This window comes from Xyrauchen texanus, chromosome 4, assembly GCF_025860055.1.
Source record: "Xyrauchen texanus isolate HMW12.3.18 chromosome 4, RBS_HiC_50CHRs, whole genome shotgun sequence".
Lineage (NCBI taxonomy): Eukaryota > Metazoa > Chordata > Actinopteri > Cypriniformes > Catostomidae > Xyrauchen > Xyrauchen texanus.
In genome coordinates, this window is record NC_068279.1 from 22,037,402 (window position 1) to 22,153,349 (window position 115,948).

The 115,948-nt window shown below is 36.6% G+C and overlaps 7 protein-coding genes across 10 annotated transcripts; 5 read left to right on the plus strand and 2 right to left on the minus strand.

The window, feature by feature from the left end:
• The first annotated feature begins 979 nt into the window (after positions 1-979).
• ungb (uracil DNA glycosylase b) lies at positions 980-4,745 on the plus strand. Its single transcript, XM_052124844.1, has 7 exons — positions 980-1,075; positions 1,292-1,461; positions 1,588-1,683; positions 1,776-1,873; positions 1,983-2,071; positions 4,338-4,516; positions 4,605-4,745. The coding sequence occupies exons 1-7, from the start codon at positions 1,066-1,068 to the stop codon at positions 4,743-4,745; spliced, it is 783 nt and encodes a 260-aa protein (XP_051980804.1). The 5' UTR covers positions 980-1,065.
• A 2,962-nt stretch (positions 4,746-7,707) lies between these two features.
• Positions 7,708-29,337, plus strand: myo1hb (myosin IHb). 2 transcript variants are annotated; one of them, XM_052124762.1, is made up of 32 exons: positions 7,708-7,995; positions 13,280-13,441; positions 13,998-14,113; positions 14,284-14,482; positions 14,852-14,932; positions 15,009-15,188; positions 15,282-15,380; positions 15,822-15,935; positions 16,564-16,635; positions 17,016-17,135; positions 17,242-17,309; positions 17,939-18,044; positions 18,370-18,450; positions 18,539-18,630; positions 18,907-19,001; positions 19,092-19,138; positions 19,245-19,325; positions 19,599-19,704; positions 19,802-19,919; positions 20,554-20,667; positions 20,791-20,867; positions 21,701-21,769; positions 21,850-21,934; positions 24,330-24,492; positions 24,606-24,689; positions 24,771-24,864; positions 24,996-25,051; positions 27,831-27,966; positions 28,270-28,340; positions 28,500-28,597; positions 28,787-28,886; positions 29,037-29,337. In XM_052124762.1, the coding sequence occupies exons 1-32, from the start codon at positions 7,984-7,986 to the stop codon at positions 29,061-29,063; spliced, it is 3,123 nt and encodes a 1,040-aa protein (XP_051980722.1). In that variant the 5' UTR covers positions 7,708-7,983; the 3' UTR covers positions 29,064-29,337. The 2 variants fall into 2 exon arrangements, with proteins under 2 accessions (XP_051980722.1, XP_051980728.1); XM_052124768.1 differs by lacking the exons at positions 24,996-25,051; positions 27,831-27,966; positions 28,270-28,340; ... (1 more) ...; positions 28,787-28,886; positions 29,037-29,337 and having other exon boundaries at positions 24,784-24,866.
• A 1,665-nt stretch (positions 29,338-31,002) lies between these two features.
• On the plus strand, positions 31,003-37,722 carry ppp6c (protein phosphatase 6, catalytic subunit). Its single transcript, XM_052124833.1, has 7 exons — positions 31,003-31,137; positions 31,751-31,846; positions 31,960-32,025; positions 33,083-33,224; positions 33,385-33,464; positions 33,849-34,058; positions 37,187-37,722. The coding sequence occupies exons 1-7, from the start codon at positions 31,063-31,065 to the stop codon at positions 37,433-37,435; spliced, it is 918 nt and encodes a 305-aa protein (XP_051980793.1). The 5' UTR covers positions 31,003-31,062; the 3' UTR covers positions 37,436-37,722.
• A 906-nt stretch (positions 37,723-38,628) lies between these two features.
• Positions 38,629-69,363, plus strand: scai (suppressor of cancer cell invasion). Of its 3 annotated transcripts, none has more exons than XM_052124800.1 (17): positions 38,629-39,130; positions 49,576-49,690; positions 56,259-56,354; positions 56,571-56,657; positions 56,785-56,883; positions 57,057-57,153; positions 58,272-58,370; positions 58,534-58,686; positions 60,792-60,932; positions 61,089-61,190; positions 63,090-63,168; positions 64,131-64,230; positions 64,383-64,464; positions 65,368-65,440; positions 65,623-65,796; positions 65,939-66,039; positions 68,117-69,363. In XM_052124800.1, exons 2-17 carry the CDS (start codon positions 49,584-49,586, stop codon positions 68,261-68,263), a joined length of 1,737 nt encoding a protein of 578 aa, XP_051980760.1. In that variant the 5' UTR covers positions 38,629-39,130; positions 49,576-49,583; the 3' UTR covers positions 68,264-69,363. The 3 variants fall into 3 exon arrangements, with proteins under 3 accessions (XP_051980760.1, XP_051980768.1, XP_051980764.1); XM_052124808.1 differs by having other exon boundaries at positions 60,792-60,893; XM_052124804.1 differs by having other exon boundaries at positions 49,579-49,690.
• Positions 69,364-72,259: 2,896 nt separating this feature from the next.
• On the minus strand, positions 72,260-80,645 carry arpc5lb (actin related protein 2/3 complex, subunit 5-like, b). The gene is made up of 4 exons (XM_052124879.1): positions 80,273-80,645; positions 74,981-75,052; positions 74,717-74,893; positions 72,260-73,375 (listed from the first exon to the last, which is right to left on the minus strand). Exons 1-4 carry the CDS (start codon positions 80,411-80,413, stop codon positions 73,313-73,315), a joined length of 453 nt encoding a protein of 150 aa, XP_051980839.1. The 5' UTR covers positions 80,414-80,645; the 3' UTR covers positions 72,260-73,312.
• A 2,829-nt stretch (positions 80,646-83,474) lies between these two features.
• Positions 83,475-88,542, plus strand: zmat5 (zinc finger, matrin-type 5). Its single transcript, XM_052124868.1, has 5 exons — positions 83,475-83,749; positions 83,837-83,899; positions 84,020-84,100; positions 84,300-84,411; positions 84,854-88,542. Exons 1-5 carry the CDS (start codon positions 83,623-83,625, stop codon positions 84,993-84,995), a joined length of 525 nt encoding a protein of 174 aa, XP_051980828.1. The 5' UTR covers positions 83,475-83,622; the 3' UTR covers positions 84,996-88,542.
• Positions 88,543-90,102: 1,560 nt separating this feature from the next.
• On the minus strand, positions 90,103-95,528 carry LOC127642174 (calcium-binding protein 7-like). The gene is made up of 5 exons (XM_052124863.1): positions 94,873-95,528; positions 92,096-92,239; positions 91,622-91,734; positions 91,073-91,220; positions 90,103-90,534 (listed from the first exon to the last, which is right to left on the minus strand). The coding sequence occupies exons 1-5, from the start codon at positions 94,979-94,981 to the stop codon at positions 90,407-90,409; spliced, it is 642 nt and encodes a 213-aa protein (XP_051980823.1). The 5' UTR covers positions 94,982-95,528; the 3' UTR covers positions 90,103-90,406.
• Positions 95,529-115,948: the final 20,420 nt, after the last annotated feature.

Below are 115,948 nucleotides of genomic sequence, written 5' to 3' on the forward strand. Positions count from 1 at the left end.
TGAGGGACCAGGTGAGGCTTGTAAATAAGTAGGACAAAATGCACAATAGTAACAAGATAACACAGTGGGAAAGTTAAATAAGATTGTTCAAGTCACTGCTTGGAAATTAGTCCCAGATTAAAAATTAAATAAAAAAACTGAATTTGAATAAGTTGTTTATGTGGATTTAAAACTAATTCATTTAATAGTTCTTTTGTCTTGGAAAAAAATGCTGCAATCCTAAGAGGTGTTTTTGATTCATTCAAAGAGATATTATAACCCATTTTAAACAGCAGCCATATCACCCTGCAGCTCTCGCCTGTTTACCCACTGAAGCTAAGTATGGTTGAGCCTGGTCAGTACCTGGATGGGAGAGCTCTTGGGGAAAATTTAGGTTGCTGCTGGAAGAGGTGTTATTTAGGCCAGCAGGGGGTGCTCACCTATATGGTCTTTGTGGGTCCTAATGCCCCAGTATAGTGAAAGGGACACTGTGAAAAGGCACCATCCTTTGGATGAGCCATAAAACTGGGGTCTTGTCTCTCTGTGGTCATTAAAATTCCCAGTACACTTCTCGAAAAGAGCAGGGATGTAACCCTGGTGTCCTGGCCAAATTCCCCCATTGGCCTCCTAATAATCTCCATCCATGAATTGGCTCTATCACTCCACTCTCTCCTCTCCACCAATAGCTGGAGTGTTGTGAACATACTGGTGCACTATGGTTGCCTTCCCACCATGCAGTTGGATGCTGAACACTGGTGGTGGTTGAGGAGAGTCCCCTGTTCCTTGTAAAGTGCTTTGAGTGTAGTGTCAGAAAAGCACTATATAAGTGTAATGTTCATTCAATTTGCATGATTTGAAATTTAGCCATATTTAAACACAAAAAGTACAGTAATTCACTCAAGATCATTTGACCTGTTACTCTGCTGTTCACTGTTGTGGTTTTCACTTTCAGTTTTGCACATGATTGAGGAAACCTAAATTTGCATGACACAGCAGCATACCAACAGTGATGCAGCAGTATTTGTGAAGGGATCTCAGAGACACAACAACAGCCAGTGCTTATATTTCAGCTTTTCTCTTTAAGAAATGTCAAAAGGTATGTTGTGAATAAGTTTAACATCTCTGAATTTATCTATTTTGTGTAATTATTGTGCAAGTACAAACATATGTGCAAATATTAAACTTTGCTCTTTTTTCCTGGGCCTGTTTTGTGTGCCAAACCCAGTAGATTATAGTCTTTCTTAAATAGCATTCTAAAAAGTGTATTCTATTACAATAATTTATTCCTCTAAATGATGAAACACCCACAAAGATGAAGTTCGTGGTGAGAACATGCAACTCAGTGAGGAGCAGCTGCTTCAGATAGAGCAGAACAGACGTGCTGCACTGCAAAGGCTGGCCATCCGAAATGTACCTGTACCCGTTGGTGAAAGCTGGCAAAGACAAATTGGGACTGAATTTACAAAACCTTATTTTACAAAGGTAAGTGATGCTACTTAAAGCATTTTTGTACAATTGGTATAATGAAGAACGAGAAAATAAAGTGAAAAATAAATACAACAAATAAACAATACAAAAAATATTCCTGTTTTGGTTCTTCGTTTCTAGCTTATGTCATTTGTTACAATGGAGAGGAAATGCTTTACTGTCTATCCCAGCCCTGAGCAGGTGTTTAATTGGACAACTTTGTGTGCTATTGAAGATGTAAGTTCCTTATTGAAAAGAGATATGTAAAAGGTCAGTATTCCTATTTTGATAAACACTATAGGTATTTGGTTCATTATAATTGTTTATAGGTAAAAGTGGTAATTCTTGGGCAAGACCCCTATCACCATCCAGGTCAGGCCCATGGATTGGCCTTCAGTGTGCTGAGACCTAAACCTCCTCCTCCAAGGTACTCCAATGTATTGAACTATAACCTAATGAACTAAACAAATTATTCATCAGTCTGTTCTCTAAAACGTCATCATTTGTTGACATGCTTGGATATTCACTGATTTCAGTTTGGAAAGCATATTTATGGAGCTGAAAGAAGACATTGTTGGCTTCCGGCACCCAGGTCATGGAGACCTCACAGAATGGGCCAAGCAAGGTCGGTAATCAACAGATCTGCTTTTATCAATGATCCATGAAGGAGTACTGATGGACTTTGTACTGATATGCCTGACCCTCGAAGGCAAACCAGAGAAAGGGTCTGTGTCGAGGAAGAATCAGACATGGAAGTACGCGTCCTTCAGGTCTACTGCCGCGAACCAATCCTGATGCCAGAATCGCTAAAATGCGTTTCTGCGTGAGCATCTCGTGGGAGTCTGTGCAGAGCCCTGTGCAGAGCCCACAGGATTGGCCTCTGTAAAGCCCCTTCTTTACCTCGGTTGGAGGGACAGGCTCTATCGCGTCCTTTCGTAGAAGGGAGGCGATCTCCTCGTGCAAGGCAGCGGCGTTCTCGCCTCTCACTGCAGTGGAGCGGACGCCGCTGAACCTGGGCGGGTGCCTGGCGAACTTAATCGTATAGCCGTGTCAGACGGTCCTGATCAACCAACGTGACGGGTTGGAAAGCGCAAGCCACACCCCCAAGCTCCACACGAGAGGGACCAAAGGAACTAGCCTCTGGAGACCATCACATCAAGTGCAGATTTTTGCCACAGCTGGTTGCGTGGGGGCGGGAGGCCCGCCTCCGAAGCGCCATGCCTGCCAGAGAGAGAAACAGTGCCCAGTGGTCGTGATAACGATGGCCGGGGACAACAAATGTGAGGCCCAGGAAATGAGAAGACTGTTTTTTTCTTAGAATGTGGGTACCGTGGCCCTTGGGGAATGTGGTGAGGTAAGAAAAGGAAATAAAGAACCTCCACCCGGCCCTCCACCGAGGGAAGGAGTGGTGCTCTTAACAGCTCCTGTGCAGCGGGCCCGGGCAAGCATGGCCGTCAGTTGTGCATTGCGACAGACTGAACCAACCCATTCTCCGATGCTGTAATCGAAAGCTCATCCACTTCGCGAGCCGCGAACTCGCCCTGAGACGAGCCGGCAGTCACATCGCTGGGGCAAACGAGCGTGCTGGGAAATGGGAGATCCGTGGGTGGTTTCCCGGCCTCATACCCGTGGGTATAAGGACCAAGTCGGGGAGCCGCTGGACTGGCTTTCCCTCTTACGAGAGAAAACCGCGACCACAACATTGCCAGAATCTTGCCCTCGCATTGAGAGCATGATCCATCCACAAGCGCTGTCCTTGCGTGGGGAGTGCCCTACACGAGAGGCAGCGATAGTGGCCGTAGGAAGCGGAGATGTAACGATCGCAACCAGGAAACATACACAAACGAAAAAGGCATCTTTTGCGCCACTCTTTTAGAGGAAATTAAACTCTTTTATGTGTTTCTATATATATGTATGTATACATAAGTATAAATAGATATATATATATAAACGAAGTTGTTTTCTGCTGCTGAAGCGCCCAGGGGTATTTGCTCAGCACAACTGTGGTGTGCGAGGGGGAGGACCACTGGAATGTGCCTTGGATCCAACAGCGTAGAGAGATAAATGGAAGCGGCAGAGGAATTCAGCCCTGTGAACTTGCTCGCTCGGCTCCGAAGAAGATATCTGATGTGTGTTGTCACTCATTTTATACCCGTATGTCCGGGGGTGTGGCATGCAAATTCCACATGCCAATTTCCATTGGCCTTTTCTCAAGATCAGAGATATTTGGGCTCCACAGGAGCGACCCCTAGTGTCAACTCATGGACACAACGTCGAGTGAGTGACAGACAGGGAACACTCTTTTGCATTACCCTGATGATGAGACTAGCTGGTCACAAGTTTTTTGTGTGTTTGGATGACTGTCCCCAGCTTGGAATGCATGTGTTGCCTACAGACTTCTTCTCTAAAAACCAGACGTTTTTGTTCATAGAAATGAATGCTGGTACAAGCTGATCTTTGTAGCAGGGAGTTTGTAAAAACGTATTAAATGTTTTATCATGGTCGGTTTCCATTCTTGATTCTTCATTTATGATGGTGAGCATTAAAATTGAGTGTATTGATAGAATTTTCATTTTTAGATAACCTATCCCTTTAAGGTAACAATGACAGTTTAGATAAATGTATTTAGAGAGTCATAGACATAAAATAAAGTAGGTAGGCCTACATACAGTAGATGGTAGAGCATGGCACTAGCAATGGCATTGGTTTGATTCTCAGTGAACAGACGTTGTGATATTGTTTAATGTATATATATAATTGTAGACATTGATAAATATATACCATGAATGTACCAAGTAGCTATGGATAAAAGTATCTGCCAAATGCATAAATGTAATATATTGTGTTAGAGGTGAGTCTATCTTGCTCTGGAATTTTCTTTCTTTTGTCAGGTGTTCTGCTGCTGAATTCTGTGTTGACAGTGAGGGCTCATCAGCCCACCTCACATGAAGGTCAAGGCTGGGAGCTCTTCACAGATGCTGTGGTGCTGTGGCTCAGTCACAACCTCAATGACCTGGTCTTTCTGCTCTGGGGCTCATATGCTCAGAGGAAAGGCAGGGTGATTGACAGGGTAAGTTTCTGGAGTCAGAATTTATGAGTTTGAGAATTTATAAGTTTGAGACAAAAGTCTAAAGAAATGTCTGATTGGCTGTTTTCAGAAACGTCATCATATCCTTGAGGCTTCACATCCATCACCGTACTCGGCACATTTAAGCTTCTTTGGATGTAGGCACTTCTCTAAAACTAACATGTTTCTCAAAGTATCAGGAAAGAAGCCAGTTGATTGGGCAGCTCTCTAAAATAATTATGTTTTTACAAATGTAAAGATTTCTTCAACAAATGGCTTTTTTGATGTCTATTTGTAAAACAGAGCAGTTATGAAAATTAAATACAAATATTCCATTACAGGTCAAAAATAGTAGTTTAATAGTAGTTCTGTATATTGTGGGACTCTTTGTGCAGTTATGAAAAATGGTCACAGAAGCCCTGTTGTGCTCTTACTTGGGCCTAACCTTGAAATCATCTACAATTCAGTTGTTTTACTGCAAATAATTATATGACTTGTACAATAAATGCATAAAATATTGTGTACTGTATTTATTGTAATTTCAACGACATCAATAAAAAATGTTCTATACCGAAAACTAGACCTCCAAAGTCTTAAATTTAAAAACTTTGTCTGAACAGTTCATTGTGTACATCAAAATATTTAATTAAGTTATAATTCTTAGTATCAAGAAGAGTGACTAACCAATTATCATGTAGGCTTATGGTTGGAAGCACAATTTTAAACACCTATAAACAACATACACTTAGATATGAAATATTAATAATATTGCTATAAACTAAGATATTCACAATATATGCAAATGTCATTTGGGGCAGAAAAGAGTACTAGATCATTGTCTATATCTGCCTCCAATTAAAGCCATTTAAATGCACAGTTTTGACAAATCTGAATATTTCCATAACTTCCATCAAAGCAATACACATTTTCATATACTTGATTAAATTGCCACACACAAAAAATACAATTTATATATTTAGACTGTGAAGTCTGCCTTGAGCATTTGGGAATGAGGCCAGTCTCAAACAAAAAAAATGGGACACTACGACAACACATGCAGAGCCTGTTCATAGTGGGATGTCCATAAATCCAGGTGATGCAGCCATAAGAAGCAGTGCTCCACTTCAACTCTTCTTGGACCTTGTCTTTTTCTAACGCTGGACACCAACGTGCATAGACCTCTCTATTTAAATCAAACGAAACAGGACGCGACTTGTCATCCTTTTATTAAAACATGTACTCCATGCACACAAAGGTAAGATCTGCTGAAAGCATATGATAAAACTTGTGCTCTAGTGAATGTGCAGCATGTTTCTTGACACGGGACTGCCGACCTTAACCTATTTAATGCTGTTCAAAGCTTGTGTTAGATACAGAGAGCCTATCCTTAATTTTTGTATTTCAGAATTTATCATTTTAATAATATTATCATTATCTCATGCTTACGTAGTTGTTTTTAAATCAATTGGTCAGCACTAACAAACCCAATGTAATTTCCATAAAGCATTATTTTATATACATATAGCATGGCATGCAAATTACTTTGCAGTTGTCTATTTTTGTGCATACTGTACATTAAATAATGTATTTGACCTCAATCTAAATTTGTGTATGGACTAGCAATATCAAACACTGCAACACAATTACATGCAATGTTTAAACACATCTCTTACCATTACTTACACTATTTTATCTTTGTAGGAGTGTAGTGTTTAGTTCCTTTTTAACTAAAGTCTCCTGTGTTTAGTTACATGATAGCATCTGTTTCAACCATTGTATCCATCTGCACCACCAACTTAAAAATGAAGGGACACTAATTAGGGCTGTGAATATTAACATGGCCGTTTTGTGATATACTGTAGAATTTCTGACCTCTTGAGTTGTGCAATGATTCCACAGATTGTTTTAGACCCTGATATCCTCTAACATTTTAGGATATGTAGATTTTTTTTAATAGTAATTACATGTATTTTTTAGCACATCATACCAAGCTGTAATGAGAAGAATGACAAACTATTGTGTCTGCTAATATGAATGAAGTTCATAGCTTTCTGTGCTGTATTGTGTTAATTCCCGTAATGGTCTAAATGAATTTAGGTGTTCTGAAGCCAGGTGTGATTAAAAGTTAAATGATGAGTAATAGTGTGGACTTTACCTTTACCCAATTGTGGGTTAGTTTGGAATCAGTACTACATTTTCTACTCCTGGGTCATTGGACAAGGCTTCAGAAATATTTGCCTGCTAGTAAGGCATAGCTGAACCTTTTTTTAAAGCAGAAATATTTAAGCAGAAGCGTCATCTTGGGATGAATGGTAATGATGTTGGTGGAAAAGGTCATGGTCACATCGATAAAGGCAGAGTCAGAGGTATTCTTGCAAGAATACTCTGTTTGAAATGTTTGATACATGTTTTGATGACAGTACTTTATGAGTTAATGTGATGTAGTTCAGATACATAAAATTGTTTACAGAATGATGAAAACAAATCACGTTGCATGCTTTGAGATAATACAATTTGCTGCATTTATATGAACACCTTACATTTAATCATTAGCAAACACTTTTATCCTAAGCATCTTACAAATGTGGAAAATCTCAGGCAATATATCACATTACTTTTCTACAACATTTGCCGTACCACAATGCCAAGTTTTGATAGTAAACCAGAGTAGTACGCACATGCAGAGGTGTACCTTGGTTGCCTGGTAGCTTGATTACACCTTATTAATTAACTTATTAATCTTAAGACATGAAAGTAAAAATACATGTGCAAAGTAAGTAGGGCAACTAAGTAATTTTCCATACATCACCCGAGGAATGATACTTGCACTCTATTACAATCATGAGCTAAACATCCACTAACTCAGGTCCATCAGTGCCTCTATATTGACTGTTTCAGCAGTGGGATAAATGTAAAATGGGAGCAATTTTACACCAAATGGGCTATGAGCCACGTGTTGGTGAGTGGGTAGTAATTAGAAAATGGATCCACCTAATCAAAGATCAGTAACTGGACCCCAATGTTGTAATTTTGTGCAGAAGAAGATAGGTGGGAGGGGAGAGAACAGGGTGCTAGCTCGGGTTTCCAGAGCCTTGTGTTACACGTGGTGGGGCTGCGGCCACTAAGGTGAGGTGCTGAATGAGACCTTCTCTTGCTGCCCCTCCATAAAACATTCAGCATCCTAGAGCAGCCAATGAGCTCAGTTCATTAGTGGTGCTCAACCTAACTTGAACTGAATTTATTTCATGAAACTCGACCAGACACATGTGCGACATACAGAAGTGAAAAAGAGCGACAAGGAAGAAAAATAGAGGAGAATGTTGTTTAGAGCTGAATCACCCTAGATCTGTCTTCTACTGGTCTAATGGAGTCCATCATGCCAGGGCAAACTGGGCATTGATGGCCTTTCACACTGCTGAAACTTGAACAAATTCTAGGAGGTTAAAGATTCATCTAATCTGAAAACCGGAATGGATACTGAGGTAATTCAAGAATGTTTTGTATACTAGTGCAAATGTCTGAGAGGTGGAGAGAGCTGTTGAAATAATGATGAAAAACTGATGTCTTATGAATTGTCCTCAGGGGGAAAATGCTTATTTACACAGTAAAACGTGTCAATCTGCAGATGTAACATTAAGGAACTATTTCTGCAAGATCAAAGCCATAAAATGTACTTTGTTGATGTAACCTAATGTATTTAGGTTGATTCAGTGATGTTAAAGAATACTTTTGTCTTAATTAAAAACATCTCACTTAGATGTTACCACATGAAATGTGTTTTATTTAAAGTACTTTGTCAGTACTTATACCACAAAATTGTTCCAATAAGATAATGAACAAAACATTTTACTGTAATTTATTGGGTTCAAACATACTCTAAGTAACAAGAGTTTGTGTATTATTTAGATAGATTTTGTTTCAGAAGGAAGTTTTAGGGAACTTTAGTGCAAATGCATCTAAACGGTTGTTATGAATAACAATAAGAGTAAGCAGAAAACTATTTGGTCATTTTTAAGCAAAAGAATAGACACTGATAAAATGTTAACCTAATAAATTTGCTTCATGTGGTAACATTTAAATTAATGTCACTGAATCAACCTGAATAAATTAGTTTACATGAATATCAGGAAATAAATAGCTCCTTTACAGGTTACAATTTTTGACATTAGTTTCAACAAGGCAAATTACAATTACAATTACAATAACAAGTTTTTGTGTCATGAGTGTTGCAGAAAAACATGGGTCAATTGACTAGAGATGAGCTCCACCTCTTTCCGAGGTCTTAAGCCATATTGAGCAAGGGGATCCTGTGACATACTGGAGAGTTTTTGGACAATAGACTGGCCTCTCAGATGATGGTCAGTTTGCCAGGCAGATAGGCTTTCCTTCTCCCTCCAAATCAACCTAATGAATATCAGTCTCACTCCTAATAACACTGACACCAAAGTGGAAATCTAATTCTAATGGAAATTAACTTTTTGTTTCTTTAGTTCAGATATGATTAGTTGATGAAAATATCAGCAGGCTCCACTTGTAGAAAATATCAGCAGGCTCCACTTGTAAAAAATATCAACTGAATCCACTGATGAGAATAAAATAATAGGTATTGAAACCTAGTAAGCTTGTGGCAAAAACAGTAAAAGAAAGAAAGGTAGACTACATAAATAATGAGTTAAGATGAAACATTTTGTCAACATTTACTCATCCAACCACAAACCCATCTGATATTCTTTCTTCTATGGAACATAAAAGATGAAATTTTAAGAATAACCTGGCCACTGTTTTCCTTATAATGAAAGTTTATGAGGACTGAGACAGTCAAGCTTCACATTGACAAAAAGTACATAAATGTGGTCTCTACAACACTGTGTTCCAAGTCTTCTGAAGCCATATGATAACAATTGTATGAGGAACCAAAATGTTAGGAATTTTCTTCACTTCCAGTGAGCTGTTAACCACTGTAAGTCTGCTACCAAATAATTGAGTCAGTAAGTTGAACTCGAGTTTAGTCTGATTTCTGAATGAATCATTAATTCAGATTTTGTTAACTGAATCAATTCACTGATAAGATCAGACACAAAATAATGATTCATTCACAAATCAGACATCGCCTCTTCACTTTTGAAGACGAAAAGAGAGAAAGCTAGCACGGATGCAAGATCAGTGTAACAACTCTAAATTTGTTTTGGTCCAGAATATTCTTCTAAAATGTGCTTATTGTGTTGCATGGAAGAAAGAAAGTCATACAGGTGAAGTTTTGTGACACCTTCCGGCACTCTCTCATATTGTGCGTGTGTGCTGGTTAGAAAAGTGAGAACACACGTTGTGCAAGAGATTTTCCAGTTTTGGTTGAGAATTCTAGGGAAAATATAACATTTCAAACAAGATGCTTATAAATTGTGTTAAATATGTGTTCAGGAGAGTCGGATGTTAAAATTGAGTGTTTGTTATGGGCTATTTTTGAAGGATGAACATGGATTACATTTGTGGAGTTTGACCATGTTTTTCATGCATGCGAGAATTGTCAAATGTCAATTTAGAATTAATCATATCTTGTTTAACGATTTACAGCAGAGGAACAGGGTTGGGAAACACTGTATTAAGGTGATTTATGCTGAAGCAAATGGCTGGGCTATTGCCCTGTTTTTCCTTTGATTTGAACATTAGCCTCTACCGTACTTCAGTTTTCGCTTCATTCTTTTTTGTTTAAAACACAATATGCCCTATCGTTTATTTTTTCCATAAATTAAACAGGCATCAGATAAACTCCCCCAAAATAGTTTTGTGTCCTGTGTGGTTATTTGCAGCCCACAAGCTACACAGGTTTGGAATGTCATGAGGGTGAGTAAATGATTGCAGAATTTTCATTTTTGTGCAAACAATCCCTTTAAAGCTTAAATCATGCTTGATCTTCTAATCAGATGCACAACATGACATACTCTGTGTAAGGAAGAGTGACAGAATGCCATTCACTTGGCATACCCTCTTAGCCCTAGTTGGAAAGCTCTTTACCAGCTGATAGAAAGGACTCAAGTGTGGTGCCAGCTTTTTCTTTCAGAACATTTCCAAGCACTTTCACTTTCATAGTACATCATTGACTAACTGCTAATTCAGTGCATTTTGTTGTCTTAAACAATAACTGTTTAAAATACACAATTACAAGATGCCATTTTTGAAAAATAACCCTCGTGTTCTGTTTGGGGTCTGAGAGATACCAATGAGCTTTTTTTACATTTTACAAAAACCCACATTTTACATTGTACATCAAGTAACAACCCAACACATAACCAAAATTGCTTATTCTACAAAACTGAATAAATCAGCATAGGCTGCATATACAGTACTGCATAGGCCCAACATCATGCACAATTATTTACATGACAGGCTGAACAGGAAAATATCCTTTAGTTTTACAATGTTTTGTATTTTTAGGGTTTTATTTCTGAATGTCTCTTGAATTTCATTGGTTTTACAATAATTCTCAGCCAATAATTCACCACACAAAACACATGGCACAAACCTTATCTAACCTTGTTGCAAGTTAACCTATTTTATACAGTCTTGGTTGCATTTGTATTTACCCTACATATTATTGTTGGTCTTTGCCGGCAAGGACGTTTCACACAATCTGTCCATGTTCAAATCTGATGATCTGCCTAAGTGTGCTAGTTAGTTCCTTTAAGTAACTGATGAATTTCACCTAAAATACTATAAAGTTTAATTGGACGAAGGCTACAGCTTTTGATGTCCACAACTAAAGATATGGGAAAAGTTTGCTACCCATTTTGAAAGTTGAAGCTTATTTATTTTGCTTGTTAATTGCATTTTATCTTTTGCATTTAGCATTGATTTCCCCTGCTGTCAGAACAGGCTTATGACCCAACAGTTCAGGCACACTGTTTTGAAGCAAAAGATTGAGAGACAAAAGCTGTTGTGTATTCCATCTCTTCTTTAGAGGTAAACAGCATCAGTAGCATCAGACAGGAGCTGTAAGTTTTGTTAGTTTTTGTATGTCCTTGACTTTGGCCCATATTGCATCCCATGACAGGAACGGAGAGGAGCCCTGCAATCTAGGACAGAAATAGATTTGCCCTTACATTTTTGAGAACTAAGAAGATAGGGCTAATCCTCACAAAAGGTTGTGCTTTACAGGATACAAGACAATAAATCCATACAATTTCTGTTTCAGGCAGATGTTTCTTGTCACACACGTACACAGACCCCTGCTTTCTTAGCAAACTTTTTTATTAATGACTTCCTGTGGTGGAAGAGGTGAGTGTGATATGAAATTGTTTCCTGTTGCACTTGAAAAAAATCACAGATGCTCTTCACAAAACTGCATGAGATAACACAGTTCCCACCAGGGGTGGAGCTGGGTGAAGCCTGTCCACACCATTGGCCACCCCATTCACAGCCGCACCACTCTGTTCCAGGTGTAACTGTACCCACTCCCCTCTGTTTTTGTATCCATGCCACAACATAACACACGCACCCCCCTTAGCCACCACAGACTGATAGATGGCCCGTGCCCAGCCACCCATGTGAAAAAATCCTGGCACCGCCCCTGGTTCCCACATCAGTACACAGAGAACTGAACTGAAGGTAAGGGCTCACACTTTTTACCATCTTTGTCACATACATTCTTTGTTTATTTATTTATTTTTATACATTTTTTTAAATAAAGAACACAGGTGTTTAGGTCCAAGACAATAGGCCTGTCATAAAAGAGGGCCAGGAAAGTGCAATGGTTTGTGTTAATTAATGTGGAGAATTGTGGAATTGAATTTCTCTTGATGTGAGTCCTGAAAAGAGCGGGTCAGTGCAGCAGGACTGGTGAATTACAGTCCTTTACAAGTGTCTGAGCTATTTTAGGATATTTACAGTTTAGTAGTGGAATGAGAATAGCATGCCATAACAAAAATCACAGAAAGTAGCCACTGTTTTCTTTTTCCTTTTTTTTCACTTTCCAAAATTATTTATTCTTTGTATATATTGTTATTTTTGTTATTCACAAACTCTGTAATAACAACAGGGCAATTGACTACAGTATATTCAAATGTACTGATGCTGTGAGGGAATCATGTTGATGTGACTGCTCTCAAACTGTAAAGAAGGGTAAAGAATGTTAAATAATGGTAATTGCATTGCTAAAACAATGTGTTGTACTGGATATTTGTCCATGTAAGTCAGAAACTTCAAAGAATCCACTGTGAATTTTGTATGTAAATTTACCACTACAAATATTTCTTACACATTTCAACCAAAAAAAAAAAAAAAAAATTCTACAAGTTTACTTAACAAGGATTGTTGTTCATTATCATTGTAAGTGTTAATGTGTATAAGCCATTAGTGACAAATAATGTATATATTTATAGGACACAAAAAATTGGATTTTATCAACACACAAGCCAGACATCCTTCCTGGTTGTCAAAAGAGCAGGGTGGGAACCATTTTCAGTGTTGATTGATGAACGTCCCACTTGATAGACTGTGCAGAAACATTGAAAAACAATTCAGTTTAGATAAAGAAGACTTGGCTCAGAAAGTTTATTGGTTCATGACATATTGTTGACAGGATTTGTTCAAGGGCACATCCAAAATAGTCTGTTACTTCATTATTATTAAGTTCAATCTTCTCCTTGACAAATAATGTACTACTGTGTATGTGTAAACTGTAAAAATCCCATTTGCTTTTTATTCGAATCAATAAAACAGTGATTGCTGATAAATTCATATTCCTTCATTTTTCATTTCTGTGATTAACAGAGTTTAGAGGAGCGTTGCCAGCGGATTCTTCAGGACATGGAGGGCTCTCTCACAGCCCGGGACAGGGTGGGAATTCAGGACTTTGTGCTGTTGGATGCCTACACCAGCGAGACTGCGTTCATGGACAACCTCAGAAAACGCTTCAATGAGAACCTTATATATGTGAGTCCTACACCCACTCGTATGACCTCTTAAGAATAGGCTCATATAATGGCAATGCAATATCCAGTATCAGTGTAACTTTCCTAATTGAGATAGAGAAGAGAATAATGTAGACTCTCAAGCTGAACACAGGTCACTGAACACAGGTAATACATGAAAATATTCTCTATAGTTTTAATTTGACTTGTCGCAGTGACTGGAAACTTTGCTGATGATTCAGATGTGAGGACTATAATAGTTCAGTCTATTTGAGGTCATCAAGGGCAACTTACAAAGAGAAAACTCAGAAACTGCTGAGACGGTCTTTTTGCCCTACAATCTTTCTTTAACTTAAAATGGTTTATAGTTGTTGGCAGATTGTCCCAGAAGAATTATATTTCTATTTAAGGGATAGTTCACCCAAAAATTAAAATTCCTTTCAATTCAACATTTACTCACTCTCTTTTTTTTTTTCAAAACCTGTATGAATTTCTTCTTCCATGGAACACAAAAGGTGGATTAGTTTTTTTTTACATTTCTGAAATGTGCATGTTATTTTCTTTCTGCTTTCAATTAGACCTACATTGGCACCCTACTGGTATCAGTTAATCCATATAAGGAGTTGGGTATCTATACCAAGAAACAAATGGACATTTACATGGGAGTCAACTTTTTTGAGCTGCCTCCTCATATGTAAGTTTGCCTATGTACACAGAGAAATGCCATGCACTTTTTTATTGTTAGAATTGACTTCCTTCATTTTCTTATTTGTGTTTTACTTTAAAAGATCATTTAAGATATGAAGACAGTGTTTATTTTAAATGTGCTCGTTAAAGTATTATTATTATTATTTGCCCTCTCAGATTTGCACTTGCTGATAATGTTTACCGGACCATGATTAGTGAAACAAACAACCACTTCATCCTTATCTCTGGTGAAAGCGGCTCAGGCAAGACTGAGGCCTCTAAGAAAGTACTGCAGTTCTATGCAGAGAGCTGCCCCAGCACTAGACAACTAGACAACGTGAGAGATCGTCTCCTTCTTTCCAATCCGGTTCTGGAGGTCAGAATTCAAGGTTTTTTATTCGAAAATAAATAAAAATTTTTAAAAGGATAGTTCACCCAAAAATGCAAATTCTGTCATCATTAACCAACTTCATATTGTTCCAAACATCTTCTTCCATGAAACAACTGAGGAGAAATTTTACAGAATGTCAATGATTCTCTTTTTTCCCTACAATGAAAGGAAATGGTGACTGAGGTTGTCAGTCACTATCATTTGCCTAACATATCATTTTGTATTTCATGAAAGAAAGACATGAGGGTGAGTAAATAATGAAAAAATGTCATTTTTGGTGAACTATCCCTTTAAAATTAATGCATAATGTACTGTAATAGAAGACATTGATGTTTTAACCTCTCATTTGTTCAGGCTTTTGGAAACGCCAAAACCCTGAAAAATGACAACTCAAGTCGTTTCGGAAAATATATGGACATACAGTTTGACTATCAGGTAAAGTCAGATTCAGATAGACGTTGAAATATTGAAAGTTTTCTTTTTACATGTAATCATATGCAACTTCTTTCAGGGAGCTGCAATTGGTGGCCACATCTTAGACTATTTACTCGAGAAGTCAAGAGTAGTCCACCAAAATCATGGAGAGAGGAACTTCCACATCTTTTATCAGTTGGTTGATGGAGGGGACGATGAGCTTCTTCGCTGGCTTGGGTTGGAGCGAAACTGTCAAAATTATCGCTATCTGATTCAGGTAAAAAATGCAAATATTACTTTAAAGGCTTTAATATTACTGTAAATTACATTTCCCAAAAGTTTTGTTGTTTAATATCTACTTTCTCAACAGGGCGAATGTGCCAAAGTGAGTTCCATCAATGACAAGAGTAACTGGAAAACGGTGCAGAAAGCTCTTTCCATCACTGAATTTAGTGAGAAGGATATAGAGGTAAGTTGTGCAAAGAGTAATTTAATTGGTCTGTCTGAATCCAGTACTGTACATCAACTAGAACATGTGTCACAATGAGTTATTATAAAATGACTGGCCAATTAACCTATTTAAGGCTTCAACTACAAGGATTGAGATTGAAGAGCTTGCTAGCAAATTAGAGAAAACTTACTAGGGCTATGTACTTGATATATTGTATACTTTTGTCTGAGATAGATTAAAAACCTAGATGAGGGACTCATTTACATGGGGCAAGCCTGTTTAATGAGTAAAGACTTAAGATAACTTACATTGTATCAATTGGCTAATGAAATGGTATACTCAATATGGTCAAAGACAGCCACTAATGCAGTCCAAAACACTGAGGGCTAGTTTTAGCAAGAACACATAAAGAGAAGTCATTGTTTAATGCTTGTGTTCCTATATTGGGTCCTTTTTCAGAACCTGTTTGCGATCATTGCCAGTGTCCTTCATCTTGGCAATGTTCATTTTGAGGCCAGTACCATGGGTTATGCCACAATAAACAGCAGAGCGGAAATACACTGGTTGTCAAAGGTATGGTCCAATGTCACTGCTGAATAATTGTACGAAAATAAGTTTAAGGGTATAAACGTAAAGGGATAGTTCACCCAAAAATTTAAATTTTCTCATCATTTACTCACCCTCATGCCATCCTAGATGTGTATGACTTTCTATCTTCTGCAGAACTCAAACAAAGAGGTTTAGAAGAATATGTCAGCTCTGTAGGTCCATAAAATGCAAGTGAATGATGACCAGAACGCAGAAGGTTCAAAAAGCGACATAAAGGCAGCATAAAGTAATCCATATATGACTCAAGTAAGAGAATACTTAAATATTGATCTGCTTCTCACACTCACCTATCATATTACTTCAGAAGACATAGATCTAACCACTGGAGTTTTATGGATTACCTTTATCCTGACTTTATGTCCATTTTTGACATTCTACATTCTGGTCACCATTCACTTGCATTGTATGGACCTACAGAGCTGAAACATTAATCTAAAAATCTTAATTTCTGTTCTGCAGAAGAAAGAAATTCATACACATCTGGGATGGCATGAGGGTGTGTAAATTATGAGAGAATGTTCATTTTTGGATGAACTATCACTTTAAGTGCAGATGTGTTGTTTGTTACTAAGTTTCATTTCTTTTTTATCAGTTATTGGGCATCCCTTCAAACATGTTACAAGAGGGTTTAACTCACAGGAAGATTGAAGCCAAAGCAGAGGAGGTGAGGCTTAATATTACTTTCAGTTTGCTTTTTAGTATTTACCTTCTTGCCAAAAACTCACACACTTTAAAGCTTCTATCTATGAAAAGTAAATGCAAAATTCACCATGGCCCAAATACCAGTGTATTCCTTTACATACAAATACTTGATAAATAAATGACCTATTGTTATTACTGTAACTGTTACATATTGTATAATTTCCATGACATGTCGTTCTGGTTATTATTTCCAAACAAAGTTGTTATGAACAATTAGTACTATGTTGTAAAGGAATGACAAAGGAAAACCATTTAAACAATCATTGAGAGTTGGAATATTTAACGTCTCAAATATTTTTGTGATTCAGAAATACATGATTGTCTGGTATTAACCATTTTCAGGTTCTAAGCCCCTTCACTGTTGAACATGCAAAATTTGCCAGGGATGCTCTAGCCAAGGCCATCTATGGCCGCACATTCACATGGCTTGTTAATAAGATTAATGAATCACTGGTAAACAAGGTGTGTATGGTAACATGGAATTAATAAATACTGCTTTTTATAGTGGTTTATAAAAATACATCAGTTAGTTTAGCAGATTATCAGTCTATTAAAACTTTCAATGCAGGATTCAACCAGAAAGACGGTGATTGGACTGCTTGACATCTATGGATTTGAAGTATTTGATGTGAACAGGTGACACTAAAGCATTACACACATAATTTGATCTGCATAATTTGAATTTGAGAAAAACTTTTTAAAGGGGGTAGTTTTCAAAACCAATTAGTCACCATTTCAACATTAAAGTGTCAGAAAAGCCCTCTAGACACATCTTAACAAATAAATGGGCCATCTCATTTATGTAGAAACACACTACACCCATGGCATTTGCTCTATTTCCTTGTATTTGTAAAATATTCAGTAGTTAGATGGAAGGACGGACAGACAGACAGACAGACAGACAGATAGATAGATAGATAGATAGATAGATAGATAGATAGAAAGATGATAGATAGATAGATAGATAGATAGATAGATAGATAGATAGATAGATAGATAGATAGATAGAAAGATGATAGACAGATAGATAGATAGATAGATAGATAGATAGATAGATAGATAGATAGATAGATAGATAGATAGATAGAAAGATGATAGATAGATAGATAGATAGATAGATAGATAGATAGATAGATAGATAGATAGATAGATAGATAGATAGATAGATAGATAGATAGATAGATAGATAGATAGGGTATGAATAGTCTGTCTCTTGATTTTTATTATGTGTATGATTTTGTCGTTACTGGTGCTTTTCTCCACAGTTTTGAACAGTTCTGCATAAACTACTGCAATGAAAAGCTTCAGCAGCTTTTCATTCAGCTCACCCTCAAATCAGAGCAGGAGGAGTATGAGATGGAGGGAATTGAGGTGAGTTAAAACAATGCAACATAAAACATTTGTTTAAAGTACATTTCATGGCAGTCAGAATCTAGTCTATGTATATGGCCATGTGTAGTTCTAAATGTTCCTAAAATCTTTAAATACCCAGACTAATCATAATAACTTTTTCATTCAAATATACTTGAACTTTATATTGTCTCCATGGAGCATTTTCACTGGTGACATTGTGTAATATCATATTATTTACCTCTCTTAAATAGTGCTAAATAAGTACTCAACCAGTGACACGTAAGATCTCACCTGTTGGCTTTCCATATTTTCATTTATAATTTGCCATGTTGAACTATTTCAGTGGGAGGCGGTGCCATACTTCAACAACAAGATCATCTGTGACCTGGTGGAGGAGAAACATAGAGGCATCATATCAATACTGGTGAGAAGCAGACTGACATACGCATTAAGTTCAAGAGCCTGGTGAATAAAAAACAGTTTTTATGATGACATGTATCCCACAATTAAAGGACGAAGAATGCCTGCGTCCTGGAGAGGCCACAGATTTTACATTTCTGGTGAAACTGGAGGAGAAGATGTGTGGTCATCCCCATATTGTCACGTGAGTAATAAGTACTGTATAACCTTTTTAATTCCACTATAAAATTATTAAATTTTTTTATTTGAATGCTATTACAGTTCGAATCATTTAATAACTAAAAATAAAATATTCAAAACTAATATTCAATGTATAGATTACAATCAAACTAGAATTGAACTGTGGCAAACTAGAATTTGTAATGTAATAAGAAAAGATCAATAGTTAAGGGCAGGAATCATTTTGAAATGCATTGTATTTATTATATTAAACACATTCAGTGTATTTCAAATTCTGCAGGCACAAATTGGCTGACCAAAAAACACGCAAGACCTTGGAGCGAGGGGATTTTCGTCTTCTACACTATGCTGGAGAGGTCACTTACTCTGTCATTGGTTAGTTATACATTACAAATGGTTTTAAGATAAATATTAAGACTTTACAAACATTTCCTTATCTTGTCCTGTATGATTTCCTCACATCAGGATTTCTTGACAAAAATAATGATCTGCTGTACAGAAACATTAAAGAGGCAAGTACCAATGTCTCACAACAGCATGCATTCTTTTTTTGGCCAGTCATTTCCTAGACTGATACATAAATACATGAATGTAAAAAAATATTTGTTATTGCTGAAGGTTATGCGGCAATCTAAGAACACCATTATCCAGCACTGCTTTCCTGCTATAGAACCCGATGGCAAGAAAAGACCTGAGACGGTATAGTAAAACACATTAAAAATGACAATTCATAACAGCTTGATCTACAAATCTGTAGACTATTTGAGTAGTTCTAATTGAAAACCTCAATTATGAGTCACTAATAATGAGTCACTCATTATTCTCAATATGATCAAAGATGAGATTTATGACATTATTTCCTGCTTTAGCTGTATTAAAACTATTCCAGCATTTTAATATACAGAACAGACATTACAGAAATTGTGGACTTCATAGTGACCCGGGACATTTTGACAAGGCTTTTGTTTACAGGTGGCCACCCAGTTTAAAAGCAGCCTTGCAGGCCTCACTGAAATCCTCATGTCCAAGGAGCCATGGTATGTACGGTGCCTGAAACCCAATCATTGCAAGCAGCCAGGTGAGCCTTTCACTTCACACCTTTGGTTAGTGGTTTTGTCTGCTGAATCTTTAACAAAACAGTGCCAGTGACCTCTCCCTCACTCATCTTACCGCAGGTCACTTCGATGATGTCATGGTGAGACATCAAGTCAAGTACCTGGGGTTAATGGAGCACCTGAGAGTCCGACGTGCTGGATTTGCTTATAGGAGAAGATACGAAGTCTTTCTGAAAAGGTGTTTGTGATGGTTTTGTGTTCCACAAAATGTCAACTCAAATGCGAAAGGAATGTTTGCCATATGCATATTGGTGATGATGTCCCATTATTGCTGCCTATTAAAGAAACCCCCATGAAATCAAAATTAAAGTTTTGTGGCTTGTAGTCCATGTAAGTTAGCTTTGAATCTTTCAATATGCTAGTTAGCATACTCTTAAAGTTGATAAAATGTACTTTTATGATGATTAATTTAGCTCTACACAGATTTTTGTCAAATCATATGTTCTCTAGAATGAGAATGGTCCTTCCTCTAATACCTCATGCTACCAACTAGCAAGTAGCAAATTATGGTTCATGCTGTGGCACAACTAAAGTCTATTGGCTATTTAAACAAAATAAACAAGCCCTTCAGTACGTATCATCCAAACATCCTCTTTCAATAGAAAACATGTCAGCACAGGAAATAACACTTCACTTGACAAGCAATGTCATGGGGCCTGTAAGGTAGCTTTTCAAATGCTAGTGAAGAATTTGACAACATAGTGACTTTTTTACCCCTATTCTGTGTTGATCATTGTATCAGGCAATTGTATTCATTCTCACTTCTCACCTCTGGGCAAGTACTTGACAAATGTCCATGTTGATCTTTGCAGATATAAGGCTCTATGTCCGGACACATGGCCACACTGGAAGGGAACACCAGCAGAGGGAGTTCAGCGGCTAATCAAACATCTTGGCTACAAACCAAACGAGTACAAGATGGGAAGGTACAAACTATAGGCCTATTGCTATGATACAATTTGCTCTTCCTTCAGTACCAGAAAAGATCAGCTGCCCCTGATGTTTACTGAAATAAACAGCATTTTTTCATTTTCCCCTAATTTTTGAAGGACCAAAATCTTCATTCGCCATCCCAGGACTCTTTTTGCCACTGAGGATGCATTTGAAGTCTGCAAGCATGAACTGGGTAACTAAGGCATTGTCCGGTTGATATGATAATATGTAACCAGAGTTGTGTTTAACATCTGATCTGACTAAAGAAAGCTGAGATCTCCTTAGTTCACCCAAAAATGGAAATTCTCTCATCATTTACTCTTATGCCATTTGAAAAGTTTATAACTTTGTTTCTTCTGCTGAACACAAACAAAGATTTTTAGAAGAATATCTCTGCTCTGTTGTGAATGGTGGCCAGAAATGTGAAGGTCCAAATTGGACATAAAGCAGCCTAAAACTAATCCATATGACTCCAGTACTTAAATTCAAAAATATTATAGGTGTGGGTGAGAAAGTGATCAATATTTAAGTCCTTTTTAATATTAATTCTCCTCCCTGCCTAGTAGGTGGCGATATGCACAAAGAATGTGAATCATCAAAAACAAACGAAGAAGTAAAAGGACTTCTCTTTCTCACCCACACCTATCATATCGCTTTTGAAAACATGGATTTAACCACTGGAGTTTTATGGATTACTTTTATGCTGACTTGATAGCGTTTTGGACCTTCAAAGTTCTGGACACCATTCACTTGTACTGAATGGACCTACAGAGCTGAGATATTCTTCAAATCTTTGTTTGTGTTCTGCTGAAGAAAGAAAGTTATACACTTTTGGGATGCCATGAGGGTGAGTAAATGATGAGAGACTTTTCATTTTTAGGTGAACTATCCCTTTAAGTATCTTTTAAAGCAGCAATGCCTATTTAGACCTGACATTATGCCATTGTTTGCCTCTCTAATGTATAATTGGTAGTCTGTGTCTCCACATCTCTGCAATTAATTTTATCTAAAATTATTCTGTTACAGCCACAAGAATTCAGGCAAAATACAAAGGCTATAGGGTGAAAGTAGGCTACCTGAGGCAAAAAGAAGCAGGTATCAAACCTTTCTGGCCTGGAACAGTTTGTAAAGTTGTTGAGAAAAACACTACATCACTCTAAGTTCATTTTTAACAGCTACCAAGATTGAGACATGTTGGCGGGGCCTTCAAGCTAGAAAAGAGAGGGAAAGAAGAGCCTGGGCTGTGAAAGTCATCAAGAAGTAAGAAATAATGTCAAATCCCTCACTGTAAAAGATATTCATTTTCATACATAAACAAAATTAAGATGTTTGTACAGACACAAAACAGGTCTAAAATCTGAATACATGAGAAAAAAGTTACAACACTGACCAGTGAACAAATAACTGGTCAAAGCAGTCTTGCTTAGTCATTCAATCAAGTTGCTTTTAATTATTTGCTTATTTGAAAGGGAAAAGGTTATATCTATGTCAAGCATACGATATTAGGTCAGCCTGGTCTCATGAACATTACATGACCATGGCAAAATTTTTTGGAAAACATAATTACTTGCTTCTTTATATGTTTCACTGCAGTTTCCCAGTGAAATGCCAAAGATAAATAATCAGACAAGGTTTTTAAAGGGATAGTTCATCCAAAAATGTAAATTCACATCATGTGATTTTTAGAAATACAAAGGTCTGATCGCCATTCACTCTGTAGGTCCATTCAATGCAAGTGAGCAAATGAGCAAATGAGCGGTGAATAAAACAGGTATCCTTAACCTAAACCAACACCTACACCTAACCGATATTATCCTCAAATCAAAAGCGACGTGAAAAGCACATTGTCAGAAGAAAACACATTATTTGGTGTGCTTCTATGTTGTCTCACATGTTAGCTTGTGTGCTTGGATACGCACAAACTGCAGTCTTCCAAGCCTAAATTCCAACACTCTATCAGGTGAGCTACACAGACACTATTAGAGTAAGAATGTAAATGTAGGTCGGTTTGTAATACAAACGTAATAAAGTTTCGTTTTTGAAATGCTGTATTAGTGTAAAAGGGTTTCAATGTCAGAACATAGCAGTGTGTGAATAATATAGCAAAAAGTAAGTGTTTATGAAGTCACAATCAGCCATTGTAATCATTATTTGTGTGAAAGTGAATAAAACGCACAGTTGATGTAGTGCCTCAGGTGTTAATTTCATCCAGAAACTGCTGTGAAACATAGAACACCGCAGATAAAAGTCTGTTTGCAAAAATGTAGTTATAGTAGCATTCATTCTGTGAGACTAGAGCTGATTTTCCACCATCGGGCTGAATGTTTCTGAGCATGGTACAAAATGATACATTGATACAATGATACAGTAGCATTTCCCCTTGAGCACGGTTGGTACGGCACGATTAGGCTCCTATACCTATACCATTTCCGGCCCGGATTTCTCACAGGGTTAACTAACTGGCTTGAGTATGTGGTGCCTTGTTTATTGTATCTTAATTATTGTATTATACTGGTTTAAAATTGTAGCCAACATTTATTTTCTACGCCTTTTTCGTCAGGGAAGTGGATTAAAAGTTCATTTATTTTAAACTCAAAAATACATCAATAACATCTCAAAAACTATTTTAATATAATACTTACATTCTATTTTGACAATGATGATGATGATGTTTTTAATGATGTTGATGAAGTTTTTAAACTACTGTAAACAAATACAGGAGACTCAATCATCAATTTGTATGAATATACAGTAGATAATTAAGTTTAATGGAGTTGATCAAAGGGCTGGGAGGAGCTTGCTCATCTAGTCTGCCAATTAACCCACAAGATATATAAATCCCAAAGTATACTTCTATACAGGATGTGTGACGCAATTCTCATCAACAGCAGAGTACTCGAGCACTGAACACGTGAAGTCCAATTTTTCAAACCGCGCATCTTAGAACGCGCAGAAATATGGAAATATTTGCACTAATTAGTGTGTCCAAATTGTGGCAACATTCACGTTTGAGCCATTGTTGTCATGAAGATGGGCTAGAAGATGTAAAAGCCGGTAAACAACAGGAGATGAAGGTAAAAACGTCAACAGTGGATGTTTATATCAAGAACAAGTGTGTGAGGAGGGCATAATGATACCTACAAGTGTATCCCTCGAGTCTGAAGGACTATAAAGACATATAAATATGGGTCTAAACTCCTAAAGAGAAATATTCAGGTGTCTCGTACGGTCATAGCGTGCATGCGCCAACCACCTGTGTATGCACGCTCAGTCAGATGAAGTATGCTACTTTGACAGGCACGCAATGTACACAGACGCTGAGCATTTGCGTCAACATCTAAATATACTTTGGGTTTAAGATTGAGCTTACATCAATCTAGCTATAGTTCTTTCTGGCATCCCTCCACCTCCCCATCTCCATCCTCACTCTTTTAAGAATTCCTGTTATATAGCTTCCTCCATAGCCTATTAACTAGTCCATAAGGGAGACAAATAGCTAATTATAGTCGGGCCTCATCCTTAAACCCCAGCAAGCCAGATATGTTAACCATTAAACACGCAAAGATTATATGGGCAGGTAAACGTGTGAATATAGTCCTAATAAAAATTGTAATGAGGTTTTAACTGTAAGAGCAATTGTTTTCCATTCTTGTAGGTTTATTAAGGGCTTCATGAACAGAAATCAGCCTGTGAGCATGGACAACTCTGAATATCTGGCCTTTGTCCGACAGAGCTACCTCACTCGACTCAAAGAGTATCTGCCAAAATCAGTTTTAGACAAAACCACCTGGCTGACTGCTCCACCCATAATGCAAGAGGTAGTCCATGCATTTCCAGACTTGTTAACATTGAACCGCTACTCTATAAAACATTCATGTGTTTTTATACGCTAAGATTGACATTACTTCACTTCATTGAAATTATTCTATAGGCCTCGGTGCTGTTGCGAAAGTTGAACACACGTCTGCTTGTACGGAAGTGTGTTCAAGGGATCAGTGCACAGCGGAAGGCACAGGTACCACTGTCATTGTCACCTCTCAGTAATTTGAACTCTTATCATACTTTTATTGTGAGGTGCTTTCCATTTAATTTTCAGATGCAAATCAAAGCACTGACCAGTGACCTATTCAAAGGCAGAAAAGAGAACTACCCTCAGAGTGTATGCCAACCCTTTGCTGACACCAGGATAAGTAAGTGTGTTTGAGATAAAACTGCCTCTTTTCTTTAGACTTTAAAGCTTTTTCTTCAGGTTTATGTAAATTCAAATGTCAGGCTATTTCTTATGAATATCATAAATATGTTTTGTTTATGTTTTCTTTAGGTGAACAGGATATCAACATCAAAGTCTTGCAGCTGATTTGTCCTGAGGGCATTAAGGCATGTGGTACTAAGACAAATTCAATCTCTGTTAAGATTAAAAGGGGCCTGCAGTAATTATTCCCACTGTTGTTAAACAATTGGAACATCAATAATGAAAAGATATTGGTCTTGGTTGACTATATCTACTACACTGCTGCCACTGCTGCAGAGCAAGTACTACTGCTAGAAAATACACAGATATACTGAGTAAAGCATGTGGACATTCTGCTGCTGCACAATTAGACAAAATGCAAGACTTAATGCATTGAGCATTTATGAAAGGCTCGAGCACAATTAGACATACATGTACCTACAATCCCCATGTAACAGATCTAGACAGGTGAAACCTGCTTATCTGCAAAACTGAATTTAAATGTTAGACAAAGAGACAGTACACAAGTTTATTGGCTACATGATTACCCTTCAAATGACCTATCGACATTTGAGCTGAATGGCTTCACATATCACATGGGAGCATGTCGATTGGCAAACAGATAATAAGTTCAAAGAACCTTTAATGCCTGAACTTTAGTCATTCCATGTTTTTGACCTCTGATAAAGGAATATGTTTTTATTTCTAGGGATGTGCACATACACATTTTTTTTTTGGAGAAGGTGTTATTTTCTGTTCTTGATGGTAATGATACCTGTTTTACTTTTTATTTTTTCTGAATTCCATATTAACAGTTTATTTAATTTTCATCATGATACATTAATACATAATGAATAAATACATTAATTAAAACTTGAATCAAATGAAAACAGAACAATTCGTTTTCAATACAACATTGTATTATTTATTTATAAATTAAGTGTTTTTATACAGAAACTCATAGCATAATCTAAAATACAACATTAGATTTATTTTTGTCAAATAAAGTACTGCATGACAGAGCATCAAAGACATGAGATATTTCATAAATATAATACAGTTACTACTGATTTATTATTAGTAGTAGTAGAATCCCCATTTAAATTGGGATTTTATTTTGGTGGAAGCTTTTATTTTGAAGTGTTTCTGTGTTGTTTTGATAGAAGCTGCTCACTTCTGGAAAATGAGGAGCCTATGTGAGCCAATCTGATCATAATACCACAAAAGACTTATTTAATTAAATAAATATGTAGTCTGCATATATAAAAGGTAAATCTCTTAAAGGTATAAGCACAACACTGGCTCCATATATTCACAAGCAGTTAGCAGTCAGTTAGGATCACTACTTTTTTTTTTTTAAGAATGTGAAATGTCAGAATAATAGTAGACAGAATTATTTATTTCAGCCTTTATTTCTTTCATCACATTGCCAGTGGGTAAGAAGTTTACATACACTTTGTTAGTATTTGGTAGCATTGCCTTTAAATTGTTTAACTTTGGTCAAACATTTTGGGTAGCCTTCCTCATGCGTCCTATTCTTCCAGATAGAACTGTTGTTATTGAGTCAGGTTTTTAGGCCTCCTTGCTCACATGTTTTTCAGTTCTGCCCACAAATTTTCTATCGGATTGAGGTCAGGGCTTTGTGATAGCCACTCCAATACCTTGACATTGTTGTCCTTAAGCCATATTGCCCCAACTTTGGAGGTCACTGTCCATTTGGAAGACCAATTTGTGACTGAGCTTTAACTTCTTGGCTGATGTCTTGAGATGTTGCTTCAATATGTCCACGTAATTTTCTTTTCTCATGATGCCAACTACTTTGTGAAGGTCACCAGTCCCTCCTGCAGCAAAGCACCCCCACAATATGATGCTGCCACCCTCAGATTCATAGCTGGGATGGTGTTCTTCGGCTTGTAAGCCTCACCCTTTTTTCTCCAAACATAACGATGGTCATTATGGCCAAACAATTAAATTATTGTTTCATCAGACCAGAGTAAATTTCTCCAAAAAGTAAGATCTTTGTAAGTGGCTTCTTCCTTGTAAGCAGCTTTTCAGGTTATGTTGATATAGAACTCGTTTTACTGTGGATATAGATACTTGACTACCTGTTTCCTCGAGCATCTTCACAAGGTCCTTTGCTGTTGTTCTGGAATTTATTTGCACTTTTCACACCAAACTATGCTCATCTCTATGAGACTGAATACATCTCCTTCTTGAGCAGTATGATGTCTGTGTGGTCCCATGGTGTTTATACTTTCATACTATTGTTTGTACAGATGAATGTGGTACCTTCAAGCATTTGTAAATTGCTCCCAAGGATGAACCAGAGGTCTTGGCTGATTTATTTTGATTTTCCCATGATGTCAAGCAAAGAGGCACTAAGTTTAAAGGTTGGCCTTAAGATACACCACACGTACACCTCCAATTGACTCCACTTAGCCAATAACCAGAATTGCATAAAGGTTTGATATAATTTTCAGTAATTTTCCAAGCTGCTTAAAGGCACATTTAACTTAGTGAATGTAAACTTCTGACCCACTGGAATTGTGAAACAGTGATACAATCTATCTGTAAACAATTGTTGGAAATGCACAATTTAGATGTACTAAACGACTTGCCAAAACTATAGTGTGTTAATATGAAATCTGTGGAGTGGTTAAAAAATTGGTTTTAATGACTTTAACCTGAGTGTATGTACATTTCTGACTTCAACTGTGACCCAGTTCCGATACCAGTATCAGTATCGAGACATCCCTATCTATTACCATACTTGTTTAATTGTTGGATTTTTAGTTCTGTCATAGCTCAGATTGCAAATTTTCAGCAAATGTAGTACTCAAAATTAAAATTAAACTGTTCAAAATGTTACAGTAAGATTGATGCTTAGATTGTGGGAAACTTATTCTGATATCTGCCGTTGTACAGTACAGTGTTCCAGTGATTAAGTATGACAGGAATGGCTTTCAGCCACGCTTCAGGCAGCTGATCTTCACTCAAGCTGCTGCATATCTGGTGGAGGAAGCCAAAATCAAACAGAGGGTGAATTACAGCTCACTAAAAGGTGATATTTAAAAGTCTGCAATTCTGTGACATTTTCCATCTAATCAGATTGCAGATGCAAATTTTTTAATAATTAATTACATTACATTAAATACATGCTTATATGTTGAAATGTTGAATATAAGTGTAACTGCTACAGATAATCATAGAAGTTTTTATTAAAATGATTTACTTAATTTTAATCTAGCAACAAACTGGCCCCATTACTAAGTTAGCCAATGTTAGATCCACTTCCATACCTGACCATACTACTGTATAACTTTGTTTACTTAAGTAACATGTAAATAAGCAATATTTTTTACAGGGGTGTCCGTCAGCAATTTAAGTGACAACTTCCTAATACTACATGTCACATGTGATGACACAAAGCAAAAAGTATGTGAACAAATGTCTTTGTCAGGTAGTATTTGTATTTGTATTAATAAATTGAAAACTTACACTTATATACATAAATACAAAGATGCCTATTTTGATCCTATGTGTGAATGCCTTGTTGTTTGAATATATTTGATTGTGCTAATTTTCTATTTTTAGGGGGACCTAGTCCTGCAGTGCAACTACCTTTTTGAGGCATTGACCAAAATGTGTGTTGTGACAGAACACCACAGTCTTGTCAAAGTTGTCCAAGGGAGGTGAGATATACTTTTACATTATCTACCTTAGGGATGCTCAGTGCTGCTCATAGAGATCTACTACTTCTGCAGTTTAGATCCATCTCTAAAGTAGAACAAGATCAGCACAGCTTATCATCTATTGTGGAGTTTGTTGATTATGTTTAACAAGAATACCTTATATTTGTCTTAATTGTTGTCATTTTGTAGTGTGAGGTTTGACATCCAGCCAGGCAAAGAGGGGTTTGTTGATTTTAAGAGCAGCAGTGAATACATGGTCTACAGAGCCAAGAATGGACACTTGATGGTGGTGGGTTCACTGAATGCAATACATACAATGTAGATAGAATAGAATCATAATGTGCAATCCTATAATTTGTGAATAATCACCAACAATTACATTTATATTATTTGTCTTAAAAAATAACTGTGTAAATGGATTTACAATTTTCTCTTGCAGGAATCAGCACGGACAAAATCTCGATGACATTGGAATTCAGGGTTAAATTTAACAATCCTCTCCAGACTCAACCATGGCCCATTTAATACACTTCAGTCAGGTTTAGTGGAGCTACACAATTTTTTATGATACTCCTAGATGAACATACACTGAGTATTAAATTTGAATCCATTCTCCATTGCACCAACAAGTCATTATATATCACTATAATATATTCATCAAGAGGAAAGGGAAACAACCCCAACTGGGGAGTTAAAACAACTTTTTTATTATTATTAATATTATTATTATTATTATTATATATTTTTTTATAATGTCTAATGAATTTACATATTTATTTGATATATACTGTATTTTCTGTTTATTTTATAAGTACATGTTTTGTTTTAAGTGTCCAGCATCTAATCAAAACATTTAAATTCTTATCAAATGAACTGCAAATTCCTGATGAACAGATTATTTTACATAATAAAAAAATGCTTTAAAACACAAAGCAAATGAGATGCTTGTTAAAAATGTAATAAAAACGCATGTGTGCATCAGCTCTTAAAAAGATAAACCCAAAAACCATTGAAACATGTCAGTTTTGTTGGTGCACAATGTTCTCTCTCTCATTGATGCCAAAACCTGATTTCATATGGCATGCCATCTTCTGCCTTGCACTGACTGATATAGATATATATATGCTGAAGCTGGCAACATATGCCCAGAAAACAGTTTATGGACAACATTGCTGTTTGAAATAAATAAATAAATTGCACATATCATGCATGTAATCTGCTTATAGATCTTATAACCTTCCTTTACAATTAGTTGATGTCCTGTATGATATCTGTGACAAATATTTTACAGTGTAGCTCTGTGGTGATAAAATGCAGTAAACATTAGGTTCTGAAAAACACTATTCATATAATCAAGATGTTTTGAAATTGAATAATTTGAAATGCTTATGTAATGTAGTTTTTTTTTTTTTTTAATGTTGTGGCAATTTTTCGACTTCATCCAAATCACTTCAGCGATTACAGAAACTAGATTTCTATGATGGCTGCAGTGGTAAACGGAAGGAAATAAACTGGTGAATTGTTGGGTTGTGCCTGTGTGGATGTATTATAAAGAGTTCCTGCTGTTTCCCCTTCAAAATATGAAAAACAATTTTTTTTCTGAGTTAATGTATGATAATTCTGATTCATAAATCAAATATCAAAGGCTAAATCACCTGTCATGAACTTAGTTTGAAGATTAGCATGTTTTGTAGCCTTGTGTTGCCTCCTCGTGGTGAACGAAGAGAGACTATTTAGATTATTCATACACCTATACATAAAATTGTTGCTTTAAAACAGGCTGCGTTGACTAATTCATCTTTCTACATAAAAGGTTTACATTTTTGGAAAAATGCCAGCCTCCATTTGTTGCTAAATAGTGTTTTTACTCTGAAACATTTGCAAACATTATCTATAACTTTATCACCGAAATGAACAACTACAGATGCCACCAGAGATAGTTTTGCAGAGATGGATCACTGTTATAAAAAAGAAAGGGACAAAATTGGAACGGACAACGGATGTAGAGAAGAAAGTCCCGCCTTTTTGGATAAAAATAGCCAATTGCCTTTTAGGTGCAGACATCGCCTGTCGGTCAGCTCTAGAATGCGCATGCGCATTAACTGAAACAACCTGTAATATAGGGTTTTTAGCGTGATCTGAGCTAGTGAAGCTCGATTTATAAAATACATGTTGTCAGGTTGTACTGCTGAGTTGGGATATGTGCTTTTATCATAATCTTGATGGACCAGTTTGCAGGTAACGGTATTTAGCTATTCAAGCAGATAGGAGCTGTACTTTTATGCCATTTGTATGCATAGAAATAGCTGCCCGAGAGTGTTCCAAAAATGGCCGCTGAGAGGATTGACTTGCTGATAAACTTCGAAGCATAGCATTGATTGGCCGATATCCATGTCAATCAATACCTCCCAACATGACGTAGATGTACTTCCTCTTCGCATCTTCTATCGACTGTTGTTCTTAAAATGGCGCCGTTGGACCTGGATAAGTATGTTGAAATTGCGAGACAGTGCAAGTATCTTCCTGAGAACGACTTAAAGGTGACTATTTGAATGACTGTGTTTTCTTTCAGAATGTTACACATATAAGCTGTTGCGTGATTTATTAAGTCCTGAGGGACAAAGTAAAGTATTTCTGCGCATGAATCTCCAGTCAGTTAGCTTGTGTTCCGGTATTTATTTTATCTGTATTATCAGAGAACAGTATTATATACTACAAAAAATAGCTGTAATACATGATAACTGTTCTGGTGTCCACATGGGGCAGCTAATTTAAGCTCTTTTTTGCTATCAAGCGAAATAATTTTGGTTCGTTTGAAACGCCCTTCTGCGCATCAGCAACCTCGGGCTTCGTTTCATTTAGACATTTACGAATATATTTGTTTTCGTAAGCAGTTTTCAGCCTAGACTAGACTGAAACCTTTTATGTAAACAAAATGTCTTCTGTATGGGTCCATAATGCAATCCATATTCTAATATAATTTCTCAAAATATTGATACATTGTGTTTAATCTGTACAACTGATGAGTTTGTTCGCTTCTTGCCTCTTTATGGCCTTAGACACAGTGATCTTCTGTTGTCATAAGTGATACGATTCCCTTTACAAGCTTGTTTTCTAAATATGCTGTATCTTCTCTTTCTATTGCTTTGGCAGAGATTGTGTGACTATGTATGTGATCTTCTGCTTGAGGAATCAAATGTACAGCCAGTATCCACTCCAGTCACTGTATGTGGGGACATCCATGGACAGGTGTGAGCAGGCCCTATCATTGCATCATTGTTATCTGCAGATGTTGTGATGTTTAATTTTTTTCTTCAAATATCACAACTTGCTTATTGACACAAACTTTTTTTGGTCCATAGTTCTATGACTTATGCGAACTCTTCAGAACTGGAGGACAAGTACCAGACACAAACTACATTTTCATGGTAGTTTATCCAAAAAGAAAACTATACAACATACCATACATTAGAGGTCAAACTATTACCATTTAGATATCATTTTCACCAATATGTTGTTGCAAAAGACCAATAACTGATTAATTATCTGATAGATTCTGATTTATAGAATAAAATATTTCTTGTTCTTTTCCCACTATGATGGGCACAGATATTGAGGCTACAAAATGATCCCCAAAGCAGTTTTTTGTTAAACCAAAATCCCAATGATAACCAGAAAAATTAAGAATTGGTGTAAATGATGGACTTTTAACTATAAACTGGCACAAAATAGACAGGGGACTTTTGTTTTGAAATGAGAGGCTCTGCACTTTTACTATTCTCTATATGTAAATATTTAACAAAATAAGCTTTTTGTAGGCTATAAAATCACCAGATTATGAGATTTGTGTATATAGATATATGTACTGTGCAAAAGTTTTAGGCACTTGTGAAAAATGTTGCATAGTGAGGATGTCTTCAAAAATAATGAAATTAATATTTTTCATTGAACAATTAATGTCATACAAAGTCCAGTAAAGATATCTTTATACAATCTCAGACTGACACAATGTTCAGTGGGGGGTTTTGTTTGGACCGTGACATCTGTTGCAGAGCTCCCTGTTCTTCTATTCTAATCTTTTCTGTTTGCAAAAGTAAAGTTAGTGTAAAATGCATTTTGCCTGTTGACACATTAAAGCTGAAGATATAAATAACCATCTTAAGACAAATACTTTTGTGAAACATCTTATGTGCCAAAGACTTTTGCACAGTACTCTCTGTGTGTGTGTGTGTATATATCTCACCAGATTAGGTTATTAATAAGGAATAAAAAAAGAAAACTATCATTAATTATCTGCATTGATTTTTTTTTCTGATAGCTGATGTTTCAAAAAGCAACTATTGGCACGGATTAATCTGTAAAATTTGCAAATCTATCACGTCGATATATTGTATAGTATTTGCAATTTGTTAGCTCATTCTTTTTGTCCTGTTTTATCACCAAGCGCTCAATTGAGAGACATTTAGTCTGTTTTCTTTCCTCTAGGGTGACTTTGTTGACCGAGGATACTACAGTTTAGAAACATTCACATATTTGCTAGCACTTAAAGCAAAGTGGCCTGACCGCATCACACTGTTGCGTGGCAATCACGAGAGCAGGCAGATCACACAAGTGTATGGCTTTTATGGTGAGAATATAGAGACTGCAGAAATTGAATGCATGTTGGCTATATTACAATGAACTTGATTAAAATTAATCGAATAGTTTAAATGTAAGATTTAATGTGCTTTGAGGTGCTTTATTATGATTTGATTGTCTCTCAACATTTATTCTCTTTCTGGCTGTAGATGAGTGCCAGACTAAGTATGGAAATGCAAATGCCTGGCGATACTGCACTAAAGTATTTGACATGCTGACTGTTGCTGCTGTAAGTGTTGTCATATGAGTACAATTATATTTTATATATATATAAAAAAAATCTTCACCCACTGAAGTAACCAAGAATGGCTCTAGGGATTCTTTTAGACTTGTATTACTGTAGATCTAATTCAGAATCAATTTAACATGTTTAATTTAATATGCTGCCCTGCATTCCTAAATGAGTTACCACAATGAAATATTGTTTGAGAAGGAAGTGAGCTTACATTAAATTTACTAAGAGGTGTGAAATTTAATATAAAATCTGTGTGATGAGGATGAAAACCCCAAACTGTTACTGGGATTGAAAATTACAATTTCTAACATGACTATTTGTATAAGATGTATTTTCCCTCTGCTGTAGTTGATTGTGATGTTATGATTTTTCCAACAGTTGATAGATGAGCAAATCCTTTGTGTACATGGTGGCCTTTCACCTGACATAAAAACTCTAGACCAGATCCGCACTATTGAACGCAATCAAGAAATCCCTCACAAAGGAGCATTTTGTGATCTTGTCTGGTCTGATCCAGAAGATGTGGACACCTGGGCTATCAGCCCCAGGGGTGCTGGCTGGCTCTTTGGTGCCAAGGTTACCAATGAGGTAAAAGCATTCTTTTTATTTACAGTCAGTGTATTTAGTCAATTGTAAAACTGTGTCTTAATGGAATAGTTACCCCCCCCCCAAAATAAAAATGTTGTCATTTATGGCACTTTTCCACTACACGTTATGGAGCTCGGCCCATTTCGGAACAGTAGGAGCAACATCAATAGCAGCACTTGCGTACATCCATGTTTGTTTACATTAGTGTTGTCACAGTACCAAAATTTCAGTAGTCGGTACCAATACCAGTGAAATTTCACGGTACTCTATACCATTTTTGGTACCAAAGCAAAAACAGGTTACTAAACAACACTTTTATTAACAAAGTTAACAAAACATTAGCAGCAGAACTAAGAACAGAAATATGCCATTGAGCAACACAATTTAAATATATTATTTTTGAATTATAATAAAACTGAACAATGTATGCTTAAAGTATTTTTGAACACTTGTATAAGATTTGCTTCAACTTTTGCAACTTTTAATTTAAATGTTTACCAAGTACTAAAAATCAAAACCTAAATAAACAAGCATACAATAGAATTAATAAAAAACTATTTCCAAATAATGTGCAAAGTGCTCTCTTATTAATAAAGCTGCATATTGCCAATTTTCTTCATGATAAGAAATGCATAGTGACACATATAGATATTATGATTAAATAAGTTCTAATCTAGCGGCATGAAGCGTCCGCTCTCCAGGGACGAGTGTCCCCGAGGCAGAGTCTCTCTCAGCCGGGTGCAGTTTTAAGCTCTCCCCCTGAGATCGGGACATTCGCGTAACTCATTGAAGAGGCACCGACCACACAGAGAAATGACGGTTTCTGAGTTTATAGTTATTAACATGAGCTGCTTCTGTATTATTTGGACTTTAATAAAGCTATAACGCATTAAATTTTATTACATTTAAGATGTAACGTCGGGATGTTTCCTTTAAAGAGCTCTGCCTCCGCTTATTCCACAACGGTACATGCTTCTGAATGTACTTTTTTTTTTTTATCATTCCCTAATACTTTGGGATCTACATAAAATAAACTGTGAAAGTTTCGAGTGCATCTGGACTGATCTGTGTAATTCTTCCTCCATCAGGCGTGATCTGCTGCTCTCACGCGTCATTGTTATAGTTTATTGTGATTTAATGTTACGTTAAATGAGATCAAACGACTATTCAACAACTATTTTTCTCGTCAATTTTATATTTTCTACGATGTCGATCATGTCGACTAAACGTTTCAGCCCTAATGCAAATTATTTAGTTGCTTGAATAAATCCGGGTGTCTTGTCTTTCATGTGCTTTATTAAGTTTGATGTGTTTCCTCCTTTCGTCAGAAAATTGCGAAAGCAGTGTTTACAAATAGGTTTTTGCTGATCTATGATGTTTCCCTAACCTATGAATTTCCAAACCTGGCTTTTTCCACTTTTCTTTTCGACAAGATTCAGTTGAGGCTCCGCAGCAGCTGCTACTTTGCTTGTCGTCATCTTTTTTCTTGTTGTGAGCGTTCAAAAGTTCCCGACTCTGCATGGGAACCGGGTAGACTCGGTACCCCGGTACCTCCAGAAATTCTGGTATCGTAAATCATTTTTTTTTGAGTACCGACTTGGTACCGGTATTTTTGACAACACTAGTTTACATCTTTCATGCTGAGTTTTTGTCGGATTGACTTGACAGTAGGGTTGCATTGTAGACTGGTGCTACAGTAATAAACAGTAACAAAAGCTTCAAACTAAAGTAACTAAAGCTTCAAAATAGTGATGGTGCCACAGTATTTGGCATAAGTTATGTTGTATGTGAGGTAGTAAATTTTATTTTTGCTAAACTTTTAATTTTAATCAGACCTATGCCTAACATTAAAAATATATATATATATATTTTTTTGGTGACGTCCCCTTCACGCAGTGCCCTTTAAGAGTGCAAAATGCTGTTTAGAATTTACATGGTATTGTTTATTTTTCAATGAGAGGTATTCTCATGCTTCAAACACACATGTGGTTGTGTCTCTAACAACGTTGCACTTGTTAATTTTTTTTTTGAAATGCATGGTGGCGGAAACTTCGCTAAGAATCATAAGTGTGAACTATCTCATCACTGAGGTGTAAGATCTACCCGGTGTGTGTAATCTGCGTTCGTGCTGCTGTTTACCAGGAGAAAGGGGCTGAAGCAGTTGTAATAATGAAACGGCTGCTCAAAACAGTCTTTTCAACATCACAATATCTTTATTTTTATGGTGCCAACATTCAAATAATCACAGAAATATTGGAGTAAATGTTTAAAGCCGTTGCCGTTTGAACTGGCTGTTTTTATTATTATTATAATTATTATATTTTTTTACATCAAACTATCGTGTGGTATTGTGATACTACTTGGTATTATGATACTTTAGCTGGTATAGTATCGTAAGATATGATTATGGTATCATGACAACCCTACTGAAAATCTGGAGTGATCCACAGTCGTTTAGTGTGTGATGCCTCTTTTTGTATGTATTCATTTACGTAGTCTGTAAGTATGTGATTGTTCATATTTTAAAAGTGGTGTAGTGAAAACCAGCCTAAAAGCATTTATCTAGAATTCGAGCAGATCAAGATATGTTTTGACTGATAAAATAACTATATATCAGGCATTTTTGTGCTGCTGTGTTAATGGTTGCAAACGGCAAAAAGATGGAAAGCTGGTGCATGTGTGAATAGCAGATGTGGTACATTTACCAGTAAAGGCAATTCTGCAATTTTACTGCAATTTAACAGGTTTCATTTGTGAAAGTGGCTATTGTCGGAATTAAATTAAATGTTATGATAGCCCTAGAGCTAATTTAGTAAAAGAACTTTGTTTATGCTTGGGACAGATTTTAACAATTGCATTTCACACTATTTTTGATATTAACAGCAGCTGAGGATATTCATAAGACATTAAATTTGTCATTCTCAAAAAATATTTACTTGCACTGAAAAATTCAGTGGGATATACCATTGTTTAACAAATATAATACCATTAAACTTGATTAATTGACTCTTTCATAAATGTCTGGCATACTATACAAAGTAAAAAAAAAAAAACTGGTTTAGTTTTACCTTTTTTTTAAAAAAAATTTTTTATGCCAAATCTGAATTGTTTGTTTTCTTCTATTATAGTTTGTTCACATCAACAACTTGAAGCTGATTTGCCGTGCACATCAGCTGGTTCATGAGGGCTACAAATTCATGTTTGACGAGAAGCTAGTAACTGTTTGGTCGGCCCCGAACTACTGCTACCGCTGCGGGAACATTGCCTCAATCATGGTCTTCAAAGATGTGAACACACGGGAGCCCAAGTTATTCCGGGCTGTTCCTGACTCTGAAAGAGTCATACCACCAAGAACGACAACACCCTACTTCCTCTGAGGTCTTCATTGCCCCTTGAGTCCAACCCTCTCCTTTTCATTGTTCTGTCCAGCTCTTTTTATTTTCTTTAATTTCTCTGTATGGACCAAAGTTTTTTTTTGGTTGTGTAAAGTATGAAGTAATCTCCACAATAACAACTGTACCGGATGGTCAGGATTATGAACCCTGCTGACTATGTTTAAGTTTTTCATTGTTTGGTCAGTATGAACTTGTTAATGTGACCGTAATTAAGTGGACAACCTCTTTATATTTTTAAAGCCACTCTTCTTTCAGGGCTTTAAATGTACACCCCCTAAAAACCATCGACCATTTAAAGAAAAACACTTTATGGTGTAACAACTCGGATCAGAACGTGGTGTTTCTACTATTAAGAGGACAGATCAGAAAGAGAGAGGCTGACACAAATACGTGCTGGTCATTGTGTGCCTAATTTCTCAAAAACGGACAGTGTTGTTCTTTTTCGTAGTTTTCAAGTGTAGAAATGGGTTGATGACCAGACAACATTATAAAGGAGGCTGTGATTATTTTGTACATTAATATAATTGTATTGATTTAATCATTTTTCTCAGATTTGTTGCAATTTATTGTAGAAAACGGCAAACCATTTTCCGATTAAATATAAAAAATAAACGCCTTTTATTAAGTTAAATAACTGGTGTTGTCATCTACTGTTTGTCAATTCCGTTACGGCGGCGCAGTTCACTTTAAAATCGAAAGAGGAGTTGGACGTTAGTCCCTCCTCCATATCTAAGCTGTAGTATGATTGACATCCCAGACAACCAATAAAATGTTTCGTACGTCACTAACAGACCGCTGGGATATGAAAAGCAAGTTAGTTTGAGAGGGTTGCCACAACAGAACACAGGCAATGTGAATTCGTAGATGCCGAATGGCAGATGCTCCATTTTCTATGGGAGGGTGATTTGAATGAGGTGGATGTAAATGACGGTGCACCACTGCATTAGAGGACCGGATGAGTGTCGGTGTGCGCTATAGCCGCGCGCGAACTGGAAAAGGTGTTCTCGAGGAGCTGACACGAGATCGCTGCATTAAACTACATCAGAGCTCAGTTTGGGTCTACAAGCTATCAGTGACTATTTGACAGATGCACATTGCTCAACGTAAGGTGACGGGGCTTCATTGGCTATCACGCTTCATGCGTTAAAGACAAACAAAGCTTAAGTTACCACGTCTTGGTGGACTACCATAATCAGTCAGGCACACATCACTAAAATAGTATTTTTATTCCATTGTTGTCAGAAGTGAAAGTGCATTTTTTTTCTCTTTATGCAGTAGTATACGTTTTATATTACCCCCATCTTTAAGGGCTTCATACATATAAACAATAACATAACAGAAGTGAACATCAAAGCCATTCAGTCATCATCAGCGGAATATTGAGCATCATTTAGGTTGCCAGGAAACCGCAGTCACAGCACCGGTTAATGCTACAGTTTTGTCAACTCTAATGGTCTTTTTGAGGACAAACTCATTGTATGTTCACTGCTGCTCCCCGAGCAGTTCGAGCCAATCCGAGTGTGACAAAATCATGTTAACACAGCTCTGTCGCTTTTGTCTGGCCGCCTCTGATACCGTTACACCATTCAACCTACAGTTCTATCTTTGAGAGAGTCACACAGAGTTGTCGTGTATTACATCCTGATCTGAGAGAAGCGGACAGCCGTCGGGCGAGAGGTAAGTCATTGTATATTTTAGACTCGGGGTTGATGCATTTGGGAGAATGCTGGATGGCTTTTATGTTGTGAAGTGTCACTGATCTGACCGTGCAGCTTTGACTCTAGTTGATGTTGTCTTTCACTGGTAACTGATGTAAAACAACAGCGATCGCAGTAAAGCATTAAGTCTGTGTTCTTGCTCAGTGAGTGGAACCTGCTGTTCACACTAAATGCGTCCTTACGCTTGAAATGTCAGATAGAAGGTAGAACGCAGATGGCTCGAGACGCGCCTTTTCTTTTTCACTTGACACGGCGTCTAAAAAACGCATGAAGCTGAAAAGAAAGGTTAAAAGAAAAACAGCGAGACGCGGCGCAACGGTCAAAGACATCCGGGTAGTGCATGTTTACATAGAAAAACAATGCAAAAACGCGTTCGGTTTGAACGGCCCGTATTCTCTACGTTTTGTCCATATTTCCACACTTTGTCTATTGTTCATTTAGTCCACCCAGAAATAAAAGCATCGAGCCGGGAGTGATATTGTGAATGGAACCTGAGCCCAATATCCTCTGTGTATTATTACTGAATGAAGACGTTAGACAAATTATTGGCTGTCGCAAGAATTATGTGCAGCCTGTTTATTCATTCTGTCCTGCAACAGAACGGATTTGAATTGTGCAGAGCGTTCGCTGTTCCTCTTGTTCGTGTTAAGACTGCATCGTCCGCTCGTGCATAATGTGTGACAGAGGGCAAGTGCAAATGCTTCATATCATTGTATAGGAAGCTTATTACGTCTCTATTACAAATATGCATTGAACTTCAAGGGGGAGTTCCTATGATAATTATGCGAGAAGAAATGAGATGATCGGGAAACGCTGCCAGTGGTATAGGAAAAGAAAGATTAGTTTCAGACAAACATGTTTTAACCATCACCAGGATATGTGAAAAGAAGCACCAGGTTGCTCAGCTGAAATGACGTCATGTAGACAGGCTTGTTAACGAAGAATGAGCTTGTATATGATAATTATGCTTTGTGACTATCTGTTTGAGTATTCTCTTGGAATAATGGTCAATTATGCAAATTCATTTAAGCTCCAATTCATGCAAAGGGATTGTTCACCCAAAAATGAAAATTCTCTCATCACTCACTCACCCTGATGCCATTTTAGATGTGTATGACTTTTTCTTCTGCTGAACACAAAGATTTTGTTGAAGAATATTTCAGCTCTGTAGGTCCTCATAATCGCAAGTGAATGGTGACCGAAATTTTGAAGCTCCAAAAAGCACATAAATGCTGCACAAAATTAACCCATATGACTCGCGTGATTAAAACAATATCTTCTGAAACGATATGATAGGAGTGGGTGAGAAACAGATCAATATTTAAGTACTTTTTTGCTACAAATTTTTCTTTCTGCCCAGTAGGTAGTGATATGCACAACGAATGCAAATTGTAAACAAAAAAAAAGAAGCAGCATTTTAAAGTAAAAATGGAAATTCATAGTAAAAAAGGACTTACATATTTATGTTTCTCCACCACACTTCTATCGCTTTAAAGATATGGATTTAACCACCGGAGTCTTATGGATTACTTTTATGCTGCCTTTATTTGCTTTTGTAGCTTCAAAGTTTTGTTCACCATTTACTCGTATTGAAGGACATACAGAGCTGAGATATTCCTCTAAAAATCATATTTTGTGTTAGGGCTGCACGATTATGACAAATCATAATTGCTAATTATTTCCTTTGCTATTGTAATTACGATTATTAATTTAGATGAATATAATTTACATTAAAATACTTGTTTTGTTTAGTGCAGCTGCAAAAACAAGCTGATAACTGTGTTCCTGAATTGCATTATTATTTAACTGCATGAAAAAACAGTGTTATTCACATTTTGTATTAATTATACACAGTATAATTTAGATAGTGAGCAATACTGATATGCCTTTTGACTAATTTAAATGCCTCTGATTTGTCTTTGCCTTCGTGCACATAATGGCCCAAAAAATATGTTGTAAATAGAAACATTTGGAGCAATGGTAGTACACCAAAATGGAATGCTGTCATTGACATTTTACATGATTATATAATTGCAACAGCTGTAAATGTTATCTCCTCAGCAATGCAAGTTGGTTCCAACAGTGTACACCTCCAAAAGTGTAGTGGAGCCTCTCACTTATTCCATTTGTTGGTATCCTGCATTATATAGGATACCTGCCCTATTTTCTTTGTGCTTAATTCTTACCTTATTTCTCAGTGGAACTGAATACTGTTAGATAGCCTTGGGATCTTTAGCCATGTCCTCTGTGTTAAAACGCTGAATCACTTTAACTCTCTTCTGAGTTCTGACATCTCCCAGTGCCGATTTTCCGTCAACATGAGCAGTCATGTAGGTTTCTTGGCATGCTCTAAGGGTAGATTAATTCGTCGGCACATGTGCTTGTTGTGACCTCTTTAACCAAAAGAGAGGTTGCCAATAGAAAATCAAATGTAAAAACTAAATGTTTTTCATTTCGGTTCGTTCTGTGCAAAAACTTCTTTTTTTTTTCTTCTCTGGTTCAGATGTTCTGCAGCCTCCTTTCCAGAATGGTTAATAATCTTCTTTTTAAAATGACAGTACTCTGTGCTAAGGGTGAGTGAAATACCAACTGTGGTGTTGCTGGATCTCGCAAGAGAAACAAGCAACATGGTATGGAAAAACAAGCCCAAAATAATCCACTTGCCTCACTGAAATAAACTAAAATTAGCTATTATTTTTTTCCTGTGTGGTGGATTAATCAGCTTAGAAATAATAACAGCAAAGTTAAATAAATATAAACAGTTAAGTATAATTATAATTAAAAATCTGTTTCTCAATCAAAACCCGGCAGTATCAAATCTGCATTAATGCAACATATCTAACAATAATTCAGTGAAGACTTGGAAACAATTGACTTTTTACCTCTAATAATGTTTTTCATGTATTTGGATTAGCTGTACATATATATGAAGTAACATTTATTTATACATAGTTGTTAAAAAGGTCTTCATTCAGAGAATGCCACATCCACAATGGGCAATAAGGCAAAGAAATGTGTGATGCACAGGACATGTTTCAAACATGTCCTGTGTTTCAAAGGACATGTTTAATTTTTTTGGGTAACATGAAGTAATGTAATTCCAAAAATTCACTGTGATAAACCCTTTGGCATTTAGTTTCATGAAAAAAACGTGAATTATAACCGTTGCCAGCATTTAAAAATATCCTTTTCACTCTGGAACAATTGAAAATCACTGTGTTCTGGATTCCGGTTACGTTCTGCTCCAAAATTGTGTTTGTTTTTTTGTTTTCATTTCATTCCTTGAACCATTTTTAGTCCCTGAACCATAATGAACCATTCATTTCATGTGATGACTGATATTTATAGTTTACAGGAAAAATATTTTTTCAGGCTGATCTTTTAACAGCAGGCCTACTTTTAGGATGCATTACAATGTATGTCTATGTGTCCCCTTTCTTCTGATAAAATGTGTTCTATGAAGCAGTGACTAGAGAAAAAAAGTGGTAAAGGGATATTGATTTGGCACTGATTTTAGTTGCACATGTAGGCTACAGTAAATACAGGTTATAGATCTACACACACTGTCCTGCAGTTCTTTTTCTGCAGATGCATAGCTTATGTATTTATATTGAAGCAGTGGATATGTGGGTCAGGCACACATCTCTGTACAGAAGCCTTTTACCCCTGCTGGGTTTAAAGAAGGAGCATTCTTGCAGTCCCTTGAAGAGACAAGGAGATCTTTCTCTTATGCATTGAAGCTCCAGCCAAACCGTTCCCACATCCTCTGATCATCAATACTCACAACAAAAGCCCACTGAGTTGCTGGGATTGCATCCATTCTTATCGGTCATTTGTTTCAGCACCCTGTAGCACTATGGATACGTGTACATCCTGATTTTTTCAATTACACTTGTTAAAACCAGAAAATGGAATTCTTTCAAACTTCATGTCAATATTGATCAGCTTATCGATAAACAATAGTCATTTTGATATACTTATTCACAATGGGTGCCAGTGACTGTTAACATGCAATATGGATTTAATGTGCCCAGTGAATGCCATCTGATCAAGACAAAGAAATACAAACTGGTTTAATTTAGATTTTTGAATTCCCTTGTGTAATAGTGGGTAAAGTTCCTGTGGCAGAACTGCCGCCCCTCCATCTCATCATCGTCGTCAACCTCTGAGGGCCGTCCTTCAGGCTCATGATGGGTGTAGGGAGGAGAGAAAAGAGACATATAATTAATAATCCTCTTTTGGGCATCGGGTTGGAACGAGGCACACCTGATGTGTGTTTGGCCTTGTCACATCTGGCAAATAAACTTAGAGCGGGGCTCTTCTCGGGTGCTGGCACCTATTCTCCATGTGTGCACACACTGGCATTCTCACATGCCCAGGACCAGAGTGGGGAGGGTTTAGTTGAATTAGATGTGCCGCTGGAACCATTCCTCAGACCCCCAGCACGAATGAGATGCATCACCGTTGAGGTCAGCATGCTTGCTGCGGACAGGCTATAGAGGACCAGGCTGCCTTCCCCTCTCACAGGCCTCCAAGGACGGCAATGCTCCACTCCCACGAACCCAGGAGGGAAGCGCGTGCGGCTGTTAGACCCCACTCAAGCCTGGGCTATTCCATGGACACATCCCCGACCCTTCACTGGGATGCCAGATTCCCATTTGTTTTGAGCACCATTCCCCCTGGACACTATTTTCCACATTTATGAACTTTTTATGTTTATTATTATTATTTCTAATAAATGCCTCTCCAAGGCTTGATGCCACACACACTGTGTCGGTTGCTCAGCCCACCACAGCCCTTTCACGCATGCAGCAACTTTGTAGCTTGATGTCGCTAGTCTCTGTACTGTGAAGTTGCTAGTAGGTGTTCCTATTGCTGTTGCTTTAATGGTATTGACGGACTGCATGTCTGGCTACGATTATGCATACACACGCCTTTTATTTGTTTAGTGTATTAACCTGATTTTTGTTTCAAGTCTAAGGACAATTCCCCTGAGACTGTATGGTGTATATCATCACATACTCCATTCATTATTTGTCTGCTTAAATCAAGTTATTGTGTGTCGATTTGTTCCAACACAAAACGCATTACCACCAACCCTTTCTGATGAAAATATTAAATTTCGCCAAACCACACTTGCTAATGGCAAGATTTATTATGAATAAGGACTTCTACTTTGGCCTGTTTGTCACCCAAAACCGATCATAAGCTTATGCCTTTTTATATTAATCTGTACGATTTTAACCAAATTTTCCTGAATTTTCTTGTTCGCTTAGCACATAAAATCTCCAGTATCTGTCTCATGTTGAAAAATATGGTGAATTGAGAATTAAGTGGAATAAATGGCAGCCTGTAAAGCAGTGTGTACAACAGACTTTTCCATTCAACAAAAATCTGTTTGCTGTGCTAGACTGTAGCAGCAAACAACCACTATGAAACCTTAACAGAAGTTTTCAAAGTCAGACATTATGTATCCCTGAAAGTTGACACTGCTACAGTACACTTACTCATAAATACCTGTAACACACGTGTGCATAAGGTGTTCTTTAAATTGTAATCTTGCATTCAAGCACTAACAATGCACCATTGCACTCATATCCATATATATGCATTGCATGTATTTATTATCATTACTATAGATGAAATGACTGTTTACAAACAAAAGCCCTGCAGCAGTACTTTCGGGTCCTATTTGCACCCTAGAAAAACATGCTTTCAATGAGTGCTTTGTTTAAATTGTGCTGAAATGGCAAAAAAATAAAATAAAAATCATTTTTTGGTTTGCATCCAGCACGTGAAAAAAAAAAAAAAGAGAAATATTTTCATTGGATTATCAAAAAATAGGCCTTACTATATGGTTTTGTAATAAATAAAGCATTTTTGTGTTGAATTTCCAGACAAAATAACCATATCTACCTTTTATATAAGATTTTGATTACTGTGCCTTGCCTACTGTTATGCTACAGTGTAATAGTTAAAAATAATAATTATTTTAATTGTGACAAATTTCTGTTTTGGTGAAACATATTCAAAAGACATTCTTGAACAGTCCATATGCCGATCTTGGTGAGCAATCTGGAGGCTGAGCAGGGGTGATGGACATGCCCAGGTTTTTTTTCCCATTCAGGCCACCTTGGACTGACAGCTGAATGTTTGTCTTACAGCCCACCAGACCTGACTACATGCATGCATGCACATATAAGCACACAAGCTGACATTGTGCACAGTTTCAGGCAATAAATGAAGTTTCTCCCTGCAGTGCCTTCCAATGTCAGCAAAATACATCATACATTAGTCACCCTTATTGGCTTGAACAGGCCTTCAACATACCATTGTTCCATTTATTTTCACAAAAGTAATGGAGTTAGAGCATTCCATGCAAAAAGACATGCGGCTTCATTCAGAATGCTGGAAAACACACAGGGATAAAGTAGCTGAATGGATGATTTCTTAAGGCAATACTTTACATTAATATTGTGTAGTAAAGCTGATGAAAAACAAATGATACATTTATTTTTGTTAAAGGGATAGTCCACCCACAAATTAAAATCCTGTCATTAACTCACCCTACAGATTATGCATAATAACGTGAAAATTGCTCACAGCAGGCGATTTGAAGTTATACAGTATGCTAATTGTATTTGTTGAAGGTTATGTTAAGACCTACTCCAAGGAGTTGTATCTGTTAAGTCATCCCCTTTAAAGCAATGAATAACATTGCTAAAATCACTAACACCATCAACTAGTCGGTTTTCTATACCTACAACATTGAGTCATTATGGCTATTCTAGTTTCTAAGGAATTTTTAAATGAACCAAATTGCTCTTTCCAGTTGTTTCACAAAGCTGTCTTAAATTTTGTGCTTTACATCTTTATCATGTATTTTTATCAATGTGAATGGTCGCATGTGGATCTCACTCCTCTCACGTGTGGTTCTTTCCCCACCCTCAGCTGGTCTGATTTAACATCTGATCTGAGCAGTAAGCACTGCACATTCAGCCTTAGGCATGTGTTTACATCTATCTTTCACTCTGTCACACTCTCTTTCCTGTTCTTTCTTACTTTTCTCTATGCCATTGACATGCTCTCTCTTTTCCCACTTTACACCCCCGATCCACCCCACAGACACACACACCTCCCCGGGCTTTTCTCATTTTAGCCAGAAGAGTGGCACATTTCCTCACTCTGACACTGATTTTATCTCTTGCCACCACAGAGAGACCATGTGTGGTGGTGTTTGGTTTGGATGACACTATATAATCTCACACAAATACATAAGCCATATTCACAACATACATAATAACTAAATATGTTTGATGAGATGTAAAGCTTATGAAAATAATGTAACTTTATGTAACCAGTGTAATCTCAGTGAAAATGGACAAATCTGCCTTTTGCATGAAACCAACCCTGTTCCAACTGCACAGAGCAGACATTGTGTCATCTTTATAGACCTTTATTACATGGCTCTTGGTCAATTGAGGAATTGAGTGGTCAAATATTATATATTATTTTGTGTGTGTGTGTTTGTGTGCAAAATATTTTTACAGTGTTGTCTTCCTTTGATAAGGGGGATAATAAGTGGAATTATTTTTGCAAAATAAACCCCTTCAGGGTGATAAAATATATTGATCAACTTATCCTGGGTTATTTTGTAATAAAGTCTGACTGACTGTATATTATGCATACTTGAAACCTGGAGCTTGTTTTTGGCCTTTGAAATATCTTATGCAGACACAGAAGAATATTGGATGAGATGGGAAACCACCTAATGGCTCTGGCAAAATGGTGATAATAATGCTTATTTATCATTAAACAAACAATATACCTATTATTTGTAACAAGCTGACACCAGGTAACTTTTATCTAAGCAAGTTAGAAAAACATATACTGTAAGTATAAACTAATGCCAAGGTCTCTAGAAAGAGGTTTGGTAAGTTTATATTTACGTTCTACACAGTCGCGTGATCAGTCCGGCAGTAGTGACGTCTTCCACTGGTGATGCGGGTAGCGTGCAGTGGGAAGGGCGCAGAGTTGCGATCCAGTAGTCATTGCCACGCTGGGCTGGAGGATGCTGAACTTCGGTTGTGCCAAGAGGGTCCTTAAAATGTGGACTGGGCAGCTGGGATAGTTGAATCTTCACAGGGTCCTTTGCAGGCTGGCTGCGTCAATGAGGAGCCATGTGGGACAGGCAATGTCTAGTTTTGTATAAACTATTTTGTAGTCTCTTTCCTTGTCGGGTCAGAAACTCTGCACGTGGTGTGTCTGTTGGTGTCTTCTTCCCTGTCGAGTTGGAAAAGCAGAACAAGGGTTTGTCTACCCGGGGTCATGTTTATCCCTTTCTGATGAGGAGGAGATTGAAATCTGGTGCCTTTCTGATCCTGTAGTGTGATTGGCCACTGGTGTCTGAAGTAGCCACAGTGTTTCCCACCCTAGTGTGGAACTCATTTGCATAGCATAAAGTACAGTGTTAAAACAGTGTCTTTAACATTTTACACATGTGTTATTTCTTTACCAAACCTCTTTCAAATTATTAAAGGCATCATATGGAACAGATAGAGACCAAACACGATAAGAAATGGTTAAGTCATTGTCCACGCATTCGTTTATCTGTTAATAGGACTGTCCTGTGAACAGCTGTGTTAACAGTCAATAATCATTAACATAAACTGTGCCTTGCATGAAGATAGAGTGGATGTGTTGCAGTTTATATTTATTTAAGGCCTCCAAACATAGGTATGAATAGATCTCTGTGTCCCTCCACTGCTGCTGCATCCGGGAGGTCCTGAAGGAATTTCTATGGCAGTTCTTGCCTAAACCCTAGGAATAAGTTTGATGAGTTAAAGTCAACCTGTAGTCCAATGAGAAGTCCTCTCCTTGGTGGTGGTGGGTGCAGAAAGTCCCCCTTCCTGCCCTGTAAGAGGTGTCTGGCAGTTGTCTTGGCATCTTATCTGATGTTTCTGAACATTTGTTTATGTTCATTCACCAATGGTCCAATCACAGTGTGGCACAACTTCTGCAACAATGGCAGTTAGAGTTAGAGATCACATGACCAGCCGAATAATGCTCAGTTTATCTCAGTAACCTCTCTATTATTAGACAGTGATCAAGTTTATGTGGACGCCAGAAAGCTGTTTATTTGCGAGAAAGTTGCTAAAGTCTCGTGTTTGCGTTTACATGAGCTGTGTTAACGGCTTTCTCTTTAGTCCCGCATTCAAGCGGCTCAGTCTGTATAAACAGCTTTCTCCATGGAAAAGTAATTTTCTTGCGACACTTGTGTAAATAACAAACATGGTATTTGAAGAAGACTTTGCTATTGTATTGTCTGTTTCTTCACTTTATTTCCAGATATTCCAGAGTTGTTGCTGTGTTTGTTTCCTTCACTTTATATCATGACCTGAAGTGGAATTGCACTGCAATATTGGAGTTTCCCTCTTAAAATTTTGGGATTCCCCAATATATTTACATATACATGAATGTGAGGGACAGTCAGTATTTTACATTCGTGTGTACTGTATAAATGGGTATTGTTTATAGTATATGTGATTTTCCTACTGTACTTCCAGAAATGTTGAATTCTTTACGCTGTGTTGACATGTTGTTGGGCTTCATCCTATGATGTTTGTTATCCGGTCTGTTTACACATGTACACTCCTCAAAAACTGGTTAGAATGCTGCTTATGCATTTACCTGACCACAATAAGCCGCATTCTTCAGGAGAATCCAAGGTGTGTTAAACCGGTTTCCCTTAATCCCTTAAACGGCATAAGGAAATCAGTGTTCTTGTTTACATTATGTTTCAGAATGCCGCTTTCTGCAAAAACCCTTGAATAAACCTTTTTCTTAAGTGCATGTAAACGTGGTAAGTTTCGGTGGTAGAAAACAATGGCATCAAGAACCAAACACTTGCTGTTGCATAACGCCGCACCCACACTAGTAGGTGTTCGTATGAAGTCCAATGCCACCTTCGTATCGACCATAAACATTTTTTTTATAACTATTACTGAGTGCACTTTTGAAGAAAGCTTCTTGCTGACTGAATTTGGTGTTATTAATTTTCATGAAGTTTTTCCATAGACAGAAAAATTTATTATTTTGAATATATTGGTGAAACTTTTGTTCCAACTCTAACCAACACAAGTTCCACAGAGTGTGTCACTTGGTTCGGAGGTGGAATTAGTCAGTTTTTGCCAAAGCTGATTCAACATCTGCCCACGTCACTGCTGCAGATACTCATACCTACAATATGTCAGTTCAGAGTTCTGTGGCGTCCTGTTCAACTGTGATTCATAAAACTAGCCCCCACCACTTGAACAGCTTGTTTGCGCTAATGACTCTCCTCTTAGTTTATTTTTTTTTTTACATAACTGCCGACAGTTATTAACTTTTCTGTTTTGTTTCCAGCAGCTGCCATGACAGGGGTTGGGGCAGAAGATGACATCCCTCTCTGTGAGAGGAAAACTGTCACAGACTTCTGCTATCTCCTGGACAAGTCCAAACAGCTTTTCAATGGCTTGAGGTCAGTCTCTTCTCTGTCTATGTATGAGTGTATGAGCATTTAGCTGTTTGTTTGTGGTCTTGTTAGTCTTCCAGATTGCTGTCTGGCTCTTGTCATGCTGTGACCTTATGTGAACTTACTCTCAGCTCACACTCTTATTTTTGCACTCTTTTTTGGTGTGTGTGTGGTTGCTGTCTCTGAACCCCTTTACACCTTGTATTTGAGATGTGTTTGGGGCGATCTGATCACAAGTGGACCACACCAAATACAGGTGTAAACAGGGTCCAAAACATTTTGTGATTGGAACACCCAAACCACATTGGGAGGTAGATGAAAACACATTTGACACATTGACATTTGTATTTTGTAAATGCTAAAATAACCTAATGCATCCTTGACCAAAGCAAAGGACTGCCTACTCACCTGTCAACCAACCAATATGCTAAAACAAGGGGTTTAAGCTTTGCCAGTTATGAGTGGCTTTAAAAGAAATTAACCATCCAGTTGGAAAATTTTAAAAAGCACATACATATACATGCACAAGACTTCATAGAAATACAGCATTGCTGGTCACAGTTTCTGTTGTGTTTTGTGTGCTGGTCCCCCAGCATGGCATGCTGGTGTGCTGGTGACCCTACCAGGCTTCTTAATTAGCTAAACCAGCATCACCTGAAAGACCATGCTGGTCAACAAACCTCACCAGCTGGGTTTTTCTGGTTAAAAGCATGGCTAATCTAGTCCACCTAGCTGGAAAGCACCAATCCAGCACTGTCCAGCATCAACCATCTTAGACCAGCATAGGAATTGCATGCTGGTTAAGCTGGATTTTTAGCAGGGAAGTGATCTATGTACACTAGTCACAAATTTTAGATCGAATATCCGATCTGAAGTGGTCACAGGAGATGCATTTGCGATGCATGTGTATATGTGAATGCCAATCTATATCACCTGACCACTTATGATCAGATCACCCGAGTCCAGGTGTAAACAGGGCATTTATGATTTGATGTTGGTCTGTTTTGCTTAGGGATTTGAGAGCCCTTTATTTTGTCCAGTGTCTGGTTGAAGGGAGCTGGCTTTTACATCTGAATGAATCTTGAGCGCTCCTCTTCCACCCTGTCATATCTGCCAGTGTTTGTCTCTGCATTACACACACTCTCAAGAAATGAATCACGTCACTCAGTGTTTATCACCATTTCTCAGTGGCCAGTAGTGCGTTTGAGTTAATCAGTCATTTTTAGCTTTGACTATTTATAGGACAAGTATGTCAGTAGCTGTGGGCGCTATCTCCCTCTCTTTTAGTCTTCTCTCTTTCTTTCTTTCTTTCTCATCTTCACCATCTCTATCCTTTTCCTATACTCTTATATCTTTGTTCAGGCCCAATCTTTATTTGCATGATGTTGAGTGTCTCTTATATTTTTCAGTTTTTTTTGTGACTTTATAAGTGACCCTTGCAATCCAGGAGGTTTGTTCATAGGGTAACCCCACATGTTCTAGTATTTAGATATTCATGGTGTTGATTGTTGTGCATAAATTTAAGTTCATCTTATTAAAGTTAATTTAATAAATTGTACACAAAATCTCCCATTACAATGATTGCGGTCACTCACTGTAGGTTAACACTGTTTGAGACCTGCATTTCCACGTGGGCTCAATGACGCTCCACACAAAGTTCTGCACTCTCACGAATTGTCTCTTTAAAAACAAAGCTGTCTAATCAGCATAACAATTCAATTATTTACACCGCGTCTGTGCCTTGATTAGAACGGGATCGTTTTAGTTTTGTCGTGTTGCTCATTTGCAGTGTATTTAACATCTACATTCAAAGCGAGCAGTACAATATGCAATGAATCAAAAATATTTACAAAGTGCTTTTCGCTCTTGTTCTACAGCTTCTTATCAAGTATCAGGTGATGTTTCTTTAGTATTAATTTTCATGTGCCGCGCGAACAGTGCTAGAACATAAAGCAAGCATCTGGGAATTCAGATGGTTTAAAATATCAGTTGTCATTACTAGGACAGAGGACTAATCTAAGTGGCTCTGATTGGCCATTGCCGTTTCATTGCTCAACGCACATGTTAGTGATTGGTTAGAATACTCAACCGCTGCAAAAACATGTTGTAAATAGAAACAATTAACGCAACAGGAGCAGGCTTAAATTGGACGCTGTAATCGTCAATTTCCACGATTACATAATCGTGGCAGCCGTAATTGTGATTAGTTTTTGATTAATTGTGCTGCCCTAGCTAATACTAGAACAAAAAGTTTACAAACACTTGATAACGTTTTCAGTAGATGTCAGCATTAGCATTGTAGCACTAGCCCAGGCATTAAGGTGCATTTAGTTCTTTATTGCTCTTGCATGCATTTTTTTCATACGATGCTGCATACCAGTAAACAAATATATGCATATAGGACCTATGAATTTCATACCTTAATTATAGCATGTGTCCAGAGCAAAAGCAGTGCCAACTTGTAGGGTTTGTTGCTTGTTATTAGGCCACACCCCATGGCCTGTTTCTCCATGCTAATTAGGCTGTCTAACCAGTAGTGGCCTACTTCTGTTTTTGATGCTTAGCAACACATTAAAGAGTTGAGTAATGAAAAGGCTATTATTAATTGGTCTCATTTCCTTATGTAATACTTTCCCTACTTGATAACTCACTTTGTCTCACCTCTTTGGCTTTGCTCACACTGCAGCTGAATGTAGCCCAAATCTGCTCAAATCTGACACTGGTCTCTGAACAGCCAATGCTCCTAAAGTGACCCGTATGGGCAACACTCAATGAGCATGTGTATAACAAACCACATGTTCATCGTTAAAAGATGTGTTCATTATAATTAAAACAATAATTTGCCATTATGTAATTTGTTCTAAATATTATAAATAAATAATATCTAAAACTGAATCAGCAAGTGATGCCACGTCATTTGCAGTTGTATGGTAGAATTGTAATGTGATATTACTTGCAAAACACACCATAAAATCAAAGGGTAGCTGGAAAAACATTTATGACATAAATAAAAGTTAAGAAGAGTTGTTGTTTATAATTATTTTAAAGATATACATTGTCTTGCTTGCATTCGTGTTTTGTTGAGTAATATAAAACAGTTTTCTGTGACATGAGTAAGAGCACGGTTACATAAATCTACCTCTATATATTTGCATGTGCAAATTATACTTCTATAATCCAAACAAATCACTTAACTCAATTCTTGAAGCCTATTGTTGTTATATAAGCTCAAAGTCAAGGGCCATGGCCATGAAGTTTTGGTATTTTCGTGTAAGCATGCGCTTAGTCAAGGTTCAAGTGAGTTTGGTGAAATTGAGCATGCAAAGCGCTAATGGGGTGAGTCAAGTGCAATTTAATTCTGAGGTTCTTCTCCATTAATTGCACCGTCTACGTCCTATTATATAGTCCATCATCCGCTGTCAAGCACCAACAAAGACAGCACATTCATAATAAGTTAGTAGTGTAAATGGACTGTATACAATGAAGTAGAAGAATAGAAACATGGACTTCACTTTATAACAAGAGTTGGAAAAAATACCAGTACAAATTATATCATAAATATAATTGTAAATATAAACATAATAATAATAACTGAAAAATATTAATGGCCTACAGATAGTCTAACACATATATTACTTGCTCGTGGAATATCCAAACTGAAAATGTTGAAACTGCATTTAGACTTCTCAAACGTCTTAACGAATGACCTGTTTCTCAGAAAAATAGATAATTGCACTTTGCGTCACTTTATTAACATACAATACACCCACAGTTTGTGCGCATACACTCACAGATAGCACAAACACTCCCACCCACGGCCATTTGCGCTTTGCGCTCGCACCAAAACAAGATCAACATTTGCATGTCACCATGCAAAACACAGACTCACACACAGGCCAATAACATAGACAAATGGATGGATACAGATTTGTGAAATTTCCCAGTGCTGTTACACTAAATATAACTGCAGCACTCTTGGTATGCATCTTGACCAATCAGATTAGTGAACTGGAACAAGATTTTGTATAAAATGGTACAATCAAAACATTGTAGTACAAGAGATCTCATCCATAGTAAACAGATGTAATATTATTTTGTTACCCCTCCACTATACCACATCTGGCCCCTTCTGCACACAGACCCCATCCTTTCTCCCTCCTTTCCTGCCATCCCTAATTTACAGGTCTGTCCCTGGCTGTGGTGTGCCAGTGAGTCTTGCGGGTATTAATGCTGTCAGAGAGGATGGGAAATGAATGGTGCATGGAATGAAACTAAAGCCCTCCTTAATGACCGCACCTATCTCCTTTCTGACCTTGTCTCTCACAGCCCGCAAGGGCATCGGGGTGAACCATAAATCTCACAACTCCATCTCTGTAACCTTATAGTGTGTGTGTGTGTGTGTGTGTGTGTGTGTGTGTGTGTGTGTGTGTGAGTGAGAGTGATGAATGCTTGTTATGAATGGAAGCCGTGCAATTCCAAATCAAATGTGCACTATCGTCTGTGTGCACATGCTACTGCTCCAGGTTTAACTGTAACCTTCATGAATGAAAGGAGGTGTGTCTGTGCGCTGGTGCTTTACTTCATTGTATGCTGTGTGTATGCTGTGTTTTGCAAGTCTGTTTGTGCATGGCTCTGTCAAGGTTATGCCTAGACATGATTACATTTTAAAGGTAAATATATCTTCCCCTTACTTTCCCTTAAAAATGAAGCTTAGAGGTTCAAAAAGGATACATCATCATTACTGTAATCATGTGTGAGCATGTGTGCTTGTAAAAGAGGACTTTTGTATATACCGAGTGCATTCACAAGCTCACTTCCATCCCTAGTCCCTGCCTCTGTTGTCATAGCAACTCTCTGATGATAACAATAGGGCCTAGAGGTTTTTTGGGAGGGTACAGGGGAAAAGGACGGGAAAGGAATACAGAGCGAGAGAGTAGGTGGAGGAGGCAAAAAAAAGCTCCAATTGATTGCAATAGCTCATCAAATTCCATCACATCGTCTGCACTATGACTCACCACAGCCCTGCCCAAACACTCACCCACTCTCACTTTCTGACTCCATCCCTCTCTTGTGCATTTTAATGCTCTGTGCTCTGTCCCACCTTCTCATCAATGTCATGTTGATGCTAATGAAGTGCATGGCAGCCATAACTAGTTGGATTTTTATATGCCTTCTTTTTATCTGCATGTCCACATGATGTCTCGTGGCCCACTGTAGTCATGTCATGGCAGAGGGGCTGAAATACCTTATATAATGATATGTGGGTACAGCGGTAGGGCAAATGTGGGGTGTCATGAAATCAGCAGTATGTGGGAGAAGACAATTATGCAAGGTATGGTTATAGCAGGGCTGAACAATCAAACAGTTTTGCTAGAATTTGTGAATAGAAATTAAACAAATATAACCATGTATTTTATTAGTACAATGAGAGTTATTACACAGTGTCTACATCAGATGCATTTAACATCATGCTGCCACTATCCACACTGTGGAAATGTTGCATGTTTTCTCCTGATCTCATGAAATTAACCCATTCGCACCAAGTGTAATTTGAGGAGTGTTGCAACAATTTCTGATGTCTGCTTTGCTATTGTCAAATCTTGGGTGGTCAAACTTTAGCGGGTTGCCATGGACGCTAGTTAGGTTAGCGGTAATGTTCTTTCTATCCTTCGTGCCGGTCACACGGCTTCACTCTGGTCACGCTTTACAGTCGTGGACAAGAAAATGGCAGAAACTAATGTTATCAATAAGAACGCATGATTTTATTCTGCCCTCAAAGATTAACATTGGCTCAACCAATGGTGTGAGTTTGGGGCACGGCTATCTGTTTTGTCTGGCCAAAAAAGATTGCAAAGGATTTGGAAAACCTGTAGGAAGTTTGCAGCAACTTTAGAAATTTTTGTAAGGGGTACAGCTCGCCGAAATAACAACAGGAGTACCATGTGAGCATAAGCAATTGTAATAGAGTGATTTAGGATGTTATTCATGGAGTACCTTTATCTTGTTAAAGCGTGTGATTGTGTATATATCCCCTCAAGGCTTGCTGTAGAACGCCTATGTCTATATGCAGATTTCAGTGAGTAAAGAAATTGGATTTAATAAAAACAGACTCTTGCGCCTTTGCTTTTTGATTTCATTAGTCATTTAAATGGAGGAGAAAGATGCAGGAAAATGCTTGGTGGCAGAATCACTATGAATTACAATCAGCATTTGTGATGATGTACAGAAGATCAGTTCAGAAAAGCTTGATGTCTTGTCAATTCTTCAGTAAAAGAAGAAGCTCAGTGGTCACTTGAAGAGAACACAAGAGCATGCCCCGGCAACAGAACAATTTTTTCTGTCATGTTGGGTCCTTTTTTCCGTTGCTGGAACTATAAACTCAGCAGGGAGTCCTGACGGGCAAGGGATGAACGACCTCCCGCTGGCTGACACTAATGCGTGCTTTGTCTCCCTCCACCTGGCTGATGATTATGTAAATTAAATATCTGAAAATCTCTGGAAAAATCGGCTTAAGCATCAATTAATGAGGAAAATGTATCATTCAGTTTTTTTTGTTGATCTCTCATTCTTGCAGGGATTTGCCTCAGTATGGACACAAGCAGTGGCAGTCCTATTTTGGCAGAACATTTGACATATACACCAAGCTGTGGAAGTTTCAACAACAGCACAGGTCAGCCATCTAGATAGATCTATTTTTGAAACAGAAAGATCTATTTTTACCAAAAGCTCAAAAAGAAAAGCAGTTTTTTATTTTATTTTGAGCTAATTAAGGCTTAAGATTTAACATGTGTAATCAAACCTCCTTTCAATAGTTTCTTAGCACCTTATCAATGATCTCAGTGATGACAAGCGATTTCTTATTTGTGTTTGCTTTATTGGAATATAGACAGGTTCTTGACAACCGGTATGGTCTCAAGAGGTGGCAAATAGGCGAGGTCGCCTCAAAAATTGGCCAGCTGTACTACCATTACTAGTAAGGAGGCTTTCTTTTGACACTATTGGATTATTCAGGTTGACTAAAATAAGGTTTCAACAGCACTTGAAGAATTTTGTTACAATTTGTGTGTGTGTGTGTGTGTGTGTGTGTGTGTCTCCTTTAGCCTCCGCACCTCAGAAACGAGCTACTTAAATGAAGCCTTTTCTTTCTATTCGGCCATTCGCCAACGGTCATACTACCACCAGGTCAACAAAGAAGACAGGTGAAAAGCAGCTGTGATGAGCAAAGTTGATACATTTATCAACTTGATATTTTTTGTACTATGTTCCGTTAAGATCTTCAAATGAAGCTTACTTATTGTAGAAGTAAACACTAGAGATCCTGAATGTACTTTTTCAGAAGTTCTTTTATATCTTTCTTCTTTCCTCTGGGCAGGCCGGAGCTGGTGGTAAAAAAGCTGAGGTATTATGCTCGCTATATCGTTGTTTGTCTGTTGCTCAACAAGATGGACCTGGTTAAAATGTTGGTCAAGGTAAGTTATGTACAGTAGGACAAACAAGCAAATTTAACATATTTTGTTGAGGGCTCACAGATATTCAGTCAAACAGAATTTCTCACCAAAAGCTCTTTTGACAAAGACAGTCTTTTGGTTGCTTGTGCAGAAGGATTGAATAAAAATTCTAAAGTTGTGATGTTCTGGTGCTGTTTCAAGTAAAATAATACTGTCAGCCATTACTTATACACATCTTATGAAAAATCATGCATTTTTATTAGTGGTGCTAGCTAAAGGCCAAAATTTGATGCGAATGCTAGCCTTTAAAAGTACACTTCATTTGACTGTGTGCACATTCACAGGCAAATGCTTGCCACGAATGCTATGAGATACTGGAATATTTCTCTTCAGGTATTTAGACCCATAAAGTCTTTATATTCCTTCAGACTCAAGTTAAACAAATGAATACCTCCTCACACACGCGCTCTTGACGTGCACATCCACTGTTGTTGTTTTTACCTTCACCTCCTGAAGTTTAGCGGTGATTAAATCTTCTTCTAGCACTTCTTTGTAACAGCAAAGGTTTAGTTGTGAGTGTTGCCAACTTGTGAACCCAATAATTAGTGCAAAGAATTTGAGGCATTCTGTGTTTTCAGAGTAAGAAAAAATCGGGTCGTACGGACTCGATGCTCGAGCACTCTGCTGATGACGAAATTTGCATCACACGTCCTGTATACATGCACCTTACACTCGCGCCTGACTGAAGTATACTATGGACTTAAGTCAAGCATAACTATTACTGTAGTTCATACTTAGGGTTTTGAACAAATAATGACATGATACCTCAAATTTTGCAGCTTGTTGAACAATTGAGCAGGTGTGCTTTTTTTCTTCTTCTTTTTTTAAGGTTTATAAGGATTTTTTTTAAGGATTTCTAAAAACCACTCAGAACATATTAGCAACCACATAGCAACACCCTTGCATTGTGGCAGCCATTTTTGCATGGCAAGCTCCACTTTAAAATCTAGTTTATATTTGGTTTCACCAAGGAATAGCTGAATCCTTATACTGCCAGCAATATGAAGTTAAGGAAAACTACCATACAGTCTATACCGGCATGTCCAAAACATAAATGTTTGGTCTATGTCCTTGTGCAGGAGCTTTCAGAGGAGATTGAAGACTACACCCAACGCTTCAACACAGAGGACCAGCTAGAGTGGAACCTGGTGCTGCAGGAGGTGGCTGCTTTTGTGGAGGTGATCTTTAAAAAAAAGTCTATAATAAAGATTAAAGTACCATCAGTTTTACAGGATTAACAGTTACATTGGGTTGTAGCGCAGATACATTTTCCAAATGTAAACCCTGAAAAACACTGTGGTTTTGTTGTCCACTCTTACAATTGTTTTTCTACAAACATAGGCAGATCCACTCATGATCCTAAATGATGACAATGCTATAGTGGTCTTATCCAATCGGCTGCAAGAGGGGGGCTTGCCCCCGCTTGAACAGGGCATGGTGGTTGGCCAGCTCACCTTGGCAGATGTGCTCATCATTGGCAACTGTAACAATCAGGTGGGTGTACAGTCCCGCTACCTCTCTGCTCTAATAAGCAAAACACCTAGCAAGCTGAACATGTTACATAACATGTCAAATTCAAGCTGTGCTTTCTTATGCAAATGGTTAGACACTTAAAACTTGCCATGTGGGTCATGCCTCATATATTGTATTAGTAAAATTTGTGTTGTTACACTATGCATTTAACATTGTTCTGCCTCTGTCCACACTGTGGAAAAGTTGCATGTTTTCTCCAGCTTGGTCTCATGGAATTTATGAAAGCTTTGCAACATTTTTGAAAAACTGAAATAACGTGCTTCATTACATTTATGGCTGCAGTTTCCAAGTGAAATGTCCAGCGGGGGTGCCAAAACCAAGAGAAATTAGTTTTAATATGTAAAACGTACATTCCTAACCTAAAACTTTACCCTAAACCTAACCAAGAACATCCAGAAAAGATAAATGAGTGTTTAGCAAAACAGACATCCTTACCCTTAACCAACATCTAACCCTAACCGATAGTGTTTTAAAATTCAAATTTTGAAATAAAAAGCACATTTTCTGAAGCAAATATTTTTCAAATTATGCATTAAATAAAAGAGTTTTTGTATCATAACATAGCGAAAATAAGTGTTTATTAAGTCATAATCTGCAATTGCACTCGGGATTTGTGTAACAATGAATAAAACACACAGTTATTGTATCGCCTCTAGTGTTCATATCAGCAGTAAATGCATTGAAAATGGAAAGCAGCACGTAAAAGTCTGCACGTAAATTTGCTGTATATAGAGAAATGTTCATTCTATGAGACCAGAGCTGCGTTATCTCAAGCATTGTAAACCTAAGTAGATTGTACAAACGATTGGCACCAGTGGTCTCTATGATCAACTTCAGCTTGTAAAGCTTTTGGGAAACACAGCCCAGGTTGGTTTTCTCATTTTTACTACTTGTAGTAGTCGAGAAACTGCCCAGAAAAGTAGAGTAGTTTACCCTATGCAAATAACTCAGATAATTGGATGGATAATTCCAAATTATGTCTGTTATTTTGACAGATATAATCCAAGATAGAAAACCATTTAAACAATAGTGCATAATTTTAAAATATATCTGCAGGACGCTGTTTGAAAAGGAGTTTTATTCATATCACCATATGGAACAAGCACAATTAAAATCATGTGAGCCACGAGTAGTCGGCATGGACCCAACACGTCGACCAAGGACTAAACTAACTGACTACCCAAGTAGCTGAGTAGTCAGTGCAGCCCTAGCTGTAAACTCTAAGACTAAACTTCAGCAAAAGTAAAATGAAAATACAATCATCTGAATTTAAAATCCTACATAATGTTTTGCAGAAATCCTTTAAAATGTTATTTTATTTTTAAAATGACCTTTGCATGAATTATTTTAGAATAGCAAAATAATTGTACAAATAATGTTAGTACTGCTGCAGCTGTGTGTATAGATGTAAAATCCAAACCTTTTTAAATGATAAGGACAGAGATGAAAAACATCACAAGCTGGGATTGAAGTAACGGTCACAAATTAACTGAAGTACAGGTGAAACTCGAAAAATTAGAATATCGTGCAAAAGTTCATTAATTTCAGTAATTCAACTTAAAAGGTGAAACTAATATATTATATAGACTCATTATAAGCAAAGTAAGATATTTCAAGCCTTTATTTGATATAATTTTGATGATTATGGCTTACAGCTTATGAAAACCCCAAATTCAGAATCTCAGAAAATTAGAATATTACATGAAATCAATAAAAAAAAAAAAGGATTTTAAATACAGAAATGTCGGCCCTCTGAAAAGTATAATCATGCATATGTACTCAGTACTTGGTTTGGGCCCCTTTTGCATTAATTACTGCCTCAATCCGCACAAATGGTATTTATAAATATAATACTTTTAGTTCAGACAGATGGGGTAAAAAAGTGGCTGGAGCATCTTTGTAGCACGTTGAAAATGTTAACTTAGGTGTCTGTCAACTTAATGTATGCCAAAATAGATGTGTAGAATGTAGATTAGAATGGGAGCGTTTTAGTTTTGACGTTTCGCAGCGTGACCCTTACTGTTGTCTGGATTGGTTGTAGTGAGTTTTGCTGTTTCTTTCCTCAGGTGAAATTTAGTGAGCTGACCATCGATATGTTTCGTATGCTTCAAGCCCTTGAACGGGAACCAGTCAACCTCGCCACACAAAGCTCCAAGCCAGGGATACTTGTAAGAGAAGACTCTTACACTCTCCCTGTCACTCTCTATGTTGAGTGTTTCTGAGTATTTTCACCCTTCCACTTAAGCTTTTTCAGTATTCCATCTTTATCAGTATCTCCCTCATTGGTCTCTCTTGCTCTGCCTGCTCTCATACTTCCTGTATCTCTTTATCCCTCTCTCACTCATTTATCTCTCTCATTATAGGAGCCCAATGAAAAGTCAGCCAAGAGAGAGAACCCTCATAAATATCTCCTCTACAAACCAACCTTCAGCCAGCTTTACACTTTTCTGTCTGCCTCCTTCAAGGTTTGGCTGATGTCATTACTTTTTGTTTTTTTAGCACCTATCAATTTGCTGTCAATCCATCTTGTTGTTTCATCCAGTTTTGACACTATACTAGTGTAGATAACCTGTAGCAATTACATTTCAATCAAGATGCTTAATTATAAGATTCAGGCCTCAACTACAACTATAAGTAAGCCCATGTATTTTGATTTTTCTGAAAATTACGCACACACACACACACACACACACACACACACACACACACACACACACACACACACACACACACACACACACACACACATACACACACACTCTCTATCAAAACATTGCTCTGTCTGTTTGAGGGTCCCAACCAACCCAACACTGATCCAACCAACTGTGTAAGTTTGGGGCAGGACTATCTGGTTGGTGACCAGTGGAAAACGGAGGAGTGTTCAAAAACAGTCATTATTTTTGCAGTTTGTTGACACTATTTTCTCAAAAATGGCACAATTTAGCTTATTTTCTTAAAGGTGCACTCAATAACCTTTTGTTCTTGTCACCTTGGACTTAAAGTGACACCTATTGGTGTGGATGCTGCATCATTCAAAATCAGTTTTCAGTTACAAATGCCATTGTAGAAATTCACTAGTCACAATCAGCCATTATTCATTTAGTCCAAGACTGAAAGTGTCCAATAACAAGACTTTAACTGAGATTAAGCAAGTAGTTGATTCACCTTCAGCTTGCTCACAGGGGTTCTAAATACTATTATAATTGATTTCATTTCTATAAACCATTTACCATTATATATAATCCAACTACACAATGATCACTGTAAGACATTATTGATATTTTTTTGTTAATGCATGATTTCCTGTAAAGCTGCTCTGAAACAATGTGAAAAATTATTTGACTTGACTATTATTCAGCTGGTCATGTGATTCAAAACTGGCAGCCCCCATGAATGCGCCCCAGCCCCACGTCGAATAAAAGCTTTTATAAGGTTACTGATATGACTAGAGTCCTCATCTCAAGTGAGTGGTCATGATTTCATACATGTTTCAATACTGCTATTAATTTCTTAAGGTGTAAATCTTTTTTAATGGGGGAAAAATTACTGAGTGCACCTTTAAGTCGTACATCATAGTAGTTTTCACCTAGTGCGCTTCACATTTCTGGTGTTGTGTGAGTGTGCGTGTAGCAGCATGGGATGCTACAGGGGTGTTAGCGTGTTACTATCTCCACTGCCTGTTGCTCTGCTGGAGCGTAGTACCCATGAGTGTGATGAAAACCCACACGCACATGACTCAGATCATTATAAGGATTTTGCTACATAGCAGTTTATTTTCAGCTCTCAGACACCCCGATTTGTAGGCTCCGTTTCATATTATTTCTTGTCAATTCACTTTAGATTGAATGTTAGCTTGTAATTGTCAGAAGTTTTAAGGGGCTGTGACATGACTCGCATCAGTGTTGATTAAGACATTGAAGTCTAAGGATTCAGCTTACCCCCAGTGCCACTTTGAGCTTCTTCAAAGGTTGTAATTCAGTTCAAGTAACAGATCAATATTTAAATCATTTTTTACATTGCCCAGTAGGTGGCGATATGCATGAAGAATGCAAATCACCAAAACAAAAGAAAAAGAAGAATGTGGAAGTTAAAGTGGATATTTATAGTAAAAAAATTACTTTAATAGTGATCCGTTTCAGCACAATAATGAGTACGGTATGAACGGTCGCCTTACTGTGATGCTGCGGCTGTGTACCACTTTGTATGACACTGAACCTATAAAGTAAGCTCTCTCTGATGCTGCTTTACACTTTGTATTATTGAAATGTTCTGATATAAGTAGATGATTTTATGGATTAATGTTTCTGTTGTAGTCATTGGGGGGTGGTGGTTTATCTTCTTCCATTTTTTATTTATATTAATAGGAGTTGCCAGCCAATAGTGTACTGCTGGTGTATCTATCTGCCACTGGAGTTTTCCCCACTGGACGCTCAGAATGTGAAGGTATGCAGATACTCACTCGTCTGTTTTTTGATGTTTTAGCACACAGCTGTTCTATTTGACATTGTTCTCTTATTTTTATTGTTTGTGATTTATTCAGTTTATTTCTTTATTCAGTCTTGCATACATGCGTACATGGCCAAATATGCATCTACAATGACACATACATGCTCCCTCTGTTGGCAGATGCATATTGAGCTTCATAACATGTTTCATAATAACTCCACAGCCAGTAACAAATGTTCCTGTCACAGGTTTAATTTCCTTCATGTAATTTGCTCTCCATAAATCTCCTCTTACAGGCCCCTCTCCTGAATTTCCCTGTTTCCCTCTTATTCTGTTTCTCTTCCAATATGTTTATTTGTCTGTCTGTCTCTCTCTCTTTCTCTCTCTCTCTCTCTCTCTCTCTCTCTCTCTCTCTCTCTCTCTCACACACACACACACACACACACACACACTCACTCAAACAGCCCTGCAATGTTTTTTTTTTTAAGGAATATTATGGAATAAATACAACTTTTGCTCTAAAAAGCATCTTTGGCATGCTGTAGCAAGAAAATAATTTAGATTTATTTTGTTTAAACAAAAGGGGAAACATGTACAGTAATGCCCTTACAATGTAATTTGATGGGGCATGTGCACAGCACCACAACAATTTTTAAATATTCAACTGTTCAATTCAATTCAAGCACTCCTTAACCAGCTAATCATTCATTTACTAAGACAGGACTTGATTAAAACTTTGCAAGAAAGGCAAATCTTCTGGAGCAGGGTTAAGTATTGCTCATGTACATCCAGACTTGGGCATTCATTTCTATGCTTTCATGGAATGTGGGAAACAATACTGTGCTTTTACTGTATGAAAACAGTTTCCCTTGATGCTGCACTGTAGTGAAGGTCCATAATGGAAGGAATGAGATCTGTTCCAAAGGCATTATGTGACATTACCTTGTCTTTAATCACAGGACCGTATGACTTTGGAGGTGTCCTGACCAATACTAATCGAGATGTGGTAAATGGTGAGATGGTGCAAAAGAGAAACCAGGCACAAAAAGAGATGCACTGGTGAGCAAACACATCATCCTTCACTGTCATCCACTCTGTTGTAGCCTACAGACATTACAGATTTTAAATGTGCTTACAGCATGTTTGAGACATTGAGGTGTTTTCGATGTGTGTGCTGTGTATGCATGCATGCACAAATGTGTGTTTTTCAGCCTACACCCAGGAGACCTATTCCCCTTCACCAGGAAACCCCTGTTTATCATTGTAGACTCATCCAACAGCACAGCTTATAAGGTGAGTGGAAGATATATCTATCTTTCATTGTCACATGCTCACATTTCTTCCATCATTGCACCATTCTGTGACATGAGGCCATTAATTATTTAAGAGCAGCCATGTGGTAACTCAATAAATATAATCTGACTCCTTGAGTAGGATAAATTAGAGAATAGTCAGCAGTAAGAGGACTTAATCAAGCTACAAAAAACAAAAGAAAAGTAAAAAGACCTGCTTTGTTGTCTGCCTGTAGTTGTTGTCTCTACTGATGGACTGATTTAGTCACCCTTTGTTTTCCCAGCTCAAAATATATGTGTATACACTGTATATATATATATATATATATATATATATATATATATATATATATATATATATATATATATACACACACATATATGTATATGTATATATATGTATATATATTGCTTTTCTAGGTGGATGCCTATTTCAGTAATGGAGTGCCCCCTTGTGTACATTTATAAAATGTCTACTATTTCTAAATTGTTTTGAAAACAGTAGCCTAAATTTAAAGGTGCAGTCAGTGGATTTAATTTTTTAACAGAGAGGAATTTATAGTTTTTTTTATTTTTTATTATATATTTTCACTTTACTCTACACATGGTGCTAGGATGAACATTCATGAGTGCTGCTATGTTGAGGTCAAATTACCAGCTGAATATTACACAATTTATCTAAATAATCCCCTGTAATTGGATTCTTTCACTTGTGGAATAAATCAATCATGGCTGCATTTCAACAACTGCAGCGGTAACTAAAAACGACCGGTCTTGTGTTATGCTGCACTTATGCAGTCTTTTTTTTTTTTTTTGCACATTTAATATGATTATTTAATTTGAACATTTTGTTCATAATTTTTTTAGGTAGCTAACATCTTGACTTAATTTTGTCTTTCAACAGAATTTTTCAAATTTTTTCGGCCAGCCGCTGGTATGCCTGCTTTCTCCAACAGTTTATCCGAAGAGCATGCAAGGTCTCTTTTTATGATTCTCAGTTGGTTAGAAACATAATTATTAGTATACATTATACTTATTATTTGTGTTTTGTTTAGTTTCCTTTGATTTTTGTTTAAAGTATGATTAGCTATTATCAAATTGACTATCTATTTTTATTTGTATATTTATGTATTTTCTTATCATCTTTATTCGTTCGCAGATCAGTCTCAGCGTGGGAGTCTATTTACTCTCTTTCTCTACAACCCCCTCATGGGCTTCCTGTCTGTCTGTGGACTGACCAGCATGCGCTATGGATTGTGGGAAAAGGCCCAGGAACTCCTGCGGAAGCTTTTCCATGACATCGGCCAGATGATCACCAATTCGCGAGTCGTAGGTAATGCTAATATGCACAGTCAACCCAAGAATAACACATGCTTTGTTATGCTTCAATTCATTTTTACCATAAACTCTTAAGTGACTGGTCGGACCAATTGACATATGAATAGCTCACTGTTTTCCTTTTGTCTTTGTTTCAGATCAAGCCTTCCTACAATTTTATGGAGATGAGTTTCTGCGTCTGCTGATGATCCGTTTCGTGTTCTGCTGCACCACTCTCAGATTACATAAGCTCTTCCGGGTGAGAATGAACAGGATGTACATGTTGCATGTTAACACAATAAACAGAATTTATTTGATAATGATCAATGATTAATGGTCATCTTTGTCTCGTGAAGCTAAAGAAATTCAACAAACTTATTAACCCTTTTGAACTACCGCACATCGAATCATTTGACTTATAGGGATAGTTCACAAAAAATGAAAATTCTGTCATGATTTACTCAACCTCATGTTTTTTTAAAACCCGTATGACTTTCTTTTGACCCTGGAACACAAAAGGAGATGTTAGGCAGAATGTTAGCCTCAGTCACAATTCACTTTCAATGCATCTTCTTCCATACAATGACAGTGAATGGAGACTGAGGTTAAAGGGGTAGTTGACCCAAAAATGACAATTCTCTCATCATTTACTCACCCTCATGCCATCCCAGATGTGTATGACGTTCTTTCTTCTTCTGAACACAGTCAACAGTTTTTAGAAAGAAGTATTTCTCAACTCTGTAGGTCCATAAAGCTTAAAAATCCACATAAGGGCAAAATAAAGGTACTCCAGATGAATCTGATGGTTAAATCCATATATTCTGAAGTGATTTGATAGGTGTGGGTGAGAAACAGATCAATATTTTTACTATATATTCTCCTCCCTGTTCAGTCAAGTTCCACTTTACTGTCACTTTCCCGTTCTTCTTCTTCTGTTTTTGGTGATTCACATCCTTCTTGAATCACCCACCAAAGGGGAAGGGAGGACAATCTATGACAAAAAATGACTTAAATATTGATCTGTTTCTCACCTATACCTATCATATTGTGTCTGAACACTGGAGTCATATGGATTCATCCTCCATTTATGTGGATTTTAGAGTTTTTGGCAATTTTGCATTGTGAGGACCTACAGAGCTGAAATATTCTTCTAAATATCTTAATTTGTGTTTTGCAGAAGAAAGGAATTCATGAGGGATAGTTCACCCAAAAATGAAAATTATCTCAATATTTACTCACCCTCTTATTTACTTCAGCAGAACACAAACTAAGATTTTAGAAGAATATTTCAGCTCTGTAGGTCCATAAAATGCAAGCACACATTGCCATCATAAAAGTAATCCATACGACCCCAGTGTATTAATTAATGTCTTCTGAAGCGAAATGCTAGGTGTAAAAAAATAGATCAATATTTAAAACTTTTTTTTACCAAAAAGAGGCTCATGCAGCCTCTTTGTTTACAACAGAGGAGCATAGAGAATCATACATAGATGCCTTATTCGGCTGGTTTGGATAAGTCAAATGCTATCTTGTGCCATATTGGAACAGTCAACAAGGATAGCTTTTGAATCGATTTAAATGCAAGTGAAGGGAGCTTGCCTCAGACCGAGCTCCTTGCTCAGACCGCTGCATGAACTGCTTTTGTGTATAAACAGTATCGCGGTCCATAAGAACAGCTGCTAATAAGGTATCTTCATATGAGTATCTATGCAGAGGAGGCATACAAGCTTACATCATGTGATAGGCACTCCACCCTAGTCAACATGCAAACCACAGCTTGCCAGAAGCAAATATTTTTAGTAAAGAAAGTTGAAAATATTGATCAATTTCTTACACCTAACATTTTGCTTCAGAAGACATTAATTAATCCACTGGAGACATATGGATTGCTTTTGTGATGGCTATATGTGCTTTTTGAAGCTTTCCAAAGAGAGCCATACACATCTGGGATGGCATGACGGTGAGTAAATAATGAAAGTTCATTTTTGGGTGAACTAATCCTTTTACATCTCCTTTTGTGTTCCACTGTAAAAAGACATCTGTGTTTCAAATATGAATGTGAGAATATAATGACAGCATTTTCATTTTTTTTTATTGAACCCTTTAAATGAGCCTTGTTATGGTTAGAAAGTTTTTAGTATCAATTTCATACCAAACTTTTAACACCAAAATCTTTTAGATAAGTGTAATTTTGCAAGAGAATATAATGGCAAATAAAGATCACATGCAGCAATTTAAGTAGATTTTCTGGATATTAGAAAATTGTTTCATTCATTATTTTGTCATGAAGCTGTCCTTTTTGCTGGTTGAGGTTGCTATTTCTGTGTGCGTTACAGGAAGCGAGGAGTTTTCCAGAATCGTACCCCTCGCTGCCTAAACAGGAGATGGTGGAGAGCAGCCTTCTACAGAAACATGTGCTGGAGCTGGCAGCCATGTTGGATGTGCAAAATCTCTTCTGTGATGGCATGTTGGATAACTATTGACCACATGGTGGCACCATGCCAACTTGCAGGCACACGCACACACCAACATACACACAGGCAGATGCATACACAATTTGTACAGTTTCATGTGAATAAACATGCTGGTTGTTTAACCTTTAAACATTTAGTTAATAACTATCCAAGAGAAATGTCTCATCTTTGTGGGCAGATATTTGCAGTTTGTCATATTCACATCTATTTCTAGATTTTAAGGAACTACAGACACCCAGATGCAAGTGTAGCTCCCGACATACAGGAGAACACATTGATTAAATACATACATGTACATACATGTACCGTATGGTTGTATGGTTGTTCAGACCTGTTGAGGGCAGCTATTGCCGTTTCTGTAGGTGGTTAGAGAGCACAAGATAACAAGGGTGATTGTGGCCAATTACAGATCGAGAGTAACAAAAGACTGGGAAACAATTTTTTTTGTCAGTTGGTGGAATTCCAGAGAGAGACTTCCAGAAGTTTTAAGGTGAGCCTAAGGCTTTGGCAAAACACATTTTGGAGAAGGAAGTTTGTGTTTCCTTCTCAACATTTTTGACTGCAACATTTACATAACTTTTCCATCAGGAGCATCCTGCATGTTTGCATTTATTTGCTCCGATGTTTTATTTTTATGTCTTGCCTTATTGTTTGTTTTTGTTCATTGAAATGTGTTTGTTTTTCAGTCTTACACAAATTTTTGTGGACATGAGCCTGGTCTTTTGAAGGAGGTTCACTATGCTGTACCTCTTTTATTTCGTCATCAGCTAACTCCATTTTTATTAGGGCTCCAACTAACGATTATTTTGATAATCGAGTAATCTAATGGTTATTAGAACGATTATTAGACTATTTGGCGATTATTGCAACGATTAATCATTAGCTCCTAACCGATTATTCTGCTTGTGTCCCGACTTAAAAGGTTGTATTTAAAGTTCTTACTAACAATAAAGAGGAAAAAAATCATATTTTAAAAATTACCTCTAAATGACCTCAATTAAAGGGAAAAATACTTTTTATTAAGTTTAATTCAGTAAAGAAATTTACTGCAAAAAAATCCTATTGTTATCAAGTGTTTTTGTCTAAAAATCCTTAAAACAAGATACATTTACTTGAGAAGCAACATATAAGATATTTAGACTTGCTTTAAGAGAATGTATCTTAAGTACAAGTGTATTTTGTATATAAGTGAATTGTTTCACTTGGTTATACTTCTGCGAGTGCAGTAAAGACAAAATATACTTATATTCAAGATATATTCTCCAAAAGCAAGTCTAAATATCTTATATGCTGCTTCTCAGGGGAATGCATCTTTTTTTAAAGGATTTTTAGATGTTTTAAAATATTTGTATTTGTAATATTATATTCAACATTCTCAGATGAATTTTCTTTTGCTGCGTATTGCCAATTTTCTTCACGATAAGAAGTATAAAGTGTAGTTTCAATCTCCCCCCCTTTGATCGGGACATTCAAGTGACTCATAGAAGAGGCGCTGACCACAGAGAAATGCCAGTTTCGGAAGTTGTAATTATTTACATGATCTGCTTCCATATTATTTGAACTTTAATAAAGCTATAACACATTAAATATAAACGCATTAAAGATGTAACGCCAGGGTGTTTCCTTTAAAGTGCTCCGGCTTCGCTTATTCCGCAACGAGAGTGCTTATGTATTTATTTATTTTGTATTTTTGCATTATAATTCCCTCATACTTTGCGATCTACATCACCTGAAGCTGTGAACGTTTAGTGCATCTGGACTGTGAGCGGTGTTTTCTTCTCAGTCAGGCGCGAGCTGCAGTGCTGCTCTCACGCATCATCATTAGAGTTTAATGTGATCTCACGTTACATTAAATGAGATCTATTCTACAAAAAATAATTTTGTAGACAATGTCGACCAATAGTTTCAGCCCAAATCTTTATAAACCATTTTGTCAAAACAGATACTTTTTAGCATGCCTCAGTAGTGTGGTAAGCCCATACTTGCGTAGCTGATGTAAAATCATTATGTCTAATTCCATGCGTGCAGAGGACACCAATAGCAAACAAAGTTGTCTTTTCTAAAGTCAAAGAGCCATACAGGCTAATATTCCTGTATATATGTAGTTATATAAGTTAATGTGATGCAGAGATTTGTGTATGTCTGGGTTGTCGTTGTGGCTGATATGTGAAAAATTGCCCTCTTTATGTGACAGAGTGTTCTTTTGTCTAATCTGTTAACGGACCATGCCACTGTCTCAACTGCGCACCATCCCTACCTACTATACAAAAAGGGCAGTCAGCTGACATTCCAAGGATCACTGGCAAAAGTGAGTTTGGTGGAATGGCCGTGTCCCTCTTCACTATCCATCTATCTCAAGTACACTGCGTCAGTATAATAAGAAGTGATGTGATCAGAGTTTCGTTGGTTTCATTCTATTATGATGATGTTGATAATAATGGTTACAATAATACCCTTGCACTTTACTTGCACTATTTAAGTTGCTGATGTTATTTATTGTGCTGTTGGAAGGAGGCATGTCTGATCATTCCATTATATCATACTTGTTTGAGAGTGGCAAGTAACTCATCGCTTTCTCTAAACTTAAAAAATGTCAAACATTCAGGCTTTGATCCATGACAAGACAGCAGTTTTTCAGTTTACCAACTCTTGCCCCCTAAACTACAAGTTTGATCATGGCCAGTCAAATGGGACCAAAATATTCTTGCATATGGAGAGCACAAGGCCCCATTAGCTATTCTCCTGTAGTCCAGCAACTCAACCCTTGCCATTCAATTCTACTTATATTTCTGCACATTTGCAAATCTTGTCTGGAACATTGCTTGTGACATAAAGATCACTGCTTCCACCAACTTGTTTTTTGAATAATCCCCTTTTAGAAAAAAGTTTGCTGAACAAAATCACTGCCAAACAAAATCAACATTAACATGGAACGTCCACTGCCCAAATTATGCAGACAGGCATAGTTTCATGCTCTTTTTTTATTATGCTATTTTAGCTAGCCAAAAGGAGGAGAGCTGGATAGAGATGAGGAGGGAAACAGATGGTGGATGTCACCGATCCCCTCTGTCTAGTTGTCGGACCTTGACTGGTTGGCTGTGAAATGTTTTTGCCTTTATTTCATTTGTTAGTATGTGTGTATTTTGTGGGTGTATTTAGTTGATTTATCTTCCCAACTTCCTATAAATTAGCTTTGTAAATTCTTGCTGATACTGTCGCTTTTTAGTGCTGTATTCACACCATACTATTTAGCTGAGAGCACAGGTAAATACAGACTATAAGCACTTATGCATGAAATGTATGTCAACAAAACAACCAAGGACCTAAAATTGAGGGGAAAAAAGCAATGCCCTTTTTTAATATGAAAAAAATATTTTAAGTGTGTTGTTACCAAAACAATAATGAATTAGCCACAAGACATTTCTGTTGTATGTTAACTAGGCATTAAATATTTATGCCCCCCTGCTACATTTCAGTATCACAAGCAAATGCATTGGTGGCCATGATATGAAAGAACAAATAAAATAAACTTGTTTTCTATTGTAAACATGGTTTGTGGGGCCAGATTTAAGGTGTAGTATGGGTGATTTCTACCAGTTCCTACTGTTGTGGGAGGGAACATTTTTAAGAGATGTAATGGTCAGAATACTCTTTCTTTATAAGTTAAGGGGTTCTAGAGTTGCTAGTTGAACATTCTTGCATTGTCCAATTGTCATGTGTTTTTAATCACTTAACTGTTTTGTCTTATCTGTTGCCAAATTATATTTGATGTTTGTTGTTAAATGCAGAAAAAAAAGAAAGGAAAAAAATGTGATGATACCAAAACATGCAAGTTTTTGTTTTTAAGAATGCTATTTAAGAACATTAAAAAAGGTGTTTTGCTTAATTTGTCATCATTCAAATTCACTTTATCCATTTTATGAGTAATTTGCCCTATTAGCACTTTGATGCCTTAGTCAATGCTTCAAATTTCAGTAAGTACAAACTGAAATATTCAATTCAGACTTTTAATCATTACATCAACAAATTTATACAGATGTATATACATCACAAGACAAAAGCAATTTGACATTTATATATGAGCTGTGATTATAAAGGAGTATGGCTCCTGGTCTTTGTTCTGCCCTGCAGTGAGATTAGAGCTCTATTTCCCTGGAATAATATCCCAGAGGCACTGGTCTTCACATGATAGAGGTTATCAGAGGCACATCTTTCAGAATACTTTGAAGACACTTTTTTTCCTGATATGCACTACCTTAATTAGCCTGTCCTTCCTGTTTCTGAAGCTCAACATCCAAATAGTTTTGTCAGACGGTTGCAACACATTTCTGTGGTAAAGTATTATAAAACAATGTTATGGAGCGGTCAAGGTAAACAGAGCTAAATTCATACTAAAATGAAGTTGGAATAACTATTTAATTAAATAAAATCAACATGGAATCAAACCGAAAACAATCACTAAAAGTCTGATGACATAAAAGGGATCCATTTAATTTATTGTAGCAGGCACTTTATAAAGATCCCCACTCTACCCCTTTGGTCACATCACTGGTTCCATTAGTAAATCTCTGCACACAAAAAAAACAAGAATATGGGACCATAGATGTGAAATAAAATATGAAAATTAAACATTCATTAAATCTACATTTTTAACTGGTCTGAGTTAGCACAGCAAAACTGCAAATCTGCAACAATTTATCTCAAATGGACTGGCTCAATTGCTGTTTGCACTCACTTGATCTTCTGTTATCACCATGTAACTCAGAGCATGTACACCAGGATAGCTGTATCTTCCACAGTATATTTTGTATATATTTTTTATATATCCCCCCCATAAAATGTCTAATTAAGATCTTTTTGTTGCCAGTATATCAATAATTTATGATATATTGGCATGTGTAATTACTTTACACATGTATATATTTTTTCAGTTTGAAACAAGTGCTTCGTTGTTTCTCTACCATTGACAGTTTCGATCTCTTCATTCAGATCATAGGCAAACTAGCCTAATGTCTGCAGTGTCTCTTAGCAAGATTGTTTCCAAATCTTGTCAGGTAGTCATACGGTCTTCCTAGCGGTCATAACTCGAACAATAGAGCCTAGTCCTCCAATGGAAAATGCCTGTTATAAAGACAGAAAGAGAATAAGTGGTGACCTATTGTTTGACACATTAATGCCAATTTAACATGGTTTGCCCCCAAAATTTATTAAACAGCTTACAGCACTGGAATTTTCATGTGACTGAAAATAATCATATTTTGTATTAATATTTGCAAAGTTTTTTTTTTTACTATTATTTTTCATTTTATTAATGCATATTGTTTTTGTTGTTTTTTTTTTTTCCAAAAACACAAGGTTGTTTAAAGGGATAGTTCAGCCAAAAATGAAAATTCTTGTATGATTGACACACCCTCCTGGCATCCCAGATGTGTGTGATTTTTAGAAGAATATTTCAGCTCTGTAGGTCCATACAATGCAAACGAATAGGTGCCAAAATCCACATACAAGTGAGCATAAAAGTAATCCATATGACTCCAGTGGTTAAATCCAGGTGTTCAGCACAATATGATAGGTGTGGGTGAGAAACAGATCAATATTCAAGTAATTTTTTTATATAAATTCTCCTCCCTGCCCAGTAGGAGGTATATCACCTCAAAGAACATGGAGAACGTGAAGGAAAAAGGAAATCTGTTTCTCAACCACACTTATCATATTGCTTCTGAAGATATGGATTTAACCACCAGAGTTGTCTAGAGTACTTTTATGTTGCCCTTACATGGATTTTGGAGCTTAAACATGTTGGTACCCATTCACTTGAATTGTATGAACCTACAGAGCTGAGATATTTTTCAAAAAAATCATCATTTGTGTTCTGCAGATGAAAGAAAGTTATACACATCTGGGATGGCATACGAGTGAATAAATGATGAGAGAATTTTCCTTTTTGGGTGAACTATCCCTTTAAGTCAGCTTATTTTGAAACAGTTCTTAGTAACTTCTGTGAATAAAACACAAAATATCAATTTCACATATATACTTGTTATTTTAACTTAAATTTGAATTCATGAGTAATCGATTATTTGTTTTCTGTGGGTTAGAGTACTCAAATACTCAATGTACATCCCTTAATTCGGAAACCAAGTGGCATTTATTCTATGAGTGAAAATGTTTCTTTCAAAAAAAAAAGTGTTACTTTAAAAAAATAAGCAGTATTCGGCTGGTCATGTGATCACAACATGGCAGCCCTTATTAGTCAGCGCAGCTCTGCGTAAAATAAAACAGCTTTTATTAGGCTAGTAATATGACTGAATTCTTCATCTCATTTAAGAGTATATTATTTTTCACATATTTTTCAAAAGTACCATTAATTTCTTTAGGGGTAAACATTTTTAATGAGGAAAAAAACAAGCACACTTTTAAATCACACTCTTGATAAATGGGAAGATGACTGACGGGGGATACCTTTTCATGCCACTGCAGCAATATGGCACTGCTATTTTCTGTAGGCCTCTCAAAACCTTTGTAGACGTACTTCATGAGAAGATCGACTCCATTCTTGTCAAGAGATTTAACAGCTGACTCTATATCACTGCTTTTAAAGGATGTCAGCACCCTCAACACCACAGTCAGAGCCTTTTCCTGAGAAAGAGAGAGCAAGACAGACAGGAATTATGAAGTTTTCAGGTTTGCAGTATTTCAAGCAATTGTGCAGTATGTGGTCAGTACCTTCAAAGCTGGGTTCTTACTGTTGATTGGCGGGTTCCTAAGAGCAATGTGAAGGGCTGCCATCATGTCCCCTGTGCATTATAACTGGTTAAGGGATATGTCAATTGTGTATCAGCTCCTCAAGTTATATGCATTTACCATCATACCTCAGTTTTAAACTTCACATGAAATGACACAAGGAATATAATCTTCCATAGCTGCTTTGTCATACACACACTTATACTGAATATGCAGCATAACACCGAAACACTTCAGTAGACAAATATGAATTTGTCAAAGATTCTCACAGAGGAGAATACGCTCTCAGGAATCCGGATTGATCCTTCTGTATGCTGCAACGGGGGGTAATATCAATATACAGGCTATGCATGTGCAGTATTGTTGAAATGTTAAAACACTGATTTAAAACTAATTAAGCTCAAAGCATCTTGTTTTTACTGTGATTCTGGGATTTTTAGGGAGCCACCGTTTCAGTGCACTGGAATGATGTGATTGAACAATGGAGCTGATTGAGACGCACCCTTGTTCAGTAGTCAGGGCACTGATCAGGGAGCCTGCCATTTATTTCTAGGGCTGAAATAGACCACTTCTAGTAAGGGGAGCCTACAAGCTTAGCATAAAATAGCATAATGCGGCGGCCCCACATTCTATGAGCGGTACACTGGCGAGGAGACAAGAGGCCGTTCTTTTTAATTGATGTCTATGGAGGAGATGCTTCAGTCTGCTGAGGTTATCTCAGTAAAAAAAAAATAAAAATAATAATAATCTCTGGCTGAAACATACGCTTCATAAAAGTTCCCAGAATACACCGTTAAAACCAGGAAGCATTGTTGCTCAGAATGCTCACTATGTTCCTTTACCAGAAATGCAATCGGTTTGATTGACATGGATGCATGTGCTCGCTTGCTCAGTGAAGTTTAACTGAGACTCGCTTGTAAAGACAAACAGTTTTGTGAAATAGAAACGTGCACCTTGAATTCAGAACACATCCATTATAAAACGTATATAACAGTAAAAATGTAAGTTATGCACTGGAGAGAAACAACTCTCAAACACATTAAACTGTCAACAAACCTGATGCAGCAACCGGTCCACATTAAACTGTATGCTCTTGATCTTCTTTGAAGTGCTTAAAGTGCTCTTGCGCTGGACAACACGAGTCATGTTATTTCAGCTCCGTCTTTTTCCAACGAGTTATCATGTAAACACATTTTTCACTGGGCTGTAAAGTGACATCACTGACAGAGCTTCTCTGTGCTGGCCACACATATCCAACTAAACTATAATGAAATTTGTTGTAGATGATTTTCATTATCGAGTAGTTGTGGCAGCGCTACATTAATATCAATTTCTAATTCAAGTATAACCATTTCTGATGCTATGACCTAAATATAAAAATAGAAGGCCTCAATATCGAAGCTGAACAGATAAAACAGTCTCAAGACACTCTTCTCAACACATGACCTTGTGTTCCAGAATATTTCCAACTTCTTGTCCCTGGGTATCCTTTTTAAGCTATGTTGAGGATGTTCCACTTAAGCTTACGCTAACGGATCCAACACCTAATTTGCATTTTTAAACAAAGCCTTGTATTAGAACCCTGTTAGATTTAAGTAACAGTATAAAGATATTTTACTCTCAGCTTGAATAAAAAAAAATCTAACAAATAAAAAGAATATCATGAAAATAAAATTAAGTGCCATATTCTATTGCTTATTAAAATACAAAATAATAAGCTAATGAATTCACAAGGTGGATATCCAAATGTTTTGAATAAAGTTATCCGAGATAACATCACATTTACATTACCATTGACAACGCACCAAACACGCCCCAAAATAACCAGTCTCAGAGGACCATAAAAGGGAATTAAAAAGGTCCAATGAATTTGCTCCCCTCGGGAAATTATACAGAATATTACAAAGTAAAACAAGACAAATGCAGATTGATACCATCAGAGTTGATGGAGAAATCAACTCTGTTGATTTCTATAAATAACTATGGCAAAAACATGTATGGCAATGATTCGTTCAAAACACCAAGAAGCTCTGCTGGGACTCGGTAAAGTCCCTGAGGAACCTTTTGTTTTTCTTAGTGAAGCTCACCGCTCTATAATAATACCTGTTCAGCAAGATCAAGCTCTTTGCATTCTGCCCCATTGCAAATAAATTGTAAAAAAAAAAAGTGAAATCCTGGTGCCCATCACAGTCAGGCAGACTCAAAACAAATTTGAAAGCTCCTCAGCTAGGCACTACATTTAAGCACAGAAACAACTTACTTGGTATATTTGTGTGTGGGTGTATATATATATATACACACACTATATACACACACACACACACACACACACACACACACACACACACACACACTACTTATTTATTCTCGGTTCTCTGCCGTTCTAAATCCCGAGGGATTATGGGATCGTACAGTGTCCAGCACTTCACACCGGAAATAGTAGGTCATCTGTGTATTTCTTGTTTACTGCTTCATGCAGAGGATTCAGGCATACTACTCTTCTGAAATACTGTTTTTTTATTATACTATACGAGGGAAGTATGAATATTTGTATGTAGAAAGGAACTCACAATAGAGGATGTTCACTAGGGCTGCTCCGGCCAAAGAATTTCCTAGTCGGCTAGTAGTTGTTAGTTTAAGCCATTAGTCAACAAGTTGTCGCACGTTTATGATATTAGTTTAATTTCTTAAATAGATATATTTTGGGGGGCATCAGAAAATGGTTTGAGTTCTAGGGCTGAGAAAGAATGTTATAAGTAACATTGTTAACACTTTTCTACATTACAGAGATATTCTAAACCATAATGAGCCTTTAAAATTTAAATTTTACAATCACACGCACGAAGCAAGCCGCAGCAACACCGGCAAAAGTGGTAACGATTCTGAACGTGTCGGAAAAACCAGCAAGGAGACTGTCTGAACATTTTGTTAATTTATAGAGAGAAATGCAGATTAATTAAACATGCAGTAAGTGTGGTACTACTTTAGCTTCCCCACAAACACTTTGATAAGCCTAATAGAGAATATTTATCTAGGTTATCTAACATTAGTGCGAGCGGCCATGCTATGAGGCTAACGTTAGGCTATTTACATGTTAAAAAATGATAAGCCATGTTTGAGGTCGATGCCTGAAGAGTTTGCATGTCACCTCCTAGGGATCATCCTTTACCCTCTCGAAACGATTCCACATTTTGGATTTTCTGCCCGACATAATTAATTACTGCATGGACCAGCCGTGTAAACGATCATGTCTGTCATGACTTACGTCACTTCCTGTGGAGTTTTTTTTTTTGCAATTAACCGTCCAATCAAAACTTGGTTGACTGAGACTCTGTCTCATTGACTAATGTTTGGTTGACTATTAGGGGGCAGCCCTAATGTTCACAGGCTGCCCATTCAGAGACGAAGTGTGCTTTCTGCAGTTCTAATGTGAATCACTGAAACAGATGGCGATTATGAATGCCAAGCAAGAGAACTGAATATAGCCCACACTAAAGACAAAGGCCTCCTAATCGTTGCATGTGCAAGTGAACTCTTTGCATACATTATTGTGATTCTGAATAGGGTTTTAACTTGACTGAAACTTAACTGGAAACTGGCTTTGGCTGCTCTACTTAATCAACCCAAGATACCATCAGCAGGAACTTGCTATACCAGAGCAGAGAGGAAGTTGAAAGCCCAATGCAAATCAGAGGTCTCTTTGGACAATGTTGGGGCAAGTCAATAGATGACCAACCTCAGATATGGAAAGTGATGCCACCAACCATGCAACAACTCATCCAAAAACGAGATGAATTTAAGTTTGGGAATATTTCACTTATAGGAGCTGGGCGACATAGAAATGATAAACAAATACAAAAAGTCAAAGATACAGTCATACCATTGTATACACACAGGCCTGCACCTAAACAAGGAAATGAGAATCATAATATGACAATCAAGTATTGTAGAGCATGTGGATAAACAACCCTCCTGTCCTTACCAGGTTTAATATGGTGATGCAATGCAAAAGTTTGTTAGCTTCAACTGTTCTTTACATTGAACTGAGATGATACTAAATGCGCATAACAGACCTAATTGGAAAACGTGACAGAATAATCTTAACTGTCAGATATCTATGGATGTTTTTAGTTAGAAAAATACAGTCTCGAGAACAGGATATCTTACATTCCGTTTACACAACCGATCCTCAAATCTGATTGAAATGATGAGTTTTTCAGGTATATACAGTCCAACAGCACTGAGATGCTTCTGTATTTATATCACTCCCCTTCATAGTATTTGTGGCTTTCCAAATAGTGGTGGGAAATTTTGATTCTTTGTTCATTTCGATTTCATTCAAAGATTTGTTCAGTGACCATTACTGGAGAATATTTAGGCCAGTAGGTGGCGACAAATGAGCATCTTGTATATTATGAGGGAGTCATTAAATCAATCATAGTCTCAACTGATAGGTTAAATAGTCATTCCCCACTTCCATTTCCATTACAGACTCACTTGTTTGGCTGGCTTCCTTTGGAACTATTCACTGGTGGGGAAGAAATACACAAACTGGCTGATTTTATAGGTCTTATTGAACTTTTGTATTAAAAGTAATATCGCACTCGTAATTGTGCGGTTGTTTCGAATATTAGCACATCTGTAATTATTACCTGCAGCATGTCCTGTTTATTTATTTAGTTTTAACACCATGTCAGCAACTAGGCCATTCACTTGGCAAACAAGGGTTCGTCACTACATATTTGCAATATGAAAAACTGTAAAATCTGTTCAGATGGTACTTTAAAAAAATATCTATTAAACAAGTCACTGTATAAAAACGTTGTCTTATAGTATGAAAGCATGTCCTGTGATCGAAAGATAAGATACAAACAGTTGATATGCAATAAAAGCTTGATTAACATTTTAAATGCATGCTACATTAAATAAGGTGACATACTTATTCACTGCGCCCTAAAAGCTTTTGATACAACATATATTTTCAGATCCCACATTCTTGTTTTGTCCAAAGAGTAGAAGGCAAATTAATCTACACCCACTCTCTACAATGCAAGTACAATATAAACTGCAAATCGTCGCTGCAGACTTAAAAGGGCATAAATTAACGGTTAATCCCTTGTAAACAAATAAGCAGAACCATCATCACGTTATGATCTACTTTTGTAGCCTGTACTGAACCGTGCGCGCTCATGACACACGGGTTCACGTTCTTATATCTCATTCCCTAGCAACATTCATGCGGGGGTTTGTTTGGATCTCAAATGAAAAAGGATATTGCCTGATAAGGTTATCGACCTCCGCCGCATCGGGTCCTTGCTGATCCGCTGGCTCGTCGTGATCGTCCACGAATTTGTTCTCGTCGAATTCATCAATATCCACCTTTCTGAAGCGCGAAGACAGCGTGTTCTTGGCCATTTGGGGCCACAGTGTATCCTCACTCACTCAGCGGTCCCGTCTGCCTGTTACAGCGTCAGTAAACGTGTGTGTGGTCTGAAGTGAGTCAGTTCGGTCTCTAATTATAGTCGACGCCTCATTGAATACATCCAAAGATGGATGAGTTGATAACCAAAGTCGGTGGAGTTCAATGTTTTATGCTGCTGCCACAGGCCACCACATGAGCTGTTAGTATCTCGAACAGAGCCGCATTTTTAATATGAAAGATGTGATGTGACGGTTGTGCAAAGCTTGAGTAATACTGCCACCTGCTGAATGGGAGTGTGAAAGATTTGTTACATTTTGTAACATTTATTCACACACACACACACACACACACACACACACACACACACACACACAGGGTTGGGAGTAGGGCTGCACGATTTGGGGAAAATGTCATATTGCGATTATTGAGGTTAATATTACATTTACATAATGCATTTGGCAGACGCTTTTATCCATAGCGACTTACAGTGCACTTATTACAGGGACAATCCCCCCAGAGCAACCTGGAGTTAAGTGACTTGCTCAAGGACACAATGGTGGTGGCCGTGGGGATCGAACCAGCGACCTTCTGATTAACAGTTATGTGCTTTAGAACACTACGCCACCACAATTCCATACTGCGATATGCGATTGCGATATAATAACATATGGTATCATGAGCCTTGGTTATCAAGGAAAACAAACAGGGACATTTAAGCAGGATGTAACACATACTTTGTATAAACGCTTTTGAAAAGGAAACTGGATATAAAAGTGTGGTTCACTCAATCAAACCACTAAATATATATACATGTATGTAAGTTCAACTGCAACTGGTTGAAGCGGCTGTGACCACACAGAGAATGACAGTTTTGGAGTTTGAACTTATTTACATGTCACACTCCTGAATTATATTAACTTTAATTATTGATGAAATAAAGACATATCAGACCCATCTGTGATCTGTGTTTCTGCTGCTCGGCATCCATCTTCACCTGATCTTTTCATTACCGATGTAGAAAATGGGCAAACAGCTCTCAGAGAGAATGGGCTGTTAAGTCCACACATGCATTTATTTCTTTAATAGAATCGCAACATTTGCCGTCAAATAATCGCACAGGCTGACATCGCGATTGCGATATGATTAATTGTGCAGCACTAGTTGGGAGGGTTACATTTGAAATTTATTCCACTACAGATTACAGAATACATGCTGTAAAATGTCATATGTAATGTATTTTGATAGATTACTCAAGGTCAGTAACGTATTCTAAATACTTTGGATTAGGCCTACTTCAGCACTGGTAGATTTTTTCACTTGTTTTGACTATAAAAACTCATGTTAAAAATACATTCTCTGATAAACCTAAATATCTTATGCAGTGTTGTTTCTAAAAACGAGATAAATCAAATTGATCTTGTTTTAAGGATTTTTGATATTTTTACAGGAAAACAATACAAAATGATTATTGAGAATATGATTTTTGGCCCTAATATCAAAGGTCTTACTTCAAGTAAGTTTACTTCTCTGTCTGCTCATAAGAAAGTGTTTCACAACTGTTCAAATACACTTTGGATCGCATCATTTATAAGTATACATTTTTTCCATCTGAAATGATGAAATATTAAATGAAACAAATGACAATAAAATTTAAATTAATCTCTTCAGTAATCAAAATACTTTTTTAATGTAACTGTATTCTAATTGCCAATGATTTAAATTGTAACTGTAGTGGAATACAGTTACTCATATTTTGTATTTTAAATATGTAATCCCGTTACATGTATTTTGTTACTCCCCAACCCTGTTTTAGGGTTTACAGTGTTAAGTCATCATGGCATCAAAATTGTAAACAATAATTGTACTAAAACTAAAGAGACAAGGTTGGTTAGCGATTTTATCACAATAAAATCATGTTAACATGCATAATGTTTACGTCTTGTGGCTATACTTTTGAAACAATGAGTATTTAAGGATTGGACCCATTCACTGCCATTGTAAGTGCCTCACTGTAACCTCGATTATTATTATTTTTAAAACAGTTCAAAATTATTATTTGTGGTAATCAATATTATGCAACAAATGCTGTAAATTGAGCTTGACTTGTATTGAATATTCCTTTACTATATCCTTTGTTGTCCATGATGATTCTCATTATTGTAACACATTCATATATATATATATATATATATATATATATATATATATATATATATATATATATATATATATATATATATATTATTATTATTATTATTATTATTATTATTGTGGCAAAATAGAAAAGATTAGAATAGAGGAACAGGGAGCCCTGCAACAGATGTCATGGCCCCCACAGTGTCCTCCACTGAACATTGTGTCAGTTTGAGATTGTATAAATAGACAGAAGCAATTGAGACTAAATAGACAGAAGAACTGTGGTGAATTCTCCAAGAAGCTTGGAACATCCTATCTGCCAACAACCAAGAAAAACTGTGTCCAGGTGTACCTAGGAGAATTGGTGCTGTTTTAAAAGTAAAGGTTGTCACACCAAATATTGATTTAGCTTTTTTATGTTTACTGATCTTTGTAGGATGTTAATTGATAAATGAAAACTATTTATGGCATTATTTTTGAAGACATCCTCACAAGTGCCTAAAACTTTTGCACAGTACAACATATAAATATATAAAATGTTTAAATAAAGTTTTTTATTATTATTATTAATAAAATGATTGAAAACTAAAGTCAGTACCAAGTACTAGCCTACTATGATGAATAAATACTTTTTGCATTGAGGTCATGAGAATTGGAGGGGGGTGCTTAACTGTCATGAAAATAAAGTCACAAATGGCCCTAAAATTGGCCTAATTTTCTACATGTAAATTATAATTAATTATTAATTATTATTCTTTTGATTTTGGAGAAAAAGGAGAGGCTGTTCAGTGCAGAGTTGGCCTAGAGTACTCCAGCTCCATATCTAGGTTCAAAAAGGTCGTTTACTTGACCGGTGTGCGTGAGGTGTTTATCCAATAGATGGCGCTGTTCGTCGCTTTATTCTGCGTCTGCGCAGCCAACATGTTTTCATCGCCATCTTGAACCGATGATCCCAAATAAATAAACATTGCTTTACCCGGAGACGTGTTACAATCTTTATCACATTTCCATCTTCAGTTCAGATATATATTTGGTTTGAGATTTGCAGTCTATATCGTAGAGAACAATGGGGAAGAGGTATTACTGCGACTACTGTGACCGCAGCTTTCAGGACACACTGCACAACAGAAAGCGGCACCTCAACGGCCTCCAGCATCACCGAGCGAAGAAAGCCTGGTTTGACAACTTCAGAGGTACTCACCGAGATCCACAAGAAGCAATAGCAGGGGTTTAAGCAATTCCTTGAGACAAAACACCACGTCTTTTATTTTTATTTTCAGACGCTGTTACAGTTCTAAATGAAGAGCGGAGCAAAGAACCATGCAGAACATTTCTACAGAAAGGTAAAAGCGTGACTGAGGGAAAGCGCTATATCTCTTCTTAAATATATATATTTTAGTGTATTGAATTTTCTGATAGCTCCCTCAACAGCAGGTATATTTTTCCCTTTTACTCTTTTCCAGGGCAGTGTGTATTTGGTGCAAGCTGTCGTTTCTCACACATGTCTGAGAGACACATGGAGATGTTGGAGCAAAAGATTGATGGTGAGCAGCAGTGACCATCACTGCATGCAATCAACTTTAGTTTTATTGGACCTTCATCATGAGATACATTTTTGGTGGTTCATTGATTGGATCTCAAGGTTTAAGTGTATTGAGAAGGCATGTGTAAATCTGAATGCTGTTTACACTTGTACATTTGTACATTTAGTTAAACTGAGTGCATTTGCCAATTATCTGTCAGATGAAAGGCGGCAAAGGGAGGATCCTGACCAAGGTGGATCATCCTCTGAGCGCAACATTGATGAATGGCTCTCTAGAAGAGAGAAGAAACGTGCTGCTTTGACATCCGGAAGGTACTAGATGTGAACTAGTGTAAATAATTGTTATTTGGAAGGCTGGAATTGTTATAGACTCAGTTTAGACTTTGATGTTGATAAACTATCCCAGTGTTGCAATGAAAGAGGTTACCAAAACCCATTGTGTGTCATTTAGAATTATAGCAAATACAGACACTGTTTTCGGAATATTTCTTGTCAAAAACAACCAGTATTGGAACATGTTGCATTTCTTCATAATTGAACAATTCCAGCTGCCTAGGTGCAAGTCTGCTAAAGTGCACTCAAAATACATACAAATTTGTATCTTAGAGGTCACCCTGACTGACAGATATTAAAATGAGATTGCCTACAGCTCCATCATTTGCATAATTACCTGCACATAGGCTCCAGTGGTAAAGAATACACACTTATGCTCTTGAGATCAGCAGTCTAACTTGTATGACTTCTTTTATTTCAGAGTTTTAAATATGGAAGAGGAAGAGGGCCCTGAAAACTTCGAGATACCTCCATATCTTCTTTCTATTCCAGATCTTCCTCCATCCCTCCATCCTCCACCAGTTGGTGGTTGGAGAGTGACACTGCAAAATGATTGGGGTTGAAATGGAATTCTAAATAATTGTATTTCTATAATGGTTAAAAATGATTCAAAATTCTCCACAAAGGTTAAAGGTATAGTTGACCCATAAATGAAAATTCTCTCATCATTAACTAACCCTCATGCCATCCCAGATATGTATGACTTACTTTATTCTTCCGATCACAAAGTTTTTTTTTAGAAGAAAATTTCAGCTCTGTATTTCCATACAATGCAAGTGAATGGTGGCCAAAACTCTGAAGGTCCAAATATATATATCACATAAAGGCATCATAAGTGGAATCCATATGACTCCAGTGGTTTAATCCATGTCATTTGAAGCATTCCAGTTGGTTGTGATTTCAAGCTCGATTACACATCCAATAGTGCATTATAGCATTCTGTGCATGCGTCAAGCATTTGGAAGTGTAATGTAAACTAGGCAGCATAAAAGGGATTCATATGACTCCAGTGGTTAAATCTATATCTTTAGAAGCAATATGATAGGTGTGGATGAGTAACAATCAATATTTAAGCCCCTTTTTTTTACTGTCTATCTCCATTTTCACTTGCACATTGTTCTTGTGTTTTTGGTGATTCTCATTCTTCGTGCATTTCGCCACCTACTGGCAGTGAGGAGAATTTATAGAAGAAAAAAAAGGACTTAAATATTGATCTGTTTCTCACCCACACCTATCTTATCACTTCTGTAGAAGAAGTGGCCACTGTAGTAGCTCTGGCCACTATTTGCTTTTGAAAGATGTTTGAAAGATGTTTCTATGGACCTACAGAGCTGAAATATTCTTCTAAAAATCTTTGTGTTCAGCAGAAGAAAGAAAGTCATACACATCTGGGATGGCATGAAATGATGAGTGAATTTTCATTTTTGGGTCAACTATCCCTTTAAGTTCAGGGCAAATGCTATCTGTAGTTAAAATGTAATGTCCTATATCAATCGTCATTAAAGGGGCATGGAAAAATTAAGAATATGCAATGCAATCAATATCATGATGTGAAGTTTGAAAGATGTTTCTTTTCTTAACGGGATGGAGTTAACATAATTAGTGTCTTCACTTGCCAATTGTCAAGAATTTGACAGTGATCTTAAACTAAATGTTAAGACTATGGAGAAAGCGTCTGTTTGTTTCTGCCTTCTTTGTGGATGGTTTAGATTGAAATTCAGATGAGAGAAGCATTTTCAATTTACTCCTGATTGCCTGTTTCAGGGATGTTCTGTACTGTTAGCCTGCATGGCCTTAGTGAATTCCCCTTGTCTACACTGATGAATGTAATACTTGACTTGAATGCAAAACATTTACAGGCCTGCCGATGAAAGATCCTATTGGCTGTGTGTTGGAGCAGAGACAAAGGAAATGGGTTTGTCTAAAAGCCTTTGCATCTCTGCTGTACTTTTGAGGACTTTGTGCTAGTCTAGTTGAATTTAGTTACTTAACTGGCATAAGCAGTTGCCATTTTCCAGTGGTATGTAATCCCAAAGACAAGACAGGAAGCATCACATGTAATATAACGGCAGACACATTCCACTACAACATGTATTTTATAGACATACATAGATGTTCATTTTAATTAAATTAACTGCCAACTAAAGCCTTCATCAGCCAAATAACAAACTACTCTGCATCTACGTGCACTTCCACATTTAATACTGGATGTACTTCAATGTCTTTGTCACTAATCTTACAGTACATACAAAATCATTTTGTTTAAACACTTGCCCCTAATATTTACTTGGGTTACTCATTTAAACAATGACTTGTTCTACACATAAATAAGTAATATTGGAATTATATTCATGCTGTTTTGCCAGAAGGGTACTGGCCCCCAAGGTGAGCCTTGATTCTCCCAAGGTTATTTTCTACATTAACCAACATCTTACAATTTTTTTTTTTTATTCCTTATCATGGTCGCCTTTGGCTTGCTCACTAAGTACAAATATGATTGACTTATTATGGCACTATCTACAAACACATCTTTATCAAACAGCACAATGATGACTATGACATTACTGCTTTATTTTCTGTTATAGCATAATTTTCTGTACAGCTGCTTTTAAAATGACATCTGTTATGCAAAGGGCTATACAAATACAAATAACTTAATTCATAGATAGTACAGAAGGCTAAAACTGAAATAGTCAGCCAGATCAGAATACATTTATTTAAGTGATGACTGTGTTGTTGGTTGTAATATTTCTAAAACCTCACATGCTGACTTTCCTTTGTATTGTAAAGGTAACGTTTACCTAAAAAAGTTTTAAATTCTCTCATTATTTACTTGCCCTCATGCCGGCCCTGATGTGTATGACTTCCTTTTTTCTGCAGAACACAAAATAAGATTTTTTAAATAATATTTAAGCTCTTACAATGCAAGTGATTGGTGTCCAGAACTATGGTCCAAAATGAACAAAGGCAGCATGAAAGTAGTCCATAAGACTCCAGTGATTAAATCCATATCTTCTGAAGCTATATGATAGGTGTAGGTGAGAAAGAGATCAATATTTAAGTCCTTTTTTCTTTTACTGAAAATACACTTACTGGTTAGGCTGGTCAAAGGTGGATATTGATAGTAAAACATCTGTTTCTCACCCACACCTATCATATCACTTCTGAAGATATGGATTTAACCACTGGAGTCATATAGATAACTTTTATGTTGCCTTTAATTTGGACCTACTAAGTTCTGGTCACCATTCACTTGCAATGTGAGGACCAGCAGAGCTAAATATATTTGTGTTCTGCAGAAGAAAGAAAATCATACTTTTAGACATACTATCTAGTATTAGGATCAGTAAATGATAAGAGAATTTTCATTTTTGGGTGAACTATCCCTAGACTATCCCTACAAGCTTGCTGTATAAGTTTAATATATATAACATTAGCAACAGCAAAGTGGAAGCACTACTGCTTTAATTCAGTTGTTCACATGTTACAATTACATGTAACAGCACATTCTGGCACATCATAGATTCCAAATTGATGCAATATAAAGTTACATACATAATTTGTATACATTACAGTTACATCACAATTAATATAATTATGTTTGTTTATTTGTAATTGACATTATGTATTTAAGCGTATATTCCTTAATTTTCCACATGGAATGAAATTAATTTATATTAAATAAATATTGAAAAACTACTGGTAAACATAATAAAAAGTATATTGCATATAATCTTAAGAGTCTCACTCATCTTCTATTTTGATAGGGGAAAAAATGGCATATTAAATAATATGATTCTAAACAGTATAAAACAGGTCTCACAAAACACACAGAAGATCACATGCTTGAGCTTTGGAAATTGAAAGCATGATATGTTTCTGATGTCCTGAAATCAGTATAAATGTCAATTATTACTTTAATTCACAGTAAATTGTCATCAAATAAGAATAGATTGCATATTTTGAGAACAAACGCTGACTTTAACATTACACAATACAACGTATATGTCAGAAATACATACACAAATACATGCAACAAAGAAACAGTTTTCATCAGTGCTGACATTTTTCTGTAATATATGTTTCTCTTTTTGTGAAACAATTTCTATAATAGTATCTTAATCTTACATAAACATATATGGAGTTACAAAATATGAGTGTCTTTAAGGAACAGCTCACTCAAAAATTAAATGATAGTCTCATTCACTTTGATTGCATCTTTTTTTAATTAATAGTACATTGAAAGTGAAAAGTGACTGAGGCTGCCAGAGCCTAATATTTTGCATTGCATCTAATTTTTGTTCCACAGAAGAAAGAAAGCCATACAGGTTTGGAACAACATGAGAGTGAGTAAATATGATAACTCTCTCCCTCATTATACATGATTATCATTACAATCATCTTATTGAGTTGCAGATATGATTACATGTATGATTAGTAGTAATAACCATACTTATTGTTCTCATCAATTATTTTTCTTATCATTTGTGAAATAGCACAAACACATGAGAATAAACTACTAGGAAAGTACACAAAAGATATAGACTTTGGAAAAACCAAACAAGAACAAATAAATGTTTTCCAACTACCTGTTTAGGCACTGATATTGCTGACAAATGCATAAATTACAGATAGATACTGGATACAAATATATTTCAGAGTATGCATAAGTCAAATATTGCTTGTTACCATTAGTGCACACATCAAACTTAAAGCTACAGTTTTGAAAGTTTGAAATAATAATTTTGAGTACCCCTATTTGTTATGGTATGTTATCTGCTTTATTTCCTGTGAATTATGCTGTGAAAGCCTTAACAGATTTCAGTGAAATGAGACAGTTCTTGACAAGTAAATTAAGTATCTGTCACAACACAGAACAATGAAAACTACAAGTTGAATTTTTGTTATGATAATAATACTAACTGAACACTAAATCAGATTGAACATTAATGTTACCAAAATGCTAATAAATATTTCATGCAAATATATATATATCATTAACTACACTCATAACAGTTATTGTACAGTATGCCTACACACAAACATCGACTTGACACATGATATGAATAGCCAGTAATCAGTCATTTCTCAATGTATTTTTTTTTTTTTTACTCAACCAGCAGACAAATGAATAAAATATCTGTCAATAAACAATCTTGAGAGTCAGGACTATATTATATATATATATATATATATATATATATATATATATGAATGCACAAATGTATAGATAGATTTAATAACACTTTGGATTGTCACCAAATACATACTCCATTTTCATTCACATCCTTTTACATTAATTTCCTTTTTAAATTACTCTTACTCAGCTTTGCTACTCATGGTGACTTAGGGTAACAAATTAGATTACCCGACTGTTAATTTTGTATCGACAAATATCCCAAAATGTCAAAGTGAACATGTTGATCATAAAGTGCATGTTATGGTCTACGGTACTAGTTATGTACATAATCAGATGATACAACATTTTTAAGTCAATGTTAAATGTTATATATATATATATATATATATATATATATATATATATATATATATATATATAGAAAAAAAGGCCCTGACATGATATTCATACAGTATATGGACATAAGATATATTATATTCACACTATACAATATTTTATGTATGATGTGCTACATTATGATTGACGTGTATTTTCTCTGTTCAGTAGCATGAACTGATTAGAGACATGTAATACTATATAGCACAATTATCTTGAATAACTGTTGTTCCTGTTGAATTCCTACACAAAAATCACATGACACTTTTGAACTATATTGTTTTGGGCTCTACTTTTATTTTGCCTGTCTAAGAACAGTCTGACTTTACTTTGAGATAATAGTAAAATAACAATGAATCCTTTGGTGTTTCTTTGACCCTATAAACTGTTAAATATCTGGACATTTTTGCATTTTTACCTTACTTCCTTTTGTCAGTCATTCATGGTTTTAGAAACAGTTCACTTCATCCCCCTTCGAAGCATCTGATTGGCTGCAATGAGCATGACGCTGATGATAAATGCGATGGCAAAGGCACAAATCAAGCTCTTACGCACACATTTGTGCTTGACTTGTTGCGTGGGGTTTGCTTTAAAGGAAAGTTAAAAAAAATGAAAGAAAGAAGTTATAATGGACAATATTGGATGTAACATTTTTTAAGAAAGACAAGCTTCAAATTCCTTACCTTTAAAATCAATTGTGCTTGTTTTTTTTTCTTTGATAAGTTACAGTATGTGTATTAGCAGCTTACAAACAGGCATAAAACTTGCCAATGGCTGTTCTTCAATAAAAAGAAACATTCCATCTACCAAAGCTGTTCAAATGTATTGCAGACACACACACCACTGTCCTGCTTCAAACAGATTCATGAGCTCCTTTATTTCCCCAGGACTACCAACAGAATGTATTTCAGCTAAAAATAGATTCCCAATGCTGCAACAGTGGCATCTGTGTCTTTTGTGTTTAATGGAGTTGACAGACAATTTTGACTGACATGATAATACCCAAACAATTCAAAGTGAAACTGATGCATGGTCTCACACAGGGAGCAAATGTGTTAGATACGAACAGCCAAGGTAAATATATCATGTTTGTCACAGCTTAATTGTTAGTATAAGAGGACTTACTGTCAATATCTACTTGGCACTCTGGGCTGTTTAAGTGAGTCTCTTCTGTCATGATAATGTTCTCGATGTCTTTCATAGTCAAATGATCACAGAAGGTGTCATACAGGAGTCTCTTCAGCTCATCCACAGTCAGCTTTTGCATGTCACACTAATGGAACAAATGAAAAAAAGAAAAAAAATGACTCCATGTGATGAATTGGCAATATATATGTCATTAGTGGAACAAAGTTCAAAATCATGATTTTTTCTTTTAAATGATTATTAAGGCTATTAATGATCAGTGGCAAATGCACAAATGGCTTAAACTAAATAGCAAATTTAAGAGAATATTGCCTCGTAATGGTCTTTAATTCAATGCTATTACTAAAGCAAAAAATGTCAGCAAGTTAATTGCTGAGTGTGAATAATGCATAAATAATCTTCTTTTTCCACCAGTAATCAGAGGGGGTCAGAACAATGAGACAGAGAAAAGCTGAAGCCTGGCGAAACTGCTAACCATTGAGGCCATGGGGCAAAGCTCTTGAGGTTATTTCAAAGCTAAACTGCTACCTTCCAGAATATGGAGTCAAACTCAGCTCCATGGAACCTGTCAGGCATTCCAGCAGAAGAAAGTTTTGGTCCAAGAAGTGTTACAAACTCTTCAAAGTCAACCTGACCGTCACCTGCAAAACAGAAGAATGCAAAAATACAGGCTAGCTTCACTGTAACCCTTCTTGTGGAAGATGACAATCTCATGCTGATCTAGCAGAACAACCAAACTCTAATCTTTCCAGTCGTTATCAAAAACATCAGTCATTTGTTCAGTGATTTGCAGGTTGCATAACAATTCAATTTGCCACTTTTTACAGTTTACGGTGCATGTTTCTACAGTAGTGCTTAGATTTAATCAAAACATAATGAATAAATACTGATCGAAAGACTATCACACAATTTCACAATGTAGGCCACATGCTGAAACATGAAAAGCATATGTTTCTAAAATCACAAATGACATTTCTGAAATTTTTATGATGACTGATATACCATCCATGTCCAGTCTCTGAATGATCACCTCCAGCTCCACCTCGTTTGGCATGTAACCAAGAGACCGCATGGCCATTCCCAGCTCCTGTTTTGAGATGAATCCATTCCCATCACGGTCAAACACCTTAAAGGCTTCCCGGATCTCTACGGATATGCCAGACAGATTGCCATGTTACAACAAACTATGCTGTAAACTCGCTGAAATGGCAATTCTTCATAATCCCATACTGATGGCAATAAACCAGACAATAAATATGAAATAAATGTATGATATTTTTCCTATATTTTTACCATATTATGTTTTTAGGAAGCCAGTGATGACAAAAATCTTGATTTTTAAGCATATTTTATTTTGAGGGTAATTTTGTGTGACAAGAAAACAATAGCGGTCTCTTGGAAACTCTTGATTTTTAAGCATTTTTTTTCTTCTTTGAGGTGACTATTGTGACATTCAATACGCAGTGACCAAAGTTCAGACAGAAAACTCTGTGTGCAAGATTATGGTAATTTTATCTCAGTATAACTAGAAAACCTTTACCTACACAATGTGTCCATTCATTCAACTTTATACTAAAAATGTATGTCACATGAATAAGGTTTAACAACTATTAGCACTTTTTTATTTTTTTTATTTAATTAAGACAATAATGACTAAGGTCAGTCATTAAACTTGATTTCCCAAAGAAGTGCAGATAAAGCTACGCATCAGCAATGCTCATTAACATACGCAAGATTAATTAATAAAACAGGATTCAACTTCACCAAAGGTAACACTAATCACCCAAATGTTAACTTTACACAAAACACCTAATTGCTGTGAAACAACATCAATAACACTAAAAAGAGCTAAAATCTATATGAATTATTAATAACAGCTAATAACATGCCAACAAAGTTCCTTTTGACCAAACAAATATGCTTAAATTATTCAAGCATAAGGCCTTAAAATATTAATTTTATGGATTTTTAAGCCAAAGAAGTTCAGTAGCAGATCTAGTCATTCAAGACCAATATTCAATCAATATGTCATACCCACATTAACATGCTAAATATTTCAGAGAGTTTTCATGGCAATCCACAATACCAGCTATTGTTTCAGTATGTGAAGTATTTATTTCTATTTATTTTAGCATTTTAAATAAACAATGATATTGTTTAATTGCTATAAGGAAACTTTATAAAAACTACATAATAAGCGACATAAGCGGCTGCACAGGGCCTCACAACCACCAGGGGGCCCCTTACCATGGGTTCAGTGTACAGTATTTAGTAACTAGTAACCTAGTTTAAACATGACAGAGGATAAGGAGTTTGCTCATGAGTTGGAAAGAATGTGAACAAGAAGCAAAGCATTGATTCACTATCAAGGAATTATGCAGATTAGGCAATGGCACAAACATGCCTAATTGCTCCTACTAAAATAGCTGGCGGTTAGTGGGCTGTAGGTTGTTCGGTGTACCTGGAGACAGGGGGGCCCCATTTGGAAAATCTGCTTAGAGCCCCCAAAATCGTAGGGTCGGCCTTAGTCTATTTCAAAATGTCTGATTGGACAACTCTGTGACTTCCACCAATAATTATTCAGAAATCCCTTGAAATACTGTATTCCTAAATGAAGCAGACATTAGGGTAGGACTCACTCTCTCTGAATGGCCAGATGAGTGTCAGCTATATGCCTGTGTATCCCATGCATGTGCCAACACAGGATACTGGAAGGTTGTACACAGAAATATTACATACATTCGAAAAGATATATAGTACTGTGCAAAAGTTTTAGGCACTTGTGAAAAATGTTGCATAGTGAGTATGTCTTCAAAAATAATGCCATAAATTGTTTTCATTTATCAATTAATGTCATACAAAGTCCAGTAAACATAAAAAAGCTAAATCAATATTCGGTGTCACCACCTTTGCCTTTAAAACACCCCAATTCTGGACACTTTATGGGGACCATGACATCTGTTGCAGAGCTCCCTGTTCTTCTATTCTAATCTTTTCTATTTGATAAAGGAATGTTCAGGAGTCTAACATTTATATTTCCTATTGACACACTAAAGCTAATGATATAAATAACCATCTTAAGGCAAATGTTTTTGTGAAACATCTTCAGTGCCTAAATATTTTGCACAGTACTGTACATTTGGTGTAGATACTAGTTTTGATATTTAACACATAAACTAATTTATCATTTAAACTGATATTAAACATGACTCAGAGTTTGTTTTCATGGACTTCAGAATGGAAACATTTCTTAGTTTGCATTGGTTTTATATGATGGAAGCATGTATTAAAATGCTTTGGGGTAATTAATTACTATTTATACATATCTTTGACAAAAGATTCAGTGCAATGTTTAAGTGTTGAATATGCACAAATGTTGAATTAAATGTAACTGTTAAACGACTAAAAAGATTTGGGTCTGAATGTAAATGTGCTTGGATTTTTAAGAAGATAAATATATTGGAGTGGCAAAGTTCATAGTGCCGCGCTTTGAACAACACTGCAGATTTCTTACCGTGCTGTTACTCGTCATTATAACCCAAAACAATCGATATCAACATATAATACAATATTTATTTTTATTTTTCCTGAGCCACTGAATAGTGTATAGGGGGGAAAACGGTTTTAGAGCTCACTTTCTTCATTTGTGAACCCTGACAGCCAGACAGCGTGTCATCGGGAGCTCTCCATGGTGCCGAAAGCATGCAATTCTCCAAGTGTTGGAACCACTATCACACCAAAAAACGCCACTCTATAACTCCCAATGAAATATCACTTACCCTCCACTTCATCCTCGGGGAGGGTGATAGGAGTCTTGTAGGAGAGGATATCTGGAATTGAGCAAAGTCCCCTGTACATGAACCTGGAAGTCACGGCACGCACTGGCATTTCTGCGAGGGCAAAGATCTTGGATCTTGATCTTCATATAGCACCGCTGTAGTTTGGTCACCGCAACTTTACTACAGAGCGCTTGTCGGAAGCTCAATGTAAACAACAAAAAATAAATAAAAAAACAACGCGCGTTTGATTCATCTTCATCCTCTTTTATTGTTGTCCTTTGCGATTAGTCACGCTGCAGACCGATCACAGGCAAGAATGATCACTCGATCGATTGCTGATTGTAGATCAGTATTGCCATTCAAATGGAGCTTTCTGAAAATGTCCCGGCTTTCTGCACATCTTCAACTGGATTTGAAGGATAAACGTGGAGCATCCTGCACCGCCTGTTCACGAGCAACGTGATGTCATCTCTCCTTGAGATTACGACGGTTTAATTATTTTACCTGATGTTTAACTGGTATAATGGTGCATGAGAGCAAAATATGCACAGAGGCGTAAAAAAAACGACTAGTGTCACACTATATTATGTGGATTACCTCCTGGGCATCACCTCTCCCTTACACTCTCAATGCAATCCTACAGGTAGTCGAATGGTCTCGTGTTCTAGCAGTCGGAATACGTTGAAACATTCCAGTCACTGAGATTTCAGACATTTTAGTCATTCTGTCCATTAGGAATGTCAGATAAAATGTGGCATTTTCTTAAGTTAATGACATGGATAGTTCGTGTGACGTGGATCCATTACAGAACGACGAATAACGTGTTCATTTCCCCAAAAATTAATGACTAATGTCAAAAGATTGAAGGAAACTCGAGATGATTAACCCAAATTCAATTATTTTCCTTTGCAGTTGCGTCCTCCTTGAGGTGTGATCCCCGAATGTGCGCCTGATGTCCCTCCATCCAAAGTCACTCGTCTCATATGCACTCGCTTAAACGCGCTTAGGGGCCGTTCACACCGAAAACGTTTCTTGCGTCCGTCTTAAAATTTTCCCCTTGTTTTCCTATGTAAAATTTTTTTAGAGGTAGTGTCTAGCGCGGGTAGGAGAAGCCGAATGCCAAACGAATAACGAGCCAACAACATCTGGAAATCAGGTAGAAAGCGTTTCGCATTTTTGGATCTGCCAGCTCCAGTTTCAGTTCTACTTAATGTGGATTAGCCTATATGTGCTGGTGTAAATGTACGTGTAAGTTAAGTTAGTTTTAGGTTATAGCGCTATTATCACGAAACCCGATCTGGATCTAATTTTCTGCCTTACTGAATGCACCTGAGCCCAACTCGTTAGATATCACTCTTATTTGGCAAGCATTCATTATAAAATATTCTTTGTATGTGTATCTGTTGTGTTTTCATTTCTGGAACATCATAGGTCTACAGTACACACTTATGTTATTTATAATGGGACATTTTCTCCCACTAACTGTACAATGCAGAATCAAGAGAAATGTTGTGCAAAACATTTGGCAAAATAAATAAATAAAACAATGAAGTGACTCTGGTGAACAGTATGCAGGAACTGATGTAAAGAAACAGGTATGAAGAAACAGCAGCATTATACAGGGGCACACTACACCTGCAATGGCAAATTTTTTATGAATACACTTAAAAACCTACAATTGTAACCCTTATAAACCATCCCACTAAAGCCCAAATAAATGACTTAGCTACCTTCAGTGAGAAAAGCTCTTATACACTAAGATCACCACATCAACACACTTCAACCTAATAATATATTCAGATGAATATTGGTACTGTTGTGTACAGGTGCAAGAATAAAAAGCAAACTTGCAACTAACTAGGAGAGAGAACAAAGCTTCAGAGTTGATCCTTCTGCTTCTCTTGCAAACAAAATGTAAGAGTGGCACTAAATTGTTTACAGGGTAGATAACAAACACAACGTCCTAACAAACACCATTTATCAATCAAATAAATGATAAACACACACACACACACACACACACACACACACACACACACACACACACACACACACACACACACATTAAAGCCATCATATTGGCCACTTATAATTAAACTCATAGTAATTGAGATAGATACATGCATTGAAAATTCACTTGTTACACTGGACCATTTAAAATGAACTGGTTAATTAAAACATTTGCTTAAAAATTCTTAAAAGGGTCTTAAAGAGTGACCATTTACAAGAACTGTACATGCTGATTATAGCCTACTGATTAAATTCAAACCTAAAATCTTAACGTATCATTCATTTTACCCAAGAATTTACAGCATTAGTCATTCTAAAGAACGGCATGGCAAAATGGCATTAAGTTTGTGGGTAAAACCAGAACATTAGTGTGTATTGACTTATTGAAACATTTGTCATGAGCCTGTTTGTTTAGATATTTTAAAATGTAAACATTTTTACAAAAATGTGCTGATTCTTTGGTAGTCTTTAAAAAATGGCATGTCTGCAAATATTAAAACAGCAAATGGGAGTCGCATGGTGCCGTGCAAGGAGTGGAAGTGTGAACGGCGCACTTTGCTTTAATGCTATTTCTGTCATAAACCAGTGAGACTCGATACACTTTGATTCTAAACTGTTCTATGAAGACTATATGCTAAAAACTAAAAAATCCTTGGACTCTAGAGTTAAAAGGCACTTACGTGCTCAAGCAGATTCCCCGCAGCGGCAGGCCGGAAGCCCCGGATTCAATTCGGACGGTGAACTGAAAGAAATCCGGCGTGAATTGATGAATGTTGGCAATGCTGACAAAGATTGTTGCGGACTTGGAGGAGTTGGTTACAAGATTGTCAGATGTCGAAACACGGATTGATTATCTGGAGTAATTCAAGAGAAAATTAGCTGCTAATCCACTAGCGACCATGGCAGACTTGCAATGCATTTGGGAAAAACTGGAGGAGATTGTTTTGCGTAATATCATTTCTTCAAGACAGCTTGAGGATGAATCTGCTCGTTTTGGGTGCTTATGCCTTGTTTCTTGCAGGACATTGGAGTGAGTTTGACTGCCCGAAGAACTGAACGGCCAATAGGCCATGTTTTTTTTTTTTTGTTTTTTTTGCTGGTTCCTGTAGCGGCTGGAGCTTGTTTTGTGGAGGAACACGCCTTCGAGACAATTAAGTAGATGAATCTACAAATTCTTTGTGTTTATTCTGCCTATTGGCTGGAGTTGTTTTAAAGAGTTTCTTCTGTTATGTAATTCTGTCTTACAAAGTTTTGTATAGAAGCAACAGACTTGAGCAATCCAATGGTAAAGTTGTCACGGGGGCTCTCGTAGGTGTACATGGACTGTTTGAGTTTAGAGGGTTGGCGCTGTCATGCACAGGGTTAATGCGCACATTTTTCTTTTTTCTGTCTGTTTGGTTTGGAGGAAAGTTCTGGGGTGGATTGTTGCTCTAATGTTGGAAAGTGGTCTTTATAATTTTAGTATTGACACACAATCTATTTTTTATCATATGTCAAAATGTCAAATGATAATATGAGTGGGTTGTCACTCTCCAAGTGGAATGTGAAAGGGTTGGGGCACCACATAAAAATAAGGAAAGTTATTTATCTTCTTAATGAATATATGAATATAAATATGATATTGTGTTTCTTCAAGAAACGCATCTTTCCCTGCAGGAAGCAGAAGAATTTGTGAAGATATGGGGTGGACATATTTTCTTTTGCTGGCTCAAGTAAGAGCAGGGGAGTCATTACATTGATAAGTAAACATCTATTATTATTATATGTATTGTATTCCACTGAAATGTATTCCACTACAGATTACAGAATACATGCTGTAAAATGTAATTTGTAACGAATTCCATTAGATTACTCAAGGTCAGTAAACTATTCTAAATACATTGGATTACTTCTTCAGCACTTGAAGATTTTTTTATTTGTTTTGACAATAAAAACTCTGCCAGTACAGTACAGTCTATCTCAGTAGACGTATGCAGTGTTGTTTCTAAAAATGTTTTAAGGATTTTTAGATATTTTTACGAGAAAACAATAAATAAAATGTTATCAAGAATACGATTTTTGCTATAATAAAATAAAGAAATTATGATTCAACATGAATTTTCTTGATAAAAAAATATGATCATGCCTGGTAACATGTGCATGTAAAATGGCTTGAAATAGCATTTTAGTTTAGAGTAAAGCTGATAATTTACACAAGGTTTATTTCTATTTCTTCTGCTCCAAACTTACTTCAAATATACTTCTCCGTCTACTCGGATGAATGTAACACATCATAAGAAAGTGTTTCACAGCTGTTCAAATACACTTTGGATCGCATCATTTATATGTATAAATGTTTTCCATCTGAAAGGACGAAATATTAAATTAAACAAATGACAATAAAATGCAAAGTAATCTCTTCAGTAATCAAAATACTTTTTGAATATAAATCACTGAACAGTGATTTAAATTGTAACTGCAGTGGAATACAATTACTTATATTTAGTATTTTAAATACGTAATCCCATAACATGTGTACCGTTACTCCCCAACCCTGTGTGGATATATATATATATATATATATATATATATATATATATATATATATATACATATATAGATATTTTATCTGTGTGTGTACTCAGGCTTTGGCCACAGGGAGGTTTGTTAGTGGTCAGGGTGGGGTTGGGGATCAGGAGGGGAGAAGGGAATCAATTGTGTTTAACGGTTGACTCTGCATATGAATGTTTTGCTTTGTTATGTGTCATGTTGAGAAGCAACCAATAAAAATGCTAATCTGAAAAGAGCAAATTATGCTTTATTTGTGTACAGGGGACATTTAAGGTATAATACATTTGCCCCCCTACAAGCACCCCCCTTAAAATGGTATCCAACCGCACCTGCATTCTGTTATATTCATTTTGCTGCGTCTATCATTTCAAATCACATGAACGCTTTCGTTCTGAACAGTCCTTAGACACCGTGGGTCACTTTCAATCAACATGTTCACTGATGTTGTCTGGGCTTTGTGTGTGGGTTATTTATATTTTGTGGAGCATCTAAAAAAAAAAAAAGCATTTGAGTTTCATCTTTCATCTTTTGACTTAACAAGATCTTAATAAATGCAGTGTTTTATTGTTTTTTCAATTAAAAATCACAAGAAAGTGAATATTGTCAAATATGTGTAGGCTATTTGTGTGTATAAATTCAAACTTTAGATCCAGCATTTTAAACAATGAGAAAAGACAAAGTAAACACTTGTTATGTGTTCTCTTTTGAGGGTAAGCATGCAGCTCATTATTCTGGTACAGAATAAACTGCCCTGTCTAAGCTGTCTAAGTTTATGGTGCTGGACTGCTTGACAGCTTGTCTCAGCACTGGTCTCTCTCTGTTGCACCTGAATCTTCCCCCATGTCTCTAAAGCTTCATTCTGACAACTGCAATAGAAAGCCTGTAAGTAGTTGGTATGCATTTGAATATGGTGAAGCCAAATGGTAAAGCTCTCTTCATTGCTTTGAGGTTCTAGCTTGGCAAGTCATTTAGCACACAATTGAATTCAACATTACAATTACACTAATTACAGAGAGAGAGAGAGAGAGAGAGAGAGAGAGAGAGAGAGAGAAAGAAAGAGAGATATAGCTTATATCCCTCTTCTAACTCCTAGATGCATATAATTAATTTGTTGAATTGCTCGTGACTGGTTTGTTTTTTAATTAACAGCCTCTTTGAAATCTAACCAACAAGCTCTATCATTCTTTAATCTTGTTGGTTGATGAAACTGGGCATTACTATAGCGTTCTGGAATAAGCAAAAGTTATTGAAAAGGATAACTTTACGATGCTCTGTATTCAAACATTAACTCTTTCACAATTTCCCCTTATGGGACTGATCTGATGTAGCCTATTAGGTCACGTTGTTTTGTCCAATAGATGAGGTTTGTTAACAATTTAGCTTGATTAATAAAACAAAAAAACCTTATTGCAAAGCATCTCAGAGATTTACTTCAAAACCTCATAAAAACAACCTATTTACTGTCCAAAATGCTACTGGGAATATTGATTGCCTCTGTAACAGCCTAGTGGGCCATTTACACGGATAGCTGTTCATTGGCGCTTTTCCATTTTTTCTAGAAATATACATGTGTTCAGAATGTAAACAGTTTATCAAGAGAGAAAACAACTCAATGCTTATTGAATAGGACATGAATGTCTTTGACGTTTTTGCTATTGCATGCTAATACAGTGGTGCTACATTTCTGTGCATTGGATGATCTTGAGTTTTGGTCTTCTCAAGCTCATGTTATAAGGCTTCACAGCTAAGGCTTTGTAGAAACATTTATTAAAACATGAACAGTGTTCATAGTTTAATAATACTTAATCTTACTGAAAAGTAACTTATTTAAGTAAAATTAATTAATTAATATCATCCAAGATATCATTTAACCTGCTTTGCCAAAAGATTGCAAAAATAGTCTTTACCTCCTCCAATATCTCATATTCTGCTCCAGTTAGTAGTGTTTTCTCATACATAATTTGCTCAACATTTAAATTAAATCCCCTACAAACAAATGGTTCCAATAAAGGATATTTGCTTAAGATTTAAGATTTAGCCAGTGTCATGTGGAGGGCAATGACAAATTTCAGCCCAGTAATAATTCGGGTTATACAGCATCAAACAATGGCGACTCAGATAAATTAACCCATTAAAGAGGCTCAGCGATTCTTGATTTCGTGAATTATGTTCTAATAATTTAAGCTCTGATAGTTTGACCTTGTTCTTCTGGTTTGAGTCTGGTTCTGATTTAGACTGTATCTTAATGGTTATTGTGAAAGGTTTTTATCAATGAACGTTACTTAAGGTGTGCACATAAATTAATAACATATACACAATTCTTAAATAATTATTTATTGTCTACCTCTTTTGTTGACACACTGTATTTGTACCCATAATTCATTACTAACAGGTATACTACTGTACATTGTAGTTATTTTTTATTTTTGTATTTCTGTGTATAAACATTCATATAGAAAGAATGATCAGATTGTTTTAATTTCCAAATCAATATCCAAAATATGTATTGCTCTCACTCAGAAAGTGAAGTGTTTTAAGAATGTATTTTGCAGAAGGTTCCTGGTGAATGCATAAACCTACCAACTATGTGCCCAGCAACAGATATTTATGCCTCCCAGGAGAACAGAACTATGACATAATACAAATAAGTCTGCAATCAGTCATAGTATGAAATCAGTATGACATGTTAAAAATGTCATTCATGTATCTGAAGGGCCCCTTCTCTTCAGGATATTTTTTGGAATATTTTATTATAAGGTCAATAAGTCCAAACCTTAATGACATCATTCCTAAACATCAGTAACTTGTTATGTATGTCACTACCTTTACCTTTCAGTGAGGTCACTACCATGACAGTAAAGGAAAAACATCAACAGGTCTTAAATATGTATTTAGTTGGCTATGACTCTAATTGCATAAATCTAAAAAAGTGAAGCTGATCTTACATTTGTTGTTTAACAAAATAACATGTGTTGCTGTTCTAGGATATCATGGAGAAAATTCACTTTGAAATCTTTAGTCCAATTTATCTATTCTGAAAGCAGTGACACCACTATAGACTGGACAAAGCTCTTAGTTATAAAGCATTAACATCTGAAACTCAACAACCATCTGCTGTACAGCACAACACAAAAATATGCATTGCTGAGGCATTTCTTAGGATTCGTTGTTAGGATTTCTTTATTTCCAATTAACTGCCCCCTCAACCTTATTAAAGACAACATCAAGTAAACCATAAAATGATTGGATTGGGTGTTAAAATTATTTTTGCAATCATATTAGTACTGCTGCCTCATTGCAGAGATGACAGCATGAACGCTGCCCTTGAACGTCCTTGTTTACTGTCGGCTCTGTGTTTTACTCACATGAGTTCTGAGGTCCTACAGGACTCTCACAGTCTGTTAAGGTCCTTATGATGCAATTAGAACACTTCAGCAGTTACAATAATTTATTTAGAGCTGCTCAGGAAAGGTGGAGTTTGTGTGCAGGTTGCATCAAGCCGATCAGATAAGATTGACCTTGACTTTTATTCTGCTTCATCTAATCGGTCTACACATCTGGTGTAATGACTCACTGCTGGCATCTGTGTTTTATTTCATTATTGCCTTCTCATTTTCGTGTGCACAGTGCAATTATTCTTCACCATTGAGTCAATATTTTATTTTGTTCGATTAAAAAAAGTGCACCTCACAAGTGTTAAACACCAGGCATTACATTTCTACTGATCTGGCTATGAATCAAAATTAAATCGACTCACTTTCTTCAGTAGCTATATCAAGTGACACAGAAGTGCCTCTTTAATATAAAGTTCTATCAAGGATAGAAAATGTACAGTTCACTGTTAAGTTGATTTGCAAATGGCATTGTTTATACTGTGTAAGTTTAGAAATGAAGGTAACCAAACGTAATGGATGCAATGACTTAAATAACGTAAACAGATGCAATGATGTTACGCTAATGAAACTGCTTTTATTCTGTTGTAAATGTAAGACATTTAACAAAATAAGACATTGATTCTGGTTTGGCATTTAAATGTGAGATTATGGGAAAGACAGTGTTAAGTAATGTGCGATGGTTAAAGCTGCCACTGTTTAAACAATCTATTGTTTAGATAGTAAGGACTCAGTATGCTCAGCTAGGCATTGGAGATATCCGGCAAGGTGTCCTCCACAAATGAATCACTTCAAAGCAATTCTCTCCTCTGGTGTCCAATCAGGACGGCGTGAAATACCATGTCCTAAATGCCCTCACTGTCCCCTTAGTTCAATTAATGTTGGGTGCAAGCAGTACTAGCTGAGGGCACAATATGCACCACACTGGAGATGATTGGAGATGTCTTATTTTTCCTGTTCCTATCCATTTTGTATGTGTTCGAATGTGATTTTAAAAATCAGTAAACCTCAAACCGTTTGTTGGTGTGTGTTTATTTGTGTACGTATATGGTCAGCAAAATCTGACCTGTAAACATTCAAATCCAAAATACTCTGGATCCTCTGAATCCAACAATAATTGTATCAGCCTCCATTTTTTCATATCTGTCTGCTAATAGCAATTACGGGAAGTGGTGCCATTTCTAGAGACCGGAGAGACAGGACAGCTGATCTGGCTCATTGTAGAGATATTTCATGAAAAGGACAACAGCAGTTTGACCCTATTACTCCTGTCTATCTAAAGTGGCAAATGATCAGAATGAGACAATATGAGCAAAATGTACTAAATGTAAACCACTAAATGTAACCACCTGTCACATTCAGCAGGATAACAAACCAGTAGGAGAAATATTGATATTCCAATTGGTGTGTTAGTGTTATTCATACAGTACACGGTATCTATGAAAAACAATACACATTTTAAGCAGATCATAAATGTCATTTATAAATATTTATTGAGATGAAATTTAACAAAATATACATTTGGAAAGTGCAATAAGGTCTCGTAACTGCTACCAACTGCAAAAGTTCAAGAGTACTTTCTTTGGTGACATTAAATTCAAAGGGCATAAAATAGTACACTTTTATCAAAGAAGTTTCAAAAGACATGCAGCAGAGTTTTGTGATCATGTGACACAGAGACAAACTGTCTTTTCCAGTATCTTTGACCATTTATTAAAAAAATAAGTTGGTGTTCACTGTAAAAGGAAAGTAAAATAACCCCCTTTTTTATCTTATAACTGAGATGCATTAGAACACAGAACATCAATACAGGTTATGTACTATAATTCTGCATGCTTTTTTTTTTCTGGCACAGACATTGTTGGCAGAAATCCACTTTATGGCCCACCTGTGTAATGGAAAATTCTCACCACTGAGAGTAGGGAGGCCACTTACATTCAGCTCTTGTTCTTCTCTGAGTTTTCCCAATTCTGACGGGAGTTTCTCCCAAGCCTCTTATGTAGCGAGAGTGGAGAAATCTTTGCGTACCTATGGGAATCGAATCCCAGAACATCCTAGAAAATATATCCATTTCAAATTCCTTTGACCCTATTTACTTTATAAAGAGCTCATTATTCATAAAGTACACAATGTATCCAAATAATGTACAGCATATTAATACATTCAGCAGGCAAACAATACTATGATACTGCAATATCTTTATTAATCTACACGTATTTATCTTGCATAGTTACTTACAATTACATGAATATTTATTTGATATCATATTAAGAAATTATATTTGGCCTGTGATCCTGCCCATGTATAAAGCTAGTTATGTAAATTCATGCATGTAATTTAGATAATTTCTTTGTGGGTTTGCCTGAATAGGGCATCCTGGATGGATGCTTTTAAAACAAACCATGTCTGAATCCTTGAAATATTGGATGCTGTGTGTACTGCCTCCTCCACATACCCCAATAAACTTTCCCTTTCAAGCCGACTCCATTTCCTGCCTCTAAAAGGATTCTGGGTGACTCTGTTGACAGATTAGGTCAACTGAAATTGATTTATAAATCGCTAGTTACATTTATGTCAGCATCAATGTGCGCAGGTCACCTCAGAAGGTGAGTTGTCCTTTTAATTTTAGACGTGTTTGGTTTAGAATTAATATGCATCAGTGGATTGCTGCATTTTCATAAATGCATTGCCATTCAATAGCATATCATTTAATGTACACAGCTGCACAGCCAAATAAATGTTTTTGGATAAAAGTCTTCAAAGCTTGTTGTTAAATATGATTTCCCCTATAACCATAGCAATATCTCTTTAAATTCCTGCACGTTCCAAAGCATACAAAACCAAAATTCATGAGCAAAATACAAATATTAGGAATCCAACATCTGCAGTGTGAACTGAGATACAGAAAAGATAAACACTCAAAGAGATAGCTCACCCAAAAATTAAAATTCTATATACACTTTAGATACAATCCCAACCAAAAACCTTGACCTTAAGAAGCCATTCAGACTCTTGTCCGCCAGGAGGTAAAGTGCACTCTAGTTTTCTATTATGTGCCTTGCAATATTTGTTTAATCATTCATTGTCCTGTGTCCTCAAGGATCCACTATGCTAGCCATTGTCTGAATACATTCAATTTATCCTTCTTAGCAATGAGTTTATTCCAGCAGTCTGACCATTATTGTTTCCTGCAAGGTGACCCTGGGAAAATACATCATAATTTATTCACAAGGAGCTGGACTGAGCTCTACTAAACTATGTTGAAGCAAATGCACTTTTACCAACAGTAACCATAAATTGCATATGTAATATTATTATTATTATGTTTTGAAAGTACTTTATCAGTTTCAGAGAGCGTCCTCATTATACTCACTTTACATGCTAAATACACTTTAAATGACATACCGTTGCCAAACATAACACATGATGAACATTTAATTGAGTGATCCATTGGTATTTCATTGTGTTTGACCTTGAATTAAGCAAGTTGACTCTATGACCGTGTGCACTAATTTTTCTGAATATGCTATGATGATTTATCCTTACTTTTTTTAAAGTATGACATACTTTATTGCTTTTGTTTTTGAATATTTTTCAATATTTGCTCTTCTCCATCTTTATCACATATATCCTCTCTCTTAAGGGGCTGTTTGTCATTTTTGTCACAGTGAGAAGACAGCTCAAGTGCAACAGAGGCATCATAAAAGAAACCTCTTGTTCCCTGAAAGATCTTCGACAGTGGACCAATATGCTTTTATTATCGTCTCTATAAATGTACTAATGAATTCCCCAAGGTCAAATGTTAGCCCTGAAGTCCTAGTCAGCCTCTCAAAACACAACTTTGTCTCCTGCTGTGTGCGTCATAAACATCCAAAGAAATCATGCTAAAAGTGACTTTCTGTAGAAAGCAGAAGTTTGTCAGAGATTACCAAATGAGAGCAGCCTGAGGTAGCTTCCTCTGTATGCAAGTCACAAATGCTTGGTTCATGGCATGCAGGGACAGAACAGATGAGCTCCCTGCCAAAGAATGAAAAGAGGGGGAGATTAATATGGCAATCCCCAGGAAAGACCAGTTTGTAAGGGGTATTTCAAGAGCTCCAAAATGTCTAATTCAGAAAGCTACTGCTGCACAATTAATCTTGTTGCCGCCATGGAACAATGTCACACTTTAATTGGAGAAATGGCATGCACTGAATGTGAACTTACTCAGGTTTAGAGGTGGCTGCAAGTTACATAATGAGTTTGTTTTGTAGTTAAAAATGTGTGAGAAGGATGGAAACGTTTTAGAGAGTCTGATGTCTCCCCGCACAGACAGGGAAAAAGATGTGATGGGAAAACTTTGGGGGGACACCAATTTTAATAATTTAGTTACAATATTTTAAATTAGTTGTACTTTTTTTGACAGCCTGAATATTCAACTCAATTGTAAAATAAATTAAATAAAGAAAACAAATTAGTTCTTAAACTATTTGTGGTGAGAACTCGAACATTTCAAGTGAATGGTGACATAATCATCTGACTGCTCTCTTCTTAATTAGAAAAATGTTTTCTGCCATATAATTCAATCAGAGGTCAGAGGCTCAAAGGCTAAAAGAAGGAAATGAATTTAAGAAACAGAATTTAACTAAGAGAAGGATTTCACTAATTAATGTAACAAAAAATACAAGCATAGAGAGATGCGGTCCTCAAGACAAGAGGTTTAACACCAGCACTCGGCAGTTGTTCCAATTGTGAGTTCAGGCATTACTTTTTTTGCTGACATGTCACGATTTCAGACACCTGTAAACAGGCAAGGGATAAAGAAGAGTCTTCTGGCTGCAGCCTCAGCTTCACAACACCAGGAAGTGAACATATATCATGCGCTCTGCTTTAGGAGGTACTTAAGAATTAAACATAAAGGAAAAAGTAAGCTCCTCAAACGCATGTCAGATAATGGCAGCATGGCAACAGGATTGGTCAGAAGCGCTTTTAAGGCAGGGTTTAGTGAAGGTTCAATTAGCACTGAAAGCACAGATGTTGTCGGTGTGTTTGTACCATTTCCTAATCTGCATAATTCCTTTATTCATTATTCATCCCACAGTATCACAGACAATCAATCAATGCTTTGCTTCTTGTTCGCTTTCTCTACAAACTCTTGAGCGAACTCCTTATCCTCTGTCAATTTTAAACTAAATTATATACTGAACCCATGGTAGGAAGCCCCATGGTGGCTGCAGGGCCCTGTGCAGCAGCTTATGTCACTTATTATGTATGGCTGACACTGAAGTACTGTGTTACCTTTAAATAACTGAAAATGGAATAACCATGAATTTTGTCCCCTGCATGGTCAGCTTTCAAAATTTTGGTATAATGATTTTTCTGCCTTTCATCCAATGCAATCAGATTTTCTTGTCCCCTGTGGCAACCTAATGGAATTTACAGAAGAGCTCCTGTCTAAAACTTAATAAAAAATAAAAAATAAAAGCAAAAATGTGTGACAAGTCCTTATCTGTAGTCTGGATTTGACCTTTAGTGTAGCAATAAATAAATAAATAAATACAACAGCTGACACTACAGTTACAGTAAATGTACACTGGTCCCAAGCAAGCCATCATATTAGTTGTATTTTTTATGTAATTGCAATTGAGAGCATTTGTAGATTTTGGAAGCTGTCATCATTACTGCTCTGCAATTAACTATACATTTTGTCAAAATTATTTGACAAATGTAATGATGACCGAAATTGGGTCTATGAGAGTATGATCTATGAGAGTATGATCTATGAGAGTATGATCCTTTGACAGATGGTTTGGCTCAACTTTACTCAGAGAAAACAGAGTGCGACTATATTGCATAATCCATATTTGGCTGGACTTTCAAAACAACGGCAGACAATTTTTCAGACAAATATCCTACTTTTGTGACTACATAGTACCAATTTCACAATTTTTTTGTGGTGATGTTCTTTGTGAAATTGGTACTATGTAGTCACAAAAGTAGGATACTAGTGAAAATAATATAATTAAAAAGTGATTACTCAGGCTATATGTGTCACGTGCATGATATACAGATTTATACAGATGTTTTAAATATAACATGTTATACATATAATATATAATATGGTCCTCACTTTTTCTCCAATCAATAATGTGAATTCCAAGAGATTCTGTGCTACTCATTGGCACATTATGTATTCCTCCATTGTCCTGCTCTTAACTGCAGTAGTCATGGCTTTTTAATTTCTACTACCACGTGTGATTTAAATATTTATCTAGTGTGACCTGTCACTCTAGGCATTCTCTGAGACCTCTCATTCATTTAGATCTGACCTACAATGGCTCTCTCAATTCCCATGTACTTTCTGGGAACAAAACATGCATTAGTAAGCCATTTTCTTAAACTTTTCTAAATGACCTGTGCAGTGTTTTGTAAGTGAATGTAAATTTAAGTAAAACCTTTCTCAATAAGTTTTCAGGGTTGAGTCAGTCATTTAAATAATATATTTTTAGAATAGAATCATAGTTAATTTAGATGCAACCAGAGGTGGAAATGGCAGAGATTCACTGGGGAGGCCCTAGCTGGGGTGTCATGGGACATTTGAAGATCAGGTTATAGAAAACTGCAGAATTTTTTGGATGGCTTCCTCTCAGTTTAGTGCTCTGAAAATTTCGGAATTGTTAAACATGTGTAGAGGTGGATCCTGTTGTAGGATATTTTCCATTAAAAACTCTTAGTTGGAACAGAAGAATTTGCCGACTGAAGGTCAAAGATTCTTCGGCTAAAATCGGTCTGTACTTACAGAAATAAACAACTGTCCCTCAGTGGCTGAAGCAGAAAACAGTACACTATCCCAGGTCTATGACGCTGCTGACCCAACATGTATTTAGTTGCACCACAGGTGAAGGTACATTTTCTTGAGCTCAAAACTGTCTGATGGGAGATGGTGCTTACCAGTAACTTGGCATGATATCATTGTCAAACAAACAACATTACACTGAAAAAAAAAAAGTTTAAAAAAAGTTTAATGTCGTAACATCTAATTGACTGGTTTGATTCAATTCAAAACTATTATTTAACATGTCTGAATTACAATGAATACATTAGGTTACACCAATAAAACTTTTTATAGAATTACATTTTAAGGGTTTGATCATGTAGAAATAGTTCCTTAAAGAAATAGTTCACCCAAAAATGAAAATTCTCTCATTCTATACTCACCCTTATACTATCCCAGATGTGAATGACTTTGTTTCATCTGCTGAACACAAATGAAGATTTTTAAAAGAATTTCGCAGCTTTTTGGTCCATACAATGCAAGCGAATGAGTGCCAAAATTCTAAATAAAAGTAATCCATATGACAGTGGTTAAATAAATGTCTTCAGAAGCAATATAGTAGGTGTGGGTGAGAAACAGATCAACGTTTAAGTCCTTTTTTAGTCTTAATTTTCCTCTCTGCTCAGTCAATCTCCACTTTAACGTTCACATTCTTCATCTTGTGTTTTTGGTGATTCACATTCTTCATGCATATGGCAGGGAGAAGAATTTTTACCTTTTTGTGCTTTTTGGAGCATCTAAATTTTGGCACACATTCACTTGCATTGTATGGACCTACAGAGCTGAAATCTTCTTCTAAAAATCATTATTTGTGTTCTACAGAAGAAAGAAAGTCATACACATTTGGTATAGCATGAGGGTGAGAAAATGATGAGAGAATTTAAACGTTTAGTTTGCTCTGCGATATAAGATGTGGTCTGTTCACTCTCATGCATTTATGCAGCAGCTTATGTGACTGCTTAGAGTGCCTGAACATGGCCAGCACTGACAAACGTTTTACAGCAGAGGAAGAAAAAACATGAAGTCCACTCTGCACTGCAACCAATTTTATGTTTGATCAATATTTTCTACTCTAGCAAGAAGTTGAGGACTTCGGATTTGGACACTCATTTAAAGTATGGATAGTGTTGAAGTTGTTTTTTTTTATTGATCCTGGATAAGACTCAAAAGTACAAATGAATAAAATATCAGCTTGATAGAAAATGTGTTCTTCAGTCACATTTGTGTGCTTCGTTTGCTCAGCGAAAAGGCAAGAAATGTTTGATTGTATGAGGGAATATACAATGGTGATCAGACCTTTGTAGCTCTGGAATTTATATTGCTTAACAAAGGAGTGGGCTGTCTGCTTGGAGGTGTAATGAATTTCTTTTTTCTTTGGTATAAAGCTCAAGGACATGTTGTCCAATAGTATCTGGTAAAAGTTGACATAATTGACAATGAAAGAAGGCAGCTCTCTGCATCCTGAATAATAACAATGCTATGTGTGTTAGCGATTCAAATTTTTAGAAGTCACAAACCTGATATGAGTTGACAGATCAAACACTTAGGGTCATAACACATCCTCTATTTATGCAATGCCCTTGTTTGGCAAAAATCAGCTCGTACATATTCAAGAATTTTATGCCTAAAGTGCACTTTATGGTGATTTAAGATATTTGGTTTGAATAAAAAACGACTAACACGAGAACAAGTGGACATGCTGTTTGGCATGCGAGGAGTGGCTCTAAGAGTAGAGTCTGACAGAGTGTCAGAGAGCTGCCTCTAGCTCTTAGACAACAGCTGCTCTGAATGAGAGGGCGTCCTGGGGGTACTGAGACACAGACTCTCTCTACTGGTGGGGGCAGCCGAAGCGTGAGGAGCATCAAAAGTTGGCCAAGAGCCAGTGCAAGGATTGCACAGGAATTATTTAATTGGCTTTCCCTGTCATTTCCAAAAACCAATATTAATGTTTGGTCTTAAATGTGTGTTAATTGTCTTGAACTGCATGTGAATGAGAATTCTGGTAGAAAGAAATTGACAGCTGTTGGTTGTGCCTAGTAAAGTATTTTGTCAAGCAACCTAAAAAAGAAAAGTGCTTCATTTGGTAACATATATATCATCTGATTTTTATTTAACTCAAAAATATTATCTAACATGACTAAATCCACCTGACTACATTTGGTTACACCAAATTAATAAAATTGTAAGGGTTAAATCCAGTAGATATACTACTATCTTTATGGTAACAATTTCAGGGTACCACTTTTTACAGTGTAGGCTTTTTGTTTAATACAAGTTTCCCACAGTTTTTCACCAATTACTTTACATAATATTTTCATAATTTTTCCAATATATCAGATTACTGGATAAGCATTTTTAAAAGTAATTTTCAAACAGATTGCACTCACAAAGAGCAATTTTTAGAGTAAGAGTTAAGGTTCCAGTAAACTGATGGTAAAATGCTTCTTTGTTCTTTGTTCAGAGCCAAAAAAAGTTTGAAACAGACGATCAATGAAATACTATTTGCAAGCATTCAGCCATGCCATACAAGCCTTTTAGGCACACATTTAAATATGAGGACACTAAAGACTACATGTAAAACATCAGCTAATATGACATTAAAATATGAAATAATCATATTTTTTGATCATTAAAATTAAAATAATCAATGATTTCACAATGAGAATTCACATGAGATCAGTAAAATAAGCTGTTTTAAATACTCTGATTTAAAATAATATATATGCAGTAGATAGTTGTAACGGTTGTGGAAGTAGGAGAAGGCAGACGAAGGTTGAGGATCCAAATGCAGTTATCTTTATTTATAAAAAAACAAACACAAAGGAACACCCACGATGGGGAAACAAACATAAAACTAGAAAACACAGGAACTAGAAACACAGGAACTAGAAACACAGGAACTAGAAACACAGGAACTAGAAACACAGGAACTAGAAACACAGGAACTAGAAACACAGGAACTAGAAACACAGGAACTAGAAACACAGGAACTAGAAACACAGGAACACAGGCTTGGGAGGAACATCCAACCACATTCAAACAACAACTGACAGAGACTGAACAAACAGACAGGGTTTAAATACAAGAATCTGGGACAAAGGGGCCAATGAACAAACAGAACACAAACTAGATGACAAGGTGATTAACAGAAACCAAAGGCAAATTAACAAGGGCAGGTGAAAACAATGAACAGTGAACACGAGGGAAAACAAGACTGTGGAGCTACAAAAGGGACAAAAGTGAAAACTAAGGAGTACAAAAGTGACCAAATTGGTAAACAAAAGGGCAACAGTGGAACAAGACAGGGTATACCTAACAATAGTGTGTCATTTGTAATGTTTACCTTTTGCATTCATCGTGCTAATGAGCTCAGGCCATAATATGTGCTGATTATTGTAATTTATGATGACACTGTGTTTGCGAACAGAGGTGCATTTAAATATGAGACTGCTCATGACTATATGTAAACATCAACTAATATGACATTAAAATGTGCTATCAGTGACTTCATGGGCAGATGTGTGAATAGCTTTTGGCTGCAGAAGGCACATGAGTGAATTAGTATATAAAACAACAGAGTGAATGGGCACTTAAAGGGATAGTTCAACCCCAAATGAACATTATCTCAATATTTACTCATGCTCATGCCACCCCAGATGTGTATGACTTTCTTTCTTCAGCAGAACACAAAAAAAGATATTTAGAAGACTATATCAGCTCTGTAAGTCCATACATTACGAGTGAATGGTGATCAGACATTTGCAGCTCCAAAATTCACATAAAGGAAACAAAATAGTAAACCATAAGAATCAGTCCATATCTTCAGAAACAATATAATAGGTGTGACTGAGGAACAGATGAATATTTAATCCTTTTTTACTCTAAATATCCACTTTCACTTTTACATCTTAAAGTCACATGCAGTGCCTGTTTAGCTTCACTTTCACATCTGAAATTGAAAGTTAAAGTGGAGATTTAGAGTAAAAAAGGACTTGAATATTGTTCTGTTTCTCACCCACACCTACTATATCGCTTCTGAAGGTATGTTTTTAAACATTGGAGTCATATGGATTAATTTTATGTTTCATTCATGTGATTTTTGGAGCTACAAAGGTCTGATCACCATTCACTTGCATTGTATGGGTCTACAGAGCTGAGATATTAAAAAAAAAATCTTTGTTGTGTTCTGCTGAAGAAAGAAAGTCATACACATCTGGGATGGCATGAGGGTGAGTATATAATGAGATCATTTTCATTTTTGGGTGAATTATCCATTTAAGGAACTATTTGAACATGATCAAGCCCTTAAAATGTAATTCTATAAAAAGTTTTATTGGTGTAACCTAATGTATTCATTGTAATTCAGACATGTTAAATAAAAGTTTTGAATTTAATTCTTAAAACCAGTTAATTAGATGTTAACACATGAAACTTTTTTACTACTTTTTTTTCTTTCAGTGTAATGTTGTTTGGTTGGCAATTATATCATGCCAAGTTACTGGTGAGCTGAGTAAATGATGAGAGAATTTTATTTTTTTGTGTGAACTATCCCTTTAAGAGTATTTGAGCAGATTTGATTCCTTTTGTAGACTCATTTAAAAAAATAATTTTTACATGGTCTTGGAAAATATTTCTCCACATGAACAATTGTACAGATGTAGGTAAATTTGCACCAGCTCTCTAATAACTCTGCATGCCTGTGTGTTCATGTTGACTGATCTTAACCAGAGACAGTTTAGCAGAGACAGGCCACTTCTATAAAAATCAATGGGAGAAATTGGAACGCCCAACTAAGGAGCTCTAAACATTGGTCAACGAGTGTAGAAAGTAAGTCCCGAATAACAGTTAAAAGAGCCAATCACCTTTAGATATAGACAGTGCCTGTCAATAAACTTGAGAACCAGCATGTGCATTAGCTATACAAGCCAGAAACATTTATTATTTAAGCACAATATGAGGTAAAGAAGCACAATTTGTGATTCCACTATTGTAAAATTTTATAGTTGATTTGAAATATGGTCTTGGTAATCCTCGTTGTTATGCTGGGTAGTGGAAGTAGGAGAAGGCAGACGGAAGTGTGGATCCAAATGTGGGCTTTATTATATAAATAACAAATAAGAGAACACAAAGAAAAGTCCACAATGGGAAAAACTAACTTAAACACAAAAGAACACACGGCTGGGAGAACAGAACACGAAGGGCAGGTACAAGGGCAAAGGCATGACAGGAAACCATTCACGACATATAACCATACATCAAACAACGATCGACAAGGACTGAACAAGAAACGAGGGTTTAAATACAAGAGGAACAAACAAGGGAATGAGGGACACCTGGAAGAGACAATCAAGGGAACACCAATCATAATAACAAACTACAAAGGACTACAAAAAAAAACCAAACAGGAACCAGGAAACAGGGGCTAAACTAAACTTCAACATAAGAGCACAACAACAAAAGACACCAATGAACATGACAGAAACCAAACAGGAAACAGGAACTAAACTAAATTTCAACATAAAAGCACAGAAGCAAAAGACAACAGAGAACATGACAGCATAAGAGAAACTACAAAGGACTACAAAGACCAAAACAGGAACTAAACAAAACTTCACAATAACAGTACAAAAAACAAGACACAACAGGGAACATAACACTCGTAATCTTGGCCTACATTTTTTGAGGATTTGGTATTCCCCCATTCAAGTAGATAGTAGCTGCACTATCATGACTGGAAATAGCCTCCCGTGAGCATTCCAAAAATGGCCGACAGTGGACTGACTTGCTAGAAAGACTCTGAATCTTAACTGACTGAACTGGGATTAGCTCTCGGCCTCAAAGTAGGTGGAGCTCCAGTTCACACATACCGATGACATGGACTAATGGCAGTAAGAAGGTGATTAGCGGCCGGTAAGAAGTATTCTTAAAAGTTTACACTGGCAAGCTTTTACAAACCACCTAAATTAACTCAAAATCACTTTCTTTTTGGACAGATTTGGTTCTAAATGACATCACAGCTGTTCATTTTGAAGGAAGAATGCAGGGGCCTTTACACTGTAAAGAGTGGTCACCTGCAATAGTTGACATTGCTACCTAATCTAATCCTTAAAATTAGTTTTGTTGTTGTAACTCAAGGGCATAGCAGCCGCAGGGGACGTGGGAGACACATCCCCAGCACTCTTTAAAAAGGTGATTTTCTCCCCCGCACTTTTCCAAGCTACACCCTAACAGAGTCCAAATTGGTGGATTTGTATACAGTATTCTTTGTGTTTTGTTACTTTGGGCTGATTGAGCGACAATCCAGCCAATC

Excerpts from the sequence above, each read along its gene's own strand:
- ungb (XM_052124844.1), top strand. Across the intron at positions 1,874-1,982 it reads CCTAAACCTCCTCCTCCAAG|TTTGGAAAGCATATTTATGG; the intron begins GTACTCCAATGT and ends CACTGATTTCAG. Across the intron at positions 2,072-4,337 it reads CACAGAATGGGCCAAGCAAG|GTGTTCTGCTGCTGAATTCT; the intron begins GTCGGTAATCAA and ends TTCTTTTGTCAG.
- myo1hb (XM_052124762.1), top strand. Across the intron at positions 19,139-19,244 it reads TGTACAGAAACATTAAAGAG|GTTATGCGGCAATCTAAGAA; the intron begins GCAAGTACCAAT and ends TTATTGCTGAAG. Across the intron at positions 19,705-19,801 it reads CAATCATTGCAAGCAGCCAG|GTCACTTCGATGATGTCATG; the intron begins GTGAGCCTTTCA and ends ATCTTACCGCAG.
- ppp6c (XM_052124833.1), top strand. The coding sequence starts at position 31,063 with ATGGCGCCGTTGGACCTGGATAAGTATGTTGAAATTGCGAGACAGTGC. Across the intron at positions 32,026-33,082 it reads ACACAAACTACATTTTCATG|GGTGACTTTGTTGACCGAGG; the intron begins GTAGTTTATCCA and ends TCTTTCCTCTAG. Across the intron at positions 33,225-33,384 it reads ACAAGTGTATGGCTTTTATG|ATGAGTGCCAGACTAAGTAT; the intron begins GTGAGAATATAG and ends TTCTGGCTGTAG.
- scai (XM_052124800.1), top strand. The coding sequence starts at position 49,584 with ATGACAGGGGTTGGGGCAGAAGATGACATCCCTCTCTGTGAGAGGAAA. Across the intron at positions 61,191-63,089 it reads TTCTGTCTGCCTCCTTCAAG|GAGTTGCCAGCCAATAGTGT; the intron begins GTTTGGCTGATG and ends TTATATTAATAG. Across the intron at positions 65,797-65,938 it reads CACCAATTCGCGAGTCGTAG|ATCAAGCCTTCCTACAATTT; the intron begins GTAATGCTAATA and ends TCTTTGTTTCAG.
- arpc5lb (XM_052124879.1), bottom strand. The coding sequence starts at position 80,413 with ATGGCCAAGAACACGCTGTCTTCGCGCTTCAGAAAGGTGGATATTGAT. Across the intron at positions 74,894-74,980 it reads GTAAGAACCCAGCTTTGAAG|GAAAAGGCTCTGACTGTGGT; the intron begins GTACTGACCACA and ends TCTCTTTCTCAG. Across the intron at positions 73,376-74,716 it reads TGCTGCAGTGGCATGAAAAG|GCATTTTCCATTGGAGGACT; the intron begins GTATCCCCCGTC and ends TCTTTATAACAG.
- zmat5 (XM_052124868.1), top strand. The coding sequence starts at position 83,623 with ATGGGGAAGAGGTATTACTGCGACTACTGTGACCGCAGCTTTCAGGAC. Across the intron at positions 83,750-83,836 it reads CTGGTTTGACAACTTCAGAG|ACGCTGTTACAGTTCTAAAT; the intron begins GTACTCACCGAG and ends TTTTATTTTCAG. Across the intron at positions 84,412-84,853 it reads GCTGCTTTGACATCCGGAAG|AGTTTTAAATATGGAAGAGG; the intron begins GTACTAGATGTG and ends CTTTTATTTCAG.
- LOC127642174 (XM_052124863.1), bottom strand. The coding sequence starts at position 94,981 with ATGCCAGTGCGTGCCGTGACTTCCAGGTTCATGTACAGGGGACTTTGC. Across the intron at positions 92,240-94,872 it reads CCCCGAGGATGAAGTGGAGG|AGATCCGGGAAGCCTTTAAG; the intron begins GTAAGTGATATT and ends GCATATCCGTAG. Across the intron at positions 91,221-91,621 it reads TTGACTCCATATTCTGGAAG|TGTGACATGCAAAAGCTGAC; the intron begins GTAGCAGTTTAG and ends TTGTTCCATTAG.